This window comes from Trichosurus vulpecula, chromosome 2, assembly GCF_011100635.1.
Source record: "Trichosurus vulpecula isolate mTriVul1 chromosome 2, mTriVul1.pri, whole genome shotgun sequence".
In the NCBI taxonomy this organism is placed as follows: Eukaryota; Metazoa; Chordata; class Mammalia; order Diprotodontia; family Phalangeridae; genus Trichosurus; species Trichosurus vulpecula.
In genome coordinates, this window is record NC_050574.1 from 384,595,947 (window position 1) to 384,733,549 (window position 137,603).

Genomic DNA, 137,603 nt, shown 5'->3' on the forward strand with positions numbered 1-137,603 from the left:
GAGGCTTTCTCAAAATGATAAGTAGTACCTAAATGAAGCAAGGGTGTCCACTATCACTGCTATTAGTCCATATTGCACTAGAAATGCTAGCTATAGCAGGAAGACAAGAAAAAAATATTGAAGGAATCAACATACACATTGAGGAAACAAAACTATCATTCTTTGATGGTTTTTTTTTTGATGATATTCTTAGAGAATCCTAGAGAATCAACTAGAAACCAGTGGAAATAATTAACGTTTTCAGCTAAGTTGCAGGATATAAAATAAATCCACATAAATCATGAGCATTTCTATCAGTTACCAACAAAATCCAACTGGAAAAGATAGAAAAAAATTATTTAAAATAACTACAGAACAATGTAAAAGATTTGAGAGTCTACAAAAAATAAACTGAGTAAGCGAAGGCAAAAGAACCATAGGTAGCTACTTTGGTGTAAAAGAAGATATGGATTTATATTCAGAGAAAGACAGTAAGGTAAGAAAAAAGCCAGTCATACCCCAAAGAGTAACATCAAATGGTCACAAGGCCAAAAAGAACTCTTGGAAAAAACTTTAAAAAGAATTCAACAATCAAAAAAGAGAGATGAAGGAAAAATTAGGAAAAAAAATAAAAGCAATCCAAGAAAATTGTGAAAAGAAAACTAACCAATTGGAAAAAGAGATCCAAAATCTTAAGGAAGAAAATAATTCCTTGAAAACTAAAATTGGACAAGAAGAATTGAATGACATTTTAAGACACCAAGAAATAATAAAACTAAAAAATAAATAAATTAAAACAATCTGAAACATCTCATTAAAAAAACTGATCTGGAGAACAGATCAAGGAGAGACAATATAAGAATTGACAGACTAAATGAAATTTATGATGAAAAAGAACCTGGATTAAATATTGCAAGAAATTATTAGGAAAAATTGCCCTCAAGTTCTGAACAAGTTGAAACCTAAAAAAAAATCTATTATTCACCACCTGAAAGAAATCCCAGGAGGAAAACTTACAGAATTTCATGGCCAAGTTCAAAACTCCCAGGTTAAGAAGAAAATATTTCAAGCAACAAGAAAAAAAAATACTGTGGAAACGGAGTCAGGATTTCACAAGACATAGCAGCTTTTACCCTAAAAGACCATAGGTCTTGGAACACTATATTTCAAAGAGCAAAAGAGCTTGGGTTGCCTCCAAGAATAACTTACCCAGCAAAGCTGAGTATAATTCTGAATGAAAAAAATGTACATATCATAAACTGAAAGACTTTCAGTTATTTCTAACAAAAAGACCGGAACTCAGCAAATTCAGTATAAAATATCGAAAAGAAACATGAGAAAGCTGTTAAAGACTAATTATAAAGAACTCATTAACATCAAAATGTTTACTCATTTTGTGTATATATATATATATATATATATACAAAATATATATTTTATATTATATTATATATGTACATATATGTATGTATATGTTATATATATAGTATTTTATATTATATATAATACAATATATACATATGTGTACATATTATATATAATATTTTATATTATATATAATACAGTATATACAATATTTTATATTATATATAATACAATATACACATGCATATATGTACATATGTATGTATACACATGCATATATACATATATATGAAAATGTTATCACTATTCTTAAAAACTCATCATTACTGAGGTATTTTGAAAGAAAAATTATGGCTTAGCTGTATATAATGGGGTGATTCTAAAAAATAAATTTGGATAGCAAAAGGTAAAAGAGAGCAATGATATAAAAATTGGGCATGAAAGGAAGAACTAATACAGAGAAAGCAGGTGGGGGTGGAGCACTGGTAATGTTGGAATCCTACTCTCATCTGGATTGAAGAGGAAACATTGTGCATATTTGGAAGGGTGTAGAAGTCTTCTGAACATGTAGAGAGATGAGAAAATGGTGGGATAGGGTGGGGGAAAGACTTTTAGAAAGGTGTCTGGATTGGGATTTGGGAAGGTGGGGGAGAGGATAGGAGGACTTTTGGAGGGGTATGTGGATTGAGATTTAGGATATGAGGGAGGGGATGGGAAGACACTTGGAGGAGTCAATGAGGTAAGGCTGGTTGGGTGGAGGGAGAAGATAAGGTAACAGAGGTAGGGTAAAAGAGAGGCTGGGAAAGAAAACAGTAAAAATAAGATGGAGGGAAATTCACAAATAAAAATTTTAACTTTGAATGTGAATGGCATGTTTATTGCAGCTCTCTTTGTGGTGGCAAAGAACAGGAAATTGCAGGGATCCCCATCAACTGAGGAATGGCTGAACAAGTTGTGATGTATTGTTGTGATATAAGAAATGATGAGCTCAATGATCTTAGAAAAGCATGAAAAGACTTAGAAAGGCATGAAATGATGAAGAACAAAGTGACACAGTGACACCAATATTGTTTTAAGAACAACTTTGAGTCTCTGAGTCATTTTGAGTATTACAAACATGCAAATATAAAGGACATAAGAAAGATGCTATCTCCATCCAGAGAAAGAACTGATAAATAGAAATATATATAGAATAACTTTACATATACATACATACATTTACATATATACACATATATTCATACATACATACATACACCTATTTGTGTCTAACAGTTGCCATCTCTAGGGCAGGGGGGAGGAAAGAGAAAAAGGGAAAAAAAGAAATTTATATGATAACTTTCTTATATATTTGAAGGGAATAGGAAGTTGTACATGGTAGATTTAAAGTTGCATGTGAAATCATCTTTTTTATTGTACTATGTTATGGAAATGTTTGTTTTGTTTCACTAATTGAAAATACCATAAATTTAAAAAAATTTTCTTAGAAGCAATTTGGTAGGACTATATTGATAGTTTTCCTAATATTGAACCAGCCCTGCATTGCTGATATAAATCTTACCTCATCATCGTGTATGATTATTGTGACATATTGCTGTAATCTCTTTGCTAGTGTTTTACTTAAAATTTTTGCATTTATTAGGGAAATTGGGCTATAGTTTTCTTTCTTTTCACTCTTCTATCTGGTTTCATTCTTAATAGCTTGGTTAAGCATCAAAACCACATTTGTGTCTTAGAAGGAATTTGGTAAGACTCTATCTTTACACATTTTTTCCTAATAATTCATGTGGAATTGAAATTAATTGTGCTTTAATTGAATTGGTTGAATTTGCCTTATAAATCCATATGTTCCTAAAGATATTTTTAATTATTTTGGTCATTTATGGATTGTTTAATTTCTTTTTCTAGGATGAGGTTATTTAAGCATTACATTTCCTCTTCTGTTACTCTTACAATTTACATTTTTGTAAATATTCTTCCGTTTCACTTAGTTTGTCAATTTTATTGTCATATAATTGGGTACCTGATAATTGCTTTGGTTTTATCTTCTTTGGTACTGCTTCCACCCTCTTATTTGTTAGTTCAATTTTTATCACCTTTCAATTTTATTAATATCTTTGATTTTCAGAATTTAAATTTTGGTATTTAATTGGATATTTTTAATTTGTTATTTTTCTAAAAAAAATTTAGTTGTCTGTAAAATTCATGGATCTATTCATTCTCTCTTTTCTTGAGTGTTTTGAGATATCAATTTTCTCCTAAGTACTGCTTTGGAATTACACAAATTCCACAAATTTTGGTGTGTTGTTTTATCATTTTTATTCTCTTTTATGAAATTATTGTTTTTTTTCTATGATTTGTTCTATGATCCACTCATGGTTTAGGATTAGATTATTTAGTTTTCAATTAACTTTTTATCTATGCTCTCAAGGACCTTTTTATTGAATGTAATTTTTGTTCATTATGGTCTTAAAATGGTGCATTTGATATTCCCTAAATGGTTATGTTTACCTAGTTCCAAGAGGAGTCATTGTGATCCCCCATTAGTATAGTTTTATTGTCTATTTCCTCCTCATTTAAATTTTTTCCTTTAAGAATTTGGACACTAAGTGATTTGGTGCATATATGTTTAGTATCAATATTACTTCCTTGAATGTGGTAACTTTTAGCAAAATGTAGCTTCTCTGATTATCTTTTTTATTTGGGTCTATTTTTGCTTTTGTTTTGTGTGAGATCATGATTGCTACCCTTGCCTTTTTTGCTTCAGACAAAGAATAATAGATTCTGCCCTATTGCAATTCTTTGTGTGTCTTTCTGTTTCAGGTGGTTGGTTTTTTGTTTTGTTTTGTTTGTTTTTTGTAAACCACATATTGTTGGGATCTGGCTTATAATTGAATCTGTTCTCTGTTTCCATTTTATGAGTGAATTTAGCTGCACTACTCCTATGAGTTTTCCTTTTGGGATCTCTTTCAAGAGGTGATTGGCAGATTCTTTTAATTTCTATTTTCCCCTCTCATTCTAGAATATCAGGACAGTTTTCCTTGATAATTTCTTGAAAGATGATGTCTAGGTTCTTTTTATGATCATGACTTTCAGGTAGTCCAATAACTTTAAAATTATCTCTCCTGGATCTATTTTCAAGGTCAGTAGGTTTTCCAATGAGTTATTTCGCATTATCATCTGGTTTTTTTCATTCTTTTTGTATTCTTTTATAATTTCTTGACTTCTCATAAAGTCATTAGCTTTCATTTGCTCCATTCTAATTTTTTTCATAGTTCTTTATTTGTTTTAATTTAATATATTTCGTTTTCAGCCTTGATTATCACAAGAGTTTGAATTACAAATTTTCTCCCCATTTCTACCCTCCCCCACACTCCAAGATGGCATATATTCTGGTTGCCCTGTTCCCCAGTCAGCCCTTCCTTCTGTCACCCCACTCCCCTCCCATGCCCTTTTCCCTTCCGTTCTTGTAGGGCAAGATAAATTTCTACACCCCATTGTCTGTGTATCTTATTTTCTAGTTGCATTCAAAAACTTTTTTTGTTTGTTTTTGAACACCTGTTTTTAAAACTTTGAGTTCCAAATTCTCTCCCCTCTTCCCTTCCCACCCACCCTCCCTAAGAAGTCAACCAATTCAACATAGGCCACATGTGTATCATTATGTATAACTCTTCCACAATACTCATGTTGTGAAAGACTAACTATATTTTGCTCCTTCCTAACCTATCCCCCTTTATTGAATTTTGTACCCTGACCCTGTACCCTTTCGAAAGTGTTTGTTTTTGATTACCTCCACCCCTATCTACCCTCCCTTCTATCATCCCCCCTTTTTTATCTTCTTCTTCCTCCTTTTTTCCTGTGGGGTAAGTTACCCAATTGAGTATGTATGGTATTCCCTCCTCAGGTCAAATCTGATGAGAGCAAGATTCACTCATTCCCCCTCACCTGACTTCTCTTCCCTTCCGACAGAACTGCTTTTTCTTGCCACTTTTATGCAAGATAATATACCCCATTCTATCTCTCCCTATCTTCCTCTCTCAATATATTCCTCTCTCATCCCTTAATTTGATTTTATTTCTTTTAGATATCTTCCCTTCATCTTCAACTCACCCTGTGTCCGCTCTCTCTCTGCATATATATATATATATATGTATACATATATACATATATATACACACACACATATATACATACATACATACTCACATATACATACATATACATAAACATATGTATATATGAATATTCCCTTCAGCTACAGTTAATAGTGAGGTCTCATGAATCATACACATCATCTTTCCATGTAGGAAAGCAAACAAAACAGTTCCACTTTAGTTAAGTCCCTTGAAATTTCTTTTTCTTGACTACCTTTTCATGCTTCTCTTGATTCTTGTGTTTGAAATGCAAATTTTCTATTCAGCTCTGGTCTTTTCACTGAGAAAGCTTGAAAGTCCTCTATTTTATTGAAAATCCATATTTTGCCTTGAAGCATGATACTCAGTTTTGCTGGGTAAGTGATTCTTGGTTTTAATCCTAACTCCATTGACCTCCGGAATATCGTATTCCAAGCCCTCCGATCCCTTAATGTGGAAGCTGCTAGATCCTGTGTTATCCTGATTGTGTTTCCACAATACTCAAATTGTTTCTTTCTGGCTTGCAGTATTTTCTCCTTGATCTTGGAGCTCTGGAATTTGGTAACAATCTTCCTAGGAGATTTCTTTTGGGGATCTATTTGAGGAGGCGATCTGTGGATTCTTTCAATTTCTATTTTGCCCTGTGACTCTAGAATATCAGGGCAGTTCTCCTTGATAATTTCTTGAAAGATGATATCTAGGCTCTTTTTTGATCATGGCTTTCAGGTAGTCCAATAATTTTTAAATTATCTCTCCTGGATCTATTTTCCAGGTCAGTGGTTTTTCCAATGAGATATTTCACATTGTCTTCCTTTTTTTCATTCTTTTGGTTCTGTTTTATAATATCTTGATTTCTCATCAAGTCACTAGCTTCCACTTGCTCCAACCTCATTTTTAAGGTAGTGTTTTCTTCAGTGGTCTTTTGGACCTCCTTTTCCATTTGGCTAATTCTGCCTTCCAAGGCATTCTTCTCCTCATTGGCTTTTGGAGCTCTTTTGCCATTTGAGTTAGTCTATTTTTTAAGGTGTTGTTTTCTTCAGTGTATTTTTCAGAATTTTTGGGGGTCTCCTTTAGCAAGTCATTGACTCGTTTTTCATGGTTTTCTCGCATCTTTATCATTTCTCTTCCCAATTTTTCCTCTACTTCTCTAACTTGCTTTTCCAAATCCTTTTGAGCTCTTCCATGGCCTGAGACCAGTTCATGTTTTTCTTGGAGGCTTTTGGTGTAGGCTCTTGCACTTTGTTGACTTCTTCTGGCTCTATGTTTTGGTCTTGTCACCAAAGTAAGATTCCAAAGTCTGAGACTGAATCTGGGTGCATTTTCGGTGCCTGGCCATATTCCCAACCAATTAACTTGACCCTTGAGTTTTTTAGCAGGGTATGACTGCTTGTAGACTGAAGAGTTCTATGTTCTAAGCTTGGGGGGGGGGCATGCGCCAGCTCTGCCACACCAGCACTCCTCCTTCCCAAGAACCCCCAACCCAGACTGGACTTAGATCTTCAGCAGGCTCTGCACCCCTGCTCTGTTCCGCCACTTAATTCCTCCCGTCAGGTTGGCCAGGGGCTGGAAGCAACTGCAGCTGTAGTTCTGTAGCTGCCCCACCTCCGCTGCCCCCGGGGCAGTTGCTGAGCTGCGAACTCCTTCCACTCCCACAGCTTTTCCCACTAACATTCTCTGTTATCTTTGGTGCTTGTGGGTTGAGAAGTCTGGAAACTGCTGCCGCTCACCGATTCTGGGTGCTAGGGCATGCTCCACCTGATTCCTGGTCTGGTTGGTCCATGTGGCTCACTCTGGGCTCCGCACCACTCCCAGCTCCGTGTGGGATAGACCTCACCCAGAGACCATCCAGGCTATCCTGAGCTGAAGCCCTGCTTCTCTCTGCTCTTTTGTGGGTTCTGCAGTTCTATAATTGGTTCAGAGCCATTTTTTATAGGTTTTTGGAGGGACTTGGCGTGGAGCTTATGCTAGTCCCTGCTTTTCAGCCGACATCTTGGCTCTGCCCCTTCCATTCTAATTTTTAAGGTAGTATTTTCTTCAGTGGTCTTTTGGACCTCCTTTTCCATTTGGCTAATTCTAATTTTTAAGACATTCTTCTCCTTATGGGCTTTTTGGAACTCTTTTGTCATTTGGGTTAGTATATTTTTTAAGACGTTATTTTCTTCAGTATTTTTTGGGTCTCCTTTAGCAACCTGTTGACTTATTTTTTATCATTTCTTGCATCACTCTCATTTCCCTTCTCAATTTTTCCTCTACTTCTCTTACTTGATTTTCAAAATCCTTTTTGAGCTCTTCCATAGCCAGAGACCAATTCATATTTTTCTTGGAGGCTTTGACTTTGTTGTCTTCTTCTCATTGTATGTTTTGATCTTCTTCATCATCAAAGTAACATTCTGTAGTTTCATTTTTTCCTCACTGTTTGCTCATTTTCCCAGTCAATTACTTGACTTTTTAATTCTGTTTCCAGTGTGGAAGATGTCCTGTCACAAGCTTCAGTGGTTTCGTGCAACTGTTTTCAGAGATACTTCTAGGGACCTGTAAATTTTCAGTTCTTCCAAGGTGGTATGATCAAAGGAGAAGTGTTTACTCCTCTCCCAGCCTGTGCTCTAGCTAGTGAGTGACCACAAGCACTCTTTCATGCCTTGGAACTATGAGGAAGACTCCCTCTCCATTGTGACTACAACCTCTGCCACCCCAGCACTCTTCCTCAACCCCTGACTGCCACCCAGGTCTGTGACCCAGATCCAAGCACAGGCAAAGCAGGAGAATCCTGTCTCTGTGCCAGTAAAGAGATCCCTGCAATCCCCCTCTGATCAGCAGCTTGATGACCTCACCATCTACAGGCCAAGAGCTCTGGCAGCAGCTGCTGCCACCACTGCCACTGCCACCACTGCCCCGCCACTGGGGCTAGACCACACTCCTTTCTCACTCAGGTCTGACAGACCTTTCCTACTGATCTTCTAAGCTGTCTTTGGCATTTTTGTATTGAGAAGTCTGGAAATCACCACAGCTGCCAGTGATTCAGTCCCTTGAGGCCTCCTTCAGGTTCACCAAGTCCTGGTCTGTGCTGGCGCAGTCAGTCTTGGTCTGTACTCCTCTCCCTGTCCAATGCAACAGACCTTTCCTGTTGACCTTCCAAGTTGTCTTGGGCTGGAAATTTGCTTCACTCTGTCATTTTGTGGGTTCTGCTGCTCTAGAATTTGTTTAGAGTCATTTTTACAGGTATTTTGAGAGGTTTTAGGGAGAACTTAAACCAGTCCCTGCTTTTACTCTGCCATCTTGGCTCCATCCCCCTACCATAGATTTTTGAATTGATATTTATTCATGATATCAGTCTGTAGTTTTCCCTCTTTCTTCATTATTTCTTGATTTAAGTACTAGAACAATATTTGCCCAATAAGATGATTCCTTTAGAGTGCTTTCTTTCCAACATTTGAAAACTGTTTCTGTAGTAGTCTAATTATTCTTTAAATATTCATTGATTTCATCTTTAATATTTCATTTTAATTTTTAAAAATGCATTTCCCTCTTATTTTCTTCATTATTTGTATTCTTTGATGACTATCATAGACTTTTATTCTTTGCTTATTTATTCCTTTGGTCTCTGCAGTTTTCATAAAATCAAGCCCTCAGAAGGTATTTTCTTTGGATTCCCTCTTCTAAACAGTTTCTAAGTTGTTGCTTTCTTAATTTTGCTCCCTAGATAACTTTTCTTAGTATGTTTCACATTTAGAAATATCTATTCCTGCAGATGACAGGAAGGATATTGCTCCATGGCACAAATTTTCCTGTGCCCTCAATTATATATTTCATTTTTTATCTTTGCCCCATCCAAGCTCATTTTCCCCCATTTCTCCTAAAATCTTTTCTTTGCATTCATGCCCTCTCACTTTTCTAAGTCAGTTGACTCTAGGTGTTAGAGTAGGATGACTGGTCTCTCTATGCACAAAATCCCAGAATGTTATATGCATTGTAAAGTCCTTATCTTTGTATAAAGTACCTCTCTTCCTCCATGGGAACAATACTTTATACTGCATTCTGACCATACAACCCCACCAATTTCAGTCCCTTCCTATACTTCCTCACCCATTCTCTTATCTGCTTCCCCCATTGCAAGATTACAAGATGTATTTTTCCTTTATTGTTAACTTTTGACATGATTAATGTAGATCACATATCCCCTTCTATCTTCTCTTTCTCTTGCCTTTTATGGATTCCCTCCTATTCTGTAAGTTAATTTCCCCAAAATATTGATTCACCTGAAGATGTGGTATTTTGAAGTTTATTCCATGATGTTTTAGACAAATTTCTCCATCATTTCTTCTTTCATTGACTTTTACTTTAATCTTTATCTCCTTGATTACTTTTGGAAATAAATCCCTCTTTTTTGTTGTTATTCATGTCCTTTGTTGGTATATTTAACTTTATTGTATTTCTGTTGTCTGAGGTGAAAATAATTTGTTCAGTTATGCTTTTCTTCATAGGAATACTTAAATGCTTCTTTTTATTAAATGTCTATGTTTTTTTCATTAATGGTTAGGCTCAGGTTTTCATGGTATATCAGGTTGGGTTGCATCTTGAGCTTCATCTAAAAATCTGATAGGGCAGTTAGGTGGCAGAGTGGATAGAGCGATAGCCCTGGAGTTATGAAGATGTGAGTTCTAATCTAGCCTCAGACACTTAGTAGCTGTGTGACCCTGGGAAGGTCACTTAACCCTGTGTGCCTCAGTTTCCTTATGTGTAAAATGAGCTAGAGAAGGAAATGGCAAATCACTCCAGTATCTTTATCAAGAAAACTCCAAATGGGGTCGTGAAGTGTTCAACATCACTAAAACAACTGAACAAAAAACATCTGATATCAAAGATAAAGATGGGATTGATGCAAATATTGGGACAAGGACAGAACCTATGTTTTTCCTTTATTTTGGTAACTCACCAATAAAGGAACTTTCTCTCCCATGCAGATTGGTACTTTCTTTATAACTTAGAGTCATATCTATTTGTCTATGCTACTAAGAATTTAAGTAATTACTCAAGGTCACACAGTCAGTATGTTTCAGGGGCTGGACTTCAACCCATGCCTTTATGGTTCCAATGCCAGTTTTCTATCCATTATGCCACATTGCTTCTCATCTTACAAGTATATGACCAAAAGTTATAACCCAATAGAAAGATTTTCAACAAACAGGAACAGTTTTCAAATGAAGAAATGCATACTGCAGTTAACCATGTAGAAAATAGAATAATCCACATCACAAACAATGAGATAAATACAAATAAATAATTCTGAGGATTTGCTCATGCCCTTCAAAATGACTGAGATGATAAGAGGTAGAAATGGTCAATGATACACTGCTGGTAGAATTTGGGATTGATTCAACCCTTCGAGAACACAATTTAGAATTGTGTAAGATAATAGATTAAAAATTTCATTACCTTTGAACCCAGCATTATCACTGGAATACATATAGTCCAAGAGGCTGAAGGAGATGGAGCAAAGTCCCCTATATACCAAATATTTGTAGCACTATATTTTTGGTAGTAAAAAAAAAAAATGTAAATAAAGAGGCTTCCTCAAAAGTTTGTAAGGAGTGGGGCGGAGCCAAGACGGCAGCAGGAAAGCAGTAACTTGCTTAAGCTCCCCACCAAATCCCTCCAAACACCTGTAAAAAATGGCTCTGAACAAATTCTAGAGCTTCGGAACCCAGAAAATATCAGAGGGAAATAAATCTCTAGGCCAGGAGAGCCTGGATGGTCACTGGGAAGAGTCTATCATAAGGTGCTGAGAGCAGAGGGCAGCCCAGCGAGGGCTGCGCCAGGACAGACCAGACCCAGAATCAGCCAGCTGGAACAGGCCTTGAGGCCATGAAACAGGGAGCTGTGACAGTTACCAGATGTCTCAACCCACAAACACCAAAGGGCAGGTGAGGGGAAACTGCAGGATGGAGTTCAGAGCAGTCCCAGCCACCAGCTCTGGGGGTGGAGGAGGTTGTGCAGTGGTGGTGGGAGCAGGAAGTTCCTGAGGCTGCCTCCAGAGTGCCAGTGTCAACTGCTTCCCGAATCCCTGGCTTACACAGAGGGAGGAATCTAGTAGCATATCAGAGCGGGAATGCAAGGAGCATTTTGTAGGCACAAAGACAGATTCTCTTGCTGTGCCCTGCTTGTATCTGGGTCCCAATGCTGGTGGGCAGTTCCTGGGAGAGGAGGAGTGCTGCTGTGACAGAGCCTGGGGTGATGGTAGAGTAGAAGTAGCTCTGAAAACAGCAGTGCTTGGACCCTAAAGCTTGGGACAAAGTGCTCATTACTCTACAAGCAATCATATCCTGACAAAAAGCTCAAGGGTCAAGTAGTTGGCTGGGAACATGAACAGACAGCAAAAACCAACTCACACTCAAACTCAGACTCAAACCCAAACTCTAGATTCCTTTTTTGGTGACAAAGAAGATCAAATCATACAGCCAGATGAAGTCAACAAAATCAAAGAGCCTACATAAAAAGCCTCCAAGAAACATATGAATTGGGCTCAGGCCTTGGAAGAGCTCAAAAAGCATTCAGAAATGCAAGTAAGAGAAGTAGAGGAAAAATTGGGAAGAGAAATGAGAGTGATGCAAGAAAACCATGAAAAACAAGTCAATGACTTGCTAAAGGAGACCCAAAAAATACTGAAGAAAATAACACCTTAAAGAATAGACTAACCCAAATGTCAAAAGAACTTCAAAAAGCTAATGAGGAGGAGAATGGCAGAATTAGCCAGATGAAAGAGGAGGTTCAAAAGACCACTGGCAAAAATATGATGTTAAAAATTAGATAGGAACAAGTGGAAGCTAGTGACTTTATGAGAAACCAAGATATTATAAAACAGAACCAAAGGAATGAAAAAATGGAAGACAATGTGAAATACCTCATTGGAAAAACCAGTGACCTGGAGAATAGATCCAGGAGTGATAATTTAAAAGTTATTGGACTACCTGAAAGCCATGATAAAAAACAAAGAGCCTAGACATCATCTTTCAAGAAGTTATCAAGGAAAACTGCCCTGATATTCTAGAACCAGAGGGGAGAATAGAAATTGAAAGAACCTATTGTCACCAAATTCCAGAGTTTCCAGTCAAGGAGAAAATACTACAAGCAGCCAGAAAGAAACAATTTGAGTATTGTGGAAACATAATCAGAATAACCAAAGATCTAGCAGCTTCTACATTAAGAGATTGAAGGGCTTGGAATACGATATTCTGGAGGTCAATGGAGCTAGGATTAAAACCAAGAATCACCTACCCAGCAAAACTTAGTATTATGCTCCAAGGCAAAATATGGATTTTCAATAAAATAGAGGACTTTCAAGCTTTCTCAGTGAAAAGACCAGAGCTGAATAGAAAATTTGACTTTCAAATACAAGAATCAAGAGAAACATGAAAAGGCAAACAGGAAAGAGAATTCATACAGGTCTTAATAAAGTTGAACTGCTATGTTTACATTGCTACATGGAAAGATGTTGTGTGTAATTCAGGAGACCTTTCTTGGTATTAGGGGAGTTGAAGGGAATATAGATAGAGGGCACAGGATGAGTTGAATATGAAGGGGTAATATCTAAAAAATGAAATAAATTTAAGGGGTGAGAGAGGAATATATTGAGAGAGGGAGAAAGGGAGAGATAGAATGGGGCAAATTATCTCACATAAAAGTGGCAAGAAAAAGCAGTTCTGTTGGAAGTGAAGAGTGGGCAGGTGAGGGGAAATAAGCAAATCTTACTCTTTCATCAGATTCAACTTGAAGAGGGAATAACATACACACTCAATTGGGTATCTTACTCCACAGGAAAGTAAGGGGAAGGGGATAAAAAGGGGGGGTACGATAGAAGGGAGGGCAGATGGGGGAGGAGGTAATCAAAAGCAAACACTTTTGAAAAGGGACAGGATCAAGGCAGAAAACTGAATAAAGTGGGTCAGGATAGGATGGAAGGAAACATAGTTAGCCTTTCACAACAGGAGCATTGTGGAAGTGTTTTGCATAATAATACATGTGTTATCTATGTTGAATTGCTAGCCTTTCTAGGGAGGATGGGTGGGAAGGGAAGAGGGGAGAGAATTTGGAACTCAAAGTTTTAAAAGCAGATGCTTTAAAAAATTTTAAAAAATTTTTTTCATGCAGCTGGAAAACAAAATATATAGGGAATTGGGACACAGAAATCTATCCTGCCCTACAAGAAAGTAAGGGGAAAGGGGATGGGGGGGGTAGTGGAGTAACAGAATGGAGGGCTGACAGGGGAACGAGGCAATCAGAATATATGCCATCTTGGAATGGGGGGGAGAGTAGAAATGGGGAGAAAATTTGTAACTCAAAATCTTGTGGAAATCAATGTTGAAAACTAAAATATTAAATAAAACATATACAGAAAAAAGAATAAAAAATGAAAATATAAAATATATACAAAATAAACAGACTTCCTATAATTTGTTCAATGGTTGAACAAATTATGGTATACTATCATAATGGAATATAATTATTCTATATGAAATACCAAAAGATGAGCAATTCAGGGAACTTTGAAAAGGCTTATATGTACAATGGCAGAATGAGAAAAACAGAATAAAAATAATATATAGAGTGACCACATCAATGTAAAGGAAAACAACACTAAAATATCATAATTCAGATAAATGTAATGATTAATTTTGATTTTAGAAGACTGATGATGAAACACATTTCTCTCCTTGTGATGGATAGATGGCAGAATTTGAATGCAAATTTCTATCTATGCTTGAAGAAAATTTTGATATTTCAATTTTTTTGCTAAACTTTTTTACTTACAAGGGAGGGCTTTATAAGGGGGATGTTATTAGAAAGAGATAGTAACATAAATAAACCATAAAAAGCAACACTAAAAAAGTTATAAACTATTAAAATAATTCCATTTTAGCCCTTGCACTTCTATGTGAAGCAAACTATTTGACAGGAAATTATTATAAAATATTGATTAGTAAGTAAAGATATGAAAAGGAAGAATGACATCTATATAGACTATCAGCATCAGGAAAGCAGAAACCATATTGTGGTGTCTATTCCAGGAATTTCATTCCCCTCCAAAAAAAATTTATAATAAGAAAATAAAACAACCTACAAGGTGAACTTGTATTGTGTTAACATTATGGTAACCAGGGTCTCCTCTGGGATTCTGGTGAAGTAAAGGAAAAGACAGGCAAGTGTTGCAAGCCAAGGTGCTAGCTTCATTTGGAATCTGGAATACTATTCTCAACGAAACATCAAGGCTGCAATATTATCTATGTCAGGGTTGTCTGACCTTAAGTTATCTTAGGACTGCATTAAAATAATTATTCAAGGGCCACACCCAGAATAAAGAATACAGTACACTAATATAATAGTTAATTTGTAGTCTTACCTTAGGTTTAGCAAGCACTACAAAAAGTCATGGTACTTTTAAAAGTTTTTATTGAAACAATAGACAATATATTTAAATTTGCCATTTTAGTGAGAGCTCTACCATAGCTCAGCTTCATTTACTAAAGCATTTGTGTCAATTTCTATGTTTGTAGGCGGGCCACATAAATTGCACTGTGGGCCTCATGCAGCCCTCTGGCCGTATTTTGGACAGCCCTGTTCTATCTCATGGACTCTTATGATCCTTTTGTATTGTTGAAATTGCACAATGATTGATGTGTAATTTTTACCAAATAAATACTACTGTTGTGGAAAGGGGAGAGGTGGCAAGAAGAAGAAACATGTATCCATGAAAGAATACCTATCGGGAACTATGCTCCAGAAGGTATGGTAATTATATCTATCCAAAGAATACCTGTGGGGAATTGTGCTCCAGAAGGTATGGTAATTATAGCCAGAGTATAAAATATGATATCTATTAATGGGAAACTCTTGGTGATATTGACTGGCCAGCTGGCATTCTAACAAGATAGATATAGAGATCATTAAATGGGCACTGTATACATACAGGTTTGTTGCCAGGAGTGGCATGCTAAAATAGTTTCCCTGCTGCAGAGGACTTGGTGGCTCCCTGAAGTTTTAGCTCCATATCCAATGCATGAGTTTTATTTTTTTTCCCCTGGATGTCCTTAGGAGAATGGGTTGTAGGGATAGCCATATGTGGTCATAACTAGCCACACATCTATAGGAGTTCCTGAATAAAGAAGTTTGGCTATATTTTCACTAGAGAATTGTTCATAATAAATTGTCCTCTCAGCTCAACTATTAACTCAGTCAGTCATTTATTAAATGCCTGTTGTGTGTCAGGCACTGTGCTAAGCACTAGAGTTGCCAAGAAATACTAAAGATAGTCCTGGCCCTCAAGGAGCCCACAATCTAATGAGGGAGATTACAAATAAAAGAAACATAAAGTGGGGATAAAAAGAGGGAGAGTACCTGGCCAAGTGGCATGATGAAGTCTTACTTCTAAATCGGAAATTATGAAGTGGCTGCCTTGGCCCCCTCCTTAAATAAAAGTTCTAGGAGGAGTTCTCTGATGTCCACTCTCCACCTTCTCCAATCAAAGGACAGAGGAGCTCAAGGGATTGGGGGTCTTGAAGATGCGAGAGTCTCAGAGATGATTTGGGCTTATAGGAAGATGAGTTTTTTGAAACAGCAGTGAGCAGTTGAGCAGTCAAGTGGAAAGTGGAACCCCTTAGTTGAAGTAGCAATCTCTTTAAAAGGAGAGAGATACAATGAATGATATAACTCCTTTTCATAATGTACTGTATTGGATTGTGCTTATAGATGGAATTAAATATTTATAGTCATGTCAACTCAGATTTTTCCAGCCCAAGAAACAGTAGTCTTGGTAGTGTGATGGTATCAATAGTTGAAACCAGGAAGGATATCAAAGGAAATAATGGAGTTAGAACCAAATGTTGACCTTAAAATTGAGGGCCAATATGATAAATCAAGTGACAAAAATTTAAAAGTTATACCTATTGGATGAAATCAGTTCTGCTTTGGATACCTGGTCATACGTCCTGCCTCTGACCTTTGATTACTGCCTCCTTAGCAGCAATAATACTCCTTAGAGTGAATTGTTCTTTGGATATTTGATAGTACTCACTTGTAAATGTATCTGGTTTTGTTATTTTGAGGAGCTCACTTATGGCTTACTCAATTTCTTTTTCTGAAATAAGATAATATAACTATATTATTTCTTCTTCTGTCAACACAGGCCTTTTACATTTTTACAAATATTCATCGATTTCATTAAGATGATTATTTTTATTGGCATATAATTGGGCAAAATCATTTCTAATGCTTTCCTTTATTACTTCTTCATTGATTGTGAATGTACTTCATTTGTGAATTCAGTTCACTTCAATAAACATTTAATAAGTGCCTACTATGGGCTAGGCACTGTGTTAAGTACTAGAGATACAAAAGAAAAAGAGAGACACTCTCTCCTCTGAAGAAGCTTACAATCCACCCAGGGAAGACTCAAAAAAAGGACACCATTCCATGGTGGGCATGGGGTGGAGGAAAGTCTTTTACTTTAAGACTCTCTTCTATAATACTCTCTATATAGCTAGGGGCAACGTATAGAGACCTGGAATGAGACATACCAGCTCATATCTGGTGTCAGATACTTATTAGCTGTGTAACCCTGGGCAAGTCACTTAACCTCTGTTTGCCTTAGTTTCCTCATCTGTAAAATGAAAAAAAATAATAGCATCTACCTCCTAGGGTTGTTCTGAGGATCAAATGAGATAATTATTAAGCTGCTACAATAATGCCTGGCACATAGTAAGCACTTTATAAATGTTAGTTATTGTTGTTGTTGCTACTATTATTGTAATACCTAATAATTTATATAATTCCATTATAATATTCCATTGGAATATTAGATTCTTGAGGTCAGGGACTCTTTTTGCTTTTCTTTATACCCTCAGTACTTAAAAGAGTGTCCAGCACATAGCAAGTAGTAATACATCTTTGTTAATTAATTTATGAATTGTTAGGCTCTGATCTAGATATCAAAATCTTAAATTACCGGTTGTTGGTTGTGTTCTTGATAAGGGTGGTTGCCCCATAAATAAAGTTTTCTATAGTTGAGGTTTTACTATAATTAGCTTTCTCTTTCCTTACCCAAATCCCACAATATGACAAAGAGTGCAACTTTGAGTTGAATCAATGATTTAAAAGAAACAAAATTTTACTGAAGCAAAAGAAAAAAATCTTTAGGGAACAGAAGTTGCCTCACCTTCTTAAGCAGAGAAGGAGGAGCATTAGAGTACAAAAGGCCATGGAGAGTTTTATTAGATCTTCATGTACCTCCTCCCTTCCAGTCAGAGAAGTGTGACTATCCTACAAAAGAGAAAAACAATACATTAAGAATTTTTTCTTTGTGAATTTGAACGTTTATGCTATTTTAAATTCCAAATGCTGAAGTTATACATTTTCCTCTCCTTGATATTCTGGCCAAGATCTGGTAAGATTCCCATTAATTATTTAGCTTATACTTGTAGAAAACATTGACTCTCTATACAAAAGTTCAGCATGGTCTCTAACCTAGGGATAGAGTTTTCCAAATGTTGTAAACATATTTATCATATTCATGAATATTAAAAAATGTTGAACATAAGTTTAGCTGAATTAAATACAACTGTAATTAAGTAGAACTTGTAATATGAAAAGAAATTTAAATATAATTTTGTATTTATTTTTAAACAGTTAATGGATCTAAATGCAATACAAGTGAGGATGGTAAAAATTATATTATTGGTGTAATTCACAACAAACAAAAGCAATTAGGATTAATTGAAAATGCTTCCCACTTTACTATGACTCTGAATTTGTCAGTGTATTGATCTCCATTGTAATTAAATTCATCAGCTTAAGTCAAATAAAATAGAAAACCCTGTACAGATGTGAAAAATGTCATTATATCTGAGCCTACTACTGAATATGTTTCATTGACAGAAGACTAAATACTTATCTGATGGCAAAGAAAGATCATAAATTTCATAAATTAATAATGTCATGAAACTTTTAGGTGAGTATTTACAATAGCAGACCTCTATAAGAGATATAGAGAAGTTATATTTAAATTATTCTTGTTTTATGTCTTCCTGATGACAAATCTGGCACAAAACATTCAAATGCTTAAATTAAAACAAAAAAATTCTTAAAATTTGAGGGACTTAATGTGTTTCAAATGTTGGGAATTCTAGATACATTGCACCTTATATTTCACTTAGATATTTCTTGGTAAGTACGTATTTGTATAGTCTATACATCGTATGGTCTTTTCATGGTCTGTGACATCTCAAAGGGGAAAAAATAGAATAATTTGTTTTTCTCTTCCATTACTTGTTATATAAATATCTAAGCACAATTTTAGGCTATGATTTATACTGGGTTTTTTGAGATTGTTGGTATGGATCCATTTCAGTGTTTCTTCACAAATTCCCAATGACATATTTTGGAACAGATAAAGCTATTACAGCTTCTGTGTGAAACACAGATCATGCTCCTCCACGATGTTGATATTGTAGGCAGAATGTTTCTGTTACTTGCCATGCAGGCATGACCCAGAGAAGCCCCTGTTTGAAAGAGATTCAAGGCGTAATTTCATAGTAAGGTACTTTGAAATATAGCTAAATTCTACTCATTCAGACATATTTGAAGATAAGATTTTTTTCTAAATTAGCAAATATTTTAAAGGAAATATAATCTGTTACATATTTGTATTGAAGAATGTCTATTTCTATATTGAATTTTCCCCAAACCACTAAAAGCTTGTTTTCCTAAATCAATTATATTTTCTTCCCCCAAAATATTTTTATGCCATTGATTTGCTTAGCAATATATTATTATTCTCCTTGACCTCTCCTGAAATGGGGGTTGGGATAGAAATTTAACAAGTTATGTTATTTATGGCATTCCACGGCACTGATTGATGCCCTTCTGGTTTGGGGCAATTGCAAGGAAGACTGACAGAAATGGTGAAGATTGAGAAGTTCCTGTGTATATATGCGGAAAGAATCACATATGACTCAAGACAAGATCCATATCTATGGGGATATATGGAGTTGAAGAGCCAGGAGTGATAAATGGCCTATGAAATAGAAAAAGGGTCAAAATCAGGATCATAACAGCATCCTGGGTTCAAAAGGAAAGTCTTTATTCCAGGTGTCTGCTGGAACCAGCTTGTACTAGCTCATGAGTGAGGACTGTTAAATTTTGAGCATGAACATTTACACCTAAGAAATCAGGAAACTTTACAAATTAGGACTTGATGTATATTTTTTTTTATTTTCTGGACATAAGAAAGTGATGGGAAAATGTCCATGATTTATATTAAACCTAAAAGTCTTGTGTGGACTTTCTTTTCCTAAAATTCCTATAGTTTTGAACTGGAAGGTCTTCTGTGACCAAGGAGTGCACAGATTCTTGGAAGAGCTGAATCATATCAAGTTTATGCTATTATGGTAAATAAAACCAGAAAACAAAAGAAAGGTATAGCTAAATAGGAGGTTGGCTCATAAGTTCTCCTTGGAGAGGCAAATAAATCAATAGGGTTAGTTTTATTATGTATCCAAAATCAATGAAAAGCATCATGTCCTCAAACACTTAGTCATCTTGCATTACAATGCTGATGAAAAAAGAGAATCCAGAGCCCTACACTGATTAACAAATCTATTTCTGTCTCTGTGTCTCTCTGTGTCTCTCTCTTTCTCTCTCTCTGTCTCTCTCTCTTTCTCTTTCTCCCTCCCTCTCTTCCAATGTATACATATACACACAAAGAGGAAGTATACTAAAATAAGGCAAACTAGAGAGAGAAATAATAGATAACACTGTGGATTGCATCAAGCCCATAAACACTGTAGTTGCTTTAATGAGATGTATAATCACTCAATAGAGAATTTGGCCAAACTATCCACACAGGAAAATTCAAGTGAATGAAATATGCTTATTAGTCAGACATTTGTACAGAACCATGCAATTGGCATAATGATCTTGAGCAGACACAGCTAATGGATATGACCTTAGTTCAGAATCAAAGAAGAGGAAGAGGAAAGCAGGCTAGAGGAGTGTCTTTGCTTTACTTCTGCTTTTCTGCTGTCCTTTAAATGACCTCAAGTTTCCCTCTGAAATAAAGGCTCATATTTTAACAGCAATGGGGTGATGTTCTAAGCTTCTGATAAGGTTCACCCACATGGGAATAGAGATGGCCTTGAGCAGATTGTATTACTTAATTCTGTAAATGGGCTGACCATGGAAAAGAGTATAAATGATGGCCTCAGAAAGGTGAATGGCAACATGGAAAGCCTGAACGCTCAACTCACTCAACTCACAATTGAAAGAGAACTAGAAAAAGACACTAACATATTTAGTGGTCCTTATATGTCAGATAAACTGGAGGATATAAACAAGAGTTAAGCATAAATAAATTGTTATCTGCAATGTTGCAGAGAATAGTCTCATGGGATAACAGACTCAATGAAGTAAGCAGGGAAGGAGACAGTTAAATCTTAAGAGAATGTAGTCATACTTCATTTAACAAAAACTCGACTATGCAACCTACATTTTAGGGCCACAGATTATGACATATTTTTAAGAACAAAAATATGAAATTTTTAAATTTAGTAAAATAAAGGAAATGGGGGGTGGAGCCAAGATGGTGGCTGGAAAGCAGGAACTTGCTTAAGCTCTCCCCCAAATCCCTCCAAATCCCTGTAAAAATGGCTCTGAACAAATTCTAGAACTGTGGAACCCATGAAATAGCAGAGGGAAACAGGCCTCCAGCCCAGGAGAGCCTGGATGGTCACCAGGAAGGGTCTATCGCATGGTGCTGGGAGCGGTGTGGGAGGCACCAGGACAGAACAGACCTAGAGTCAGCCCAAAGAACAGGCCTTAGGAACATGAATCATTGAGGTGTGTCAGTTACTAGACTTCTTAACCCACAAACACCAAAGAGCAGGTTAGGGGAAAACTGCGGGATGGAGTTGAGAATGGTCAGGCCAGCAGCCATGGGGGTGGAGGAGGTGGTGCAGGTTGGCAGTGACAGCTGCAGGAAACTCCTGAGGCTGCTTCCAGAGCTCCAGCATCAGCTACTTCCTGAGTCCCTGGCTCACGTGGTAGGAGGAATCTAGCAGCAGATCAGAGCAGGAGTGTATGGAGCACTTTGTGGGCACAAAGGAAGGTTTTCTTGCTATGCCCTGCTTGAATCTGGACTGTGGGCTTGGTTGACAATTCTTTGGGAAGGAGGAGGGTTGCTGTGGCAGAGCTTGTGATGACAGTGGAGTAGAAGTAGCTCTGAAAACAGCAGTGCTTGGACACTATAGCTTTGAACAAAGTACTCTCTACTTTACAAGAAGTCATACACTGACAAAAAGTTCAAGGGTCAAGTAATTGGCTGGGAACATGAACAGGCAGCAAAAACCAACTCAGACTCAAACCCAAACTCTAGATTCCTTTTTTGGTGACAAAGAAGATCAAAATATACAGCCAGAAGAAGTCAACAAAGTCAAAGAGCCTACATCAAAAGCCTCCAAGAAAAACATGAACTGGTCTCAGGCCATGGAAGAGCTCAAAAAGGATTTGGAAAAGCAAGAAAGAGAAGTAGAAGAAAAATTGGGAAGAGAAATGAGAGTGATGCAAGAAAATCATGAAAAACAAGTCAATAACGACCTTAGTTCAGAATTAAAGAAGAGGAAGAGGAAAGTAGGCTAGAGAAGTGTTTTTGCTTTACTTCTGCTTTTCTGCTGTGCTTTCAATGACCTCAAATTTCCCTCTGAAATAAAGTCTCATATTTAACAGCAATGTTAAAGGAGACCCAAAAAATACTGAAGAAAATAACACCTTAAAGAATAGACTAACCCAAATGGCAAAAGAGCTCCAAAAAGCTCATGAGGAGAAGAATGCCTTGAAAGGCAGAATTAGCCAAATGGATTTCTCTTTATAAGAAATCAAGACATTACAAAACAGAACCAAAGGAATGAAAAAAATGGAAGACAATGTGAAATATCTCATTGGAAAAACCACTGACCTGGAGAATAGATCCAGGAGAGATAATTTAAAAAGTATTGGACTACCTGAAAGCCATGATCAAAAAATGAGCCTAGAGATCATCTTTCAAGAAATCATCAAGGAAAACTGCCCTAATATTCTAGAACCTGAAGGTAAAATAGAAATTGAAAGAATCCACCAATCACCTCCTGAAAAAGATCCCAAAAAGAAAACTCCTAGGAATATTGTCACCAAATTCCAGAGTTTCTAGGTCAAGGAGAAAATACTTCAAGCAGCCAGAAACGAACAGTTTGAGTATTGTGGAAACACAATCAGAACAACACAAGATCTAGCAGCTTCTACATTAAGGCATCAAAGGGCTTAGAATATGAGATTCTGGAGGTCAAAGGAGCTAGGATTAAAACCAAGAATCACCTACCCAGCAAAACTGAGTATCATGCTCCAAGGCAAAATATAGACTTTGAAAAAATAGAAGACTTTCAAGCTCTCTCAATGAACAGACCAGAGCTGAACAGAAAATTTGACTTTCAAATATAAGAATGAAGAGAAACGTGAAAAGGTAAACAAGAAAGAGAATGTATAAGGGACTTACTAAAGTTGAACTGTTTTGTCTACATTCCTACATAGAAAGATGTTGTGTGTAATTCATGAGACTTTTCTCAGTATTAGTGTAGTTAAAGGGAATATACATAGATATAGACAGAGGGCACAGGGTGACTGGAATATGAAGGGATGATATCTAAAAAAATAAAACAAATTTAAGGGGTGGGAGAGGAATATACTGAGAGAGGGAGAAAGGGAAAGATAGAATGGGGTAAATTATCTCACGTAAAAGTGGCAAGAAAAAGCAGTTCTGTTGGAAGGGAAGAGGGGGCATATGAGAGGGAATGAGTGAATCTTGCTCTCATCGGATTCAAGTTGAGGAGGGAATAACATACACACTCAATAGGGTATCTTACTCCACAGGAAAGTAAGGGGAAGGGAATAAAAAGGGGGGATGATAGAAGGGAGGGAAGATAGGGGGAGGAGGTAATCAAAAGCAAACACTTTTGAAAAGGGACAGAGTCAAGGGAGAAAAGTGAATAAATGGGGACAGGATATGAGGGAGGGAAATATAGTTAGCCTGTCACAACATGAGTATTGTGGAAATGCTTTACATAATGATTCATGTGTGGCCTATGTTGAATTGCTTGCCTTCCTACAGAGGGTGGGTGGGAAGGGAAGAAGGGAGAAAATTTGGAGCACAAAGTTTTAAAAGCAGATCCTGAAAAATAAAGTTGTTTTTTCATGCACCTGGGAAACAGGATATATAGGGAATTGGGGCATAGAAATCTATCCTGCCCTATAAGAAAGTCATGGGAAAGGGGATGGGGTGGATAGTGGAGTGACAGAAGGGAGGGCTGACTGGGGAATGAGGCAATCAGAATATATGCCATCTTGAAATGGGGGAAGGGTAGAAATGGGGAGAAAATTTGTAACTCAAAATCTTGTGGAAATCAGTATTGAAAACTAAAATATTATATAAAAATGATAAAATTCAAAAAAAAATAAAGGAAATGGGGGAAACTTTTTTAACATATCATGGAGATATAATTATATTCAGGAAAATTTTCCAGAGGAAAAAACACCTCCTCAAAACACTAACGATAGGCATGTATTTGAAGGTAGCTTTTTGTGGGTGCTGATTTTGGCAATGCTGGAAGGTGCTAGAAGCAGAGTAGAGGGGGGTAAAGAGTAGGCACGGGAGAAGGGACTCACAGACTTGTCAGACAGGTCCACGAACATGTAGCAATCAAGGTAATTTATGCAAATCTGGCACAGGTCATTAGAGGCTGTAGCTGTAAGAGAAGCTGTGAGTCCTCCTGTTCTGGGTCTAGTGGCCTCCTCTCCCTTGCATGGCTGAGTCCAGTGCCTGAACACCTGTCATCCTTAGCGGTGGCAGCAAACCATGAGAAGCCACTGGAAGACTGTAATGATGGAAGGAATTTCTGGAAAAGGCCACTAGAAAAAATATATATGATACTCCATTAGCATAAAAGTTCAAGTTAGAGAAAGAAATCAAGCATAAATCATAGTAGAAGGGACCAGGGAAAGAAGAAACTGTTGACAATTAGAAGCAGGCAACTGTGGTTTTCCCCCATTTCAATTGACTGTACAATAAAAATTAACAACTATGAAAGGGGTCAATCAGACACATTTGTGAAAATTATCACCTTAACTTGTATGTAGCAAGCCCCTACTATGACTATACAGGTATAATTCATAAAGAGACCATTTTTACTTTCTCATAAAGAATACAAATGAAAACACTCCTCCATGAACATCAATAACCTCTTAAAGCCCACCTTTGTGAAAGGTAATTTAAGAAAGATCAAGGCTGATATGGTTCTTCTATTACATCTAAAAAACCTGGAAGAGAATTAAGATCACCTGATCCAAGTGGAGAATAAATGCAGAAGGAAGGAAAAATTTGTCCTTGGACAATGACAAAGATCCTAGGAAGGGGCTGGTTAATGTTCTAAAGAAGGTATATGAAGCTGAAGATGATAAAATAAAGAGAACAATTAATAAAGCCTTGGTAGAGGTAAGGGAGAAATAATCGTAAGGGAAGCCCTAATTTTAAGAAAAAAATGTCTTTTCAGTCACTGATGAGGAATTATTATCTCCAAGAAGGAATTGCTGTTGAGCTAAATAGATGCAATTTATGTGTGTAAGAGGCCACAAAGGCTTTCCATTTCATGCTAGAGGATGCATATAAAATAAAATATACTTGTACACTTCTTTCAAGGAGAGTTATTTTACTTCCTTCATTTTTGTGTGTAATTTTTGCCCCTTACTTAAAAGTAAAAAACAAAGTCTTGCTAATTAAAATGCTATGTTTTCATTTTTAAAAATCCTAGAATCAGTCTGGTAATTCCTTAGGTATCAAAATATCTTCCTGATGGTAGGTGAGAAATACATGCAAAGCCAACCCAGCTCCAGCAAAGAATTATTATTTCATTATAGATACCATTGTTTATGATCATAGCAGTGACAATGAAAAAAATGATACAAGATGAGAACGCTTCATGATAAAAATCTGCAATGAAGAGAAACTGAGGCACAGAAGCCTGAGCATAATCTATTTATTGGCAAGGCTATCAATTAACAATAACAGAGGTGCCCCTCAGTGACCAGAGACATGTCTTACAATAAGAGCAGCTATTTATACAGTTTGGTGGTTACATAAGGTCCAGTGATGCAAACTAACCTAAGACTATGACTGGTCTGTACTTACGCTGAAATGAAAAAGGGCAGTCTTCAGAATCCTTAATAACAAGGAAAGGACAGAGTTGAACATCTTGAAAGTCCTCAACCAGATCCCACCCCACTCTCCTTCACCAAAGAGACCCAGTGCTAGGAAAAACATTTCCGGACCGAGTTGAATTATCCTTCATCCATCTTCTTTATCTCCATCAAGATGCAGGACCAGTCTCAGTTGTATGTACAATCTCCTGCATAGTCACTTGCAAACTTTTTTAGCAAGGCCTATATAAAATAAACCTAAAACTAAGCCCTAGAAATTGGTTACAGTGATTACTAAAACTCTTAACTATTAACCAATCATGAAAATGCACTGGAATATAGAAAAACAAGGGAGAAAATGAGCACCTATCTTTTAATCATACATTGTTACCTAAGGATTAGCTGATCTAAACTAAACGTATATGACCAACGGATATAATCAATCAATAATCAATTTCACAAATGTGACTATTTCAGACAAAATGAAAGAACTAAGAGTGTGTTTTTATGCTCAAACTTTGTTATCATTTGTGGGATGCATTTTATGAAACCTATGCCTTGTAACACATATCATTATACAAAACACTTTAAATTTTATACTTATTAAAAGAAGCTTGAGAAGTTTTTCATGAAACATGAAATCAAAGCATACATCAAATGCATACATCTAGCATATGAATGAAAGAAATATAAGGAGAAACAAATCAAGTCATTTCAATTGCTGCCAATAAAAGAATGCTTTTATTCCTATTGTAACAAGATAGTAGGGAGGATTCTGGGAAGATGGTGGAATAGGTAAAAAAAAACCCTCTAGATTCTCCAAATTTCCTCCACAGAAAAAAAAGATAGAACAGCACCTCAATGTGAATGTAGAGCAGCCAAAATAAACAAAAGAAAAGGATGTCCTCCTAAGTTGTCCTCCTAAGACAACCTGAGAGGACCTCAGGAAAGACTCAACCTCCCAGAACAGAGGTTTGGCCTGAGTGAAGTATAAACACCTCAAGACCAACTCCATTGAAACAACAAACAACAAGCCTTGGGGGCAGCTGGGTAGAGAGGTGGTTTCAACTTCAGGAACTTTCATCTCACAGACAGTGTCGGGGTCTGATAACTGAGTAAGGGAAGAGTGAAAAATCCTTCATTGTCTTGGGACTCCAGGCCCAGCTGCGCTGACCAAGCACAGTCCTGGGCTGCTGTTGTAGATGAGAAGAAGGGAGCATATATATGCCAGGTGGGTGCAGTAACAGAGGGGTGGGGAGCCTGTTGACTGTGGGCACTTGCAGGTGACCTGTTTTAGTTTCATGGCAGAAAAGAGAGCTGAAGTCTGCAGCCACCATAGGGACTGCAGGGAAAAAGAGCATTTGTGAATCAGTGTGGCCAGGGGTTCTAGCCAAGGCTTAGGGGTGGAGAAGAGTGTTCAAGGTTGGGCCCCGGTACAGAGCTCAGAAAATAACAATAGGGGGGTGGCTAGGTGGTGCAGTGAATAGAGCACCAGCCCTGGAGTCAGGAGTACCTGAGTTCAAATCCGGCCTCAGACTCATTCACTAGCTGTATGACCTTGGGCAAGTCACTTGACCCCAATTGCCCTGCCTTCCCCTCTGCAAAAAAAAGAAAAAAAATAGGAAGGACCTGAGACCTGGGGTACCATTTCCCATACCTTAGGACTAGAACTTGCCTATAATATAATAAGGCACTAAAAATAGAAATATTTTTTAAATTTTTAAAAATTTATTTTATTTTATATTTTATATATTATTTTTATTTATTTAAAAATTACATCTATTTAAAAGTAAAAAATTAAAATAAATAAAATTAAAATTAAATGAGTAAGCAAAAGAGAAAGAACTCTACCATGGATAGCTACTATGGGAATAGAGAAGATCTAGGTTCATATTCAGAGGAAGATAGTGGAACTAAAAAAACAAAACATTTCTTTCTCAAAGAGTGGTCACAAGCCCAAAAGAGTTCTTTGTAAAACTTAAAAAGGACTTCAGAAATCAAATAAGAGACATTGAGGGAAAAAAATCAGAAAAAAATGAGAGCAATCCAAGAAAATTATGAAAGTCAACCAACTGGAAAAAGAGATTGAAAAACTTAAGAAAGAAAATAACTCCTTGAAAACTAGAATTGAGCAAGGGGAAGCAAATGATGTTATAAGACACCAAGAAATAATAAAAACAAAATTAAAAGAAGAACAAATAGAAGAGAATGTGAAACCTCTCCTTAGAAAAACAACTGGCATGGAGAACAGGTCAGTGAGAGACAATATAAGAATTGTTGGACTACCTGGAAGTTATAATAAAAAAAAGAATCTTGATACAATATTACAAAAAAACTATTAAGGAAAATTGCCCCAAAGTTCTAGAACAAGAAGGTAAATCAGAAATAGGAAAAAAAAAATCCACCAATCAACACTGGACAGAGATCCCAGGAGGAAAACTTACATAGCCAAGTTTCAAAGCTCCCAGGTTAAGGAAAAAGTATTTCAAGCAACAAGAAAAAATAATTTTAAATACTGAGGAGCTAAAATCAGGATCACACAAGACTTAATAGCTTTAATGTTGAAGGACAGTAGGTCTTGGAACACTATATTGAGAAGAACAAAAGAGCTGAGGTTGTGATCAAAGGTAACTTACCCAGCAAAGTTAAGTATAATCCTCAATGAAAAAAAGACATTTAACGAACTGAAAGACTTTCAGATATTTGTAACAAAAACAGTAGAACTTAGTGGAAAATTTGACATGTAAGATCTAGGAGAAATATAAAGTAAACATGAAAGAACAATTATAAGAGACTCAATAAATTTAAACTGTTTACTTCTTATATATGAAAATAGTATCAGTACTCTTATGAGTATCAACACTACTTGGGTATTTTGAAAGAAAGGCTTGGATTGAACTGAGTATGATGGGGTGATTCTAAAAAATAAAATTGGGTAGGGAGAGATAAAAAAGAGTAATCATCTTATACAAATGTGGTGTGAAAGGAAGAACTGATATAGAATAGGCAAAATCAATACATACAGAATCCAGGAAAAAGTAGGCTCAAATTTGAAGAGTCTTTGGTTGTTTGAAGTCATTTTCAGCCCTTCATAACATACTTCAAGCTTGGTATGGCTTTTTAGTTGGGTAAAAGTCCATGTAAAGTCATAAAGCTGCCTTTCCTCAACATGTCTAATTTGACCTCAGCTCCAAGTGAAGAAACTGCTGCCAACTGCTATCACATGGACACTGCTAGAATACTGAGTTAAAGTCAAAATCCTCTTTTAGCTTTCCAAAGTTCATAAGGTCTTCCTCTAAGCCAAGGGGCTTCAAGCTTTCTTGTGCTGCTGTTTCTAGAGCTGGTACTGGAAGAAATGCAAGGTTTCTTTGCTTCCAAGGTGGTATGATCCTGGAAGATGTGTGATCACTGCTCTCCTGGTTTGCAATCTGGTCTTTACAAAGGAAGGGCCTTTGGTCCCCTGTAGCTGCAAGTGCTAGCACTCCTCTCTTCTTTGGAATTCTGACCAGAGCCTCTGCTCCCTTGTGACTAACCCCCATACTCCTCTTTGCGCTGGCACTCCAACCTAGAACTGTGTATAGATAATATAATTGCCAATCAGCTCTATCTGTCCTCAGTATCTATAAAAGGTTCCATGTAATCTCTTTCTGACCACTTATCTGACCCTTTTATGATCTCTGGACTGAGAGCTCCCAAAGCTGCTTCCCTGCTGGTGTTGCTGCTGTGTTGCTGTTGCTACACAGCATGTGGGCTCCAGCAGGTCTCTACCCTCATGTTATAGATGTCTCTTGCTGACCTCTTAAGTTTTCCCAGGCTAGAAAAATGTCACATGCTTCATTTTATACTTTTAGTTGACTCAGATACCTTAAAAATCATTGTGTGAAAGCATAAAGGTTAGGATAAAAGACAATGATGATTTTCATATTCAATGTTATTGGAGAAGTAAATGATTTTAATGCTTATGGCAATCAAAAATACTTTGATAAAACAATCATGATGTCCAGAACAGTATCAAATCATTATACAAGATAAAATTCAATTTACTTTCCCCAGTGCTAAATGCTTGTTTTTGAATATGCAGTTCCGTAAAAAAAAAAAAAAAGATGCTTTCCTTAGAAAAGCAGATCAAAGAACCTGTGTTAGTGGCCTTCTGTGTGCTGATTGTTGTTGGTTTTACACAGCCACAGTAGCTGCTAGCTACATCTCATTAATGTCATTCTCTTAAATGAAGTTATTAATTGTTTCTGTGATTTGTTCTTTGACCCATTCATTCTTTAGGATTAGATTGTTTAGTTTCCAACTAATTTTTAGTTTATCTTTCCATGGTCCTCTATTACAAATAGTTTTTATTGCAACACCATCTGAAAAAGGATGCATTGGACATTTCTGCCTTTCTGTACTGGATTGTGAGGTTTTTAATGCCCTAGTACACGGTCAATTTTTGTGTATGTGACATGTACTGCTGAGAAAAAAGTAAATTTCTTTCTATCCCCATTGTTTTCTCCAGAGGTCTATCATATGTACCTTTTCTAAAATTCTATTCATCTCCTTAACTTCCTTCTTGTTCATTTTGAGGTTAGATTTATCAAGTTAAGAGAGGGGGAGGTTGAGGTCCCCCACTAGTATAGTTTTGCTGTCTATTTCTTCCAGTAACTCCCTTAACTTCTCTAAGAATTTGTATGCTGTAGTACTTGGCGCATATACGTTAAGTAATTATATTACCTCATTGTCTATGCCTTTTAACAGGATATAGTGTCCTTCCTTATCTCTTTTAATTAGATCTATCTTTGCTTTTGCTTTGTCTGAGATTAGGATTGCTGCCCCCGCTTTTTTTTACTTCAGCTAAAGCATAATATACTCTATTTCACTTTACCCTGTGTGAATCCTCTTGTTTCAAATGTGTTTCTTGTAAACAATATATTGTAAAATTATGTTTTTAATCCATTCTGCTATCTGCCTCCATTTTAGGAGAGAGTTCATCCTATTCACATTCACAGTTGTGATTACTATCTGTGTCTTTTTCTCAATCTTGTTTCCTCCTCCCACTCTGTTTATACTTTTATTTCTCCCTTCCACTCCTCAAAAGAGTTTTGCTTTTGACCACCACCTTCCTCAATTTTCCTTCTCTATTGACACCCTTCCCTTATCTTACCCTTTTCCCCTTGCTACTTCTTCTCTGCCTTCTAACCAACCCCTCCCCCTTTTCTTTCCTTTTTCCCCTCCTACTGTCTGTAGGACAAGTTTGATTTCTATAGTTATCAGAGTATGTTATTCCCTCCTTGAACCAAATCCCATGAGAGTAAAGCTCATATACTACTCTTCTTCCTCCCTTCTTTCCCTCTATTACAATATGTTTTTGTGTCTCTTCATGTGATGCAATATACCCCTTTCTACCTCCTCCTTACTTCTTTACCCAGAACAATCCCTTTGCACCCCTTAATTATGTTTTTATCATCACATCAGTTACTTTATGCTGACACGCTCAATCTATGTATATCCCTTTTACTTGTCAAAATAACTGTACCATTCTCAAGACTGACATAAATATAACATATATAAAACAATATAATCCAATATAAGGACGTAGACAATTTGCCCTTATTGAATAACAAGGTTTGATTTTTTTCTCCTGTTTGCCTTTTCATGTCTCTCTTGAGTTTTGTATTTAAAGATCAAATTTTCCATTGAGCTCAGACCTTTTCTTCAGGAAGGTCTGGAATTCCCTCATTTCATTGAATGTCCATCTCCTTGACTGAAAAGTTATGCTTAATTTTGTGGGGTAGTTGATCTTTGGTTGTAGTCCAAGCTCCTTTGTCTTTTGGAATATCATATTCCAATTCTTCCTGTCTTTTAATGTAGAAGCTGAAAGGTCCTGTGTGATCCTGACTATAGTTCTGTGATATTTGAATTGTTTCTTTCTGGCTGCTTGCAGTATTTTCTCCTTGACCTGATAATTCTGGAATTTGGCTATAATATTCCTTGGAGTTTTCAATTTGGGATCTCTTTCAGAGGGTGATCAGTGGATTCTTTCAATGACTATTTTACTCTCTGGTTGTAGGACCTCAGGGCAATTTTCCTTAATGACTTCTTGGAAAATACTGTCCAGGCTCTTTTTTTCATCATGGCTTTCCAGTAGACCAATAATTCTTAGATTATCTCTCCTGGATCTATTTTCAAGGTCAGTTGTTTTTCCAATCAGGTATTTTATGTGTTCTTCTATTTTTTCATTCTTTAGATTTTGTTTGATTCTTGATGTGTCATAGAGTCATTAGCTTCTACTTGCACAATTCTAATTTTTAACGACTTGTGTTCTTCATTTAGCTTCTGTACCTCCTTTTCTTTTTGGTTAATTTTACTTTTCAAAGAGTCATTTTCTCCAACTAGATTCTGAACCTACTTAACCATTTTGCCAATTTTACTTTTTAAAGATTTGTTATCATCAGTGAATTTTTTCCATTTTTTCTTTTACCTTTCTAGTTTGGTTTTTAAAGTCCTCCTTGAGGTCTTCCAGGAATGCTTTTTGCACTTGAGACCAGTTCACATTCCTTTCTGAGCTTTCAGATGTGGGTATAGTGTCAATGCTGTTCTCTTTGGAACTGGTATTTTGATCTCCCCTGTCTCCACAATAAGAATCAATAGTCCTTGGTTTTCTGGATTGCTTCTTCATGGTGGTTGTCTTTCTCCTGACTTTTAAAGTGGCTCTCTGCTTCCGGGGCTCAGGGGGCTCTGTCCCAAGCTTCTTGTTCTGGGAACTGTGGGTATGGTTACTGGATTTGTGTGCTGTGGCCTCTGGTTTTGTCATCTAGAGACTATATAATGCTGCTGCTCAGCTGGAGCTGGCTGGTATGTGAAGGTCAAGGTCAGGCGGATGTTTTCCTGAGTTCCTTTTGGTTACACTGAAGCTCCTGGTGTGAGGTGTGGGGGAGAGCTGGTCTGGCTGCTGGAAGTCTCCTCTTCCCTTAGGGCTGTGCTACAGCATGGGTGGTCTCAGCAGTTGTCTATGCTGGTATCTGCCACTTCCTCTGGCTGTGCAAAGACAAGTCTGGGGTCTTGGTGTTGACACTTGCTGACTCCACACCGCCAGGGCTCAGGAACTCCCTCTGGTTGCTGGGGTGGGACCTGCTGGGACACCTCTCTTCTTGCACTAGTCTCCTGCCACCACAAGAGGGGGCCATTTCCCCAGTCTCCCGAGCTAAAAGGCTAGTGAAGCCCCACTTCTGGCTCCTCTATTCCAGAGTTTCCCTCAGGGCAGTATTCTCTGGGTGAGGAAGGGAGGGATGAGAGCTGTTTTACCTGGTCATTGTGGCTCCCAGAAGTTCAAGAAGGTGAGTTCCAAACCTTGAGACTGTGGGCTGAAAGCCTCAGGAGTAGCTGCTGTCATGGCTGCAGGCTCTACCCTTCTGTTTCCCATGGCTCCCCATAAAATTATTTTTCAGTTACAATCAATGGTAATTCCTGATTAATAGACCATTAAACATAATGCAGAGAAGTGGAGTCTCTAGGAAATTCTGTAGAAATCATGTTTGCTCATGTTTGATGTGCTAGCCCTTGAGATTCAATTGGAAGAGCACTGCACTTGAAGACACAAGGCCTAAAAGTAATGTATATTTCTGGTGTACTATCCCAATATCCAACCCTAAATCTCAAAACTCTATCCCTCAGAATTCTAGGAATACTCTGAGGGATTTTGTATCTCCTTTACTTCTACTGGCTTGAGCCCTACATTGACTGTTTTCTGACATCTCCAAGAGCCAATAACAATCATCTTGGTTCAGTGTTAACAACAAAATTGATTAGTTTTAAGAAATATATGTTTGATTTGAAGATATAGTAATAATATAAGCATAAAAATTCCCCATTACCTCCAATGCCTCAGGAAACACTCTCTTATACCAGTTTAGGACACTGGACTTAGCACAGTTTCTACATAACATTGATTCTTTCAAATTAACTTACAGATATGGTGTGATTATCAGATTAACTTTTATCTCAGCTACTGCTGGGCTGGGTCCTGAAGATCACTCCTTGCCCTTCTGGCCCCTGATGTTCAGCTGACTACAAAATTCATAAGCTAGGATGCTGGGACAATGGTATGCCTAGATGGTAGCATCCCCAGAATGTCTGGAAGCCCAGGCATTCACTCTTCTGACCTTTTTTAAATTCACAAGATCATAAGCATGAATATCTTCACCTAGAACAGAGAAGAACAAACACAGATGCCAAGGACTGAGGTTGGTTTCACTGCCTGAGAGAAGAGAAATCCCCCAAGGTCTCTCCCCTTACAACATTGTCTCTCATCTGACATCATAGGTAATGGAATCCAATAGATACAAAGAGTGCAGCTAAAGAGAAAATGGCTATTTTTAAAATGTCTCCACAATCAATCAAAAAGCCTTCTATTTACCATATCAGTAGTTGACTGGAACCAATTACAGGAAATGTCTCTCTAAGTCACTGCCATTACATATCATTAGGACTTTCCTGGAAGCAGGTTTCCTAGCCTCCTCTAAATGAGAATACACTGTCAGATGAATTCTACACATGGGCCTCTCCCCCTTATATAAGTTTGAATGTCTGCTCCACCTTTTCATAGTAGATGTGGAACACTGGTTAAGTCACTTCACTTTCATTCTATAAGCTTCAGTTTCTTCAGTTGTGAAAAGTTGTTGTGAATAAACAATTTTTAAAACAAGGACTTTATAAAAATGAAATCTATAAGAATAAACATTAAGCATCTACTATGTGCTAGGCACTGTGCTAATATAATAAGCTTACATTTATATAACACTTTGAGGCTTACAAAGCACTTTACATATATTGCCTCATTAAAACTTCAACACAACCCTGTGAAGTAGTAACTCCATTTCACAGATTAGGAAACTGAGGATGAGTTTAAGTGACTTGCCCAGAGTCACACAGTTAGGAAGGCTCTATCACAGAATTTGGACTTAGGTTTTCCTGACTCCAAGTCTTGCACTTTATTGATAGCACCATTGAGAGAGTGGGTATTATTTTATGGTAACAATTTTTATTATTTTACCTGATGGTAGTTCACCTAAATATCCTAAAAAAATTTGTACTCTACATGATCTTATAGATAAAGGAAATGTTATAACTATGGGATTGCTAAACCAGCAAATGAGAGGAATGCTAGTTTACCTTGATTTTAAGAAATATTTTTTAAAAATTTAAAATGTAACTTTTATTTATTTTTCCTTTAGTCTCAAAGGAAATTCTATGTTTTATAAAATGTTGCATAACCAAGGGAAATAAATTGCCACACTGACCATATTCATCACCTCATTATTAGGAAGTGGATAGCTTGTTTTTACCATGGAATCTCTGGAATCCTAGTTGGTCCTTATGTGATCAGAGTTTCTAAGTCTTTCAAAATTATTTGTCTTTACAACATTATTGTCATTGTATGAAACACTTTCCTGGTGTGGTTCATGTTATTCTCTATCTATTCAAATAAGGCTTATCAGGCTTCTCTGAAACCATCTGTTTCATAGTAACATAATGACATCATGACATTTACTCAAGTGAAACAAAAAGCAGGAATAGTCAAAATATTATCTGGTCCAGTTATAAACTTAGGTTGTATTCTCCAACCAATGCATGCAATAGGGAGAAGGGAGGAGGAGCAAGGGGCAGAGAGTGATCATACAGCAAAACTTAGTAGAGAGCTACAGAATTAGGTAAATTCACATGCCTGGAGTAAGTTACAGCTAGAAGGTATAAAAGTCAATGGTCTCTTATTTCCTCTCCTCCCCTTCTGCCTTTTTTTGGCTTCTCTGTTGTCCTACTAGAGAAAAGTGCTTTTCTGTCATTCTTGCATTTCTAAAGCTATGACAAGCTCTTTCAAGAAAGGAACAGCATTACACTCAAATCCATGAGGGATTTGTAATCTCTCCAACTGTAGATAGTATTAAAGGACAATATACCCCAACCAGTTCTTTACCTAAGAACAGTATTCATCTATCCTCCAATGATCTTTCAGCAACTGCAGTGCTTACTGGGTTTAGGAAGCTATCTCAGTTGTGTATTCTATTAGATGCTGTGGCTTCTTATGCTTCCAAACTTTGGTTTCTCATCTTCTAATGTCCTATACGTGCACAGATTCTAACATCTTAAATTAGGGTCCTTTTTTCTTCTGTATGAATAAACACAAAATTCACAGTTCTATCAGGTATAATAATATTTGGTTCATTTTATTTTTTGATGTTGGGTCTGCCTATCTTGCTAGAACTGGAAGCATGGCAGACACTCATGTCTGGTCCAACTGAAGACTGCCTTAGAATTGTTTTTTTAAAACAAGAATTGTTTTCCAAACTGGGCTGGTTCACCTCTTTTTAGGCAGCCTGATGGCCCTCCCAGTAGTTCACCATATCTTTGCCAGACTTTAGCAAGAGATGTGTTAGAGCCACCCAAGAGAGTCTGGTGAAAGTTGATAGTTAAATTTTCAGTGCAAGCCATTATATTTTTGACATTAGTAAATGCTATGATTCAGAGTTTGATTTATTTTGGTGATTGTTTTGACTCAAGAAAGAAAGTGAGGGAGAAAATGTCAATAATATAGATTAAATTTTAAAATGTATTTCATATGTACATACACATGTACATATATACATACATGAACACACACATGTTATATATATACATATACGTATGTATTGTGTCTATGTGTGTGTGTGTGTGTATTTGGAGAGCTATTGGTTAAAAATTTGCCATCACGATCTTGAGCACGCTCACACCACCATCTGACAGAATGGAAAGTAAGATTCAGGTTTTGAAAAGTTTTAGTTTTAAGAATTTTATTTGTTATACAGTATTTATGGTACTATGTTTCACATGTTATGAAAAGTAAATATTGTCTGAAATCATTTTTTATTAGAGATGTTATCACAAAAGGCCACAGAACTCTAGGGAATTACCAATGAGAAAAAGGTTTTTGCATGCTACCAATTTTATTTTTTGTACTACATTTTATGGGTTATTTCATGGTTACTGTGTTAGAAAAAGTCCATATTATCAGAATTAATGTTTTGTTTTAAAGAATTATATGCAGAAAAGTATATTTTCAGCAATCTCTAGTGAAAGATTACAGCGTTGGTTTTGTGTTTGTGTGTGTGGTTATAGGAATCTAACCCTCTATTTCCCATAGGTTCAATGTGTCAACATTAAGTGTTATTTTACTTTCATGCCTTTTTTCAACGAATGTTATCCCTATAAAAGGTGAGGATTGACTATACTTTGAAAAAAAATCAGAATATACTAATTGTTCATATGCTGCTCTTTACAATTTTTTGTATGTTTAGAAGAAAATATAAGGACTTAAAATGTATTTAAATCAGTGACTCTTAACCAAAATTTAATGGAAAATATAATAATGTCAAAAATTTGTTTAACAATATTTTAAACATTTTTAAAGAAAACAAAGTGTGTGTTGAGGTGTGGGTGTGTGTGTGTGTGTGTGTGTGTGTGTGTGTGTGACATGGGGAATGTATACATACAAAGGTGAATTTCATAAATGAGAAGGAATGATACAGTAGTGCAACAGGAAGTGCTCTCTCCAAGATACCATGCTGAGTCTCAATTATTAAAATGTTACTTGACTTTGATTTTGGTATTTGCTAGGCAGAAAGGAAAGAAATATAAACATGTATTTTATCTAGTCATTTGAAGAGCAAGTAGGGTCATTCTGGATAATGTAAGTCTCAAGAAAATATATTTAGTAGATCTTCATTTCTTCGCAACATCTACATTATGGTTTTTAAAAAGGAGTAAAATTGAATGGATAAAATCCATTTTCCCCAAATCTTTTTTTTTTCCTTTATGGACTTCAAAAGACAAATCTGAAGTAAACACTTTTGGTTTTGATGCTTTGTTTTTCAGATGCAAAAAGTCACTGTCTGCAGTTTACTCGACTGAATTTGAATAAAGCTTTCCTTGATATATTTAAACCAAAAATAAAAATCGTGTTGCTGTTGTACACAAGGGAAACTATAAGCTGCGCTCAGCCTCTTTTTACAAGGGATTTCATGCTTAATAATGAATTCAAACGCACCAAGAAAACAGTTTGGATTATTCATGGATATAGACCACTTGGCACATACCCAGTGTGGCTTCAAAAATTAGTTCAAGTCTTGCTCTCTTTAGAAGATATGAATGTAGTCATAGTTGATTGGAATCAGGGTGCTACAACTTTGCTTTATCCAAGAGCTATGCAAAGATGTTGGACAGTTGCTGAAATATTGAAACAGTATATTAAAAGGATGAGGGTAAGTTGGGAATTTGTTTACCTGAAACAATATGAAACAAAAGATGAATTGATGAAATTGTGTGTTAAGCAATATCATAAGTAAAATTTGAAAGAAGGAAAACTTGAATGAACTAAACTGTGGACAAATAAGGAAAGTGATTTACTGAGCTTCTATTTATCCTAAGGATAACATTAAAATAACATTATTTGACCAGGACCAAAATTAAAATGAAATGTTGCATTTAGAACTCTATTTACTAAAATAATGCTGAAATATGGCCTTTTTGGTAAAGAGCTTATGCTACAGGTTTAAAAAAATTGTCTCATAGAACAACTAAACATCACATATGACTGAATTACATTTTCTCTTTCTAAATTTTAATTTTTTACACATGTTAACTATCTTCCTCTCCCACTTTGCCACCCCCATCCCAACAAACCATATTAGAAATGAAAAGAAATGTAACCCTCAAAACAAAAATGTATGACTTAGCAAAAGAGATAGCTATATAACTATAGCTCATAATGAAAAATTGATGTATCATTTGTCATTATAAGTCTATCACTTCTCTAGCAGGAAATGGATAGTATGCTCAATCTTGAGCTTTTTGGAGTGATGCATTATCATTGCACTGATCAGAGTTTTAAAGTCTTTCAAAGTTTCTTTTCCCTAAAGGCTTTAAACCTAAGTTGCTTTTCTTACTAGCTATAACAGTAAGACAAGAAAAAGAAATTGAAGGAATAAGCATAGGCAAAGAGGAAGCAGAATTATTAGTTTCTGCAGATGATATGATGTTTTAGTTATAGAACCCTAGAGAGTCAACTAAAATACTAATTGAAACAATTGACAATTTCAGTGAAGTGGTAGAATACAAAATAAACTCATGCAGTTCATCAGTTTTTTCTCTATATAACCAACAAAATTTAGGAAGAAGAGATGGAATAATAAATTCCATTTGAATTAACTATAGACAGTTTCAAATACTTGCTTGTCTACCTGCTAAGACATGAGCATTATATGAACATATTCATAAAATATTCTTTCCTCCAATAAAGAGAAATCTAAATATTTGGAGAAATAATTCTTGCTCATGTGTAGGCTGGGAAAATATGATAGAAATGACAGTACTACCTAATTAACTTACTTACATTCCCTGACTCTCCAAACTATCAAAGGATTACTTTATAGAATTGGAAAAAAGAATAACAAAATTTTATGGTGGAACAAAATGCCCATCATATCAAGAGTTATTGTCCATTTGTTCAGTCATATCTGACTCTTAGTGAACCAGGGGACCACAACATGTCAGGGCCTCCTATTCTTTTCTATCTCATGAAGCCTATACAAGCTCATGACACTCTCTATCTGTCTCATCACCTGCCATCCCCTTTTATTGCCTTCAGTATTTTCCAACATCAGGGTCTTTTCCAATCATATCAAGAGAATCAATGGAAAAATGGATCTGGCAGTACCAGATCCCAAACTCTTCTGTACAGCTATAATCATGAAAACAATTTGGTACTCAATCAGAAACAGAGAGGTTGATCAGTAGAACAAATTATGTAGAGAAGCAAACGTAAATGAATGATTAATAAACCCAAAGATTCCAGATTATGGGATTAGAACTCACTTTTTGACAAAAACTGTTAGGAAAATGGGGAAAATAGTCTTATAGAAACTAAGTGTAGATGAACATCTGATGCCATGTACCAAGGTAAGTATCAAATGTGTGCATGATATAGACACAAAAGATGACACCACAAACAAATTAAAGAGCATGGGAAAAATTACCTATCAGATCTATGGATAGGGAAAGAATTCATGAAGAAAAAAAGATTCTCAGGAGGTAAAATGGAGGGTTTCGATTATATAAAATTTTGAAAAGTTTTTACAAAAGTGAAACTGACAGATAAAATTAAAGAGAAATCAGAATTTTAGGGAAAATATCTTTGCTTCAAGTTTTTCTGCTAAAGGTCTTATTTATGATACATATGGAATTGGTTAAAGTTTATAAGAATGACACATTCCTCAATTGATAAATAATCAAAGAATATGAATAGGCAATTTTCAGAGGAAGAAATGCAAGGTATCAATAGCCATGTGAAAAATTATTTAACTTACTAATAATTAGAGAAATGCCATTTAAAACAACTCTGAGGTATCACCACTCACCCATCAAATTAGCTAAATTGATGAAAAAGAAAAATGGCAAATTCTGGCAGGGGTCTGGGAAAACAAATATTTCAATACACTATTAGGGGACCTGTGAACTTGTCCAACCATTCTGGAAAGCAATTTACAACTACTGTACAAAACTACGTATAAAAGTTATTAAACTCTGAGCACTCTTTGACCCAGTTATATGACTGTTAAGTCTATGCTCTAATGGGATCAAAGAAAGAGAAAAATTATCCATATATACAAAAATATTTATAGGAACTTTTTCATGGTAGAAAGATTTGGAAATCCGTAAGGTGCCTATCAAGTGAGTAGTGACTTTACAAATTACGGTATATGAATGTGATAGAATACTAGTGTGCTATAAAAATAAGAAAGAGGATGATTTTTTAAAAATACAACTAGAAGAATTAGACATATGGATGAAAAGCTAAGTAAGCATAATCAAGAGAACATTTTATTCAATAATAATAATATTGTAAAGATAATCACCTTCAAAAGACAGAAGAACCCCAATTGATTCAATTGGTCTATGATTAACAGATTCTGTTCTCTTCCTTTCTTTGAAAATCAAAAGAAACTTTGTACTTTTCTAGTCCTTCAATATCTCTCTCATTCTATATTATCTTTTACATATCACACATTTTGGCTTACCTATTACTCTTGCCAGTTCCTTTAGTACCTGATGATGTAGAACGTCAGAGTCAGATGACAGGAATTCATCAAATACAGCTAAGTATCTCTTAGCACTGTCTTACATTGACTGGTCATGAACTCTCTTAGCCATTTTTGCCCTAGTGCTTCCAATATAAAGATCTTTCTACTTTTAGATTAAACAGAATCAAAATAAAAATGGAGAATTTTTGCTTTTTCCTTCACATTTTTTTTAATAGTTACAGATACATAGCATTTATAGAGAAAAACAATTCTCAAACATTTTTGGTCTCAGGGCACCTTTACAGTATGAAATATCACTGAGGATTTCCTCAAAGAGTTTTTTGTTTATGTGAGTTATATTTTTGATATTTGCTATATTAGAAGTTCAGAAATCTTAGTATCATTGTGACTAGCATAGAGCTCATGGAAACTTGGAAAGTGTCTGGGGAGATCCTAGACCACAATTTGAGAATCACTGATATATAGACTATTATGGTTTATGAAATATTATACATATATTATCTCATTTCATCCTCAATATAACCCTGTGAGATAAGTCAACAAACATTTATTGAATGCCTACTATGTGCCAGGCACAGTGCTAAGGGTTATGCCCTATTACCTTGTTTGTCACCGCTTCAAAGACTATACCACAATTTGACATTCATTCACCATTATAATATCTCATATTTCCAGCTTCTTTATGTATATTCTTTAAATCTAGGCTTTTAAAAATTAATTCAAATTTAAATTCAATTTTATTTTTATCTCTGAATTCTTGCCCTCCTCCTACTCCTTCCCTTTCCTATAAAAACCAAGAAAAGCAATATCCATTATTAACATATACATGGAAAAAAAAACAAATCGCCACACTAGCCATATTTTTAAAAATCCAAATATATGCCCAAATCTGCATTAAGTTCATCACTTATCAGGGTGGAGGTGTGTAACTTGTTTAATAATGAGTCCTTTGGAATATGGGAGCCAAGATGGCAGCTGGAAAGCAGGGACTAGCGTGAGCTCCCTGCCGAGTCCCTCCAAAAACCTATAAAAAATGGCTCTGAACCAATTCTAGAACTGCAGAACCCACAAAACATCAGAGGGAAGCAGGGCTCCAGCCCAGGACAGCCTGGATGGTCTCTGGGTGAGGTATATGCCACACAGAGCTGGGAGCTGGGAGCTGGGAGCTGGGAGCTGGGAGCTGGGAGCTGGGAGCGGAGCAGAGCCCAGCATGAGCGGCTTGGACAAACCAGACTAGAAGCTGGGCGGATCGGGCCCTAGCGCCCTGAATCAGTGAGCTGCAGCAGTTACCAGACTTCTCAACCCACAAACACCAAAGACAGTGGAAAAAGTTAGTGGGAAAAGCTTCGGGAATGGAAGAAGTTGGAGATTCGGCCACCGCCCCCGGGGCAGCAGAGGTGGGGCAGCTGCTGTTACTTCTGGCCCCAGGCCCACCTGGTGGGAGGAATTAAGTGATGGATCAGAGCAGGAGTGCACAGACTGCTGAAGATCTAAGCCCAGTCCGGGTTGGGGGTTCTTGGGGAAGGAGGAGTGCTGGTGTGGCAGAGCTGGCACCTCCCCCCCAAACGTGGAACATAGAACTCTTTAGTCTACAAGCAGTCATACCCCGACGAAAAACTCAAGGGTCAAGTTAGTTGGTTGGGAATATGGTCAGGCAGTGAAAACACACCCAGATTCAGTCTCAGACTTTGGATTCTTTCGTTGGTGACAAAGAAGACCAAAACATGCATCCAGAAGAAGTCAACAAAGTGCAAAAGCCTACACCAAAAGCCTCCAAGAAAAACATGAACTGGTCTCAGGCCATGGAAGAGCTCAAAAAGGATTTGTAAAAGCAACTTAGAGAAGTAGAGGAAAAATTGGGAAGAGAAATGAGAAGGATATGAGAAAACCATGAAAAACAAGTCAATGACTTGCTAAAGGAGACCCAAAAAATACTGAAAAATACACTGAAGAAAACATGGACTAACTCAAATTGCAAAAGAGCTCCAAAAAGCCAATGAGGAGAAGAATGTCTTGAAAGGCAGAATTAGCCAAATGGAAAAGGAGGTCCAAAAGACCACTGAAGAAAATACTACCTTAAAAATTAGATTGGAGCAAGTGGAAGCTAGTGACTTTATGAGAAAGCAAGATATTGTAAAACAGAACCAAAGGAATGAAAAAGTGGATGACAATGTGAAATATCTCAATGGAGAAACCACTGACCTGGAAAAATAGATCCGGGAGAGATAATTTAAAAATTATTGGACTACCTGAAAGCCATGATCAAAAAAAGAGCCTAGATATCATCTTTCAAGAAATTATCAAGGAGAACTGCCCTGATATTCTAGAGCCACAGAGCAAAATAGAAATTGAAAGAATCCACAGATTGCCTCCTCAAATAGATCCCAAAAAGAAATCTCCTAGGAATATTGTCACCAAATTCCAGAGCTCCCAGATCAAGGAGAAAATACTGCAAGCAGCCAGAAAGAAATGATTTGAGTATTGTGGAAACACAATCAGAATAATCCAAGATCTGGCAGCTTCTACATTAAGAGATTGAAGGGCTTAGAATACGATATTCCGGAGGTCAATGGAGCTAGGATTAAAACCAAGAATCACTTACCCAGCAAAACTGAGTATCATGCTCCAAGGCAAAATATGGATTTTCAATAAAATAGAGGACTTTCAAGATTTCTCAGTGAAAAGACCAGAGCTGAATAGAAAATTTGACTTTCAAACACAAGAATCAAGAGAAGCATGAAAAGGTAAACAAGAAAGAGAAATCATAAGGGACTTACTAAAGTTGAACTGTTTCGTTTACATTCCTACATAGAAAGATGATGTGTATGATTCATGAGACTTCAATATCATGGTAGCTGAAAGGAATATGCATATATATATATATGTTTATGTGTATATATATATATAATAAGTGAATGTGCGTGTATATATATATATATATGTATGTGTATACATACATACATACATATATATATATGGAGAGAGAGAGAGAGAGAGAGAGAGAGGACACAGGGTGAGTTGAAGATTAAGGGAAGATATCTAAAAGAAATAAAATCAAATTAAGGGATGAGAGAGGAATATATTGAGAGAGGGAGATAGTTAGAGACAGAATAGGGTGGATTATCTCGCATAAAGGTGGTGAGAGGAAGCAGTTCTGTGGGAGGAGGGGAGAGGGCAGGTGAGGGGGGAATGAGTGAATCTTGCTCTCATCAAATTCGACCTGAGGAGGGAATACCATACATACTCAATTGGGTATCTTACCCCACAGGAAAGAAGAGGGAAGAAGATAAAAAAAGGGGAGAATGGTGGAGGGGAGGGCAAATGGGGGTGGAGGTAATCAAAAACAAACACTTTTGAAAGGGGACAGGGTCAAGGGAGAAAATTCAATAAAGGGGGATGGGTTGGGAAGGAGCAAAATATAGTTAGTCTTTCACAACATGAGTATTGTGGAAGGGTTATACATAATGATACACATGTGGCCTATGTTGAATTGCTTGACTTCTTAGGGAGGGTGTGTGGGAAGGGAAGAGGGGAGAGAATTTGGAACTCAAAGTTTTAAAAATAGATGTTCAAAAACAACAAAAAAATGTTTTTGCATGCAACTAGAAAATAAGATACACAGGCAATGGGGCGTAGAAATTTATCTTGCCCTATAAGAAAGGAAGGGAAAAGGGGATGCGAGGGGAGTAGGGTGACAGAAGGGAGGGCTGACTGGGGAACAGGGCAACCAGAATATACGTCATCTGGAGTGGGGGAGAGGGTAGAAATGGGGAGAAAATTTGTAATTCAAACTCTTGTGAAAATCAATGCTGAAAACTAAATATGTTAAATAAAAAAAATGAGTCCTTTGGAGTTTTGGTTGGTCCCTGCTTTGATCAGAGCTCCCAAGTCATTCAAAGTTTTGCTTTTTCTTCATAATATTCTACAAATTTTCTCCTGGTTTTAATTCACTTCATTTTGCACCCATTCATCCAAGTTTTCTCGGGTTTTTCTGACTTATCTAACAATTCTTCATGTCTTGCAATACAACAAATTGTATTCTTTCAACTTCATACACCAAACCTTGTTTGGCTGCTCCCTAAATATTCCAAATATTTGCTACCACCTAAAGAGGTACTATAATCATTTTTTTTAATTCTGAATCCTTTTCTTCTTTAGTCTCTTTGGAGCATAAAGCTAGTAGCTGCATCATTGGGTCAAAGGATATGTATAAACTAGTAGCATCAGGGGCATAGTTCTAAATTCCTTTATAAAATATTAGGCAGTTTAACAGCTCTAGGAACCGGGCTTTAATGTTCCTGTTTTCCCATAGACTTACCAGTATTTGTTGATTTCTTTTTTTGCTGTTAATTTTTCCAATGTGATGGTTTTGAGTCTGTACCTTAGAGTCATTTAAGTGTGCATTTCTCTGATATTAGTGATTTAGATCATTTTGTATGGCTGTTGATAGTTTTAATTTCTTCTTCTGAAAACTGCCTATTCATATCTTTTGACCATTTAACAACTGGGGAATGGTTTTTTCTTATAAATTTAACTCAGTTCCCTATATATCTTAGAAATGAGACCATTATCTGAGAAACTTTCTGTGAAGATTTTCCCCAATCTCCTCCTTTTCTAATTTTGACCGTATTGATTTTATTTGTGCAAAAAAAATTAATTTTATGTAATCAAGATTGTTTTATTTCCTATGAAGCTCTCTTGTTTGGTCATGAACTTTTATAGTACTCACAAATATGACAGGGAATTTATTGCCCATTCCTCAAATTTGTTTGTGGTATCACTCTTTGTGCATAAATCATGGACCTATTTGTTTACACTGCAAGATGCTGGTCTCTACATAGTTTCTGCCCGACTGTTTCCCCATTTTTTTGAATGGGCTTTGTTGAATAATGAGTTCTTGCCCCAGTGGCTGGGATCTTTGAAATATACATGATGTTACTGTGCTCACTTACTTCAGTAGATTGTGTATCTAAACTGTTCCATTGATCAACTTCTCTACTTATGATGAAGTTCCACATCATACTAGGCTCCCTTCCTTTCCATTTTTTATTTGTTCCTTGATAATTTTGATCTTTTATTCACCCATATAATTTTTTTATTATTTTTTCTACTTCTATGTATTAATCCTTTGGTAGTTTGGTTGATATGGCACTAAACAAGTAAATTAATTTAGACAGTATTGTCATTTTGATTACATTGATTCATTCTCCCTGTGAGCAATTAGTATTTCTTCATTTATTTAGAAGTCTTTATGTGAGAAATGCTTTGTAATTGTGTTCCCATATTTCTTGTCATATAGACTAGTCCGTATTTGATATTTTCTCTACCTAACTCAATAGGAATTTCTCTCTTGCTGTTATATGTTTAGTGATATATGACACAGTTTTATTTTATATCCTGCACCTTGGCTGACTGATTCAATTACTTTTTAGAGGATTCTCTAAATATCCTGTCCTATCATTTGCAAAAAGTCACACATTTAGGGGCAGCTAGGCAGCACAGTGAGTAGAGCCCCGACCCTGGAGTCAGGAGGACCTGAGTTCAAATCCAGCCTCAGACACATGACACACTTACTAGGTGTGTGACCTTGGGCAAGTCACTTAACCCCAATTGCCCTGTCTTCCCCCCTCCAAAAAATTATTTTTTCTTTGCCTATACTCATTCCCTCAATTTCTTTTTTTCTTGTGTTATTACTATAGCCAACATATTTAGCTCTATAATGACAGATATGATATGACTGACAAGTATGATAGAAGATTAAGGGCTGAAACATCCTAGGTTGCTAGTGAAAATGACATTGATATAGCTCACTATGGGAGTAAAAATTAGGTAGAGAGGCAAGGATGTTAGAAAAGAGAATATTGGGAAGCAAAAGAGCTCATGGCTGTGAAGAAGGAAAAACAAATCCAGGAAGGTTACAGGGCCTGATCTAGGTGGAAGTATTAGAAGGGTCACAAGGGAATTTGAAAGATTGAGAGCTTAAAGGTAGAACTCTTTTGAATACAATGCTGATGGTGGCTGAAGTGGTATACAACAAAGATGCTAGGAAATTGAAAGAGTGGGTATTAATAGATAGACGTGACAAGAGGTGCTATGATGTTGTAACTTGTATTTGGAATTAAAATGGAAAAGTGATGGGCATTTAAGCCTTGAAACTTGAGACTTTTTTTTTACCAAACTGTATATCTTAGTATATATAAATCATAATGATACATTTTTAATTACAGAAATACGGAATTTCTCCTCAGTCTTTTCATTTCATAGGAATGAGCCTTGGGGCTCATATAGCAGGATATGTTGGAAGCCACTTTAAAGGTCTAATTGGGAGAATTACTGGTAAGTAATTTAAATGGAATTGCTAATAAAAGCACACCTTTAAACACCAAGAGTTATTTCATTTATTGTTCAACAGGTACATTTTAAAATAAGGGCACAAACATTGCAATTTATTGTCTCAATTGTTTTTCATGAAAGGACTTTTTGAAAATTAAAAGTTGTCCATATTTTAAGTGAGCCTTGCTACCTGACAAGTAAATCCTACCTGTAGCAAAAGCAAAAAGCAGTAAACAAAAGAGAGCATTATATTTGTAAAATACTGTGCCAAATTTTCAGGCTACTGCTATTTAGATAAATATGGGAATAAATCTGGGCCTTTAAACAAATGAACACACATGAAAAGCATGTTATTAACAATGCAAGCTAATGTAGCTAATTCTTATATACTTTCTTTTAAGCTAATACTAAAGCTTCAATAATAAATGCTTATTGATTGAATAATCACACCTCCACTGTACCCCCACCTCCCCGCCAACACCACTACAATGTGATACCTTGGTAGATTGTTTTCATAAGCTGCTGTGGTTAAAAAATAGTAATCATCTAGGTTTCAACCTTTATTCAGGTAATGAGCTTCTCTCAACTGAATTGGGGGACTCTGAAACAGTCCATGTTGAGGCCTGTACTCAAAACTCTTTTCAGCTTGGTAAGATATTACAGAGGTTATAATCAACTATAGACATTCTGTGAATGCAGGGTTATCTTCGTGTCATGATGAGATATCAAAGCAGGATCTTTCAGGATGACAGCACTTACTGAACTCACAGAATCATAGTTTTAAAGTTGAAAGGATCCTTAGAGGTCATCAAGTTCATTTTCTTCATTTTACAAATGAATATTTGAATGAATGAAGCACTTACTATGTGCAAAAGGAGACAAATAGAAAAATAAGACACTCCCCACTCTCAAGGAGCTCACATTCTAATGGGGATGACAACACATTGAGGAGCTAAGTGACATAATGGATAAATTATTGGCCCTGGAGTCAAAGAGACCCTAGTTAAAATTATGTGACCTTGGGCACGTATCCTTTGCTTTGACTGGAAGCTCTGTGATTTGTCTATAATATTCCTGGGAGTTTTCATTTGGGGATTTCTTTCAGGTGGTGATTAGCCAATTCTTTCAATTTTTATTTTGCCCTCTGGTTCTAAGATATCAGGGCAATTTTCTTAATAATTAATCGAAATATGATGTCTAGGCTCTTTTATAATCATGACTTTCCAGAAATAAAATAATTTTAAAAATTATTTCTCCTTGATCTATTTTCCAGGTCAGTTTTTTCCAATGAGTTTTTTCATTTCAGTTTTTTCCAGTTTTTTCCAGTATAGTTCATATATTTTTATTCTTTTGATTTTCTCTTAAGGCTTTTGTATAAATAAAATTAATTCTATATTAGAAGGAAATAGGGAAGAAAATTTTACAGTTTTTTCTACTAAAGGCCTCATTTTTCAAATTAACTGAGCCACATTTATAAAAAGAAGAGCCATTCCCAATTTTTATTTTTTTAGTATTTTATTTTTCCCAGTTACCTGTCAAGAAAATTTTTATATTCATTTCCACAAGATTTTAAATTCTAAGTTTTTCTCCATCCCTCCCTCCCTATTCTCCTCTCTTATGAAAGTGGTAGGCATTTTGATACAGTTTAAACATGTGCTAACATGTAAAAATGTTTCCATGTTAAAAAATTTCACAGTTGTGAAGGAAGAAACAGGTAAAAAAAATGAGAAAGAATAAAGTAAGTAGAGAAAATATGCTTCAATTTGCATTCAGAGTCCATCACTTCTTTATCTGGATATGGACAGCATTTTCCTTTATGAGTTCTTTGTATTTGTCTTGGATCATTGTCTTGTTGTAAAGAGTTGAGTCATTCATAGTTGATCATCACACAATGTTGTTGATACCATGTACAATGTTTTCCTGGTTCTGCTCATTTCACTTTGCATCAGTTCATACAAGTCTCTCCAGGATTTTCTAAAAATCTACCTGTTCATTGTTTCTTATTGCACAATAGTATTCCATTACATTCATATACCACAGCTTCTTCAGCCATTCCCCTTTACCCCAATTTTTAAATGATCAAAGGATACGAACACATAGCTTCCAGGAGAAATTAAAGCTCTCAATAATCACATAAAATGCTCTAAATTACTACTGATTAGAGAAATGCAAATTAAAACAACTTTAAAATATCACCTCATACCTGGCAGATTAGCCAATATGACAGAAAAAAGAAAGTGACAAATACTGGAGGGAATGTGATAAATTTGGGACAGCAATGTACTGTTGGAGTTGTGAACTAGTCTAACCATTCTGAAGAATAATTTGGAACTATGTCCAAAGGGCTATCAAACTGTACATACCCTTTGACCTAGAAATACCACTACTAGGTCTGTATCCCAAAGAGATAAAAAAGGAAAAGGAAAATACAAAATATTTGTACAAAAATATTTATAGCAGCTCTTTTTGTGCTGGCAAAGAACTGGAAACCAGGGTGAGGACTATCATTTGGGAATGGCTTAACAAGTTGTGGTATATGATTATGATGGAATGCTATTGTGTCATAAGAAATGACCACCAGTATGGTTTCAGAAAAACCTAAGAAAACTTATATGAACTTATTCAAAGTGAAGTGAGGAGAACCAGAAGATTGTATGTATTAATAGCAATATTGTAAGGATGAACTGTGAAAGATTTTGGTACTCTGATCAAGACAATGACGTAAGACAATTCCAAAGGACAGATGATGTAAAATCCTATCTACCTCCAGAGAGAGAAGTGATGAATTCTGAATGCACATTGAAGCATGCTTTTTAAACTTTCTTTATTTTTCTTCTCATTAAGTCTCTTTTTCAATATGTCTAATATGGAAATATGTTTTGCGTGACTTCACATGTATCATTTACATCAAGTTGCTTGCCTTCTCAAGTTGCAGGGGGAGGTTAGTGAGGGAGAGAGAGAACTTGGAACTCAAAATTTTAAAAATTAATGTTTTTACATGTAATTGGAAAATATTTAATGAATTAAAATATATTTTAAAAATTAAGTATATCATTCAGGAAATACATTATTGGAAAAAGTACCATGGTTGTAGTAAGAATAAGAGAAAACAGATGAACTGCAAAAGTTGAGCAAAGATACATGCAAAAATATCATAAGACCTAGATTAAGACCTCCAAGACATTAGGGTGGTCCTTTTAGAAGTACTATGTGACAGCACAGACAAGGATGAGAAGAAGTAGATGGATGATGATCTATAAAATAGCAAAAAGAGAAGGATCATAGAAGAAACAGCACTACTCCTTGCTGTAGATGGAACAATGATAAGAAAAGACAAAAAAAAAGAATATTTACATAGTTCTTATTTTTATTTTAGTTTTCTTCCAAGAAGAATGAGTTTTAAATTGGAATGATCAGACTAAAAATGGTTAATAGGATGTTGATATGTAAGTAAGGAAATAAGAGAATTCCTCAGTTGTCCTTTATGAGTTCTAGTCACCTGGACCAGATGAACTACATACCCAGGTATAGAAAGGACTAGCAGATGTGATTCTTGGCACACTGTCAGAGATGCTTGAAAGATTACAAAAAAAATAGAGAGTACTGTAAGTACTATAAGACTGGAGATAAGGAAATATAGCTTCAGTTTTCAAAGGAAAGACTATATCAGTGAGTTTGACTTCACTTCTTGGTAAAATTCTAGAATGGATCATTATAGAGATAGTCAGTGGGTGTTTAAGAACAGCCAGAAGACTCATCAAGAACAAGTGATGCTATAGTAGCCTCATTGCTTTTCTTTTATTAACAGGACTACTAGAGGGGCAGCTAGGTAGCACAGTGTATCAAGCACCAGTCCAGAAGTCAGGAGGACCTGAGTTCAAATCTAGCTTCAGACGTTTACTAGCTGTATGACCTGAGCCAAGTCATTTAACCTTGATTCCTCAAACAAATGAAACAAAACAAAATAAAAAACCCAAGGCTACTAGACTGGTAGATCAGTAAAATGCTATAGATGTTCTTTAGCTGATTCTAGCAAAATATCTGGCAATTTTTCAGTATTCTTGGTGGGAATATATAGGCTAGTTGAAATCATCTCAGTTGGATTTTAAACTGATTCAATTGCCAGACCCCCAAAACAGCTGTTAATCATTTGATATCAGTTTGGAAGAAGGATTCCAGAGTATTGTCCAAAGGATTTAGGTTAGTCCTTGTGCTGTTTGATATTTTATTTTAATAATTTTGGCAAAGGCATAAGTACTTACAAAATTGAAGATGGCAAAACTGGCAGAGATAGCGAGCACACTGGAATGCAGTCAGAATTCAAAAGAGATCATTGGATTGAATCTAATTTTCAAAATTTGTAAGAGTTACAGTTAAATTATTATAATTAAATTCAAAAAGATGAACTTTGCTAGTACAAAATTGAGGAGGCTAGGTGGGTCAGCATTTTGTCTGAAAAAGATACGAAGTAGGTTGGCAAAGTCGAAAGATTGTTGAATTTGCCCCCCTAAGACTAGGGATGAAACCCCTTTCCCTTTAGTTGACCTGAGATATATTAGGTTTTGTAAAAGGAATTTTCTCACAACTAAAGAAAATAACATAAAACAAAATAATCATTCAACAAATATTTATTAAGAGCCTTGGACACATTACTAATAATTCAAAGAATGTATGGGTTTTGTGCTAATCTGTCATTTATCTAGCTACAGAGGGACAGGACAGCTCTCAAGACTCTAAACATCTACTGGGCCTGCTCCTACCACATATGCTGTGTTCTTTCCTAAGGAAGGAAAGGATATGAAACCTTGGTCATTTCCAAACACATTTACCAACTGCCTTAGCTAACCTTCACCACCAGTTTCCAGCACCAGTGGTAATGGTGTCCTAGATTTTCAAATCTCCACTTAACTTTACCGGATCAGACTAAGGTCAGCCAGTAAGTGAGATAAATCCCACTTTCAAATGCTTCTTTAGGAAAATCACTTATTTATCCAACTCCAACATGTTTTTGTGTCTAATGTTAGTCTTCTCTAGCATGGGGGAGGGATGGGAGGGGAGGGAAGGAAAAACATTTACGTGATAATTTTGTTGTATATTTGAAAGGAATAGCAAGTTGTGAATTGGAGATTTTCAGTTTCATATGCAATCATCTTTTTTATTTTATTATATTATGGAAATGTTTGTTTTATTCCATAAACTAAAAATAAAATTAAAAGAGAAAAGCAATAGAAAGTTAACATCTCAATGCTGTTTTTGGTAATCAAGTAGGCAAGGTGATTTTTAAAATCAACTTCACAGGGAGCTAATAACAAGATCATTTATAGGGTGAAGTTATTCATTCCACATTTTATTTTCCCTTTTAAAGACATTATCAGTAAGGCTTAATCTCAAAATGAAAAGTTGCCTGACTAGTATTCAACTGCCCATTCTCATGAGCATTGAAGTCAAACTTGACTTTTAGAAAGCTAACTTCTTTCTTGCATTTCAGGCCTTGACCCAGCAGGACCAGGTTTCAATCATGTGCCAATAAAAATGAGATTAGATTATACAGATGCACAATTTGTTGATGTCATCCATTCTGATGCTGATGGTAATAACTTGATTATTTTTCATATCCTTTGAAAGTGAATTGAAAGGGAAACAGTTGGAGATATGAAAAATGAAAAGATACAAAAGAGACTTGGTGGGTGAATTGAAATTTAATCTGTTCTTCCAGGGTTAAATCGGCATACCATGACACCCCTCCCCTTCTGAGTACAAGGACCATCTCATTTTTTATTTTTACATTGCCAATACCCAGAACAGTGCCTCACTCAAAATAAATGCTTAATAAAAGTACTGATCTGAATTGAATTTTAGCTGTCTTAGAAGCTATTTATGATTACCATTCATTCTAATAACACTCATCTACTTTAGAAAATGTTTAACTTCATCTATAAACTTCTAGGATCCCTGTAAACTTCCCATGCTCAATTATGTATAAAGATATTAAGTAAGACTATGCCTAGCAACAATCCCTGAGAAGTTTCACTCTTTACACTGCTCCATAAAGAGAAGTACTTACTGGTTCATCCCTATTCTTTGTTTACTGTGTTCATGTGAGCTGCACATCTATGACAATATCCTGTCCTCTTGCCTAAATCTCGTGACTCAAATTTTCAATAGTCTTGGCATGTAACCCTGTAAAAGGCTTTTGCACATGTAAATAGATTTTATACACACATATGTGTGTATGTATATTTATAATTTTGTATTTGTATATCAGTTTATTACCCAAATGGCTGGTGACTAACTAAACAACATATGGAGTCTTAAAAAAAACAATCTCAATGGCCAGATCATAACTAAAATGCAAAAAAAGTGTATATTTGCCACTTTTTTCAGAAATCATGTCTTCATGTCAGTTTTTCTTGATCCTGTCACAGTTACTAGTTCTCTTTCTCTGTATATACACACTTATAGATGTATACATACATATATACATAAATATATACATATAAATACAAACATAAGTGTATGTATAATATTTTACAGTTTATTTAGCCTGAAAGTGATGTCTGATACTTGAAACCTTTGTCAATTATATTTGAAAGATCATGGAAAACAAAAGATACACTATAGGGGTGGAGATGGCTGAATATTGCCTCAATTTTCAAAGAAAATATGTGAATCTGTTGTCTTTAATTACCCAAACCCCTTCAGTAGGGATTCTTATTAATAGGCACGATATTTTCAATGTGCCAAGGACTTATTTTACAACAGACATGAAATGTGGAATTCTTTCTTGGATATATAATTTATATTAACATTTTTTGCTTTTAAGTTTTATCCAAATATCTGAAAAATCTAAGATAATGTAATTTCTGCATACTGTACTACTGCGTCATGTATATCTTATAATTCCTGGATGATTTATCTTTAGGTCTTGGTATCACAGACTCTATTGGACATATAGATTTTTATCCTAATGGAGGAAAAAAACAACCTGGCTGTCCCAAATCAATATTTTCAGGTAGATCTTTTGCACTCCAATTTTTGTATTTTCTCATTGGGCACAAGCATTTTTTTCTTCATAAATGTTTTTTAACTGATCCTTTTTCTGTTCTTCAACCTTCAAGAAGCCTATACCCCTTACTTGAAACTCTTCATCATAGCTGGTATGAGGACATAAGTATGCTCTTTTAGACTTACATTTCTTACATTATCAAAATCCACCAAATTAAAAGCATAAAGGAAGAAAAAATTATAATATTTGTATACGAGATGAAATGCAGTACTCAGCTGACAGATAAGTAATTAAAGGTGTGGGAAATCAGCTACATGCAGTTTCATCTGTTAAGTTCAGAAATTTCAATCCTGGATAGTGTCCTTAGAAGCTCATATCATGACCATTATTATAAAATTAAACCATATAAAAATTATTGCTTGCCTCAGATGATTTACACTGCAATGCAGAGTCTGGCATATAAGTGTCTAATAAATGTTTATCATTTGTTTCATTGGTAGTAGTCTGAACTAAGGGGCAGCTATATGGTACAGTGGGAAGAGCATCAGTTCTGGAATCAGGAAGCCCTGAGTTCAAATCCAACCTCAGATAGTTACTAGCTGGGTGACCTTGGGCAAGTCACTTAACCCTGTTTGTCTTAGTTTTCTCATCTGCAAAATGAGCTGGAGAAGGAAATGGCAAACTGACAGTATCTCTGCCAAGAAAATCCCTAAAAGGGGTCAGAAATACATTGGACACAACTGAAACAACTGAATAGTCTACAAAAGCATAGCATGATAATGAATGCCAAAATGTGACCAACATTGTTATGACAATCACTATCATTTCAGGGCCATTCACAGAGTGTCAATCATTCAGTTCTTTTTTATTTTTGGTTTTGAATTCTTTTTTTAAAATTTATTTATTTAGTTCATTTAATATTTTTAGTTTTCAACACTGATTTTCACAAGAGTTTGAATTACAAATTTTCTCCCCATTTCTATCCTCCCCCCCCACTCCAAGATGGCATATATTCTGACTGCCCCATTCCCCAGTCAGCACTCCTTTCTGTCACCCCACTCCCCACCCATCCCCTTTTCCCTTACTTTCTTTTCCAGCAAGATAAATTTCTATGCCCCATTGCCTGTATATCGTATTTCCTAGTTGCAAGCAAAAAAAAATTTTTTTAACATCTGTTTTTAAAACTTTGAGTTCCAAATTCTCTCCCCTCTTCCCTCCCCACCCACCCTCCCTAAGAAGGCAAGCAATTCAACATAGGCCACATGCATATCATTATGTAAAACCCTTCAACAATATTCATGTTGTGAAAGACTAACTATGTTTTGCTCCTTCCTAACCTATCCCCCTTTATTGAATTTTCTCCCTTGACCCTCTCCCTCTTTGAAAGTATTTGTTTTTGATTACCTCCTCCCCCTGTCTGCCCTCCCTTCTATTATGCCCCCTTTTTGATCTTCTTCCTCCTTCTTTCCTGTGGGGTAAGATGCCCAATTGAGTGTGCATGGTATTCCCTCCTCAGGTCAAATCTGATGAGAGCAAGATTTACTCATTCCTCCTCACCTGCCCCCTCTTCCCTTCCTACAGAACCGCTTTTTCTTGCCACTTTTATGTGAGATAATTTACCCAATTCTATCTTTCCCTTTCTCCCCCTCTCAATATATTCCTCTCTTATCCTTTAATTTGATTTTATTTTTTTAGATATCATCCCTTCATATTCAATTCACCCTGTGCCCTCTGGCTATACATATATATATACATACACATACATATATATGCATATTCCTTTCAGCTACTCTGATACTGAGGTCTCATGAATCATACGCACCATCGTTCCATGTAGGAATGTAAACAAAGCAGTTCAACTTTAGTAAGTCCCTTATAATTTCTCTTTCTTGTTTACCTTTTCATGCCTTTCTCTATTCTTGTGTTTGAAAGTCAAATTTTCTATTCAGCTCTGGTCTTTTCACTGAGAAATCTTGAAAGTCCTCTATTTTATTGAAAATACATATTTTGCCTTGGAGCATGATACTCAGTTTTGCTGGGTAGGTGATTCTTGGTTTTAATCCTAGCTCCATTGACCTCTGGAATATCATATTCCAAGCCCTTGGATCCCTTAATGTGGAAGCTGCTAGATCCTGTGTTATCCTGATTGTGTTTCCACAATACTCAAATTGTTTCTTTCTGGCTGCTTGTAATATTTTCTCCTTGGTCTGGGAGTTCTGGAATTTGGCAACAATATTCCTAGGAGTTTTCTTTTGGGGATCTTTTTTAGGAGGTGATTGGTGGATTCTTTCAATTTCTATTTTACCCTCAGGCTCCAGAATATCAGGGCAGTTCTCCTTGATAATTTCTTGAAAGATGAGATCTAGGCTCTGTTTTGATCATGGCTTTCAGGTAGTCCAATATTTTTTAAATTATCTCTCCTGGATCTATCCTCCAGGTCAGTGGTTTTTCCAATGAGATACTTCACATAGTCTTCCATTTTTCATTCCTTTGGTTCTGTTTTATAATATCTTGATTTCTCATCAAGTCACTAGCTTCCACTTGCTCCAATCTAATTTTTAAGGTAGTATTTTCTTCAGTGGTCTTTTGGACCTCCTTTTCCATTTGGCTAATTCTGCCTTTCAAGACATTCTTCTCCTCATTGGCTTTTTGGAGCTCTTTTGCCATTTGAGTTAGTCTATTTTTTTAAGGTGTTATTTTCTTCAGTATTTTTGGGTCTCCTTTAGCAAGTCATTGATTTGTTTTTCATGGTTTTCTTGCATCTCTCTCATTTCTCTTCCCAATTTTTCCTCTACTTCTCTTAGTTGCTTTTCCAAATCTTTTTTGAGCTCTTCCATGGCCTGAGACCAGTTCATGTTTTTCTTGGAGGCTTTTGATGTAGGCTCTTTGACTTTGTTGACTTCTTCTGGCTGTATGTTTTGGTCTTCTTTGTCACCAAAGAAAGATTCCAAAGTCTGAGTCTGAATCTGAGTCTGTTTTTGCTGCCTGGCAATGTTCCCAGTCAACTTACTTGACCCTTGAGTTTTTCATCGAGGTATGACTGCTTGTAGATTATAGAGTACTTTGTCCCAAGCTTGAGGGGCTACACTGTTGATTTCAGAGCTGTTTCTACACAAGAAGCTCTGCCACACCAGTGCTACTCCTCCCTCAAGAACTGCCAACCCGGACTGGACTCAGATCTAAGCTGGTTCTGCACTCCTGCTCAGATCTGCCACTTAATTCATCCCACTGGGCCCTGAAGCAATGGCAGCTGTAGCTCTGTAAGCAGCCTCAGAGCTGCATCATCTCTGCTGCCCCGAGGGCAGTGGCCAAACCACGAACTCCTTTCACTCTGTTCCAGCACCTTTTCCCACTAACTTTCTCTGTTGTCTTTGGTGTTTGTGGGTTGAGAAGTCTGATAACTGCCATAGCTCATTGATTCAGGGTGCTAGGGCCTGTTCCACCTGGCTCCTGGTCTGGTTGGTCCAGGCGTGGCTCACTTTGGGCTCTGCTCAGCTCTGCTCCCAGTTTCAAGTGATACACCTTACCCCATGACCATCCAGGCTGTCCTGGGCTGGAGTCCTGCTTCCCTCTGCTATTTCATGGGTTCTACAGTTCTAGGATTTGTTCAGAGCCATTTTTATAGGTGTTTTGGGGGACCTGGCGGGGAGCTCACGCAAGTCCCTGCTTTCCCGGCACCATCTTGGCTCTGTCCCCTCTTTCCATTAAATTCTTTTGAATAACTTTTGCATAACGGAATTTTCCAAAACATTGGGAAGTAAAAGTATTCTCTGAGGCACTATGTTACATTGTTGTCCTATACTGAATGCTCAATGGATACAAACTTTGGGGAAGGGCAAGACAGTAAGGTCAGGGAGGAAGAAATGAGGAAATAAGTTCTTGGTATTATACTTTTTTCTTTTTTTGTCTCAAGTGTGAAATATATCCTTCCATAGTGAAAAGTATGAAAATGGTGGTTAGGCTTCTTAAAGCATAATATGACTGAAGTATGTTAGCATTGATAGTAATATAATTAATTCAATACTCCATGATTCCAAAAGATAGATTATTTCATCACTGTGGGTATTCTTTCCACAATATAGTTTTTTTTTCCTCCCTGCTCTAATCACTGAAATTCCTGCTTAAGTTTCATGAACTGATTTGGCCAAAAAGAAATCATAGTCTTCTGAATCGCTCTCCCACATATTTTATGATAATGATCCTCTGAAAGCTTGGATTAACTCTTTCTCCTATGTCACTCTACTGCTAAACCCATGCTTGAAGCCTTTCCATATTGGTGAAAACTGCTGGTTTTTCTGTCATAGGCTTTGGGAATCCAGAGGCATCTTTTCACTGAAATGAGGTACAGTATTGGTATAAGATTTGAACTGTTAAAGAAATTAACAAAACTTCCTTGTGAGGGTTATGTCTTGAAGCATGTATGAAGCAGATATTCATATTAGATAATGAACTCCTGTGGATTCTTTTTGAAATACTTCCAGACAGCTAGAGCTGGTATAAATGAGTCTACGAAGAATAACAAGGAACAGTGAAAGAGCCAAAATAAATCCATAGGTCAGTTGGCAAGCCACAAATACAGGACTAGTGAGCATAGGAGGGAGGAGATATTAATGGGACTTTATAACTGAAAGTACTTTGTTGTTCTATGTCCACCTATTTTTATATTCTGGTAGGCACCAATCTTTTAGCAGGAATGACTTTTGAGTAAAGGGAATTGAAGATAATTGGTCTGAGACAGACTGAAAATGAGTTTTAGTACCAAGGACAAGTATTTCTTATGTGAGACTGTTTCTGACATCCATGCAATTATCTAAAACTAAAAGTTTGTTTGTTTATAAGTCAATAGTTTGGAGACAGACAGACAGACAGATATTGTTATGTCCTTACTACTGTGCCAAGCCCTGTACTAAGTGCTACAGATACAAATACAGACAAGGAAGATAGTCTCTGCCTTTGAGAAGTTTCTATTTAATTGAAGAAAAACAATACATAAGAGGAGCTTAAAGGGATGTGTGTTGGAAATGAGGAAGTATTTCAACACTGGCATTGTGTCAAGATGGCCAAGAAGTGATGCAGAGGCCTAGTTCAGGGAGAAATCTCACCTATAAGAACATGGCATCCTTGGAGAAAAGTTCAATGTTGGTGGAGAGGAGATGATAATGAAGGGAGGAGTATAGGCAGCATGGCTTGGAGATGTCTGGAATATCTTCCCATGCGTGTTCTCTCTCTCTCTCTCTCTCTCTCTCTCTCTCTCTCTCTCTCTCTCTCTCTCTCTCACACACACACACACACACACACACACACACACACACACACACACACATTTACTTGTCAACTGAAAGAAAAATCCCTGAGAAACCATGTTATAAATAGTGGTTAGGCATCTAGATCAATCCTTAAAATGTATCTGAACTCAATTTTTACTACCTCAAGAGTTAAATAGAATGATATTAAATAGAATGATCAAATCTAAGGCATATCTTGAACAAAAGTTGGCATTGAATAATGAATAGGTACAATGCCTTTGAGGCAGCTAGGTGACTCAGTAGATAGAGTGGTGGGCCTGGAGTCAGGAACACCTGAGTTCAAATCTGGCCTCAGACACTTACTAGCTATGAGATCCTAGGCAAGTTACTTAATCTCTGTTTGCCTTAATCCACTGGAGAAGGAAATGGCAAACTGCTCCAGTATCATTGTCAAGAAACTTCATGGACAGCATTGGCGTGCTATGGCCCATAAGGTCACAAAGAATCAGGTGCAATTGAATGACTAAAAAATTCCTTTAGATTCCCACTGAAACAGTCTGGCACGGATGAAAATTTCAGTTTGTTATAGTTGGAGAACAAAAGCTTTAAGTCAAGCCTGACTCTTAATGTGTGTACATTTTTCTGAAGACATGTGAACTTAACAGATGTGATATGATAGGCCTGTTGATATGTAGGAGTCAGGACTTCTACAATGTTATCAATGCCAGATCATAGGCAGCTACGCTTACAACACACAAATCAGCTATATTTTAGGTAGACAATTATTCAAGTGGTATAAAAATGTTAATTTAAAATCAGCATATAATTTACTTAAACATACCTCCTTTTGTTTTCTTTGGTTTTAATCATTAAGGACTCTCTTATATAAAATGTGCACACCAAAGAGCAGTTTTTTTATTCCTCTCATCTTTATCAATGAAGTGCAATCTGACTGCAATAACTTGTAATTCATATGAAGAATATAGAAATGGTAAATGTATTGACTGTGAAGCCTTTGGATTACATTTCTGCCCCACAATGGGTAAGATCTATGTAGGATTAATATTATATTTTGTGATAATGAAAATATTTGTACTAACATTTCTAATTCTAAGGGAAGATTTGTATTTCCAGATTTTACCTAATTACAAATGTCTTGTATAAAGTCAAAAAGACTCATACACTAATTATTTGAAATTCTCTGATGCAATGGAATAGTTTTATCCCTTTTCAGAGATTTTCAGGATCTTTGTTGGAGGTGATAAAGTATTTCTTCTTCAAAATATGGGGTTGGTCCTTGTGTCAGGGGCAAATGGGATAGGGAAAGACCACATCACTGTATTTGTTGGATAATTTGGCTTATGACATAAAACACATATGGACTAGCTGATTTATTCCCACTAGCAACCAGCGTAGTATCAGGTTCACAAAATAATGGCTGGCAAATACTTTGACACATAGATTATATGTACATAATGTATGAGAAGTTGTGAAAGTATTTTGAGGGAATAGAATATTTTTGTGAACCATTGTAAAATCCAAAGATGATTTCCATCATTTTTTTTCTTCTTCAAGAATTCTACCTCATGTATTTACCTTATAATTCAATTTGCAGGTTATTATGCTGATCTCTCGAAAAACTATATAATTAAAAGGAAGCCTCCTGGGTTAAATGCTTTTTTTGATACTTCACCAAAGGAACCATTCTGTTGTAAGTGGTTATATTAAGGAAAAATAGCTATTTGTATTTAATTTGCATTTCATTATGAATGTTTAACCTGCTGCTACCCTAACTGTAACATGTTCTTTTATGATAGATTGAAATTTTTGTTTTTGTTTTGGTACTATAATGATTGTATTATGCAAGTAAATGATACTTTATTGTCTTTGGCCAAAATGAAGTCAACAAGCATTTATTAAGTGCTTATTATGTGCCAGACATTATGCTAAGTCATGAGGAGACAAAGTCCATGCCTTCAAAGAGCTTACAATCTAATGGAGGAAACAATATACAAACAATTATATGAAAACAAAATATATATGGGATAATTTGAGATAATCACAGAGGGAAATCACTAGTATTAATAAGGACTAGCAAAGGGTTCTTACAAATGAAGGATGGCAGCAGGTAGAGATGAGTAGAAAGAGAATTCCAAATGTTAATGACGGTCAATGAAAATGAACGTTTGAGGTTATGGAATGTCTTATTCCAAGGATATCAAGGAGGCCAGTGTCACTGGATTTCAGAATACGTGAAGTAAAATATAAGAAGCCTAGAAAGGTAGGAGGCAGTCATGTTATGAAGAAGTTTAAAAATCAAACTGAAGATCTTCTATCTATCCAATCTAATGGGAAATTCACATGTAAATAAACAGCTAGACAAGTTAGGAAGACTGGAAGTCCTGTGCTGTCTGGGATCATTGGATGTGAATATCCACCAACTAATGAATCCATGTCACAAAAGAATTTCATACTATGTCCGAGGGAATTCACTAACAAATTATACATATGCAAACATTTACACGTTTAAACATACATGTACATACATTGTGCTATGTATGCATTTTGTGTTAATGCATGTGTGTGTGTGTAATTTTGACTGGACCTATGTATTAATACTCAAATAGATCTGAGTTTATTGATGAAAGTATTCCTTCCAGTTATGCAGTTCACGATCTATCATGGCCTGCCCTTTCTGTGAAATATCTTATTCATATCTTCCCATAAGTTCATTACAGGGAGTCCAACTAAGATATTTCTGGTTTTCTGTGCTTTCTGGACACCAACGGAACATTCAGGCTGCTCTTTATTTACATCAAGAGGTGTGCTAGAGCCAGCCATATAGGTTCATTAGAACCATTTATTAAATTTTCATTGTGAGCACTTACATCTCAGAAAGGAATAGACATGATCGATCAGGCTTCAATGTATTGTTTTGTTGATGGACTTGATTTTGAAAAGTGATGGGGAAAATAATAATGCAACTTAAAAGTGTGTACAGTTAAACATTTATCAGCATGTCCCTACCTATATCTCAGAGTGCCTTGTTGATCACATCTACATCTCTCTCAGTGTATTTTTCTTCCCCTATGCTCACACACACACCAACAATATACAAGGTGGGACCAATTGGGGAAATCAATGACAACATAGTGCTCCCTAACACAAAGATTAATCCTCTTCCCTCCAGCACATTCAACCCTAACCTCCTCTACCTTCCATGTCCTCTGTAGCTTCTGGAACTCAATCTATTATGATTGAGAAAGAACACAAGGTTCAGAAACAAAGGACCTAAGTTCAAATTGTGGCTCACTCACTAACTATCTATATTTTTTTTATATTTTACAGTCTATCATTATGTTCTTAATATTGGCATTATGGATAAAATTAAGAAGAAAGGTAATATTGAAATTAAGTTAAAAGACAAACATGGGATTATAGAAACATCAAAACTTAAACAGTAAGTTCTACTATAGCTAGGATGTATGTTTTCCTTTAATATAGAAATATTTTTGTCTTTCAGGAGAACCCAGTTGCTAGGTGAATTTAAATTAATGAAAGTTTGCCTTCATGTAATTTCAGAGTTGAAATATTTGAGAACATCTATCTCAACCCTTACAATTCACAAATGAGGATATTACTGCTCAGAGGGACAAAGTAATGAAGCCAGGGTCACTTAGTAAGAGGTCAGGTTAAAATGGGAATTGGTATTCTTAACCCTGCATCAATCACTATTTCATTTTTTGTTTGTCAAATATTATTTATTTAATATTTGAATTACAAATTTTCTCCCCATTTCTACCCTCCACCCACTCCAAGATGGCATTTATTCTGACTGCCCCATCCCCCAGTCAGCCCTCACTTCTGTCACCCCACTCCTCCCCATGCCCTTTTCCCTTACTTTCTTGTAGGGCAAGATAAATTTCTATTGCCCCATTGCCTTTATATCTTATTTCCTAGTTGCATGCAAAAACTTTTTTTTGAATGTCTCTTTTTAAAGCTTTGAGTTCCAAATTGTCTCCCCTCTTCCCTCCCCACCCACCCTCCCTAAGAAGGCAAGCAATTCAACATAGGCCACATGTGCATCATTATGTAAAACCCTTCCACAATACTCATCATGTTGTGAAAGACTAACTATATTTTGTTCCTTCCTATCCTATCCCCCTTTATTGAATTTTCTCCCTTGACCCTGTCCATTTTTGAAAGTGTTTGCTTTTGATTACCTCCTCCCCCACCTGCCCTCCTTGCTATTGTCCCCCCTTGTTTATCTCCTTCCTCCTTCTTTCCTGTGGGGTAAGATACACAATTTATTGTCTATGTTATTCCCTCCTCAGGTCAAATCCAATGAGAGTAAGATTCATTCATTCCCCCCCACCTGCCCCCTCTTCCCTTCCAACAGAACTGCTTTTTCTTGCCACTTTTATGTGAGATGATTTACCCCACTCTATCTCTCCCTTTCTCCCTCTCTCAACATATTCCTCTCTCATCCCTTAATTTGATTTTATTTTTTCAGATGTCATCCTTTCATATTCAACTCGCCCTGTGTGCCTCTCTCTCTCTCTCTCTCTCTCTCTCTCTCTCTCTCTCTCTCTCTCTCTCTCTCTCATAAATTTATGTATGTATGTATGTATATTCCCTTCAGCTACTTTAATACTGAAGTCTCATGAATTATGCACATCATCTTTACAAGTAGGAATGTAAACAAAACAGTTCAACTTTAGTAAGTCCCTTAAGAATTCTCTTTCTTGTTTACCTTTTCATGCTTCTCTTGATTCTTGTGTTTGAAAGTCAAATTTTCTATTCAGCTCTGATCTTTTCACTGAGAAAGCTTGAAAGTCCTCTATTTTATTGAAAATCCATATTTTGCCTTGAAGCATGATACTCAGTTTTGCTGGGTAGGTGATTCTTGGTTTTAATCCTAGCTCCATTGACCTCTGGAATATCATATTCCAAGCCCTTGGATCCCTTAATGTAGAAGCTGCCAGATCTTGTGTTATCCTGATTGTGTTTCCACAATACTCAAATTGTTTCTTTCTGGCTGCTTGCAGTATTTTCTCCCTGATCTGGGAGTTCTGGAATTTGGTGACAATATTCCTAGGAGTTTTCTTTTGGGGATCTTTTCAGGAGGTGATCGGTGTATTCTTTCAATTTCTATTTTACCCTCTGGCCCTAGATGATATCTAGGCTCTTTTTTTGATCATGGCTTTCAGGTAGTCCAATAATTTTTAAATTATCTCTCCTGGATCTATTTTCCAGGTCAGTGGTTTTTCCAATGAGATATTTCACATTGTCTTCCATTTTTCATTCCTTTGGTTCTGTTTTATAAAATCTCGATTTCTCATCAAGTCACTAGCTTCCACTTGCTCCAATCTAATTTTTAAGGTGATATTTTCTTCAGTGGTCTTTTGGGCCTCCTTTTCCATTTGGCTAATTCTGCCTTTCAAGGCATTCTTCTCCTCATTGACTTTTTTGGAGCCCTTTTGCCACTTGAGTTAGTCTATTTTTTAAGGTGTCATTTTCTTCAATATTTTTTGGGTCTCCTTTGGCAAGTCATTGACTTGTTTTTCAAGGTTTTCTCACATCATTCTCATTTCTCTTCCCAATGTTTCTTCTACTTCTCTAACTTGCTTTTCCAAATCCTTTTTGAGCTCTTCCATGGCCTAAGACTAGTTCATGTTTTTCTTGAAGGCTTTTGATGTAGGCACTTTGACTTTGCTGACTTCTTCTGGCTGTGTGTTTCAGTCTTTTTTGTCACCAAAGAAAGATTTCAAATTCTGAGTCTGAATCTGATTCTGTTTTTGCTGCCTGGTCATGTTCCCAGCCAACTACTTGACCCTTGAATTTTTCGTTGGGGTATGGCTGCTTGTAGAGTATAGAGTGCTTTGTCCCAAGCTTGAGGGGCTGCACTGTTGTTTTCAGAACTATTTCTACACAGTAAGCTCTGCCACACCAGCATTCCTCCTCCCCCAAGAACCACCAACCCGGATTTCGACTCAGATCTAAGCAAGCTCTGCACTCCTGTGTGATCCAGCACTTAATTCCTCCCACTTCCTCCCACCAGGTGGGCCTGGTCCAGAAGCAACTGCAGCTATAGTTCTCTAGCACCATCTCCACTGCTCCTGGGGAGGTGGCCAAACCACAAACTCCTTTCACTCTGCCCCCGCAGTTTTTTCCCACTAACCTTCTCTGTTGTCTTTGGTGTTTGTGGGTTGAGAAGTCTGGCAACTGCCACAGCTCACTGATTCCTGTTCCACCTGCCTCCCAGTCTGGCTGCTACAGGCACAGCCCACACTGGGCTCTGCTCTGCTCCGCTCCCAGCTCTGTGGGATAGACCTTACCCAGTGACCATCCAGGCTGTCCTGGCCTGGAGCCCTGCTTCCTTTTCTATTTCGTGAATTCTGCAGGTCTAGAATTTGTTCAGAGCCATTTTTATCGGCATTTGGAGGGTACTGGGGGAGAGCTGTAGGGAAGTCCCTGCTTTCCAGCTGCCATCTTGGCTCTGCCCCCCCCCACTCTTTCATTTTTAGGTAGCTTTTATTTGGGGAATTCTTTTCCTCTGTGACCAAATAATCGCTGTTCCTTCTTTGCTGAATGCTCATCCCTTTCAGTCTCCTTGAACGTGGTCTTCCCCAAAAAGTTTGTCTTTGACTCTATTTTTTTTTATCTCTGCACTTTTTCTCTTACTGATCTTTTATATTCTCACTATTTCAATTATTACGTGTAAACAGATGGTAACTGATAGACGTTTGTTTACAAATTTCTACTACATTCCACAAGACTATTTCATTGTAACATGAAAGTTAAGGTATTCTAAACTAAACTCATCTTCCCAATGCCCTTTCTCCCTATTCTCTTTTGCTTCTCTTCTTTGGATTGTCCTTCAATTCTGTATATTTACATTCCCAATCAATTATCTTCTCTTTTGTTTCCTTGGTGAGACTTGCTACCATGAATTCAAAATTTTCTATTCTACTAATCATTTATGCCATGGAGGCCTAAATTTCTTGCCATGATTCATAGTTCTCTCTTGAATTGTTTGAAAACACATCCTGCTGTGGTTTTGTGTTACCTTGGAAATCCACAGGGTCCTCTGCCTCATCAGGTATTGAATCACGTTCCTTTGTTTTACACTATTTATTCATGGAACTCTAAATTTGTCTACTAGATCTGGATGCCAAATTTCCTTTGATTGTTATTGTCTTCCCTGTTGGATTTTCTCAAAATCTTTGGGTTTTCTTTCTCCTCAGAATTTTTGTAATTTCAATCTTTCCACACCCCCTTACTTTTCCCTATTGCTAACTTTCTGACTTCCTCCCTTCTGAGGATGGTTTCCTAGGGGATGAGATCTCAAAACATATCGGTCTCTTCCCATGCTGGGCAATTCATAGTCTACCAGCACAGGTCTCTCCCTCAAGGGACTTGAAAAAGGTGAGGAGCAGAATTGGCCCCAGGTAGATGCTATGACTTTTTCCTTAGGCTTTGTAGAGTGCCACAACCTGCCCTGCACCCCCTGCCACCATGGAATTCTGCCCCATTCCTTTTTTTTCTGTTTTCTAGCCCAGCATTACAGAACACTGTCCTATAAAAGAAAACATATAGGCTATTCTAGTACAGATGTATGACTCAAGTAATGGAGTTTTTGAGGATGGGACAGACATGGAAATATTTTGTTTTGTTTTGAAATAGAGATTCAGCTAGTAATTGGGAGAAATTAAAGTGAGAGAGTGAGGATCAATCAATGTAGTCTTCTGTGTGATGCTTGTAAAGCCAGTGGCTCTCCTTAATATCTCCTTTCTCTGCCATAATCTTGTCCTCTCTTTGGTCCTTAAAGATGATCTAGAAATATCATTCTTCTTTATGTAATTAGTACTTTATTTTTTCCAATTACTTGAAAATTTTCAGCATTCATTTTTTCGTAAGATTTTGAGTTCTAAATTTTTCTCCCTCTCTCTTTTATATCCCCCCCTCCACAAGATGGAAAGCAATCTGATATATATTATACATGTGCAATCATGTAAAATATATTTCCATATTAGTCATTCTGTGAAAGAATAAACAAAAGAAAAGCATAAAAAACACAAAGAATGTGAAATAGTATGCTTCGGTCTGCATTCAGACTCCATCAGTTCTTTCTCTGGATGCGGATAGCATTTTTCATTGTAAGTCTTATGAAATTGTCTTGGGTCATTGTATTACTGAGAAGAGCTGAGTCAATCATAGTTGATCATTGTACAGTGTACATTATGTTACTGTGTACAATATTCTCTTGGTTCTACTCACTTCATTCAGCATCAGTTCGTGTAAGTTTTTCTGTTTTTCTGAAATCCACCTGCTTAAATTATATTTCTTATAACACAAGCACATTCTATTACACTAATATACCACAATTTCTTCAGCTGTCCATCTTATGGGCATTCCCTCAATTTCTAATTCTTTGCCAACACAACAAAAACTGCTGTAAATATTTTTCTATATGTACATCCTTTTCCCTTTTTAAAAAAAAAAATCTCTTCGGGATACAGGCCTATAAGTGGTATTGCTGGATCAAAGAGTATACATAGTTTGATTTCTCTTTGGGTATAGTTCAAAATTGCTCTCCAAAATGGTTGGATTAGTTCACAACTCTATAATAATGCATTAGTGTCCCAATTTTCCCACATCTTCTACAACATTTATCATTTTCCTTTTCTGTCATATTAGCCAATCTGATAGGTGTGAGGTGATACCTCAGAGTTGTTTTTATTTGCATTTTTCTAATCAATAGTGATTTAGAGCAATTTTATATGACTAGAGATAGCTTTGATTTCTTCATCTGAAAACTGCCTGTTTCTATCACTTAACTATTTATCAATTGGGAAATGACTTGTATTTTTATAAATTTGACTTGTTTCTCTATATATTTGAGAAACAAGGCCTTTATCTGAGACATTTGCTGTAAAAACTGTCTCCTAGCTACAGGGTTCTGCTTTCCTTCTAATCTTGGTTGCACTCATTTTATTTGTGCAAAAACTTTTTAATTTAATATAATCAAAATTATCCATTTTGCATTTCTATTTTGCTCTCAGTCTCTTGTTTGGTCATAAATTCTTCCCTTCTCCATAGATCTGACAGATAAAGTATTCCTTGCTCTCCTAATTTGCTTATGGTATCACCTTTTATGTCTAAATCATGTACCCATTTTGACCTCATCTTGTTATACAGTATAAAATGTTGGTTTCTGCTATTTATATTTGTATATTTATGTTTGTATGTATGTATACACACATGTATTTGTATGCACATAGTGTATATACACACTCCTTTGAGAAGCAAGTGTGGAAGAGGATATGAGATGGACATGATAAAAGATAGGGCAGATTAAAAGAGGCAGTGATCAGAAAGAAAACAGAAGTTTGAACACAAACAAGGTAAAATGAGAGAGAAGAATAAACAGAAAACAACAAAAATGGAGGGAAACACACAGTTAGTAACTATAACTGAATTTGAATGGGATGAATTCACCCATAAAATAGAATAGATTAGAGACCAGAATCCAATGATAAGCTGTTTATAAAAAACACACCTGAAACAGAAAGACATACACACAGAGTCAAAATAAGGGGCTAGAGCAGAAGCTATTATGCTTCAAGTAAAGTAAAAAATTTTTAAAGGTAGGTATAACAATTATGATCTCAGACAAAGCAAAGCAAAAATAGACCTAATTAAAAGGGATAAGCAGGGAAACAACATTTTGCTAAAGGGTATCATAGACAATGAAGTAAATTTTAATACTAAACACATTCATCAAGTGGCATAGCATCCAAATTATTGAAGGAAAAGTTAATAAGGAAATAGATAATAAAACTATAGTAGTTAAGGACCCAAATTTTCCCTTCTCAGAACTCGATAAATCTAACCATAAAATAAAAAAAGAAAAAATCAAGGCAACAAATAGAATTTTAGAAAAGCTAGATATGATAAGCTTTTGAAGAAAAGTGAATGCAAATAGAAAGTAATATACCTTTTTCTCAATTGTACATGGCACCTTCACAAAAATTGAACATGTATGAGGACATAATAACCTTATAACCAAATGCAGAAAAGCAGAAATGTCAAATGCAACCTTTTCAGACCATAATGAAATAAATAATTATGTTCAATAAGTTATGCTGAGTTAGAAGAAACAGTGGATAGAGTTCCAGATCTGGAGTCAGAAAGACTCATCTTCCTGATTTGTGACCCTGGGTAAGTCACTTAACCCTGTTTGCCTCAGTTTCTTCATCTGTAAAATGAGCTGGGGTAGAAAATGTCAAACCATTTTAGTATTTTGCCAAGAAAACTCCAAATTGTGTCATGAAGAGTCAGACATGACTGAAACAACTGGACAACAACAAAAGGACCTTAAAAGCCTAGATTGAAAATTAAAAGGAAACTAAATAAACAAATCTTAAAGAATGAGTGGATGAAAGAACAAATCATAGAAACAATTAAAATTTCATTGAAGAGAATGACAACAATATATCAAAATTTGTGGAATGCAGCCAAAGCAGTATTTGGAGGAAAATTCATATCTCTAAATGCTTACATCAATGAAAGGGTGGTAGGTGGAGAGAGAAGATCAATGAATTGAGAATGTTAACAAAAAATTAGAAAAAGAACAAATTAAAAATCCCTAATTAAACACCAAAATAGAAATCTTGAAAATCAAAGGAGAGATTAATAAATAAATAAGACTAACTTGATTTGAAAAATAAGAAAACTAAATTACCAGTAAAAAAGTGAAAAGAATAAATATACCATCAATGAAGATGAAATTAAAGGTATTTTAGGAGCAATAATAGATCACCAATAAATCTGGTGATCTAAGTTAAATGGATATTTACAAACATATAAATTGCCTAGATTAACAGAAGAAATAGAACACTTAAATAACCCTATCTTATAAAAATAAATGGAAGAACCTATGAGTTTCCAAGAGAAAAAATCGTCAAGACCAGATGGATTTACAAGGAAATTCTACCAAACATTTTAAAATCAATTAATTCTAATGCAATATAAACTATTCAGAAAAATGGATAAAGGAGTCCTCTAAAATTTCTTTTATGACACAAATATGATTCTGATTCCAAAACCAGGAAGAGCAAACACAGAAAGAAAACTGTAGACCAATTTCTCTGAGTATTGATTTAAAATTTTACATAACATACTAATAAGATTAGAGAGCAATATATCACAAAAATCATACACCATGATTAGGTGTAATTTATACCCAAAATAGGACTGGTTCAATATTAGGAAAACTATCAGCATAATTGAACATATCAATAAAAAACAATAAAAATCACGATTATATCAATAGATGCAGAAAATGTTTTGACAAAACACAATACTCATTCCTATTAAAAACACTAGAAAGCATTGGAATTAATGGACCTTTCCTTAAAATTATAAGGAATAGTATTTATCTAAAACAAAGAACAAGAATTATCTGTAACAGGGATAAACTTGAAGCCTTCTCAATAAGATTAGAAATGAAATGAGGATGCCCATGATCTCCATTAATATTCAACATTATACTAGATGTGATAGCTGTAGCAATAAGACAAGAAAAAGAAGTTGAAGAAATAAGAACAGGCAATGAGAAATTGAAATTATAACTCATTGAAGGTGATATGATGATACACTTAGAGAATCAACTAAAAAGTAGTTAAAAACAATTAACTATTTTAGTAAAGATGCAAGATTTTAAATAAACACACAAATATCATCATCATTTCTATATATTACCAACAAAGTACAGCAGGAAGAGCTAGAAAGAGAAATTCCATTTAAAATAAGGGCAAGGCATATAAAATACTTGGGAGTCTTCCTGCCAAAATGAACCTAGCAACTATATGAACACAATTACAAAATACTTTCCACACAAATACAGATATATACAACTGGAGAAATATTAATTGTTCGTGGATAGGCTCAGCCAACATAATAAAAATATAATAACAATTCTACCTAAATTAATTTACTGATTCAGGGCCATACCAATCAAGCTACCAAAGAATTATTTTATAGAGTTAGAAAAAATAATAACATTCATCAAGAAGGACTAAAGGTCAAGAATATCAGGAGAATCAATGAAAAAACATCATGAAGTAAAGCAGCCTAGCAGTACCAGATTTCAAAGTATTTTACAAAACAGTAATCATCAAGACAATTTGGTACTGCCCAAGAAATATAGTGCTAGATCAATGGAATAGATTAAGTACACAATATGTCATAGTAAAAGATCATAGTAATCTGATGTTTGATAAAATCAAAGGTACAAGTTTTAGGGACAAAAATTCACTATTTGACCAAAATGACTGAGAAAACTGGAAAGCAGATTGGCAGAAGCTAGATATAAACCACTAGCTCACAATATCTGCCAAAAGGGTGATATCACAAGCAAATTAGGCAAGCAAGGAAAAATATACCTGTCAGATATACGGATAAGAGAAGAATTTATGACCAACAAGAGACAGAGAGGATCATGGGAAGTAAAATGGATAATTTTGAGTACATTAAATTGAAATTTTTTTACACAAACAAAACCATTGCAACCAAGATTAGAATGAAAGCAATAAGCTGGAGGAAATTTTTTACAGCAAGTTTCTCTGATCAAGGCCTCATTCTGAAATAAATGGGGAACTAAGTCAAATGAACATAAATAAAAGCCTTTTCCCAATTGATACATGGTTAAAGGATATGAAAAGGCAATCTTTGGGAGAAGACATTAAGTCTAATTATAATCATAAGAAAAAAATCTCTTAATCATTAGTGATGAGAGAAGTGCAAATTAAAACAACTCTGAAGTACCACCTCACTCCCAACAGATTTGATATCATGGCATGACAAATACTGGAGGGGACGTCAAAAAATTAGGATACTAATGCATTGTTGGTGGAGTTGTGAACTGGTTCAACTAGTCCAGAGAACAAATTGAAACTATGCCCAAAGGGTGATAAAACTGTGCATACCTTTTGACTTAGCTAAAGGTCTGTATCCCAAAGATATCAAAGAAAAAATAAAATTTGTACAAAAACATTTTATAGTAGCTTTGCGGTGGGGGGGGGAGGGGGAGTGAAGAATTGAAAATCGAGGGCATGTCCATCAATTGGGAGATGGTTGAACTAGTTGTGGTATATGATTATGATGGAATACTATCGTGCTGTAAGAAATGACAAACAATATGTTTTCAGAAAAACCTGGGAAGATCTATATGAACTGATGCAAATTGAAGGGAGCAGAACCAGAAAAACATTGTCCACAACATCTGCAATATTGTAGTGATGATCAGCTGTGAAAGACTGAGCTACTCTGATCAATATGATGATCAAACATAATTCTGAAGGACTCATAAGGGAAAATTCTATCCCCCTTGAGAGGGAAAACTGATGAATTCTGAGTGCAGATTGAAATATAATTTTTCATTTTCTTTTTTTTTTGTTTTTCTTTATCATGGCTAAATAGGGAGATGTTTTGAATCATTTCACATATGTAGTTGATGTCATATTTCTTGCCTTCTCAATAAAAGGGGACAGAAGGGAGAAAATTCAGAACTCAAAAGTTTTTTTTTTAATTAATGATTAAAATAAATGATAAATTTATCTAAAAAGTAGCAACTAAAATAATCAAGACAAGGACAAAACTGATATTTACATTTATATAGTCTATCAAGAAGGGGTTTATTAAATGAAATAACAAGCACACTTATGGCAGAATTCCTGCTTAAGAAAAATCTAATTTAAATATTTCTCTATAATTATAAGAGTCCTATTTATATAAACCTGAATAATATGTGTGTTGTTTTCTTATTTGTCTGCTAAATCAAATCCAAAAGATTTCTACCAGGTAACATTGTGCTTAAGTTTAGGTATTAAGGTAAAAATATATTTCTTTTAAAAAATATAATTCAGATATTATTACTATGGTGGACAGTTCTATTGGTCAGACTTATTGAACTTCCCCCCATACTTAAAATTATAGAACTTATTTCAAATGATTTGAATGTTGAACTGTGATGTATTTTCTTTTTTTTTTAATTCAGGGATAAAATGACATTTCCTGAATATTCAGAAATTCGTATTCTTGCTGGATTTAACAATGATTTTAAAGAAATTTCACAAATCATTTTGAAATACATTCCAAAGTCTCCATTCTTTATATGTTATAGATGTCAGTACCAAATTCACCATATCAGGTTAAGATCACTCAATTTTCCTGAAAGGTAAGACAATGCCTTTTGAAGCTTATTTTTAGATCTAGTCATTGCTTAATTTCAAGAAATATGCCAATGCATGTATAAACAAATAAATTGTTGTTCATTTTGAGAAGTTTGGTTTTCTCAATCTGGCAAGAAAATGCAATTTAAACTCACTATGCATTTGGGCTACAAAAGTTTTGTTCTTGTTGTCTATTTTTTACTTCTTTCACTTATCTATTTGTTCCTCAAGAGGTAGTCCAAATAGGCAAAAATATTCGTGTAAATACATTTATCCACTTTAGTTACACAATTTACTGTTTCCCCTTGCTATATACCCTCCAACTTCACATACAAAGCTACGTAGAAACTCAAGTCTTCATCCCTTCAAGTCCCAAATTCCTTCCCAATGTTTCTTATACTCTAAGAAAAATATAAATATCAGAATACTCTCCAATGAGGATTTTATGGAGATGGAGGTGAATCTAAGGAAAGGGGTTTCTACTAATAGATACATTAGCAAATATATTCTACTGGTGTTACAACTGCAACCTGAAACTTGGGGGTCTAACTCCAAAATATTATTGAAAAAGATCTAATCCCCAAAATACCTGTAAGTAAAACTTGCCTTGGATAATTTAACAGATGGTTGATTTATCATAGCAACAACTCAATTCACAAAACATAATTGTGAACAATATCACCAAATCCACTACCAAGGCTTGCAATGTGACCTATAATTCATTGCTAGTTCCAGATTCTTTTAAAAGTCTGGGGGAAAAACACATCAAATACGTATATGTGTATATGTGTGTGTGTGTATACACACACACACACACACACACACACACACATATATATATATATATGTAAAAGCCTGAATTATCTAGGTATCTTCTTTAACCATGAGCCTTTCTTTGCCTATGGTAACCTGAATAAAGAGATGAATCTAAAAATTATTTACTGTGCTAGATTTCAGAAGTCTAAATTGTAATTATCTGACTTAATTATTTTCTGATTGTAATGATCAAAGAATCAAACTCAGGGAAGAGGTTTTCCATGTAAAGTCACACAGATAATAGAAGAATTATAACAGTGGCTTATTCTCATATTTAACTGGGAAGAAAAAGTCATTTCTGTTGTACAAATAGTGATTCCATCTCTCTATTTCTCTCTCTTTTTTCTTTCTCTCAGACCAGAGCTCTGCGAAAAAGATATTCTCCTAAAAGAAAATATTGCAATAAAACTCAATCCACATTTGTGTAATTAATGAGAAATGTTGACAAAACCATCATTGGTAACTAATAATATAACACTGGACTTTCTTGTGGGTCAAAAATTATGATATTTGGTATAATATGAGGTTTGGAGCTGTAGTATGATTTCTTTTTTTCAGATAGTATAATTAAATATAAAACTCTAATGTTCCTGTGTTATGGAAGGCCTAAAAGTCCGGCATAGAGGGAACAAAGTACAAATACCATGTGGGGGAGATTTTCTGAGGCTATTCCAAAAACTATTTAGAACAATTTTTAATTTTTATTTTCCAATATTCAAAACATTTATCACATTATTGCTTACCAAGATATAAATTAATAAGCATAATATTTAAAGAGTTCACATACACTTGAATATACTATGCTCTCTTGTATATTTTGTGAATTTTCATGGTAGATTAAATTAGTTGATCTTTTCCATGAATGAATTTATGATTCTGAGGAGCCATCAGAATTAACATGAATCAATGAATCTACAAGCACATATGAAGCCCCTACAATATGCTAGGTACTATGTATGCTAGGCTCTAGAGGTTTCTTTTAAAAAAAATAAATAGGTAATTTATACTCTCAAAAACTTTCTTTGTGTCTGTGTGTTTGTGTGTGGTTTAATTACGCTTCTATTAGGAGACCTTCAAAGATAGCTAAGTAGGTAAAGCAGTACAGCTCAGCCTTCTCCCACAATTGCTCTAACAAAGATCAAAGAAGAGCACTAGAATGAATTATGATTGGAAAATACAGGCAGAAACCAGTGACTTATTTTTGTGCATAGAGAAAAAACCAGAGAGAGTCTAGACAGGAAGTTCACACTGAGCTTTCTAACATTGAAAATGGACTGGCACATGTGAGACTGAATACCAGGATAAGGATCTGGATCACAGATCCATCATGAACTGGGCCTAAGGCAAAGATCAGTCAGAAGCAAATGATAGCCTCATTTCTCTGATCCCAGATCTGAGTTGTGCATTCAACCCTGGAGTTTCAGCCAAGTAACCAAGTATGACAGCATTAATCTTTTCAAGGACTCTCCCTTCCCTCTGTCACCTGTGTTGTTTTTTTTTTTCTCTTAAAAGCTAAAAACTTTTCCTTAGGACTGGATTGGGCTGGGGAATTAAGGCTTGAACCATGTATTTCTTCATAAAACTTCCTGGTAACTCTGGCCAGATTGATGTGATTTCTGGAAGGTAACTTTCATGGAACCAAGTCCCTTCCAACTTGGCAGATATTCTGCATCAAGTTTCCACATTCTGCCCAAAAGAACAGAAGTGTTTCCAGAAGGAAATGGGAGTCACATCTACTAAAGCTAAATATTAGTGTCCTACTTGAGTACCTTTTCTATATTACAGCTAAGTAAACCTCCTCTGATTAATTATTGAATAATCTTTATAAATTTCTCATTTGTTCTTGCTTATTACATTTGGCATAACAAGTAACTAAGACAAGATGGCATTATGATTCAAATCATGACCTGAGTAAGGGAAGGATACTCAAGTGAGGTGAGAATATAGCTGGATAAAGTCACAGTATAACCATAGCTACTTTTGGCAAGAGCCCTTCTGATGGTGCAGCCTTCTTAGTGCAATAGAGAGCAGGTCTTCGCTGATGAAGACTTATTAGTTATGAGGGTGCTAAAGCAGGCTGATAGGAGGAGTGACAGAAGTGTCAGATTCAGCATTTCCTGGTTGTTAAAGAAGATCATCCTGCCAAAATTGCACTGCCTTCATGTCAGGTTAAATTGGCCAAGAAACTGGTAATAGTAGAAGTAAAAGGATTTAGTGGGAGTGAGGGAAAGGATTTAGTGGGAGTGAGGACCTACATGCTACATCCAGGAACCAGGTTGAAATTATGGTCTCCGACCCAGAGGTTGTGCTGCATCCTATTGAGATCAGAGCCATAAAATAGGAGAATGGGAGTAGAAAGAAGAGACTTAGGAATTTTTAACAGGGGTAAGAAATGCTTGGGCTTCCTTACTACATCCCAGTGTGATTTCTTTTATAGAGACAGTAGGGGGTGAACAGGCTTTCACCACCAAGAAAATGAGCAGTTTAAAAAGAAGTACAAAGGACCTGATGAGTACTAGAACATTGGTTCCCAATGGCATTGCCTATTGGAGCCAATGGAGAGCCTCTTTATACATCAGAGTTCCATAGGCTTGAGTAATTTTATGAAGACTTATTGATACCACCTAAGAAGACTTATTGACATCAGAGACACCTAAATCAATTAGAGGTCTTAAATAGGGTCTGTCTTTTGTTTCTTTTTGTTCTTGTTGAGATGGGGTGTTACTCAACTTGGCACCATAGAGACGCATTGCCACTATGACTGGTTTCCTATAGGGATCTGTAAGGGAGGAGGTGATATTCCTGTAGGGAATGGGTTTTATAAATATGATCAATAAAACTTCCCCCCACAACTCCCATGACCTGTAACATCTATGATCAGCCTGCCTTAGGAACAATCTAACTGGGCCCCGCAAGTAGTAGACGAGTTAAATAGCATTAAAAATGACCCCTTCCAACTGGTATCAGGCTTTCCTTATGGGTCTTCACCAAACAACCATAGAGCTGTGGGCAGATCAACTGGTAAAATTTGAGTGGGAGATTGGGAAAATAATGGAGGTCAGGGCAAATATGGCTATTTGTATAAAAAGGTACTTTGGGAATGAGGGTATCAGGTCCTACATCTGATACCCTTCCCCAGAGGGAACTTTGTGTGTAGCTTCTGAAATGTGGGGTTGATATGAAACAACTGATTGTCAGTCTATGGGGGTGTTAGTGAAACTACATCATGATTTCCAGGACTGGGAAGTAAAGCCCCTTCATCCTCATCCAAGCTTATAACATCTTGCAATGATCTCATTCCACTTGGCATTTTTGAGCCAAATAAGTGGATGTGAGGGACTTTAGGGACCTGCCCCCCTTGAGCTGAGGCCAAGGTTTCCCTGCAGCTCAGATCATCCTAGAAATAGGACAATAGGGGGACTGGCAGTCATATGGCCTTGTTGTAGTGGCTTAGAAAAGGAGGGAGGGGGATATATATACATATATATGTAGCTGCTGAATACAAGTAGAAAGGTTACAATGGAACCCCCATGTGTATACATAGAGGTACTCAGATGGTGCCAAATGAAAATAACACCATATAGTTAATATCAGCCAATATAAGGAAAACTGAGAGAAGGGAGAAGATGAAAAATATTGCCTGAGCACTTCACTCTATCAACTCCCCTAACAAGAGCCTTGTATGGACTATAAGGAAGGTGGATGTCACATGGTCACTTATGGTATTGTAAGAGGTTGAACAAAGTTGTCATGGCCATTATTGTAGCTATTTCTGACTTTGTCAATATGTTGAAGCAGGTAGCCAAGCACAGGAATAATGAAATCGGGTTATTAACCTTGCCAATAGTTTCTACTCTATTGCTGTGACCAAGACTAGTCAGGAACAGTTAGCTTTCACTTAAGAAGAAATCAAGGTAATTTGATTGTCCTTTCCCATGGCTACACGATCTTTCCCTTATACTACAAGTCTGGTGGGTAGAGAAATGAAAGACACTTCCCTTCCTGAGGGCCTTAATGTTTACAACTATATTGATGACATAATCCTAACATGGCCCAGGTATATATTGACAGATGAAGCCACAGTTGCTGAGGACCTGGATCAAATGGTGAACTTTACGAGGGACAAGGTGTGAGAAATTAACCTCAAGAAAATCTCAGTTAAGTTTGGGAGAATACCGGGGATGCAAAGAAATCATGATAATTCTAGACATAATTTAGAAAAAGTTACTGACAATAAGCAACTCACTGACATTCTATGAATGGAAGCCCAGAGATTTATTGGACTTTGGGAGTTCTAGCAAACCCACATTCCCTTCTTGAGTATATAGATGCCCCCACTGATTGAGCCACCTGCAAGTCTGCCTCTTTTGAGTGGGGCCTGAACAAGTTAAACCTTAAGCAGGCCATCCAGCAGTCTCTTTGCTAGGATCCTTATGATCTCCTAGTTTGATGAAGGGGTCAGAAAAAGGGCCCTAAAAATTGTCTGCTTTATCTAACAAGGTGGTGATAACACCCTGTGTTCAAAACACATGCAAAAAAATGTACAAACAGACTTCATTATAACCTGGAATGACTTATATGAATTGATAATGAGTGAGAGAGCAGAACCAGGCAATCATTATACATGATTACAGACACATGGTATCTGTAAGGACTAACTTTGATAGACTTAACTCCTCTCATCAATGCAAGGTTCAAAGACAGCTCCAAAAGACTCATGATGGAAAAATCTACGCACATCCAGAGAAAGAATTATGGAGTCTGAATGCACATTGAGGCAGACTTTTCAATCTTTTTTTTTCTTCTTTTTTGGTTTTGTTTCTCCTTTCTCATCATTCATTCCATTGGTTATAAGTCTTCATTACAACTGGACTATTGTGTAAATAAGTTCAATGTGAAGGTATATGTAGAACCTACATTGGATTACATGCCTTTTTGGGGGTTGGGGGGAGGAGTGGGAGGGAGAGAAAATTTGGAACCCCAAAACTTGTGGAACCGAATGTTGTAAACTAAAAATAAAGAATAAATTTATTTTAAAAATGTACAAAAACTTCTGCAAAGATGATTTCACTCACCACTGGTACATGGAATGTGTGCACCTTTATGGATAACATACGGTAGACCTGAAAGACAAACAGCTCTTTTTACATGAGAACTCACTTGGTATCTATCTCATCCAAACAGTAGCCCTGAGCAAAACAAGGCAGGCAAATGAAGGCCAGCTTACCAAAGTCGGAGCTGGATACAGGGTTTTTTTTTTTTTCTGGAGTGCCCAAAGTGAAGGGGAATACCACAAAACTGGCATAGGTTTTACAGTCAAAACTAATCTAGTCAACAAGCTCATATGCCTATTAAAAGGAGTCAATGACAGGCTCCTGACAATGTGATGGTCACTTGCAGGAAAGCACCATGCCACCATTATCAGTGCATATGCTCCCGCCATGAAGAACCTTGATGAAGTCAAAGAAAAATTTTATGAAGACTTGGAGACCATCATCATTAACATGCCAAAAGGGGGCAATTTCTGGTGACTTTAATGCAAGAGTAGGCACAAGATATGGCAGGGAATCCTTGGGAGGAACAGAATTAGAAAAAGCAACAACAGTCACTTATTACTAAAGATTTGTGCATCTCATGCAGGATGGACAGAAGTTTTGGGTGAGCTTTCTTTCAGTCATGTATGATGAAGAGTATCTTCCCCCCCCTTCAAATCATGTTCAATATTCCCAGCCTGGTTTATTTTAACACATGTAGGCTTAAAGAGTCTTCTTTCCACTATGAATGACTCTAGGATGACAAAGTTCCTTCTAATTGACTGAAGAACTAAAAGGATTGAAAATCCTGGGGAGGATAGGCTGAAATTAAGTATACATGTGGTTATTTGTTTTTCATTTTTGAAGAAGACCAGTGGTATTGTAGGGTAACATCTTGACTTGCATAAGAACTGGATTTAACTGAGGCAGAGTTGCATAAAGTTGTCAGCCTCACTCTCTATTCCAGAGTCATTGAAGTCCAGTGGCTAGCAGAAGTTAGGATGACTAGAATGACTTAGGATGGCCCAGGATGGAGTAGATAACCTAGGTGTCTTTAATGTCTGACTAAGCTCTGAGTGCTCCACAATGCCTGCTTCAACTGACTTCTTGGCCATTGGAACAAATCATTCTTATCCACCCATTCCACTGGGGAAGTCTTAACATGCTTGGGGTAGACAACCTCCTCACTCACCAATGGGTGTGAGGCCTGTTGGTTATACTCAATTTGGTTTAGCCCATCTGCCAAGATGGGTCACTGAAGTGTGGCCACTGTATATGTTACAGTTTCTTGGAAACATAGGTGAGAGTTGAGTGCCATGTGGACAAAAAAAATCAGGTGAACAACCCTGAAAAGGCTTGGCAAGTGCTCGTGCCAGAAGTGTTAGTCTTCCTTGAACACCCATACCCTCCATACAAAAGGTTTCAACAGACAATCTTGCTTGGTCTTACCTGCCAGCTTTTGAGTAGAGAAGACTGCTATGAATTGCTAGGTGCGGGAGAGGAAGTAGAAACCTGTATTCATCCATATAGCTGTGACGTGGCTCTGAATACATAGCATTTCTACATGTGAATATGTGTGTGTGTGGGGGGGGTGTATTTATTCTTTCTTGATCTTAGGTGAATGGGTATCCTGAAATAGGGTTACCCAGGTAACTGGTAAGATGAGGAGATATACCAAAGCCACCAAAGGAACTTCCTACAAGCAGTCTGAGATGATAGCCACAGTAGAAAAATACAATGAGGAAACGTAGAAGCAGCTAAGTGACCAAGTGTAAGCCATCAGTGGACTGGTCAGCTGAAGGAAGCACCTCAACCTAGAAGGAACCAGCCCAGTTAATCAAGAAAGCAGTTCAAACATGTTGACACTACACACTAAAGTAAATTTGCTGGGTACTTCTCAACGGAAGAAAATAATTCTTATGGAAATCCCAGCCTCTTGCAATTGTTTAATGATAGAACCTTAAAGAAAGAACTAGTCGACTGCTCTCTGCCCAAATCATGCAGAGCAGAAATTGCAGAAATAACTTAGAAAAGGCTGCTATATTAACAGTTTTTACAAGCTTCCCATTAGTAGACAAAGTTTAAGCCTTGTGAATGTGGACCATTCATGCTAGGAAATACCTGAGCCATGAGTAAACCTATTAAAGTCCTTGGAATGAAGCTTGCTAAACAGAAGTACACTTTGGACAGAAGCAATTAACCTCAGGCAACCTGATTCCCCAGCCTCCCTCATCTTGGTAGTCCTTTCTCAAGTAGTTCACAATATCCTTTGGGTTCCTAAGTGAAAGATAAAGAGGAGGCATCAATTGACTAAAGTCTGGCTAGGGAAGACTTAGAAAGGAACGGTTCCAGCAGCATTCTGAAGGTGGAACTAGCTGAAGAGAGAGTAGCTGCTTTGCCTGAGGTACTAATCCACACACCCCCCATCATCATAGAATTCATTGCCCCACAGTATTTAAAAGTCAATATAAAAACACTCATAGGACTGGCATAAAGTGATTTATGTAGTGGTCACTACCATTTTAAGAACCATAGAAGCAAAGGTGAATTTATTAAGAAATACTCCTAATGATAGGCATCAAAAAGTACCAAGAAATAACAGACCAGAACAATTTATACTAGATCTCTGGAAAGCCACTGGAAGATTATCTCAACACATGTCTGGCACATATGGTAGAAGATTTGAACAATATATATTGCTAAATTAAAGGCAACAGAGAAGATACCGGGGAAAGGAATCTGGAAGACAAAAGCACATCTGAAGCTTTAGAGTCCCTTAATTGGCAATCGAAAATAAATTTGAAAGTTTAAAGTGATACAAGGAGATACAACAAAGAACAAAATAAGCAGTGTAACAACATTGAAAAACTTAGCTATAGAGTAGTAAAGAATCCAGGGGACAAAATAGAATCAGTAAAAAAAAGTAGATTGTTGAAAATGTCTGGTTGCCTATGTAGTTGTAAGAAGCCCAGCACAGTGAAAATGTGAGTTGTATCAAACAAGAAACAGAAAATTTAGTCAGCATTACTATGAAGTATGCAAAATAGCTATTCCAAAGGAGGTGACTGGCCTTTTCGCATAAACTTTGGACAAGATCCATTATTATTGGCTCAAATGCTTTAGAGTGGTGAATGAATTACTACTGAAGCCAACTTTCTCTCAGACAAAAGCCTGAACCCAATTTTTAAACAGAAGGCATTCCATATCTTTTACCAAAGGATGAGAACACTAGTGATTCCTCCAAATATAGAGCAATATGTATTTGTAAACTTTATACAAAGTATTCATAACTATCACATAAAGAGACCGTAAGCAAAAGAAATCATTGTTTCCTAAAAAGCCTAAAAGGTATTCCAAAATGTCCTAATGGTATAAAGAGAAATTTATTATTTCATGAATTATTAAACAAGCTTCCCCCTAGCTCCATATCACATTGATTGCTTTCATTGTGAAATTTTAAGAAGTCTCTGAAAATGAAGAGGAAGGCCAGAGAAGAGCACATAGCACAGTGCCTGACACATAGGCACTATGTAAATGTTAATTACTATTATTTTTTTCATTATTAAAGTAAAAGAAGTTTCATTTTGACAGAGGAGAAAATGTTCTTGAAGTAAAAGCAAGAAATAGTGGTTTTGTTCAGTGGTTAGAGTATTGGACTTGGAGTCAGGAAGACCTAATTTAAACCTTGCCTCAGATACTTTATGAGCTGTGCGACCTTGGGCAAGTTTCTTAACCACTCACCAATACAGTTTCTTCATCTGTGAAATGGGGATAGCACCTACTTTATAGGGTGGTGGTAAGGAGCAAAGTAGATTATATTAGAAAATAATACAAAAGCCTTTGAAAACCTTAAAGTACTATATAAATGCCAGCTATTACAACTATATTAGTGTATTTTCAAATCTCAGGAACTATGTGAAGTAACAGGGTCTGGTCTTGGGAAGGCCAAGAAATATTTGTTGACCCTTTTCATCCCAATAGTTTCATTTTCTTGAGAATCTCCAGAAGAGCAGAGATAGTATAGAACCCCATTCCAGGTATAGCTCAGAGCCATTGAGAGGAGGAAAAAGGGAGTGTAAAGTAAAGATAACCCCCATCTCTGGATTACTTGGGAAACTGTTTTAAGTCGATTACACAATAGAATATAATCCAATAAACATTTATTAAAGGTTTGCTATGTGCCACGTACTGTGCTAAATGATGGGGACATAAATAAGAAAGATAGTCCTTGCTTTTAAGGAGCTTACAATCTCTTGGGGGAAGACAACTCACAAAAGCAAGCCAGTAAGCTGGGGAGGCGGGAGGATGCTGGAGTGGAATCCAAAGAGTGTAGTTAGTGGGAAATTAAGAGTTCATTTGTCTTTGGAACCCTCCCTATATGGCACTTTGCAAGTTTTTTGCTCCCACCTTCTAATTAACAACAAAGGGTATTGAGGGTCCTAATGACGTTTGAATAGACAATCCTACATTCCCCATGGTGATGAATTTCCTGGTGATAAGCTTTTGCTGGATAAGCAGGGGTTGATGGTTATGGTGATATTAGAGTTGAATCCAAAGCGTATAGCTGATGGGGAATAAAGAGATTAACAATAACACATATTTACTTCCTGAGACCAATTGCATCCTAGACTAAACTCCTTAGGTCCTGTCTGAGCCCTCTACTGCCAATTTGGGAATCTTTGTACAAAAATAAAAGGATCAGTAGTTTAGTGGTAGCCTATTCTGATGTAAACCACTTATAATTAACTAGTTTAAAATAAACAATATGATAAAAGAATGTACTTGTGTGAAATCACTTTGTAGGAAGCCAAAGTGGATGTGAGAAGAGCAAAGAACAAATAAGAGTTTCATCAGGTAAAAAAGGAAGGAATGGAATTTATTGACATAAACAATAATTAATGGGCTACATGTCCCCATAGCTCTTGAAGATCAGGCCAAGTTTATGTCTTACTATGTATGGATCTGGCTAGTGAGAGTGGGAGTCAAAAGAGCCTAAGAGATTTCTAGCTGGGTGCCTCCCTTCATGGAGAACAAAATGCTCTAAGAAATAGTTCTGCCTAGAGATCTAAGTGCTACCAGGGTACATGATGTGTGGGAACATCTAAGATCTAAACTTTTTCCTAGGAATGTTGTAAGACCAGGTCACAAAATGATCAATCTATATTTATAACAAAGGAGAAAGTGGTAATTTGAGATCATCAAGGAAGTGATGAAAAGCAAAAAAAAAAAAAGACAAAATCCTTTTGAAAAATTGTGATGCAGTTTCAATAGCTCTGACCAAACAAAACTATAGCTCCTGGTGGAATCCTAATAAAGCTGCTCCCAGCCCCAATATTCTAACTTCCTTATGAACATCATTGAACAGCAGGCATGTCCTGATTTAACCACACAATCTGGCTTTAACCATACCACAGGCCCCCAGACTCAATCATAGGCCCAATTGAATAGCAGGCCCACTGCCCCTACCTAACTACTCCCTCTCCTCCCGCTCCAACTCAATATCCCAACTTATTCACATATGCCTCACTGATTACTAGAACGGGTGCATCCATGAACTCATATTTCTCACAGAACAGCAGGCATGTCCATGTGATGGGGTCCCAGCCACTGCCTCTAGCCAGCCACTGCCCCCAGACCCATTCCTCATATTTCCCACAGAAACAACAGGTGTATCCATACACTCAGCCACAACCACATCCATCTAGTCTCAGACAGGACCACAATAGTCAGCTAATAAGAAAACAGCACCACCAAGATGCCCAAGCGGGATGTGGATCCCAAAACAATAGAAGGGACTTTCCCTAAGTAGGCACCTGCACAGTAATAGCAAAAACTGCCCTTTAGGTGAACTTATGCCATAGAAAGTCTTATTATAATATCATTATCATACATACATACCCCCCAATGGGTTTTTCTATATGCATTGTGGGTAGTTCCACTAAGGATGGGACCTTTTCCCTATTACCTAAGCCCTTAACAAACCCTTTCTGCCTTTTTAATAGTCATAATTTCTGTTATGTAATTGCATCGTTACCCTATAAAAATCCATCTTGCTTTCACTAAAGTTGCTGGTTCTTCTTGGAACTTAGCCCACTTCATGAGAGGCATCAATCTCAATAAATGCTGGATTAAAAATGGTCTGACTCTGAATTCTCTGAGACAGAACTGTCTACCACAACACAACTGCAACAGTTTCCATTAAAATATATATATATATATAATTCTCAGATAACCAGAATGTATCAGCTGTCCTAGTGGGAAATGTGTCAGTGGTAATGTGTCTAATTTTTCCAGCATCCACATGCTAAATGGTTTGAGAAGATTGTTGTAATGTTGCAAATAAATAGTTTTCTCTTGTTTTGTTACTTCACTGGGAAAAGAAATGATTTAATTTATTTCAACATATATTAAGTTCCTACTATGTGCAGGCCAGAGCATGGCATAATGGAGAAAGGACCAGCTTTAGAATTCACAAATATATGAGAACTCATGAGTCATGTATTCATATTTTGCATTTGACTCATTCTGCCTGTGTGTGACCATGGGCAAACAATTCCATAGGGCTACACATTACAGACACATCACCAATTTGCATCAATGCTAAGGTGGTAGAATCAGAAAGACCTCAGTTCAAATTCAGCCTTAAACACTTAACTAGCTCTGTAACTCTGAGAAAGTCATTTAACCTCTTTGGCCTCAGTTTCCTCATCTGTAAAATAGGGATAATAGCACCTCTCAGGGTTGTTGTGAAGATAATGAAAAAATATTTGTAAAGCACTTGGCATAGTGCCTATCATATAGTAGCTGTTTCTTGCACTAATGAAGTCGCTGTTCTCCTTCTACACAGCCCCACAAAAGGAACCAACTACTATGCTAGATGATGGTCAAAGAAAAAATAAAAACAGCCCCTGCCCTCAAGAAGCTTACATTTATAAGGGTTGGATTGAGTGATACTTACTCAATCAAGTCATCCTATCTCCACTTAAAGGAAGGGAGAAGATCTCAATTAATCTAAATCATAGGCTTGAGACTAATTATCAAAAGTGTTTGAGAGCCAATAGATGAAATGAAAAGATGGCAGAATTCTGTAACACAAAAGTATTATATAAATATATATTTATGATACATATAATATATGATGTATTATATAATCTATAACACAATGGATTACATAATATATATTACATAATATATATTATATAATATATCAAAATTATTATATAAATATATATTATATATAAATATAAAAGCAAATAAAGATGGCAGTTCCAATTGGCTAAGAGATTTCATCACAACCTCTGAACCCTACAGAAAAGCACTAAGTTAGCTAGCATTGGAGAGTTCCACAAGTGGTGAGCAAGAGAGAATTCCAGCAAACCCATCAGGAGAAGATGCCAAAAGTAGAAGCAGAGGCTTTGAGTTCAACTTTGGCTTCAGAAAGACCTTGTCAACTTTGAAAGGCCTAGAGGATTTTGTACTTTTAATCTTCCCTCCAACATCTTCATGGGACAGCAGTAGTTAGAAACAGTGTTGGCATCAGGAACCAAGGGCAGACTGGACAGAGACTCACCAGCTTAAGAGGAATTTCTGAGCACTCTACAAATAAGAGAAAAGGACTCACTAAAATCAAGAGCTGGGAGTTATCATTGATACACATACTCTAAGCCTTATCCCACTTTACTTTGGACTCTCCATGTCCTTGTGATACTGTGCCAAAGAATTCTGCAAAGGAGAGAGAGAAAACATTTCGTACCATTTGTCTTAAAGGGTGGAACCAAGAATAGAACTGCTCCTTAGTACACATACCTTTATAAATAACAGTTTCCAAAAACTTCTTAATGCTGGCTGAATAAAATGATTCTCAACTGACAAGGTTGGGAATTCAAGAATTATCTCCAACTCCTTCAAGGTACCCTAGGATTCCGAGAAGAAAATTTAGCCTTCTTCTGGGACCAAACATTTGTGAAAATAGTATTTGGGATGAGAATTGTCAAAATTTACGTGAGATACACATAGTTCTGCAAGATGGGCAGGCAGGCAGATATAATATGTATGTATTTACATATACCTGCGAATAAGATAAGTAAATATAAAATAATTATAGGAAGTACAACATACAACAAAGGAGATAAAATCTGTTCAGATAGCGACTGACCAGAAGCTTAAAGGAAACTAAGTTATCCACAAGGCGGCAGCAGAGGATGGTGTGCACTCTAAATATAACAACACAACATTGTTGCTGGGCCCAAAAGGGCTAGGCATTCACCTTCTTCCTCTGATGAGACTCCTAGACCTGGATCCATAATCACAAACTGAATCAAATGCTGGGAGAACAAGGCACCTAAAGAGGAGTCAAGTTCTTTTTTTCTAGAATTCTCTTCCTTTTTATACTCCCCCCATCTTAGAGACCTAGGGAGAATCACTAAAAGTGGAGGTTCAGTTCATCTCTTTAATCTCCCTATAAAAGAGAGTCAAAAAGTTTCAGTACATAATATACATGAGGTATACGACATCAATTTATTTACTCTATATAATAGAAATACCTCACACATATAAACTAAAATTATAACTACTATTATACTCTCCCAGATTAATGCTGAAAACATTAAAACATGAAGTTCTTAGTAGGATCATTAAGTAAGCATTTAACCTTCCTCTTGGCTTTGTACCCTCTGAACAACTCTCTTCTGGAGAGCCAAAGCAGGGATTATACACATCCTCCTATCGGTAGTTATTTTTTCTTCCAAGAATAATTAGCCAACACAACTCTCAAATTCCCCAAATCCCATATATTACTGTCCCAGTTTTCCCACATCTGCTCCAACATCCAATACTTTCTATTTTTGTCATATTAGCCAATCTGGTAGGTGTGAAGTGGTACCTCAGAGTTGTTTTAATTTGCATTTCTCTAATCAATAGTGATTTAAAGCAGGGTTTCTTAAGCTTTTTCCACTTATAAGTAGGCCACGTTTATTGGCATTGCAAGGCTTAAGGACATGTGCAGTGCAAAGTATACATGTTTGTGTTCAGAACCAAGGCTGAAGTGAAATTGTGCAATGAAACATGAGCAGAAACACCTCAGATTCACTATGCGTTTGATTTTTAAATTAATTTTTAGTTGTTTAATATTCAGAAACCTTTTACTATTGCCAAAATGTTTTGCAACCCCATATGGGGTCTCAAACCACAATTTAAGAAGCACTGATTTAGAGCATTTTTTCATAACCTATAAACAGCTTTGATTTCTCTGTATGTAAAACTTCCTGTCCTTATCCTTTGATTATTAATCAATTGGGGAATGACTTGTATTTTGATATTTTTTTGAGGGGGGAAGGTAGGGTAATCAGGGTTAAGTGACTTGCCCAAGGCCACACAGCTAGCAAGTGTGTCAAGTGTCTGAGACCAGATTTGAACTCGGGTCCTCCTGACTCCAGGACCAGCACTCTACTCACTGTGCCACCCCGCTGCCCCCAGTATTTTGATAATGTTGACTCAGTTCTGTATATATTTGAGAAATGAGGCCTTTATCAAAGACACTTGTTGCAAATTTTTTCTGCTCTCCTTATAATTTTGGTTGTATTGGTTTTGTTTGTGCAAAATATTTTTAATTTTATATAATCATAATTATCTATTTTACATTTTGTAATGTTCTCTATTTCTTCTTTGGTCCTAAATTCTTCTCTTATCCATAAATCTGACAGATGAACTACTATTTCATGCTCTCTTAATAAGCTTATGGCCTCACCCTTTATGTGTAAATCATGTCCCTATTTTGATCTTGTCTTGGTATATGGTGTGAGGTATTGGTCTATATCTAGTTTCTGCCATACTGTTTTCCAGTTTTCCCAGGAGTTTTTGTCAAATAATGAGTTTTTGTTCCAAAATCTTGGATCTTTGGGTTTATCATATGCTAGATTACTATGGTAATTTGTACCTAATTCAGGATCAAATTGTTTCAATAATTACTGCTTTATGATACAGTTTGATATCTGGTATGACTAGACCACCTTCCTTCACATTTTTTCTCATTGATTCCCTTGATATCTTTGAGCTTTTGTTCTTCCAGATGAATTTTGTTACTATTTTTCTAGCTCTATAAAATAATGTTCGATAGTTTGGCATGGCACTGAATAAACAGATTAATTTAAATAGAATTACCATTTTTATTATATTGGCTTGGCCTATCCATGAGTAATTAATGTTTTTCCATGTATTTAGATCCAACTTTATTTTGTGAAAAGTGTTTTATAGTTGTATTCATATAGTTCCTGGGTTTGTCTTGGCAGTAGAATCCCAAATAATTCATATTGTCTACAGTTATTTTAAATGGAATTTCTCTTATCTCTTGCTGCTGGACTTTGTTGATAAGATATAGAATTGCTGATGATTTACGTGGGTTTATTTGGTATCCTACAATTTTGCTAATGTTAATTATTTCAACTAGTTTTTTAGTTGATTCTCTGGGATTCTCATGTTGTCTGCAAAGAGTGAGAGTTTTGTTTCTTCATTGCCTATTCTAATTCCTTTAATTTCTTTTTCTTCTCTTCTTGCTATAGTTAACATTACTAGTACAGTATTAAATAACAGAGGTGAGAATGGACATCCTTGCTTCAACTTTGATCTTATTGGGAAGCCTTCTAGCTTATCCCCATTATAGATAATGGACCTTTATCTCTCCTAGATCTATTTTCCAGGTCAGTTGTTTTTCTAATGTGGTATTTTACATTTTCTGCCACTTTCTCCTTTCGATTTTGTTTAATTGATTCTTGATGCATCTAGAGTCCTTAGCTTCTATTTGCCCAATTCTAATTTTTTATGGAATTATTTTCCTCAGTTACCTTCTGCATCTCTTTTTTCCGTCTGGCCAATTGCACTTTTTCAGTTCTTTTTTTTCATTGGATTTTTGTATCTCTTTTTCCATTTGACCAATTCTGCTTTTTAAGGAGGTGTTTTCCTTTTTCTAAGCTGTTGACTCTTCTTTCCTAATTCTCTTGCATCACTCTCATTTCTTTCTCCAGTTTTTCTTTCACCTCTCTTATATGATTTTTAAGCTCCTTTTTGAGCTCTTCTATGAGTTCTTTCTGGGCTTGAGACCAATGCCCATTTTGGGGGTAGGGGGGCTTGGTCCATAATTCTTTTGACATTGTTGTCCTCTTTGAGTTTGTTTCTTGATCTTCCCTGTCACTATAACTTTCTTTGATGAGATTATTTCTGTTGTTGTTTGTTTTTCCTCATCTTTCTTTTAAATTTTAACTCTGCTCCTGGAGTAGAAGGGGCATCATACCACATTTCTTGTGCCAGGGGCTGCAGGTCCTGGTTTCTTACCTGGTGCTGCACTGATGTTGACCTGAGGACTAGGAAGATCCTTCTGGCTGGTGCTGCACTGAGAAGGTAGGGATCTGGCAGCTTGCCTGGTGTGGGTGTTATCTACCTGTTTGCACTGAAGTAAGTCGTAGCTCTCAGAGCTGAAGTCTGCCGGTTCCCCTGGCTATGCTGAGACATGTCAGGGGTCCTGGTGTTGATGTTTGCCTGCTCTGCCTGTATTGGTAATTAAGGTAGGACTTTTTATTACTGTTCACTCTTTTAGAAAGCTAAAGTAATCAAGTGCCTTTGATTAAGTCTTGCTAGGTGCTAAGCCCCAGGTCCACACCCTTTTGCTGATTAGTTGTGAAGCCTTGGGGACCTAAAAAGGATATATAAACTTAGAGGTTAGCATTTTGTTTGGGGCTTTTACTCACTGGAAGAATGTTAGTGTATAGACTCTGGGTAGCTGTTGTTAAGACCTCCCCAGCTTTGTAAAAAAACCCATATGTTGGTTCTCCTCTGGTAACTATGTATATTGTGATTTGGTTAGACATAAATGTTGATCTGTTTATATTGTCTGTGCAGTTTCTGTTTGCATTTGCTCTTAAGTTCAGGGTGCTGGCTTTTCCCCCTGAACTAGGTGAATGATACGTGTATGTTCGATTAAAGTGAGATTATTAACCCCTTAAGGTTGCTTTCCTTAGAAAAGCAGATCAAAAGAACCTGTGCTGGCAGCCCTCCTGTGTGCTGTTGTTGGTCTTACATAGCCACAGTAGCAGCAAGCCACGTTGTTATACTACCACACTGCATCTCAGGATCATCTGGTTCGCTGAGGTGGAGCTTGCTGCTGACTTGCTGGGATGCTTCCTATCCTGGAATATACTCCCCTTTTATCTGAGTGAGATGGACCTTTCCTGCTGATCTTCCAAGTTTCTTGGGCTAGAAGATTTTTTCACCCCAATCTTTTTTCTAGTTCTGTTGTTTCAGAATTCATTTAGAGACACTATTTTATGGTTGCTTGGAGGTGACTATGGGAGACTTAAGGCAACAACCTGCTTACTCCACCATCTTGGTTCCCAGAAGTCCCAGTAACACACTTTTAAAATTAATCAGCATCTTTAACATTTTCCATCATTTTATTATGTCTAGACCAGAGGTGTCAAACTTATGGCTTATAGCTGCAAGCTGCCCTCAAAATTCCCAAGTGAGAGATCAAAATGTAATTGGGAAACATTTAACAAAATAAATAAAAATATAGTACAATATCGCTAAGGTTATTTTGTGATTTCCTAAGCCACTATTCACCTCATGGGAATCCATTTGTATTTAAATTTGACATTACTGGTCTAGACAATCAACAAAACCATAAATCAAGTCCTGATTTGTTGAGTTTTCCACTTGTGAAATGTGGAATGTGAATGATCACATCAAAAAATTTAAATATCCATACAATACATAGAATTTAACAATTTGCTCTTATGAGCTAATTGTGAGCTGGCTACAATACATTTCTAGTAAGACTTGGAATCTCTGGGCCAGAGTATAGACATTTTAATAACTTTATATGCATAGCCACACATTGTTTTCCAAAACTGTTTTATTTCTTAATTTCTCCACCAACAATGTACTAATATGGATATCTTCATCTTCCCACAACCCTTCTAACATTGATTCTTTACATGTTTTGTTATCCTTGCTGTTCTTCAAGATGTGAAATGTCATTTCAAGATTGTTTTTTATTTACATTACTCTTACTATTAGTGATTTGGAACATTCTTCATTTGGTTTTTAACAGTTTGTAATTCTTCTTTTGATAAATATTTCTTAATATCTTTTACCCATTTGTCTAAAAAAGCAATGTCTTTTGGTTTTTATATGTATGTAGATAGGTAGATAAATATGGACATGTGTGTATGTGTATATGTGTGTGTGTATACACACACACACACACACACACATATATATATATATATTTCCATTCCACATCTTCCCATTTTAAATGAGGTCATAAAATTTTCTATGCAGAAGCTTTTCAGTTTCATATCAGTTAGCTATTTTATCTTTTGTAATTGCCTCTAACTCTTGTTTGGTTAAGAAGATATCTCCCACTTTTAATGGCATGATCTTTAACATTAAGGTCATGGATCCATTTAAAATATATTGTGGAATACGGCAAAAAGGTATTGTTCTATGTTTAATTTCTCCCACACTGCTTTCTAGTTTTCTAGTTAGTAAGCTATTTCTTAAATAACTTATATTTTCTGGTTTATTGAATCCTGGGTTATTAAATTCCATTGTTTCTGATTTTTCATTGTCTAATGTGTCCCATTGTTGGACTTCATGATTTTTAACCCATGCCAGATAGTTTAGATCAGTACTAGTGTATGATATAGTTTGAGGTCTGAAAGTAAACATTCCTCCTTCATCTATACCTCTTTCTATTATTTCTCATGATGTCTCAGATCTTTTATTTTTCCAAATAAATTTTATTGTTATTTTATTGAGTTCTGTAAAATATCTTCTTTTCATTCTGATTGATATGAAAAGTGTAAATTCACTTTAATAGCATTATTCATCTATTTAATTCAGATTATCAATTATATTGGCATTTAATTGGACAAAATGGTTCCTAATACTTTCTTTTATTTCTACTCCATTGGATGTGAATTCTTTTTTTTTTATTTTTATGCTAGTAATTTGGATTTCTTTTCTTTTTTAAAACCAAGTTTAACTCTTGTACTATTTTTAAAAGTTCCTAGTGTTTTTTACTATTATTGCAATGCTATTTTTGTTTTCAATTTTATTAATCTCTTTTTAATTTTCAGGAGTTGTATTTTAGGGTCTAATAGGTGATTTTATTTTGTTGTTTTTTATGGTTTTTCAAAATTATCTGCCTCAATTGTTGATCAGTTCTTTTTCTGTTTTATTGAGGAAAGTGTTAGGAAATATAAATTTTCCCCTAATGATTACTTTGACTATATCCAAATTTTAGAACATTGTCCTATTTTTGTTATCTTTAATGAAAGTATTGCTTCTATGGTTTGTTCTCTGATTCATGTATTCTTTAGGATTGCTATTCAGTTACTCAGTTATTCAGTTTTTAAGTATTTCTTCAATGATATCTTGTTGAATATAATGTCATTGCATTGCAGTCTATAAAAGATTCATTTAACCTTGCTGCTTTTCTGCATTTGCTTGTGAGGTTTTTACATCCTAATACAGGTTTAATTTTTGTGAAGGTGCCACACACATCTGAGAAATACACATATTTATATTCCCATTCAACAAACTCCAGCTGTCTCTCATATCTAATTTTTCTGAAATTCTAGTCAGTTCTTCAAATTTTTAAATTTTTTTGTTAAGATTTATCCAAATTGGAAAAGTAACATTTGAAGTTCTTTACTATTATGGTTTTGCTTCCTATTTCTCTTTAAAACTCATTTAACTTTTCCTTTAAGTCTTTAGACACTATTGCATCAGTTGCATATGTGTTTAATATTGATATTATTTCATTATCTATGGTGCCTCTTAGCAAAATATTTCTTTTAATTAAGCCTGTTCTTTCTAATGCTTTTTCTGACATCATGCTTGCTACCCCTGAGATTTTTACTTCAACCAAATCATGGTAGATTTTGCTCTGTCTCCTTATTTTAAACATGTGCATCTTTCTGTAAACAATATATGGCATTCTGCTGGCTAATCTATTCTGCTCTCTTCTTTTGTTTTAGCAAAATGAAGTTTCTTTATTTTGTTTTTCCTGAAGCTTCCTTCTTTTAATTAAATCTCTTTTTCTGTTGCCTCTTTATTTTGTTTTTCCTGAAGCTTCCTTCTTTTAATTAAATCTCTTTTTCTGTGGCTAATCTATTCTGCTCTCTTCTTTTGTTTTAGCAAAATGAAGTTTCTTTATTTTGTTTTTCCTGAAGCTTCCTTCTTTTAATTAAATCTCTTTTCTGAGATTATGTTTGTTACCCATCTCTTTTAATTCAGTTGTGGTTTATATTTAATTAATTTATCATTATTTTTTAAACTGGGACAATTAACTCTTTTACCTTTTTTCATTTATGATTTTTTGAACTATAACCCTGGAAAATCAAGCTTTGTTAAAGCCCATTGTGATTCAAATAGAGTTACTTGACTATGCCTTTAAATCCAAATCACTCTGGCTTTCTTGCTGATTGGCCAGTAATAGGTCCAAGCCCGCTGGGTTTTGATGGTTCAGAGTAAGTGTAAATAGCAATTGTTTCTGTTCTGACCAGAAACTCTGATGGTTTGCCCCTTTCAAATTGATTCAGTTATGAAGGCAAACTAGGCTATCTTTTGCCTCAGTTCTTACCCAGTCCTTAGTTACTGAATGGCCTTTGCCTCAGACAAACTGAGATCTGGGAAATGCCTTAGATTAAAAAGGCCAAGATCCCCCCACAGCAAAATGAGGAAGATTCTAAATGGAGACTCTGGAGCAGAGAGTGAGGCTGATGGCATTGCAACAGTTTTGCCCCAGCTAAATCCAAGCCACTTGTAAGTCAAGACATCACCCTCCTGATGCCATGGGTCCTTTTAAAGAACAGAGGACGAACAACAACAACTCAGCTGGCCTGTAATAGATTTTACTCTATCCTTTCATTTTAACTGTGTGAATCTTTATGTTTAAAGTGTGTTTCTTGTAATGAAATTGTTGATTGTTTCTATGATTTATTTGACCCACTAATTCTTTAGGATTAGATTATCTGGTTTCCCATTAATTTTTAATCTATGTTTCCATGGACCTTTATTGAATGTACTTTTTATTACATTATGATCTGAAAAGGATACAATTGATATGTCCTTTTTCTGTATTTAATTGTGAAGTTTTTATGCTGTAAAATGTGATCAATTTTTGTGAAGGTGTCATGTACATCTGAGAAAAAGGTATATTCTTTTCTATTCACATTTATTCTTCTCCAGATGTCTATCATATCCAACTTTTCTAAAATTCTCTTTCTCTTTACAACCGCTTTTTTGTTTATTTTTTGTTAGAGTTATCTAGTTCTGAGAGGGAAAAGTTGAGGTCCCCATCCCAGTGTAGTTTTACTGTCTATTTCCTCCTGTAACCCATTTAACTTTTCCTTTAAGAATTCGGATGCTTTACCATTTGATACATCTATGTTTAGTATTGGTATTATTTCATTGTCATGGTACCTTCTATCAAAATGTAGTTTCCTTGCTTAACTCTTTTAATTAGTTCTATTTTTACTTTTGCTTTGCCTGAGATCATGATTGCTACTGCTGCTTTTTTTTTTAACTTTGGCTAAAGTATAATACATTCTCCTCTAGCTCCTTACCTTTACTCTGCATGTGTCTGTATGCCTCAAGTGTATTTCTAGTAAACAATGTATTTTCAGATTCTCTTTTTAATCTGTTCTGCTCTCTACTTCTCTTTTATGGCTGAGTTCATCCCATTGACATTCACAGTTATGATTTCTAATTATGTATTTTCCTCCATCCTATTTTCCCTCCTTTTCGTCCTTTTTGCTCTCTCCTTTCACCCAGTCCCTCCTCAAAAGTGTTTTGCTTCTTACAGCCACCACCCCCAATCTGCACTCCCTTCTATCAGTCCCCCTACCCCATCCCCAATCCAATCCTTCTCTTAACCCTTTCCCTGTAGGGCAAGATAGGTTTCTATATCCACCTGACTGTATATGTTATTCCCTCTGAATCAGTTCTAGAGAGAATAAGATTCAAGTGTTCTCTGCCACCATCCATCTTCCTTTTTACTGTAAATACTCTTCATTTTGCACCTCTTTTATGTGAGATAATTTACTCCATTATATCTTTCTCCCTTCTTCAAGTGGATCTCTCTTTTTCAAACCTTAATTTTTGGTTTTTTTTTGAAACCACATCATGTTCACTCGCACTTGCCCTCTCTATTTATACTCATTCTAACTGCCCAAATAATGATAAAATTAGGAGTTATAAATATCATCTTCACACATAGGAATGTAAACAACTTAATTGAATGGAATTTCTTATAATTTCTTTTTCATATTTACCTTTTTCTTTTTTTGTTTCTCTTGTGTCCTATATTTATATTGTCTATTCAGCCCTGATTTTTTATCAGAAATGCTTGAAAGTTAACTATTTCCTCAAATATCATTTTTCCCCTGAAGGATTATACTCATTTTGATAGGCAGTAATCTTAACTTTCAAGTCCTCTGATCCTTTAATGTACAAGCTGCTAAATCCTGGGCTATCCTGATTGTGGCTCCACAGTATTTGAATTGTTTCCCTGAGGTAGTTTAATGATTCTTAAATTATCTCTCCTGGATCTATTTTCCAGGTCACTTTTTCCAATGAGAAATTTCACTTTTTTTCTATTTTTTTCATTCTTTTGGTTTTGTTTGATCCTTGATATTTCATGGGGTCATTAGTTTTCACTTGCCCAATTCTAATTTTTAAGGAATTTTTTTCCTCATTGAACTTTTCTCTTTTCATTTCGCCAATTCTCCTTTTTTAAGGATTTCTTTTATTCAGTGAATTTCTGTACCTCTTTTACCATTTGGCCAATTCCATTTTTTAGCTTATTTTCTTCAGTGTTTGGGGGTTTCTTGGTGCCTCTTTTACCATGCTGTTCACATTCTTTTCATAATTTTTTTTTGCATCACTTTCACTTATTTTCCCAACTTTTCCCCAGCCTCTCTTATTTGATTTTTTTTTTTTTTGCATTTTGGCAGGGCAATTGGGGTTAAGTGACTTGCCCAAGGTCACACAGCTAGTACATGTGTCAAGTATCTGAGGCTGGATTTGAACTCAGGTCCTCCTGACTCCAGGGCCGGTGCTCTGAGCCGGTGCTCTGGTGCACTGAGCCACCTAGCTGCCCCCTCTTATTTGATTTTTAAAATCCTTTTTGAGTTCTTCCAGAATTTCTTTTTTGGATGTGTTTCCAATTCACATTTTTCTTTGAGGCTTCACATGTATCTGTTTTGAATTTGTTGTCTTCTGCAGTTGAGTCTTGGTCTTCCCTGTAACCACAGTAACTTTTTATGATCAGGTTCTTTTTTTGTTGTTTTCTTGTTTTTCTAGCTTCTTTCTTGGCTTTTAACTTGATGTTACACTCTGCTTCTAGGGTGGAGAAGGTGCTGTCCCAAGTTTCAGGGTTTTTTGTGCTGCTGTTTTAAGATTTAGTTTTAGGGATGCCTATGTTTTCATTTCTTCCATGCTGGTATGATCTAAGGAGAGGTGTGACCATTGCTCTCTTTGCCTGCACTTTGGTCTGTGACCGAACACAAGCATTATTTTCTGTCCTGGAACTGTGACCAGGTCCCCTCCTCCTCAGTAGGCCCAATTGATATCATTCCTTATGTCCCTGCGAATGTAACTCAGGTCCATGCTTTTCTGTGGCTGCAAATGTTGGTTCTCATGTCTTCCTTAGACCTGAGACCAGAGCCCCTGCTCCATTTTGAGCAATGACAAGCATTCTTCTCCACCCTGGAACTGTGATCAGGGTCCCTAGTAGGCTACTGCTCTTTTTCAGCCTGCAACTGTGACCCAGAAATGTGTATGGACAGTGCAAAAGGGTCTTGCACCCAGTGGCAGCAATCTCCTGCCTGACCCCCTTATAGTGTATGGGCTGAGATCTCCTTAAGTTTCTACTTTCACTGATGCAGCTGCCTCCAAGGCTTGCTGCTGACTTGTCTACACTGCACTGTGCTTCAGGCCTGACTACCATCCTGGTGAGACAGACCTTTCCTGATGACCTCCCAAGTTGTCTTGGGCTAGAAAATTGTTTGAGAGGCCTTTTGTTGGTTCCATCACTCCAGAATTTATTTTGAAGTGTTATTTTAAAGGGGGTTTTTTTGAGAGGAATTTGGGACAGTTCAGGTTTGTCCATTCTCTCCCATTCTTCCAGATATCTGCAAGGGTTCCAATCCTCCCCCCACCCCTGCCCCAATGTAAGAAAAGTAGTTTTTTCAAGAACCAAATACCCCAGGCTTCCTCCAGTGTAAGGTATTCATACCATAGAAGCATAGAAATATTCATTAATGTAACTCCATTCCATCTCCACCTTAAAGCTTCCTTCCTTTCTCTACCCATTTTAATCTTTCCTCCCACTCTCCTGCAGGTATGGGTGGGCAGAATGTTGCCAAGGTCTATCCATAAAGCCTGAGGCCTGCCTCTTAAGTCTTACCTCTATCAAACTTTAATCTTAACCTCTATCTCCTTGTGGACATTTAGAAAGTATTCTCTTATTAGTCTCTCTACTGTAACTGTTGCTGTTGTGGTCATTGGGCCCTGCTTTTATTCATTCCTTGCATTCCTTGCATTCATTTCCTTTTGTTTGCTATGTTTGAGAAACTAATAATCTCTTCAGGTCTGACTTTCTTTCAAAAAGTGTTTCAAATGCCTCTATATCATTAAATATCCATCTTTTTCATTCATGGTTAAGCTCAGATTTGCAGGGTAGGTCACCCTGGACTGCATCCCGAGTTCTATTTCTCTTTAGAACACATTATTCATTTCTTCCTGTTTTCTGGTGAGTAAAGAATAGTCTTGTGTTATTCAATTTTCCTTTCCTTTGTATATGAGGGTCTTTCTACCGATAGTTTGTAGAATTATTTTTTCTGAATTGAATTATTAAATTTAAACATTATATGTCTGCAGTGTGAAGCCTTGGCTTTTTTTCCCCTAGAGGCAAACTATAAATTCTCTGAATTGATATTAATTTTCTATGTTCAAAATTTCTGGGCAATTCTCTTCTATTATTTTTGTATTGTGACATTAATGTTTTTTTTTGTCCTGTCATGTTATTTGAGAAGATCTTTTATTCTTACATTGTCTCTATGCATCCCATTTTTGAGAAGAGCATACCTTGTTTGCTTAGGGAGGATATTTTCTTTTAATACTACATTTTTATACTTCTTTATTTCTAGATTGTCTTTTACTTCTATTTGGAGTTTCAATCTACTATTCTTTTTCTTCCTCTGCTGATACTTGCCATTGAAGATTCTGGTTTTTCTATTCTTCCCATTTGTTTTGCTGTGGAAATTCTTTTCTCATAATTCACATTTATTTTTGTACCACTCAGCAACAGCATGTTCTTCTCAAATTCCACAGGGCTTCTACCTTATAAAATTCTACATAATTTTCCTTTATTTAGCAATATGTACTCATATATTCCTGAACCCATTTACTAAATCTGGAGGCTATTTTCCTCTCAGTTGTTAATGATTTTCCTGTTGATTTATCTGCTTACATTCAAGTTCTTTGAGTTTCCTTCTTCCTGAGATTGTTGCTAATTTCAGTCTTACTTTACTTCCACTTGGGCTTTAGGGTTTGTCAGAGAGCACTAGTACCTATAGTGTGAGGGCTCCTGAGCCCTTTTCATGGCTGCTTTCCACCTTTGGTGTCCACCTATTCAACCTAACTCTCACTTGTGGCTCCAAGAAGCTATAACACCCTGGTAAACCATTTTGGCAGACAAGCTAAACCAGGTTGAACATATCCAAGGGGTCCCAAACCTGTTGGTGAATTAGGAGCTTCTCTACCCCAAGGATGTGAAGACTGATGAGAACAATTTGTTCCAACAGCCATGAAGGCAACTGAAGCAGGTGCTGTGGCATGCTTAAAGCTTGGTTAGACATTGAAGATACCAAGGTAATCCACTGCATCTTGAGCCATCACCAGTCATCTTGATTCTGTCTTGCCACTGGACTGTGATGACTCTGGAGGAGCGAGTGAGGCCAATGACTTCATGCACCTCTGCCTCACTTAAATCCAATTTATGCATGAATTAAAAGATATCACCCATACCATTTTACCATTTTTACTTATCTCAAAGTCCTGTGGAGATAGGCAAGTGATGAAGCAGTAGGTGCAGATATACTGGGAGCTGTAGTCACAATCCTGCACAGAGACAGCTCAGACAATAGTGCTGTCTTCTCACTGGATGCAGCAGTGGGATTCGGCAGCCCCTGGATGTCTGAGCAGCCTTTTAAGGATCTCATTGCTCACATCCTGGTGTGAGGAAGGGGCTAGAAAAGGTACACTAAAAATTGTCTGCTTACTCAATCCTGACCAGATCTCCATAGCAGGTAGGGATCCCATCTGCAGTTGAAACACAAAAAAAAATGTACAAAAATGTCTCCAAAGACAATTCCACTCACTGTCAGTACATGAAATGTGTGCATACCTATAGACAACATAAAATTCAGCAGACATGAAAGACAAATAACTCTGGTTGCAAGAGAACTCAGCAGGTATTGCCTCCAAATAGCAGCCCTGAGTGAAACAAGGCTGGTAAATGAAGGCCAGCTTTCTGAAGTTGGAGCTGGATATACATTTTTCTGGAGTGGCTACAGTTAAGCAGTATACTGTGAAGCTGGAGTAGGTTTTGCAATCAAAACTAATCTAGTCAACCAGCTTGTATGCCTACCAAAAGGAGTGAACAAGCTCATGACAATGTGATTACCACTTGCAAGAAAATGCCACACCACCATCATCAATGCATATGCTCCCACCATGACAAACACTGATGAGGTCAAAGAAAAATTTTATGAAGATCTGGAGACCCTTATCATCAATGTGCCAAAAGAGGACAAGCTTATAATTCTGGGTGACTTTAATGCTAGAGTAGGATCAGACTACCAGACTGTGCAGGAAATCCTAGAGAGCAATGGAGTTGGAAAACAGCAACAGCAAATTGTCACTTACTACTGAAGGCTTGTATATCTCATGACCTTCTCATCACCAACACTGTCTTCCATTTGCCTAAATGCAATAAAACTTCATGGATGCACCCTCCCAGCAAACATCAGCATTTAATAGACCAGGTGATTGTAAGGAAAAGAGACAGGATGTGAATGCTATGAAGGCAATGTGTGGCAAAGAGCACTGGACCGATCATAGACTTATCCTCTCCAAGATAAATATTCACATTCAACAAAAGCAGTGGCCCTAAGGCAAAATGACTAGCAGAAGAATTAGAGCACTTCTCTAAGGAGGAACAGTGTGTTCCTAACTTGAAGGGAAAGTTGAGCCAACAGACAGCAATGGTGGAGCAAGAAAAGAGTGGGTATCTTTCAGAGATTTGATGTATAGCAACACATTTGCTCATCTGGGTCAGAACACTCACAAACATCAAGACTGGTTTGACAAAAATAATGGGAAGATTCAGAAGTTGCTAAATGAAAAACAAGACCTCCACAGGGTTTACCGGCAGGATAGTTTGTCCATCTCTAAGAAGGCAGCATTTAATTCCATCAAAAGTAAAGTACAAGCAAGGCTTAGAGAGATGCAGGATTCCTGACTCAGTAAGAGGGCAGATGAAATTCAGTTTTATGCTGACAGTAACAATCCAAAGTGATTTTATGATGCCCTGAAGGCTATTTATGGGTCAAAGACCTATGTTGCATCTCAACTACTCAGTGCTGATGGAATCACATTGATCAGTGATAAGGACATGATCCTACAGAGACAGGCTGAATACTTCCATAGCATTCTCAACAGACCACCATCAATCAATGCTGAGGCCATTGACCATTTACCTCAGATTGAAGTCAATCCCTCCTTAGCTGAAGTTCCAATGGAAGAAGAGGATTTAAATGCCATTATACTCCTTTCATGTGGCAAAGAACCTGGTGCTAATTCTATTCCAGCTGAGATTTATAAGGTAGGGGGTCCATTGCTCATACAAAAGCTGACTGAAATTTTCTGGGTTATATGGCAAGAGGAGATTATCCCCCAGGAGTTCAAGGATGCCTCCATTGTCCATCTCTAAAGATAAAGGAAATAGACTTTCTTGTGACAATCACGGGGTGGGGGGGGAGGTGTCTCTCTCTTAGTCATTAATGGAAAGATTCTTGCTAGTCTTCTGATCCTTCACCTGGAAGATGGTCATCTTCCTGAGAGCCAGTGTGGCTTCAGAAAGGGCCAAAGAATGGCCAATATGGTGTTTGCTGCTTGACAACTCCAGGAGAAATACCAGGAGTAGAACAGTGTACACAATGTTTGTAGATCTGACCAAGGCCCTTGATACTGACAGTTGTGAAAGCTTATGGAAAATTATGTCAAAATTTGGTTGCCTGGAGAAGTTCATCAGCATTGTATGTCAATTCCATCATGGCATGCTTGCCTGGGTTCTGGATAATGGACAATGCTCTGATGCTTTCCCAGTCACCAGTGGAGTGAAGGTTGTGTGCTTTCTGTCATGCTTTTTAGCATGATGTTTTCAGCCATATTGTCAAATTCTTTCAATGACAATGAACATGGCAACAAGGTCAGTTACAACATTGATAGTGAATTCTTCAATTTGAAAAGGCCAAGACCAAAGTGGAGAGAGGGTTGGTGCATGATTTTCTGTTTGCAGATGATTGTGCACTCAATGCAGCCTCTGAAGCTGAGATGCAACGAAGTATGGATTGATTCTCTGCTACTTGTGTTAATTTTTACTTAACAATTAACATCAAGAAAACACAGGTCCTTCATCAGTCACCACCACACCATCCATGCATACAACCATCAGTTACAGTAAATGGAGAAGTTTTGAATGCTGTGGATAAGTTCATTTACCTTGGTATTGTACTTTCCAGGGATATACACATTGATAATGAGGTTGACACATGCATTGTCAGAGTTTGCTCAGTGTTTGGGGGGCTCCAAAAGAAAGTGTGGGAGAGAAGAGGTATTAGACTGACCACTGAACTGAAGGTCTACAGAACCCTTTTGCTGACCTCATTGTTATATGCCTGCAAAACCTGGACAGTCTACCATTGCCATGCCAGGAAACTGAATCGCTTCCACTTGAATTATCTTAGCAAGATTTTGAAGATCACCTAGCAGGTAAGAAAGCAGAGATTGAGGTCTTTTCTCTAACTAAACTGCCAAGCATTCAAACTACTGCAGAGAACACAACTCCAATGTGCTGGCCATGTTGTTTGAATGCAAAATGTATGGTTGGAGAACTCACACAGGGCAAGGTTCACATGGTGGTTAGAAGCAATACAAGGAAATTCTCAAGGTCTGTCTTAAGAGCTTTGTATTGATTGTGTAACATGGGGGACACTAGCATAGGACTGCTCTGTATGGTATGCCCTCGTCAGAGAAGGTACTGTGGTCTACGAGCAAAGCAGAATTGAAGTAGCTCAAAAGAAATACAAGATGTGCAAATTTAGAGAATCCATCCCAAATATTCACATGGGCTATTTGTGCCTGACCTGTGGTAGAACATTCTGAGCTTATATTGGTCTGATCTGACATAGTCAGACACACTGTCACTTGACTCTAGCATAGTGATGTCATTTTGGTCCTCTTTGAGAATGAAGGACAACACCCAACCAACCAATCTATTGTACTTATTTTTCTCTATTACTTTCTGAGTCTCTGACTCATTTCCATCAGATGGAGGTTTCCTTGGGGTCTGAATCTCAAAGCATCCTTAACTTTGCCCCATCCTGGGCAATTCATGGTTAAACTGCCTAGGTCTTTGCTCCAAGTGACTGTTAAATAGACAGAATTGGCCCCTGCTAGATGCTGATTATTTTCTCTCAGGCTTAGTGGAATGCCAGAGATATACTGTTCTGTTCTTCAGTTCTTCTGCCCAGCACCAGCAGTATACAGAGCTGCCACACTGGTGCAATGGGGTTGACTTTTTGGAATTTGGGTCTCCGAGCCTCTTGGAAGATTGACAAATGGAAGGCATATGACCTTGAGCTGTTTTTGTAGCTCAGACATATGTCCTGCCCCTTTGCTTCTGCTCCTGGCTCTCCTGCAGTGATCACGGAATATTGCATCTCTGTACCCCATGCTGGCTGTGTGGACCCAGGAAGCTTCGGTAGTGGTGCATTGGCTATATGTCCTGGCCCAAGCAGACTTCTGCAGCCTGGAGTTGGTGTATACAGCACTGGAAAGAGGGAAGGGAGACTGAGACATAGGATTGGGTGTTATAGGAAGCCTGTGTGGGCCAGCTAGTGTATTTTCACTACTAGTAAACTCAATGGTACTGAACGACTTTAGTGTAGAAATCATTTCAGGGGCAGCTAGGAGGCACAGTGAGTAGAGCACTGGCCCTGGAGTCAGGAGGGCCTGCTTTCAAATCTGGCCTCAAACACTTGACACATTTACTAGTTGTGTGACCTCAGGCAAGTCACTTAACCCCAATTGCCCTGCCTTCCCCCCTCAAAAAAAACCAGAAAGAATTTCATAGTTGGTTTTTTAAAAAAAATTCTTTTGGATTCTGAGTGTCTTAAATCATGTAGACAGCTAAAGTTCCTTATTTTTGGCATATAATTTCATTTTTAAGGAGGTCTGATAGGTTGAGGGATTTAGAGGAAATGTCTTGTCCTCTGTCTTGTTTATCATAGTCTTGCTGATACTTAAATTATCTTTGTCAGGTCAGTTGGTTTTGCCATGAGATTCCTTATTTTTTAAATTTTTTTTTAGTCTTCTGACTTCATTTCAATATTTCTTGTTATATTATTTGCTTCTATTTGGTCAATTCTAATTTTCAGAGATTTTATTTTGTGGGTTAGGTTTTGTGCCTCTTGCTCCAAACTTTTAATTCCCTAATTCTTTTTCCCTCTTTTGCTTTAATTTCGTTATTATCAATTTTTGCTCTCTCTTCCACAAATTCAAGTTGAATCTGTGCTTAAGTTGTGCTTTGCACAAGTTTTCTTTGGGGCTTTGCTTGTAGTTGTTTTGGAGTGATTCCTTCCTTTTGGATTTGGATCTTGAGCACCACTGTCACCATAATAGCTCTTAATGGTGGGATTCTTTGTTCCTTCTTCCAGCTTATTTCATGATTCTATGTTAGGCCTTTGCACTTCTTGGACAAATGTCCGGGCTAAGCTTTTGTCCCCTATAATCATCCTGTTGTTTTCTTGGGAGTATTGATTACTATATTTTTCCAGGATCTTGTTGATAGAGCAGGAGAGGGAACTACAAGCTTTCAGTGTTCTAAAAGTGGTATGAGCTACAGCAAAGTCTGAGGTGCTGCCCTCTTGGTCTGGGTCTGAAAGTTTCTGACATGGGTTTGGATCTGTGCCATGGTCCTCTTGGTTTCCCCCTGGTTGGAAGGTCCAGGAGATTCCTTCTGGACTCAGCCACTATCAGTAGTTGGAAAGTTGTCCTAGTTGAGAGTGACAGAGTTGTGTATTACCCTTTCGTATGGACTTTCTGGCTGGTTTATTCTGTTGTAGACTTTAGACTAGGCTAGAAGTTGGAAATAAGACCCCACTCAGAACCCGGGCTTTGTTTCTGAACTTGTTTCTTGTTCAGAACACTGCCGATAGCCCCTGACTCTCCTTACAGTGGAATAGTTTACCCTGGATGGATAACCCAGGACTGGATAGTGAATGACAGAGTTATCAGTTAGAATCAATTCCCACATCCTACCACAAACCCAAGTCTCTCTGTATCTAAGACCTCTTTTTGTCTCTTGTGCATAGATTTAATCTTCTTTCGGTTCCTGTGTTGTGGAATGATTCATGAGGCATGCCCTCTAGCCATATTCTTTTCCCCAATGTACACAGAACTCTTTGCCTCCCTATTCTGACTTGGAAATGTGAGTCACTGTGATATTTTTTCTATTTCCAAGTCAGGACCTATTAACGATGCATTTTTAAGATCTTTGTGGAGGAGTGGTGTTAGAGAATCTTGCCATTACTACTTTTTGCTATTCTGCCATTTTGGCTCTGCCCCCTCCATTGAGTGCCCTCTTAACTTAGGTTGAAGGATTATTTTTAAAATCTCTAATAAATTCATTTTGTCTAAGAATTTGTATGTTTCATTTTTCTAATGGGTGATTCAAATCTGGGCTTTTTCAGAGACAGAGCAATTTTAGTGCTGTGCTCCTCATTTTGAGGTTTTCATAAACTTTTCCTAAGTTTGACATTCAGTTCAACTTACCTGCACAGTGGAATGTCTGTTTTCAAGGTTCAATGGTTCAAAGTCTGATTTTCTGATATTCCTTTTCATACAGAATTTGCTTCTTATTCTTTTTGATGTGTATTTTTAAAAAATATGTTTTTTATTTTCCCCTACTTCCATGTAAAAAGAATTTCCAACATTCTTTTTTTTAAAAATTTGGAGATTCCAATTCTCTTCTTCCCTCCCTCCTTCTATCCCCTCCCTGAGATGGCAAGCAATTTGAAATGGGTTATACATGTGCAGTCATGCAAAACATATTTCCATATTAGTCATGTTGTAAAAGAAAATATACACAAAAAAATAAAAAAATAAAGTTTAAAAAATATGCTTTGATCTGCATTCAGATTCCATAAACTCTTCCTCTGATAGTGGATATCATTTTCATGATAAGTCTTTCAGAATTGTCTTGGATCATTTTATTGGTAAGAATAGCCAAGTCATTAACAGTTGATCAGCATATACCATTGCTCTTGCTGTGTACAATGTTGTCCTGGTTCTGCTCACTTCACTTTGCATCAGTGTCTTAATTTTCCCACATCCCCTCCAACATTTGTCTTTTTTTCTGTCACATTAGTTAATCCTACGAGTATGGGGTAGCACCTAAGAATTGTTTTAAATTCTCTAGTCAATAGTGATTTAGAGCATTTTTATATGACTAGATAGCTTTGATTTCTTTAATCTGAAAACTATCCTTCGACCATTTATCAATTGGGCAATGGCTCTTATTTTTATAAATTTGACTCAGTTCTCTGTATATTTGAGAAATGAGGCCTTTATCAGAGAAACTTGCTGTAATATTTTTACAATTATGATTACTGTGTATTTCCCTCTGTCTTATTGTCCCCCTGTTTATTCTACTCTCTCTCTCCTTTCACTCTGTTCATTCTCAAAAGTATTCTGCTTCTATCACCTACCCCAATCTGCCCTCCCTATCAGCATCCCCCCTTCTCTTATTCCCTTCCCCACCTACTTCCCTGTAGGGTAATATAGATTGCTATACCCAACTGAGTTTGTACATTGTCCCTCTCTGAGCAGCCCATTTAAGGTTCAAGCACTCCCCCTACCTCACCTATCCCCACTCCATAAAAGCCCTTTTGTACCTCTTTTATGTGAAATTATGTACCCCATTCTACTTCTCCCTTTCCCCTTCTCCCAGTGCATTCCTCTTTCTCACCCACTAATTTTATTTTTTTTAGATATCACCCCATCATATTCAATTCACATCCATGTCCTCAGTCTATATATATTCCATCTAACTGCCCTAATAATGAGAAAGTTCTTAGGAGTTACAAGTATCATCCTCCCATGTAGGAATGTGAACAGTTTAACCTTATTGAATCCCTTATGATTTCCTGTTTGCCTGTTTACCTTTTTATGTTTCTCTTGATTCTTGTATTTGAAAGTCAAAATTTCTATTCATCTCTGGTCTTTTCATCAAGAATGCTTCAAAGTCCTCTATTTCATTGAATGCATTGAATACCCATTTTTCCCCGAAGGATTATACTCAGTTTTTCTAGATAAGTGATTCTTGGTTGTAATCCTAGTTCTTTTGCCCTCTGGAACATCATATTCCAAGCTCTCTGATAAAGAAGCTGCTAAATCTTACATTTTCCTGACTGTGGTTCCACAATATTTGAATTGTTTCTTTCTGTCTGCTTGTAATTTTTTCTCTTTGATCTGGAGTCTCTGGCTACAATGTTCCTAGGAGTTTTCATTTTGGGATCTTTCTCAGGAGGTGATCAGTAGATTCTTTCAATTTCTATTTCACCTTCTGGTTCTAGAATATTAGGTCAGTTTTTCTTGACAATTTCTTGAAAGATGATGTCTAGGTTCTTTTTATAAATCACAGCTTTCAGGTAGTCCAATAATTCATAAAGGATCTCTCTTCGATTGATTTTCCAGGTAAGCTGCTTCCCAATGAGACACTTCAAATTTTTTCTATTTTTTTCATGCTGTTTATTCTGTTTTATTGTTTCTTGATATCTCATAAACTCATTAGGTTCCACTTGCCCAATCCTAATTTTTAAGGAATTATTTTCTTCAGTGAGTTTTTCTACCTCCTTTTCCATTTGGTCAATTCTGCTTTTCAAGGCATTCTTCTCTTCATTGGATTTTTGTGCCTTTTTTTTAACCATTTGGCCTATTCTGGGGTTTTTGGATATTACAGATTTTATTTAAATATAAGGACAGTCTTTCTTACTTATTTAATATTTTTAGTTTTCAGCATTGATTTCCACATGATTTTGAATTACAAATTTTCTCCCCAATTCTACCCTCCCTCCACTCCAAGATGGCACATATTCTGATTGCCCCATTCCCCAGTCAGCCCTCTCTTCTGTCACCTCACTCCCCCCATCCCCTTTTCCCTTACTTTCTTGTAGGGCAAGATAGATTTCTATGCCCCATTGCCTGTATATCTTATTTCCCAGTTGCATGCAAAACCAACTTTTTTTTGAACATCTGCTTTTAAAACTTTGAGTTCCAAATTCCCTCCCCTCTTCCCTCCCCACCCTCCCTAAGAAGGCTCACAATTCAACATAGGCAACATGTGTATCATTCTGTAAAACCCTTCCACAATAGTCATGTTGTGAAAGACTAACTATATTTTGCTACCTCCTATCCTGACCCCCTTTACTCAATTTTCTCCCTTGACCCTGTCCCTTTTTGAAAGTGTTTGCTTTTGATTACCTCCTCCCCCTATCTGTAATACCTTCTATCATTCCCCCTTTTTATCCCTTTCCTCCTTCTTTCCTGTGGGGTAAGATACCCAATTGAGTGTGTATGTTGTTCCCTCCTCAAGCCAAATCCAATGAGAGCAAGATTCACTCATTCCCCCTCACCTGCCCACTCTTCCCTTCCAACAGAACTGCTTTTTCTTGCCACTCTTATGTGAGATAATTTACCCCATTCTATCTCTCCCTTTCTCCCTCTCTCAATATATTCCTCTCTCATCCCTTAATTTGATTTAATTTTTTTAGATATCACCCCTTCATATTCAACTCACCCTGTGCTCTCTGTCTATATATATATGTATATTCCCTTCAGCTATCCTAATACTGAGGTCTCATGCATTACACACATCATCTTTCCATGTAGGAATGGAAACAAAACAGTTCAACTTTAGTAAGTCCCTTATGATTTCTCTTTCTTGTTTACCTTTTCATGCTTCTCTTGATTCTTGTGTTTGAAAATCAAACTTTCTATTCAGCTCTGGACTTTTCACCGAGAAAGTTTGAAAGTCCTCTATTTCATTGAAAATCCATATTTTGCCTTGCAGCACTCAGTTTTCCTGGGTAGGTGATTCTTGGTTTTAATCCTAGCTCCACTGACCTCCAGAATATCATATTCCAAGCCCTTCAATCCCTTAATGTAGAAGTTGCTAGATCTTGTATTATCCTAATTGTGTTTCCACAATACTCAAATTGTTTCTTTCTGGCTGCTTGCAGTATTTTCTCCTTCATCTGGGAGCTCTGGAATTTGGTGACAATATTCCTAGGAGTTTTCTTTTTGGGATCTTTTTCAAGAGGATACTGGTGGATTCTTTCAATTTCTATTTTACCCTCTAGCTCTAGAACATCAGGGCAGTTTTCCTTGATAATTTCTTGAAAGGTGATATCTAGGCTCTTTTTTAGTTCATGGCTTTCAGGTAGTCCAATAATTTTTAAATTATCTCTCCTGGATCTATTTTCCAGGTCAGTGGTTTTTCCAATGAGATATTTTACATTGTCTTCCATTTTTTCATTCCTTTGGTTCTGTTTTATAATATCTTGATTTCTCATCAAGTCACTAGCTTCCACTTGCTCCAATCTAATTTTTAAGGTAGTATTTTCTTCAGTGGTCTTTTAGACCTCCTTTTCCATTTGGCTAATTCTGCCTTTCAAGGCATTCTTCTCCTCATTGGCTTTTTGGAGCTCTTTTGCCATTTAAGTTAGTCTATTTTTAAGGTGTTGTTTTCTTCAATATTTTTTGGGTCTCCTTTAGCAAGTCATTGACTTGTTTTTCATGGTTTACCTGCGTCACTCTCATTTCTCTTCCCAATTTTTCCTCTACTTCTCTTACTTGCTTTCCCAAATCCTTTTTGAGCTCTTCCATGGAGGCTTTTGATGTAGGCTCTTTGACTTTGTTGACTTCTTCTGGCTGTATGTTTTGATCTCCTTTGTCACCAAAAAAAGATTCCAAAGTCCTAGTCTGAATCTAAGACCATTTTTGCTGCCTGTTCATGTTCCTGGCCAAATACTTGACCCTTGAGTTTTTTGTTGGGGTACGACTACTTGTAGAGTAGAGAGTACCTTGTTCCAAGCTTGAGGGGCTGTGTTGCTATTTTCAGAGCTACTTCTACATGGCAAACTCTGCCACCCCGGTGCTCCGTCTCCCCCAAGACCCGCCAACCAGGATTGCGGCCCAGATCAGGCAGGGCAAAGCAGGCTTTGCACTCCCACTCTAATCCACTGCTTAATTTCTCCCACCAGGTGGGCCTGGGGCCTGAAGCAACTGCAGCTGTAGCTCTGGAAGCAGCCTCAATTGCACCACCTCTACCACCCCTGGGGCAGTAGCCAACTGTGAACTCCTTTCACTCTGTCCCAGCAGCTTTTCCCACTAACCTTCTCTGTTGTCTTCGGCATTTGTGGGTTGAAATGTCTGGTAACTGCAACAGCTCACTGATTCAGGGTGCTATGCCTGTTCTGCCCAGCTCCTGGTCTGGTTGGTCCTGGTACCACCCATGCTGGGCTCTGCTCTGCTCCACTCCCAGCTCCGTGCGATAGACCCTTCCCAGCGACCATCCAGGCTGTCTGGCGCTGGAGCCCTGCTTCCCTTTGCTATTTTGTGGGTTCTGCAGCTCTAGAATTTGTTCAGAGACATTTTTATAGGTGTTTGGAGGGACCTGGGGTAGAGTTTATGCAAGTCCCTGCTTTCTAGCTGCCATTTTGGTTCTGCCCCACCAAGGACCTATTCTGTTTTTTAAGGTGTTATTTTCTTCAGTATTTTTTGTGCCTCCTTTACCAAGCTGTTGATCTTTTTTCATCATTTTCTTAAATCACTGTCATTTTTCCCCCAATATTTCCTCAACCACTCTTATTGGATTTTCAGACTCCTTTTTGGGCTCTTTGAGGAATTCTTTTGAGGCTTGAGATGAATTCACATTTTTCTTTAAGGCAACAGCAGCAAGAGAGGCCTGAAGCTTTGGACAGTGACTGTTAGTAGGAGTCTCTGAACCATTCCATAGGGTTTTGGAATTCCCAAGCAATTAAGAAAAACTTTTAAATATCTGCTCATGGACAAACCTTATCTGGGGTCCTGCTGTTTTAATCTTCAAGAATGATTGTTCTTTTTTTTTTTTTGAGGATCACAGGGGCAATTTAGCCAAAAAGCTACAGACTTTCAGCAGGCCCACCTGATGTGGTCAGATTAAAGGCACAGTTTGATTGATACTCTCCTAGGTAGCACAGATATGGACTTGCCCCTGGGTGGCACACCAGTAGACAGTAGTTTATTCTATTTTCTTCCAGGTAGCTGCAAGCCTCAATAGTTTTAGAGTGGTCACACTGCTAACCTAAGTCTGTTTGGGCTATGGTTATACTGCTGGCTTATCACTCATTTGTGCCTAGGAGTAGGTCCTCAATCTTCTTTGTAGAGCATTGGGCATCATAGCTGAGTTCACAATATACTCTGTGGTTCACCATACTGTTTTCCCAGTTATTTTCTGAGCTCTGGGAGACCCTATGCCACTAGGCCCAAACCCAAAACTGAGACCACTCTGAGTGACAATAAACTGATGCCTTAGCTGTCTTCAGGACCCCAGGCTCAGTCTAGGTGACCCTGTATAGTGCTGATGCAACACTTTACATGTTATCTCACTTGATCCTTATGACAATCCTAGAAGGTATGTACTATTATTATCCCCATCTTACAAATTAGAAACTGAGGTACAGAGAGGTTAAATGACTTGCCCAGCTAGAGCAAGTGCTGGGAAACATCTGGAACAGGACTTGAACTCAGATATTTCTGACTCCAAATCCTGTACCCTCTTCATTGTGCCACCTATCCTTAAAAGAGTCCATCTCAACATTTAGACATTCAATAAATCAATGGATACAAAACCTTGCAAAACCATTCACTGACTTAGTCAACAAGCATGTAAATGCTTAAAATTGTATGTGTCATTTTGTATTGAAGACTGGGGACACAGAGAAAGACCAAAACAGTACCAGTTCTCTGGGAGCTAACATTCTAATCAGGAGACAACACACAAATGTTTGTAAAGTGTTTTTCAGACTTTAAAGAGCTAATTTTCCTCCTTCTTCCTTGCAATCTAGCATTCAGTCTCATCATGCAGCTAAAATTGTCTATAAGATTATCAGTGACTATTTCCCAAATCCAATGGGTTTCTCTCAGTCTTTATCTTTCCCGACTTCTCAGCAATATTTGACACTGTTCTTTACTCCCTCTTCTTAGGTAACCTTCCCTCTCTGGGTTTTCAGGACACTGCACTCTCCTGTTTCTTCCACTACCTGACTGACCACTTCCAAGTGTTTTTTAAGGAACAATAATCCATGTTCCAGCTACTGTATATGGGTTTGCCTAAGGAATAGACCCTCCTTTTTTTTTCATTAAAACCTCTCACCTGAGATAAGTTAATCTTATCAGCTCATGTAGATTCCTGGTTATCACCACTATAAAGATGATTTCCATCTACAAACATATCCACAAGGTTCTTCTCTGAAATCTAGTCCTATGTCATAGCTATTGAACATTTCCAATTGGTTGTCTCATAAACATCTAAACTCAGCATATGTAAAACAGAACTTATTATCTCCCCCTCAAACACACTTTCCCTTCTTCCAATGTTTCTGTTTCTGTTTCAGGGCCTCAAGTTCCAAGTTTATAACTCAGAAGTTAGCCTTGATTCTTTCCCTCTCTTTCACTCTCCACTCTTCTGTATTAAGGAAAATAGGCTAGAGTTAAAGGAATAGACTTATTGTTTCCAGTGCCCTGCAGTATGGAATGGCTGAGGAGCCGTACCTGTTTATCATAAACCTAGGGCGAATTACTTAGAGACAGAAAGAATAGCTCAAAACTGGTGGTCTTTGTGATGAGATGAATTACAACATATTTTGAGATGCATGTGCTTATTAAGTTTCTCAGGCACACAATGTGTGATGTGTGTTGTGATGTTGTTATTGGGTCTACTCATACTTTGACACTCAGAAAGGTGTTGGATAGCATAAAGACATTGAGCAAATTCAATGATAAAGTCTTCTTTACTAAGGATGAATAAGTTTTTATGTTTGAGGAACAGTAGTTATCCTTCAGGTAAAATCTACTAAGGAAACATTGCTGTCATATAATTTAAATGATGTAAATATGTGTATTCAATAACTTTCCAAGGCTATTTCTTAGGAGCTTTTAAAAAATAATTTAAATACTGCTGCTATTTAGTTATAGAGATCAGGTAAGCTGTAAAACGACTTCCTAAAATGGAAAATTTTTCACTCTTGAAATAATTTTAGACTTGACTGAATTTTCAAAATCACCTGTGCACATGGTAATGGCTTGATAAGAGTAATCTATGCTAAAATTTAGTCTTTGGAGGGAAAAGAATAAAATTTTAAAAGGCCCAGATAATAGAGGCTAGAGAGGTTATATGTGGTAATATGATTTTTGGTAAATGCGATTTTCTCTTTTGACTAAAATTTGGAATAAAATAAATCACTAAAATCAATATGTATAAAAAAATTTCACAATTTCTTTCTATTGAGAGTACTTTTATTATTATAGAGTTATCATATACATGACAGAATTATATTGGGAACACTTACAAATAGGTGGTTTTTAAAACCTCCATTACTTGCACACACACTGAACCCTCATTCATTTTTCAAGGAGAGAGTCATCAGGGAGAGGTTATAATTATTGCCTTGTGAACAAACAGAGCTTTGATTAAATAACTTCAATGACAAGAATTGAGAACTGGAATTAGCTCTCCAAAGGTCAAAACATTTTAAATGCTCTGTATGTCCTTGCTCTGCTTAAACCTAAAAGATGTGTTTCTACCCCATCCTCTTCTAAAGGTCACCAAAATTAAATTTGCACCTTATTTAAAAATTGTTTGCCAGTATTTATAGATCCTATTTATTAAATTACACATAAATATATACACTCAATACATTCTCTAAATACATTGAGGGCCTCCTTGGTAGTATTTTTTTACCTTGATAAGACCCACCTCCCCCAAAAAAAGAAAAGAAAAGAAAGCTAGCAAAATGTTATATATGCTTAGTATTTTCAAGGTTTTTTTCCAGTTTTTAAAACAAACATGATATAAATATGCAGATAAAGCTGATATACCTTGAGAGAAAAATGTTTTTCAAGGCATTTCAGTTTTTAGCACTATTTTTAGCAGTTTCAAAACATTTCAGGTTTTAGCACTAATTCAAAATTCCTTGTAACACCAAAAACACCTATAGCACAGACTTTGACTAAAGTTTTATAAAAACTTGAATTGTCCCCTTTGTAAGTTAATTGACATCCAGTAATAAGATCAAATGTGTGTGTGTGTTTGTTATCCTTCATAGGACAGAAGACATGATCTGGGAAGCTAGACAATGTTTTATATAAACATTGAATGGAGGTAGATCTAAATACCATAGTCTAAGACTACAAAATGGTTATTGATGGCATGGAAAACCCATGAAAACTGGACTTAAATAGGAATAATTCTTAATAAATAGTATCCAAAATACTCTACGCCCTAGGCTATTAGCACTGGGACTTTAGGATGTTGAAAAAATTAGCACCACTTTTAGAGCAAGGGAGAAGGGGAAAAGGGATAAAAGGTTTAAGAGGCAAGTACCCAACAAGTACCCAAGTTTATAGTCTTTTTGATGCTTGTACACAAAATTTGGAGATATTAAAACTTTAGAAATATAAGACTCCAGAATGGGAGGATGTATAAATCATGAAGATCCTGAATAAGATGAAAAAACTTTTCTACATTGTCTCCTATGTAACAAAATGATCCCATAGTCTGAATTAAGAATTGCTTTTTCTCTTAAAAACAAATTCTAAGATTTTATTATTTTTAATAAAAAGTGAATTAAAATGTCAACATTTTCTTACCCTACATAAGACAGCCATTAGTGATTTTCCCTCTCCCTCAACTAGTTTGGGAGGAAGGGAGTGGGCCCAGAATTACCAGGTATTCCTGCCATATGTATGTGTGATTATCTCTATGTATATGCGTATATGTATGTATGTATGTATGATCTATCTACCTATCTATCTATGACAGTTCCAACTCCATTGAAAACACAGATCTCCTGTATCTGGGGTTTAAGGTCACTCAGAAGATTTAGAACAGGAGCAGCCCCAAAAACCTTTTTTTCCTAAAGGCTCACCAATATACAGCATATTGTATTGAAGGAAAAAGTGCCAGGAAGTGTGTTCAGGGAGAAGAGGAAATGACTTAGTCCATGAAGTTTGAGAAGAAGCTGCTCTGGGGGCCCTTAGCCTCCTCGGGCATTTACTTTTTTTTGCATGACCACAACCTGCACTACAGCTAACCCTCACTAGTAATGGAGGCTTTTGTCCTGTCAGAACAGAAAAATGTTCTATATCTCTTCAACAAAGGAAAACAAGGAAATAACTATTTAAATACCCACATTTCATGATATGAAAAAAGCTAAAACACCAGCAAATTAAATAGAATAGCTGCAGACAGCTATTAGGTGGTAGAAGTGAGTGGTACATGCCAAATTTTTAAAATCTTTTTTATTCTACCTCAACATTTCTTGTGTCTATAGCCATTTCATATGGCTACCACCTTGGTGCCTTATCACCTCTTGCCTGGACTATTATAATGGCCTTCTAATTATATTTTAGGACAAAGGGTTAATAGATGAAATAGGTTTCTTAATGAGTCACACCATAAACTGTAATCACAATAAATATCTTAATTCATGAGCTGAATTGAATGAAACAAATTATTATTGCATGCAAAATGTACAGTGATGAATAACATAGTTCCTGCCCTTGAAGAATTAGTTTATAATCATTTGGGGGGTTTGAAGAGGCTGGAAGGAAAAAAAATACAAGTGGACATATAACTATAACATAGAATATAATTAATTGTCATAAAGGAAGTACAAACAAATTGTTATGGGTTTTGAAAGAACAAATAATCACATGGGTAGAACAAACAAGGGAAGGAAATTCAGGAAAGACTTCTTCAATGAAGGGAGATGGTAGCGGAGCTTGGCTTTAAAGGCTAGATAGGATTTTAACAGGCAGAGATCAGCTATGAGGATAAAGATATTCCATAAATAGACAGCAGGACCAAAGATTGAGAAGAGGGGAAAAAAACAGGACACGTTTTAGGAATGCCACGTAGTCAAATTTGGGTAAATCTTAGAATATATGAAAGGGCATAAGTAGTATGAAATAAGTCTGGAAAGGCAGAATAGGGGTTGAATAGGAAGGCCTACATTATGAGTCACCTTAAGAAGTCTGAATTTTTTGTTTGCTTTGTTTTTAAGAATAACAACTTTTGCTGCTGCTGTAAAAATAACATTTTCCCCTCTGAATTAATTCTAAATTAACAAATTCTTCAAGAATTAAAAAAAAAGAGTTTACTTTTCTTTTCCAGTTTGCATCATGAATGAAGAATAAACCATATTACATAATATTGAAAGGCAGCCAGGAAGATCTAATTCCCATCTAAATTCCCATCTCTAATATATATTGGCTGTACCGACTACATGGCCTTGGGCAAGTCACTTCACTTTTGAATGTTCTAGACAATTTTAACTACCTAAGATTGTGAGTCGCAAAGAGTGTGCCAACCTATATTAGTAGAGGGAATTTCCTTATCTACTAGTTCTCTATAGCAATGAAATCATGTTTAATTTTTACACATTTCCAATATTTAAAATTTTCATGATGTTTAAAACTCCATGTTTAAAAATTCCACAGTGTTCATGAGTATAATTAAATTTTTTAAATAATGATAATAATAACAATCCAACACTAGTAGCTACAATTTATGTAGTGCTTTAATATTTGCTAAGTCTATTTACAGAGCTTAACTAATTCATTTGTCACAACAACCCTGAAATGTAGGTGTTATTTCATCCTCTGTTTACTGTAGAGGATACTGATGCCCAGAGAACTTAAGTGACTTACCTAGATGTCACAAATCTAGTATCTGAAGCAGGATTTGAATTCGGGTCTTCCTTGCTATACGCATTGAGATCTAACCTCGGTATAACCAAGCCACCAGCAAATTATTTGTAGTTTTTTGAATAATATAACTTTTAGTTTAAATAAAAATTTACATGTTTCAAGTTTTAGGGAAATAATTGTCTAAGTACAATATGGTGAAAAAAATCCTTAAATGTTAATGATTAGCTTATTGATCTGTAGAGGATAATCTCAATGATTTCATGCAAATCTATTTCATTTAGCTTTGGTAAATAAAAACCTTTTTTTTTCAGGTCTCTGGTGTAGCTACAGAATTAGTATGATAAAAGATACAACTTTGATAATTATATAAAAAATGTAATTTATTAAAAATTATGTTTATTAATCATTGTGAATTATTTATTATTGAATTGTTTAAAAATTATTTCATGTTCCTAGTGGCATCATTTCATATCCCAAAATAAATATTTGCTGATTTCTTGAAATAACATAATGATCTGAATTGCAAAAAAAAAATTATTTAGAGAGATAGCAAACTTGAATATACTGACAAAAAGATTAAGTTCACTTAGCAGGGATTTAGGTTATCAAGACTGAAATCAATGCTGGCAAATTAGTTGATACAGTATATTGATACATTATAATAGGAAGCTAATTTGCATATGATTTAGCAATAAAAAAGATGGAAATTCAACTACACAGTTCATGTTTATACCACCTGATGACACATTGATTTATTTCCACGAGCTAAGAGAGCCGATAAGCAGTTTTGTGACTATCATTAGATTCATTAGAATTCTCATTAGATTCATTAGAATTCTCATTAGATTCATTAGAATCTCACATACCTCAAAGACCCATAACAAAAAGATTGAATCAAAGAATATAATAATTATGAAAAGTGTAAGGAAGGAGAATAAAACCTATTTATTCATTAGGAAAAAATGTATTTTTATCTTTACTTTAGCTTTATGCATGAAAAATAATCTCTGTCCTCACAAGTGTGATTTATTGGTGACAAGGAGAACTAGATAGAGAACATGGAATGACTAACATATAGTGACTTATACATAGAAAATATTCCATAAATCTTTGTTGATTGATTGATTGGCTTAGTAAAAACCCATTGCCATGAACAAAGTATATTTTTTAGCTGAGGCTGTGGTTGCTCCTAAGAAGAGATGACAAGCATATTGATATATCCTTTGCAAGCTTTCTTCATTCAAAGCATGAATTAAATACCATTATCAAATCAGTCATATAATACATTTAAAAATAAATCACAAATCATAATTATTCTAAATGTGCAAAAATGCAATTTTCTGTCAAGTGTAATATAGGTTAATCTTTCATTTAGATACAATATTAATTTCTTTTTCTCTTCTTATACCTTTTGTATTTTTGGTTACATTCTCTTACTTTTCCTATGTCATCTTCTGTGCTACTATCACTAGTTTCCGGCTGCCATTTTCTTTTATTCACTGGGTAAAAGTCCCATTCACTTTGTTGGTGAACAAACTCAAAAGAACTTGATCTAGCATCCAAATCTGAAAGAGGATTTAGCATGGATAATACAGAAAAGCTTGAGGCTAGTGGTGGTGTCATCTGGCATTTTGAAGGTTGTGCCATCAGATTGTACATAGGATATTGCTATGATTAAAAAAAGATTTGTGTATGAGAACAAGACAATAAATGTAACAATCTGTATATTTGGTACATAAGTGCTTATTAAACCAAAGTATTTACTGGCAAAGAAGGCACTGTGGCTATGCATAATAGGGAAGTTTCTGAAATAGACATAAAAGGGATTCAAAATATATGACATAACACTACAATATAGATAGATGAGGTAGGGAGAAATTGCCTAGTTATTAATTTTAAATTAAGCTTGTTTTACAAATAAGAGAATTAAGGTTCCACTCAGCTATAAGGATCAGACCTTGAGAGTAGAGAAAAAACAATGTGGATGAAAAACATCTATCAGTCAGCCTATGATTTATAGCTGAACAGGCTCTCTCAATACATTTACCTTGGCTACCAGCTGCAGGACAATAAGAGGAGAGGATGTCAGCCTGAATAGCATTTGAACGAATGAAAGTTTTTAATAACACCTAACTACTTATTGCTGCAAACATTGATTTATTTAATGCCAATGCTATATTTTAATGAGATGTGACTACAAACCATATAATGCCACAATTTAGAATTTAAAATTCCAAATGGCAATGAAGAGACCCATGTTAATATTAAATAAGCTGAAAAATGTTACCAAGGATCACTCATACTTAGAAGTAGTTGAAGCAGAAATAGTGTCAAACTCAAGTAGAAAGGAGACTTAATCCATGCATAATTATCCTTCCAGACCATATACTGCCTTAGTTTTAAAATGTTGTATTATCTATGTTTCATTGTATTTTTATTTTAAATACTTGCATTTCTATTCTAATCTGGTTCAGCAGCATGTGGAAGGCCCATAGGCCATGTTTGACACCTCTGGTGTAGTGGATAGAGAGCAAGGCTCAAAACCAGCATCTTGGTGTAAGTTCTGCCTCTGAAACACACTGGCTATGTGATCCTGGACAACTTAATCTATCAGGGCTCTAGATAAGTCTTTAAAATTATAAGTTACAGAGAAGGTACCAATTTGTATTGGTAGAAGAGGGCTGCCTCATCCAGGAGTTCCTTATGCTAATGAAATTGTGATTACCCCTATATTAAATTATACTTGAGAAACAGTGTATATCAAAATAGAGGAAAGATATATGTGACCAGAAAAGGAAACAGAATAATCATCTATAAGCAGGCCAAGTAATAAATAGCCAAGATATTAAAAGGTTGAGTGGAAGTACTCTAGCAGGGCAGGTAAATTTTTCAAGGACAATTCAGGAGAAAATACACAAGAATCATGTGATGAGAACTGATTTGCATCCATAGAAGGAATACCCACACTGATGAAATCTCAAATACAAAAACAACCAATAAATTTGAAAGGTTGAACTTTCTTTGTTACTGAGGGATGGCTCAGTGTTTATGGGAGGTTGGGAAGGATATATTAAGAAAAGAATGTCTTGAAATCAAAAGACATCAATAAAAATAACATAAGATTTTAAAAGAGAGAGAAAATCTTTGAAGTTATCCTTCCACTTAACTGTAACTTCTGTCTTGTTGTTTCATTTGCAATAAGAATGTCAGTATGTATGTGGTACAATTCTTTCACCAGTGTGTTCAATCACTGATTAAATGACCACAAGCTTGGACCACAAAAAGCTAAATTAAAATTTACAGAATAGCTAAAAATGGTATCAGTCTTGCAATTTTCTTTCCCCTTTTCTAATACTCTGCCCCATAATTGCATTAAAATAATATACCAAAAAGCTTACACAACTTTTCATAATTAGATCAACCACAGAAAGTAAGTTATAATAGGTACAATATAAAAAAGCATTCAGTTAATAGTAGTCTTTATATTTTTAAGATTGCATATACCCTCCTGACCTCTACCTCTTTCTAATGACAAATTTTGATTATTGGAATTCCTCTTTGAGATAACAGGTATGTGGGGATTCAGTGTAAAGATAATACAAGTAATATATCAACACACCATAAGAGACAAGATGAAAGTGACACACCAACTTCCTCAGAATACCTTGTGGCTTTAAAACACCTGGATCTGCTCTACACAGTTTTCTCTTTCTTCATATTTTAACTTGATATTACAAACTGTGCCAAATTAATGAAAAGATACCTGGTTTGGGCATCAGGAAGACCACATGGATTCAAGTTCTGATTGTAATACATATTAACTGTATGATCATAGCCAGCCTAGTGCCCAAGTCTGTAAGTTATGGAGGAATTGCTGATGTGCATCAGGTGAAAGAAATTTCTACACTGGGATTTTCCCATGCTGAAGAAACCACAAGTAAAAGCTGGTCCCTCTCCCTAACCAACAACAAAAGCAATAAAATTAAACTTACCATATTCTGAGAGCCAAATTCCTGAGTAAAGTTACCATCATTTGCTGTAAAGGTTTGCATGGGGAATGATCTTGAGAAAAAGTCTTCATTTCTATTAAAAGAAGTATGAACACTGAAATCTAGTGATTTGGACATTATTTTAAATGCAGATGCACACACACACACAGACACACAGACACAGACATAGACACAGACACACACAGACACACACACACACGCGCGCACACACACACACACACACACACACACACACCTACCTACCTCTTCTAGGAAGCAGTATATGCCAGAAAAGTCAAACCACCACCATCACAACAATAACCTTGACTGCCTTTGGACCCCAATAGAGACATCCCAGGATGTTTTGGAATAGCAATGCTTCTAGCCCATTGTAAACAGTCATCTTCTTAAGAAGCACAACCTTGGGAGAAAGAGTGTTGCAACTTCCGGAAGACGCTAAAACCACATCTATTGAAGACCCAGAAAAGAGAATTCTGGCCGCTAAAGCGTGCAGCATTGTCAAGTGGTTCAACACGAGAAACTGATATGATTTTATCAGTAGAAGTTATACTAAAGAAGAGGCACTAGCCTGTTTGCTACTGCACCCTAAGGAAATGGGACTTTCACATTTAACTTGCAGCTGAAATCTTCTGTGTTATCTCTCATATTAGAAAATTAACTCCTCAAGAGCATGGACTGTTTCAATTTTCTAAATGCATCTCCAAGGCAAAGACCTGTGTTTAAATCCTTACTAGCTATGTGACTCTGGCCAAGTTATTTAACTTCTGTCTGATTCAACTTCCTCAAATGCAAAATGTAAATTAGAATAATACATAGTTCACCAGGTTATGTGAATTAAATGACATTTGTAAAAGGCATAGCATGGTGCCTGGCATATAGTAGGTGCTTACTAAGTGCTTATTTCCTTCCTTTCTTTTTTGCTCTAAAACTGGTTTGTATAATGTGTTCCTGCATTTTATAGCTTTCCTCCCACTTCCTTCCATGTCTGAATTTTCTTTCTAAAATTTCTACTTCAGTTGTTCCCATGACAGTGGTAACAGGTGCTCTAATGGGTGGAGAAGGGAAGAGGACAGGAAGAAATGTCTGCATCAGCTATTTGTATGGATGGATCAGGCACTGTCTAATCTAAACAAAGGTGATAGCTGCCTATGTAAAGCATGATATTTTCTTTTTAGAGTTTCTCTTGATAATTATTATGATTAAATTTCACTAGCATAAAGATGTTAAAGGAGGAGCACAGTGTGATTTTTCTCTAAGCCCTACAACCCTTTAGGCATGGTCTTATGAGAGTAAGTGGATAGATCTATGCTTCAAAAATAGTGCAACCCAAAAGTCCAGTCTACCGATCTTTAACCCTGCAATATAGTTATAAAAAAGAATATAAAATTTTGAATGTACTATCACTTGCTGTTGAAAATGATAAAGTTTATATTTATTTTAAAATATTCTATTTTATAACAGGCCTATCTTACTTTATTCCTGAATGTGGTAGCAAGGCTTTACACTTTTTACACATACACATTGTACACACAGAGACATGTGTGGATATACACATACATCTGCACATGCATATGGAAACATATATATGCATGTATATATACATTTTAAGCTCTCATTTTCATTGGAATAAGTATACTTCTATCAAATCTTATTTCTAGAAACTATTTTATTACCTGCACAGTTGTGAATTTATATTAATATAGTTCTCAGCAACTTGGTTATTCAACTCAGCTGAATGGGAACTCCCTAAAAACAAAAACCAAAAGATTATGTTAGCTTTAATTTCCTAACTAGTTTTTTTCTAATTTATCATGAAATCTAATAAAGTGACAGAAAGGTTATAATTAAAAACAGATACATGTGATATATGTCTATGATCTCAGATGAAGGGATAGTAACACACATATACACACAAACACACACATATACATGATTCTTACTGAATTATAAGTACTATATATTCTGTGTGACTGCATTTCATAAAAATTGCATAAGTACAGAGCTACAGAAAAACATTATTACATCTTTAAAGCTATCAGTATTACTCTCCCTTTTATGTAGAAGGTTTTAACTATCAAACCTGCAATGATATAGAAAATGCAACCCTATATTAGGGAATGAAAGAGAGGGATGGGGTATGACATACATGTTGGGCAAATTTTTAGGTACATGGATCAGCTATATGCCATACAGAAACCATCTGCTGAGCTCTTTAAAAAGTGTGTAACAAATTACTCCCAAAGACAGAACCTATTTAGCTAAATTTTCACTTGCCAGAAAGAGAGACAAGAAGTTCTTCTCCCGAAGAAAACAATGTTTCTAGCACAAAGAGGAAAATCAAGTAATAGGAAATGTAAACCACTGGTTCAGATTATTTGACATATTAAGAGTGGATTTCAAATACTTATTCCAGAACATAGCTAGGTCCAGAAAACTCTAAAACATACAGCATTCTTGTTGCAAGATTTTCCAAGTTCTAAGAGGTATGGTGTCACTATGCAACAGTGTACAAGAGTACTGATGAAAACAATGACAGAACCACTGACAACTAACAAAACGCTAGTTAGGAAATTAATATAGGAGGAAGCCTGGGTATCACAGGCATGGTATCTCTCAGTAAGGTATTCAATACAATTGTTTTTAGTCACTCCAGTCCCTTTTGTGGATGACAAGACTACTGATGAGGATCCTGTTACTCTTACACATTTTTTCTTACTGGCCTAGAGATTTGGCTACAGGATGGATTTTGCTAGACAGGAAACCACAACAAAAAGGCCAAATATTTCATAATCAACAACGTACAAGGGAGACAAAAACTCGTGATTCTAATATTAAAAACCCCCTAGACCCACGCACCTAGCGCATTCAGAAGCCTCAATTAAATGGAATGATGGTATATCATTAAAACAAAACAGTAAAGCTGAGAGGATGCTAAAAGATCATCTTATCCAAATATTTCCTGTAATAGATGAAGAAACCAGGGTACAAAGGGGCTTAGTGACTCATTCACGCAATAATCTTGTGGCACAGATAGGACGGTAGCTTGTCAACCCATTATTCTTTAGGTCCTGTCTCACTAAATTTGGTAGAACATTTAGGATTATCTGTTTGACATATGTATTAATAACAAAATAAAATAGAAGCACTACATTTTAAGTTGTCATAATATGAATTCAAGAAGTATAGGACTTACCAAATCTATACTGCACATTAATCGGTCTACCATATAAACGAATTCCATTTAACAAAGCTATAGCATAGGATACTGATTCTTGATGTTTAAAACAGACAAATCCAAAAGGTTTGGGTTTTCCTTCTTTGTCCTTACATATGGTCACTCTGGTTAATGGTCCAGCCTGCAAGGAACTTAAAAGTTATTTTATCATAAATGTCAAAAGTTGTTCTTTACTCATGTCAGTTTGGTAATTATAAATCATGATCTCAAAGATGACTAATAATAGATGCATGTAAATTCATATATCTAAATATTCTTGATATCTATCCTATGTTTTGCTAATGTATTAGACTAACGCAAACCTGTGTTTGCTGGGGAAACAAGGAATCAAGTACAGAATTCAACATAATATACCATCATTATTTAACTCAGGCATCTCATAATATGTACTCTTAAACACTAGTAAGGGCATCTCATATTTGAAACCATTTAGAGAATTTCTGTCTTTAAAAGGTATATTTTATTTGTATAAATATGAACACATAATCTTTGTTATGTGAGATAATGAGTACTGTAGAAGAACATCAACAATGAATAGTTCAATTCAAAATAGTTTAAATATCTCCCATATTTTGAATGACAAACTCTTTTTAAATAAAATTCTTACATGGTCCATATGGAAATCTAAAATAGTCAATGGTTGTAACATTAAAACCAGATCAGTTCCTAAACATAATATTTAGTGCTTTTATGTCAGAGGTATCAAACTCACTACAGAATAATGCCTGAACTAGATGAAAATATAGTTGGGAAATTTTTAACAAACCAAATCAAAATACAATACAACATAATGCTAATTTTGGTTTTAGATGACATAGCACTCTTACCAAAATTGGAAAAGAAGTGAATAAAACAAGTGACCTTTTAACATTCGTTTTTCCTCCTTACATACACTGTCAACATTCCAAGAAAAAAAGTTCAGGTCCCAAAGAATCAGATTTACATAAAAGGGACCTTGAATTTGGAAATGTAAAGTAATTTAATGAACCCCTTAATTATAGAGTTTCGCATTTGGAAGAGATCAGGTAGTACTACCTTCACATCAACAAGAGTCTCCTCTAATATATATGAAATATGTTCATCCGGTTTCTGCTTGAAAACCTGTTGTGAAGGGAAAGCCAATACCTACCAAGGCATTCCAATTTCCTCTTCTGCATAGCTCTAATTGTTCAGAAGTTTTCCTTTACCTCAACTCTACCACCATTCCTACAGCAATTTAACTATTTGCAACTTTGACAAATTTCTCCTGTGGCAAAACAAAATTGGTCTATTCCTTCTTCCACGTGAGAATTTTTCAAATGCTTGAACAATGTTATTGAGTCACCTCCAAGACTTCACTTTTCCAGAGCACTGTCATCCTTGTTTTGTCAAACAAATTGTTCAAATTTTGTAAAACTATTATCTACATCATTCCAACAATATGGGTTATCAATCAATCAATAAACATTTATTATATTTATTACTGTTGACCTACTTAGCACCAGTCCCTGCGCTAAGTACTAGGGATACAAAAAGAGACAAAAGACAGTCCTTGCCCTCAGGGAGCTGATAATCTAATGGAGCAAACAAAATGTGAACAAATATAAACAAAATAAGCTATATACAACTAAATAGGAAATCATTGGAAGAGGGAAGGCATTAAAATTAAGAGGGGTTGGGACTTAAAGGAAGCCAGGGAAATCTTAGTTGGAGCAGAGAAGAAATAGCAAGATGAGGTTAGTCCAGCCTGTTCTATTTCTTTACAATAAAGGCACACTAGCTCTTTAAGATCAGTTTCCTTTTCTAGATACTTATTAACTAGGCTTTTAATAGGTAATTACTGGAAAAATCCTAGCTTTTAAGTCAAGTTCACTGACTACAAATTTTTCACACTCCATCCTCTTTTTTTGAAAACTGGTTCAGTCTTTCTTTACCTCTTCCATTCTTCCCATTTTTTTTAAATCACTGACAATAGTGCAACAATCACACCCAGTATTTCTTTTACTATATTAAGACAAAGCTCATCTGTGATTGATATCAACCGCAGTTAGGGGCTGTCATGCTATCTCCCTACTTACCTTTGCAATCAGCTCTCAAATAGCTAGTTTTGTTCTGTCCAAAGGTAATCCTCCTTGTCTAAGGACACAGAAGTAACAAAAACTGGGCTGTTCTACTTTTTGTTCATCATTATCCATTCTATCCATACAGTTTACCCTCCTGTTAAGGTGGTACTATTCATGTATTATTGCATGATGGATACTCTCAGACCTGGGATGATACAATCTTTGGCTCTTACCACCTTAACAAAGCCTAGAACCAGAACAGCCCACCCTGACCCTAAATCTCTGTCTGCATGGCTGTTTTTCTCTCAAATATTAGGAAGAGTAGGTATAAGCCTTGTTCCTTACAGCAACTTCCAGACCTTCCCTCAGCAACTTTCCCCATCTTTAAGGTTCACTCCATTCTTCTATAGCACCCTATCCATGACTGCTACTACTGAGCAACCCTGAGGTTATTCACTCATCTTCAAGTTTAGCACCTAAATCATATGTGGCATTGCTCCCTAACTTTAATGCTGAGTTCCCACTTGGTGACCTCAATATACATGTTACTGTCCCCTTGAAAACTGTCATGGGGGGCAGAGCCAAGATGGTGGCTGGAAAGCAGGGACTTGCTTAGGCACTCCCCCAACTCCCTCCAAACAATATAAAAAATGGCTCTGAACAAATTCTAGAGATGAAGAACCCACAAAATAGCAGAGGGAAACAGGTCTCCAGCCCAGGAGAGCCTAAATGTTCACTGGGAAGGGTCTATCTCATGGTGCTGAGAGTGGAGGGCAGCCCAGCATCAGCCATGCCAGGACTGACCAGACCCAGAATTAGTGAGCCAGAACAGGCCTTGGAGCCATGAAACAGTGAGCTATAGCAGTTACCAGACTTCTCAACCCACAAAAGCCAAAGAGCAGGTTAGGGGGAAACTGCAGGATTGAGTTGAGACCTGTCCGGCCATCAGCTCTGGGGGTGGAGGAGGTGGTGCAGCAGTGGCGGTAGCAGCAGCAGGAAGCTCCTGAGGCTGCTTACAGAACTCAAGCATCAGCTGCTTCCCGAGTCCTTGGCTTACAAGGTGGGAGGAATCTAGCAGCAGATCAGAGCAGGAGTGAAAGGAGCACTGTGTGGGCACAAAGGCAGATTCTCTTGCTATGCCTGGCTTGGATCTGTTTTGCAGTCCTGGTTGGCAGTTCTTGGAGGAGGTAGAGTGCTGCTGGGACATAGCCTGAGCTGACAGTGGAGTAAAAGTAGCTCTGAAAACAGCAGTGCTTGGACCCTAAAGCTTAGGACAAAGTATTCTCTACTTTACAAGCAGTCATATCCTGACAAAAAGCTCATGGGTCAAGTAGTTGGCTGGGAACATGAACAGGCAGCAAAAACGGACTCAGATTCAGACTCAGACTCAAACTCAAACTCTAGATTCCTTTTTTGGTGACAAAGAAGACCAAAACATACAGCCAGAAGAAGTCAACAAAGTCAAAGAGCCTACATCAAAAGCCTCCAAGAAAAATATGAATTGGGCTAAGGCCATGGAAGAGCTCAAAAAGGATTTGGAAAAGCAAGTAAGAGAAGTAGAGGAAAAATTGGGAAGAGAAATGAGAGTGATGCAAGAAAACCATGAAAAACAAGTCAACAACTTGCTAAAGGAGACCCAAAAAATACTGAAGAAAATATCATCTTAAAGAATAGACTAACCCAAATATCAAAAGAGCTCCAAAAAGCAAATGAGGAGAAGAATGCCTTGAAAGGCAGAATTAGCCAAATGGAAAAGGAAGTCCAAAAGCCCACTAAAGAAAATATCACCTTAAAAATTAGATTGGAGTAAGTAGAAGCTAGTGACTTTATGAGAAATCAAGATATTATAAAACAGAACCAAAGGAATGGAAAAATGTAAGACAATGTGAAATATCTCATTGTAAAAACCACTGACCTGAAGGATAGATCCAGGAGAGATAATTTAAAAATTATTGGACTACCTGAAAGCCACAATCAAAAAAAGAGCCTAGATATCATCTTTCAAGAAATTATCAAGGAGAGCTGCCCTGATGTTCTAGAGCCAGAAAGAATCCACCAGTCGCCTCTTGAAAAAGATCCCAAAAAGAAAACTGCTAGGAATATTGTCGCCAAATTCCAGAGTTTCCAGGTAAAGGAGAAAATACTACAAGCAGCCAGAAAGAAACAATTTGAATATTGTGGAAACATAATCAGGATAACACAAGATCTAGCAGCTTCTACATTAAGGGACTGAAGGGCTTGAAATATGATATTCCAGAAGTCAAAGGAGCTAGGATTAAAACCAAGAATCACCTACCCAGCAAAACTGAGTATCATGCTCCAAGGCAAAATATGGATTTTCAATAAAATAGAGGACTTTCAAGCTTTCTCAATGAAAAGACCAGAGCTGAATAGAAAATTTGACTTTCAAATACAAGAACCAAGAGAAGCATGGAAAGGTTAACAAGAAAGAGAATTCACAAGGGACTTACTAAAGTTGAACTGCTAGGTTTACATTCCTACATGGAAAGATGATGTGTATAATTCATAAGACCTTTCTCAGTATTAGGGGAGTTGAAGGGAATATAGTCAGAGGGCACAGGATGAGCTGAATATGAAGGGATGATACCTAAAAAAATGAAATAAATTTAAGGGGTGAGTGAGGAATATATTGAGAAAGGGAGAAAGGGAGAGATAGAATGGGGTAAATTATCTCACATAAGAATGGCAAGAAAAGGCAGTTCTCTTGGAAGGGAAGAGGGCGAAGGCGAGAGGGAATGAGTGAAACTTGCTCTCATCGGATTTGACTTGTGGAGAGAACACCATACACACTCAATTGGGTGTGTTCCCCCCAGGAAAGTAGGGGGAAGGGAATAAAAATGGGGGGAACAATAGAAGGGAGGACAGATGGGGGAAGAGGTAATCAAAATCAAACACCTTTGAAGAGAGACAGGGTCAAGGGAGAAAACTGAATAAAAGGGGACAGGATAGGATGGAAAGAAATATAGTTAGCCTTTCACGATATGAGCATTGTGGAAGTGTTTTACATAATGATACATGTGTGATCTATGTTGAATTGCTTGCCTTCCTAGGGAGGATGGGTGGGAAGGAAAGATGGGAGAGAATTTGGAATTTGAAGTTTTAAAAGCAGATGCTTAAAAAATTTTTAAAAAGTTGTTTTTTGCATGCAGCTGGGAAACAAGATATATAGGGAATAGGGCATAGAAATCTATCCTGCCCTACAAGAAGGTAAGGGAAAAGTGGATGGGGGCCGGGAGTGGGGTGGAAGAGGGAAGGGCTGACTAGAGAATGAGGCAATCAGAATATATGCCATCTTGGAATGGGGGGAGGGTAGAAATGTGGAGAAAATTTGTAACTCAAAATCTTGTGGAAATCAATGTTGAAAATTAAAATACTAAATAAAAAAATTCAAAATTTCCATCACCTGGTTTAACCACCTGCTCAATTCCTATGACTTAGGTCAGTCATGTCAAATTTGACACCCACAAAACTCCTACTTTGAGTGCAGCCTGAACCATATTAAAATGTAACTGGGAAATGTTTAACAAAATAAATTCAAAAATACAATATAATGTAGATAATGTTCATTTTCATTTTTCTAAATCAATCTGTGACCCACAGGGATCTTTTCTATTTGATCGCAATGCCAATGACACATACCTTCAATCAATCTTGGCTATGAATATATGATCATGGCCATGGTCAACTGCTCAACTTCCTTGACCCAGAACTTCAAACTCTCTCATGATAACCTCTTGTCCTTCCATTTTTTCTTTTGCCTCACTTTGTCAAAACATCCTTCCTTTTTGAGCTCCGGTCACTCCACTCTTCCCAGCTATCTTAACCACTCTTGCTCTGGCCTTACTTTCATCCCTTTGAAATCAAGATAGTTAATCAATTTAATTTATACTGTACTCTATACTTGCATCCCTTGCCTTATTGCTACTCATGTTGAGGTTTAGGAATGCTGAGACCCTGAAAGATCAACATGAAAGTCCTGCCTGAAAGAATTTGACCCAAGTCTTCCTTCAGCCAAAGAAAAGGTTTATTAAAACACCAATAGAAGGTGGGCATGATTCTAAAAATCTGCCATATTGGCTAGACTCTGAAGCAACCTGAACTTTTGTCATGCTTGTATTGACAAGCAGGCCAAATTGAATCTGAGCACTTTAATGTAGGCAAGATAGATCTTTATACAGAAGACCGTGGGAACAGAGAAGGGGTCTAGATAGAATTAAAGAAGTGGTAGTCTAGAGTGGGGCCTGGTACAGACAATGAAAGGACAGTTGATCAGCCGGAAAGGGCCAATTGACCCAGGCAAACTCCAGGGACCTAGGCCACATGGGAAAGTCCAAGGGCTTTTTGTCTTTGGGGTCCAAATATCAAAGACATGGATTTTTCTTTTTGGGAGTTCAGATCCCATCCCCATCATTCATGCCTTGTTAAACCTGAACCCTGAATTATTCCTACTGTTATTCCTTCTATATTGCAAACTGAATGCTGCTGAATGACACAAGGGAAAAACACACAATCATATAAATTAGGTCCACTAAAATTTATAAAGTATCACAGACTTAAAGCTAGGAGGGACCTTACAAGCAACTGAGCTCAATTTTTTGGTTTTATAGATGAGTAAACTGAGGCACAGATAAGTTAAGTGATTTACCCAGTGTCACATTGCTAGTGTCTGAGGCAGAATTTGAATTCAGGTCTTCCAGACTCCAAGTCTAGACTCTACCATCTTCCATGACAGTGAGGTCAAACTCAAATAGAAATGGGAATCACTGATCTATACATAAGGATCTTGGAGTGTTGCATATTGACTTAGTCTTAAAATATAATGTTATCTATGTTTTATTACATTTTTATTTGTTTTGGTAAATATTTCCCAATTACATCTTAATCTGGTTCAGGCTGCAGTTGGGAGTGTTGCTGGCCCACTTGCTGTGACATCCTATAACCACTGGCCCCTTCTCTGCTACCTACAAACATGCCTAGATCTCACTTATTTTAAAAAGTCTTTGCTTGACCCTACTACACTCTCATCCTAGATCTTTCCTCCCTTCCACAGAAAAATTCCTGTTTGTATGTGGGAAAAAACACTATACCTCCCCTTCTTAACCTCCTATTGGCTTTTCAACTCTCTGTAATTTGACAACTTTACTGAACTGTTTTCTCCAAGGTTGCTGATGACCTCAACTGTTAATTCTTAAACTTTTCTCAATCCTCACATTTCCTGACCTCTTGTAGCCTCTAACATTATTGATCACATCCTCCTGGATACTTACTCCTCTTCAGGATTTTGTGACATTGCTCTCTCCTAGTTCCATGCAAATGTCTAATGCCCTCATATCTCTCCTGAGATCCAGTCCTATAGTACCAACGGCCTATTGTACATCAAAAAAACAGTGTCAACAATGTGCTAGGCACTATGGATACAAATACAAATGAGCTGGAGATACACATGTAAAAGCAAGACAATCTCGGACCTAAAGGTGTTTATGTTTTACTGGAGGAGGTGACATTTCCAAGCTGATATCCCACAGAGATCTTAAAATGTCCAAATCAGAATTCATCCTTCTCATCAATCTGCTCCAACACTTCTAATGTTCCCTACTTCTATGAAAGGACTCTAGTCACTCAGGTTAACCTCAGAGTTACTCTCCATTCATTACATTCCATTCTCTAGATCCAATCAGTTGCTATATCTTGTCATTTCTACCCACTCATCTCACATACATTCTTTCTATTCATACACCTACCATCTTCATTCAGGCTTTCATTGACCTTTGCTTAAATTATTGCAATAGTCTCCTATTAGGTTTCTGTGCTTCAAATCTCTCTATTCTATCTTCCGAAGAACTGTCAAAATAATTTTCCAAAAAGATAAATCTGACCATGTTACTCCCTTATTTAAAAAGTTCAAGTATTGTGTGTGTGTGTGTGTGTGTGTGTGTGTGTGTGTGGTCTATAAGGTAATATACAAATTTCTTTGTTCAGAATGTAAAACCCTGAATAATCTGGCTCCAGACGTGAGAGCATAAACCATTCACTATTCTAGCCAAACTGCCCTATTTGACATTCTCTGTACGTGAAATTCCATTCCTTCCTCCACACCTTTACACAGAACTCTAAATCTTCTTGAATGCTTAGCTTTCTTAAATGCTTAGTTTACATACAATGATTTTTGCATGAAACCTTTCCTTTTTTACCTCACCCCTAAAATTATATTGTATATATTTTAGCTTTGTACCTGTTAGTTCCACAGAGTAGGATATTAGCTCCTTGAGACTATTTTTTAATTTCTGACATTGTACTCTTATCACCTAGCCAGTATCTGGCAAAAAAAAAAAACAGGTATTAAAAAAAACTTGTTTCCTTTTGTTTATCTTTCTGCACGTCATGCTTTGAAAGAGACACTGAAGTCTTCTACTATTATCTTTACAATTCAGTTCCTTTATAAATATAGGTGCTGTGGTATATATGATAATGGTATATATATTTTAGTATTGATGTTGGTTTACTATCTATAGTACCATAAAGCATAATATAGATTTTTTTTATTTCTTGTCAATGTAAAAAAAATTATTAATTCTTTGCCTGATAGCACAATAAAAGGACTTTTTAAAGTTTACCAGAAACACGGTTAATCTTATTCTACCCTTGTTTTCATTTTTTATGTACCACAACATCTTAGTTGCATTTCTTATATACAACAGATTGGTTTTCATTCCCTATCCATTCTGTTATTTTTCTCTGTTAAAAAACTGTTTAATAAATTCACACTTAAAGTTATCATTACTGGGCTTCTGCTTTCTTCCATTTATTTTTTATATTGCTTTTTTGCTCCTTTTTATATTAAACTTTTCAGATTCTACTATCTTCTCATAAGCTCTCTCACCTTTCTTTCCTCTCATCTGCTTAGCCAAAATCACATCATTTAATTTTTCATTTTTAGTGAACTACTTCTCTTCCTTTCTTAATTCTTCTGCTTTTCTCCTGAATTAAGAAATTAACAGGAAATCTTTTTTTCTTCTTATATCTTTTTTTAAAAATAATTTTCTTTTACTAAACCCTTATCCAGTAAATTTTTGCTTTTAATTATTTTTCATCCTTTCTAGTCTGTTTTGAATTTTACTTCCCATTTGTGGGTTATATCCTTATCTATTTTGTTTTTCTCAAAGTCTTGAATCTCCTGAATTACCATATTTGAGCTCCCTCTTCTATTTAGGAAGTTGTTGTTCTAACATTCATTCAGTCATGTCTAACTCTTCTTGACCCCTTTTGAGGTTTCCTTGGCAAAGGTACTAGAGTAGTTTGGCATTTCCTCCCCCAGCACATTTTACAGATGAGGAAACTAAGGCAATAAAGGTTAAGTGACTTGCCCAGGGTCACACAGCTAGTAAGTTGTCTGAGGCCAAATTTGAGGAAGATGTGTCTTCCTCTGCACTACCTACTGTGCCACTATGCTATTGCCTATGTAGAACTTGTTTTTTTCTGTTGTGATTCTGACCAGACAAGATGATGGAAATTATCCTTGTCCCTAATTGTGGGGCCCAGCCAATCTTTCACCTCTCCCCATGATCAGCTTATTTTAGAGGCTGAATCATCTTGTGACTGGCTCCAACTTATCCCTATTACTCTGAAAGCTAAAGTCAAACACATTACTATTGCTTCCCAAAGGGGTATATAATTCAACTGTCCTGTTATTCCATTCACTCCTCCTGCCAACTACACAAACCAAAACATTCTCCCAGGTCATCACTCTTAAATTTATGTTTTCTCCCCCTTTAGGAATATAAGACGGGGGCAGCTAGGTAGTGCAGTGAGTACAGCACCAGCCCTGGAGTCAGGAGGACCTGAGTTCAAATCCGGCCTCAGACACTTGACACATGTACTAGCTGTGTGACCTTGAGCAAGTCACTTAACCCCAATTGCTCTGCCCCCCCCCAAAAAAAACAACAAAAAAAGAATGTAAGGCTATTTGAGGCAAAAATTGTTTGGCTTTTGTATCTCTGCAATTTAACACAGTGTCTGTCATACAGCGAGTGCTTCTCCATTCAGTCATCATTCTCCCGGAGAAGGTGATCTCCCAATGCACAAACGCCCCCCAGATTAAAACCACCTGTCTACCTCTACAGACACCTCTGACCACATGAGAATGTTCTACAGCTGCAGCTCCGTGGCCCATGATCAGACCCGAGTCCCAGTCCACACACCCTCCCTCAGCTCCCACTCCCCTACCTATCCCTTGCAATGAAAGGGTAAGAATAGTTTTTCTTCGGCCATGGATTTGGCAGGGATGCATCGCCCATTCTCCTCTATCCATTCCTGACCTCTCCCCCTTTATTTAACATTCCACTATAGTAATTCCTTTCCACAAAAGACATTGATGCACTTTTATGACTTCATGTTGCGTCAGTTCAATTTTTCCACTTCACTTGTGATTCTTTAAGTTGCCTTTAAGGCTTAGGATCCTTAAGTCAATTTTATCCACTGATAGTTTCCTTTTATTCTTTCTTTTTAACCCATATATCAATCTTTCTTTTTAAACAATAGCTTCTAAACACAAATTTACTTTTTTGTAATTGTATTTCTTTACCTTTCTTGGACTTCTATTGTTGGAAGTGTTTACCTCTTAAGAATTCAGCTTCATGTCTTTTTTTTCAGAAATACATCATATATTTTTGTTTTAAATATGTCCTTTTTCATTGACTGTTAAGCTCAAGTTTGTAGGGTATGACATTTCAGATTGCAGTTTGATCTTTAAATACATATTTGTGTGTGCGCGTGCACGCATTTTCCAAGCCCTCACTTGATTTCTTGTAACTGTAGAATAAATTTCTTTCAGTTTTTATTTCCTTCACATTTGAATGATCTGTCTCCTAGCTGCTTGTAAAATTTGTTATCAAATTTTATCAAATATCAAAACTATTAAATTTAACTACTCTATATCTGAGAGTAGGAAAGACCTTTTTCTTCCCAGAGTGATATTATGGATTGTCTCAATGGATGCTTTGTTCTCTGTATGCAGAAATTCTGCAGTTTTCTTTTATGATTTCTTGCATCATGGTAGATTTTTTTTAAATTTTGCTGAGTTTTCTGATCCTTATCTCTGTATACCCTATCTTCAAAGTTAGTTATTTTAGATTGCTTGGGTTCATGTGTTCTTTTAACATTGTCTCTTTTACTTCCCTTGTGCCAAAATGTCCTGCATGTTAATATTTTCATATTCTAAATGTTTGAATTTCTTTCTCACAACTGTACTTCTTTAGAAACTTGTCATCATAGTTTTTTTCCACTTTTTAATGCTACATTGAGAACTTTAATTTCTGATCTAAATTCATTCCTAATTTCTTTCTTTGAGAATTTTATTTTTCTTTTGAACCACTTTGGAGTTTCTTCTTGTTTCATGATCTCTAAAGTCCCCCAGTTTCTGTCCTTCATCTGGAATTAATAATATTATTAAAAGAACTTCATATCTTCTTTGATGTTTTACCAATTGTTCATCCTGTTTTCTAGAATCCTTCCTGCCTTTTCTGCTTGTGTGGTGCACTTTTATTGAGGCTTTTTCTCTTGATATATTTGGTATTTCAGCCTATTTTCTGCATCTCCAGTCTTTCACCCTCTGGTCCTCTCCCTTTCACCACCATGAACACCCCTGAAATTGGGCTGCAGGACTGCCTCCAACCTTGTCTTCAGGTTGCTTTCCAGGCTTTCTTTACATATTGCACATTATTCCCCTTCACACACTCAACATTACAGGAAAACTGGCTTCCTTGCTACTCCTCACATGACATTCTACCTCTCATATCCATGCTTTGTACACCTTGTATATGTAGAATAGACTCCTACTTAACCACTGCCCCTCAGAAAGTCTAGCCTCCTTCAAACCTCAGCTCCAGCACCATCTCCTATAGAAGACCTTTTCTATTCCCTCCAATCCATTGTGCCCCACCCCGAAAGTTCTTTATATTTCCTTTGTATATATTTTGTATTTCTAGATGGCCCTAATACAATGTAAGTTCCTTGAGGGAAAGGACTGTTTAGTTTTTGTCTTTATAGCTCCTACATGTGGTTAAACATTAATTCCATGACAGTGAATTCTTTAAGCTATGTTCTACCACAAATATCACTGAAATATTTCCTCTGAGATCTGCGGCGACCCTACTTTATTAACAGGCCTTTCTCATTTCTCCTTTCTTACCTCTTCACTCTCTAAGCTCTCTCTCTCTCTTGACATTGTCATACCTTAAGTCCTAAAGCCATCATTCTCTCTCTTCCTCTTTACTGTAAAAGTTCTACTGCCCACATACTTACTGCCTCTACTTCATCATCCTCCAACTTACTCAACCCCATTGTACTCTTTTTGATTTTACTACCCTCCTGAATTTGCTTTGCTCTTTCAAAG

At 36.5% G+C, this 137,603-nt stretch overlaps 2 protein-coding genes across 2 annotated transcripts in view; one reads left to right on the plus strand and one right to left on the minus strand.

Moving 5' to 3' along the window:
* Positions 1 to 10,811: 10,811 nt before the first annotated feature.
* On the plus strand, positions 10,812 to 62,907 carry LOC118837226 (lipase member I-like). Its single transcript, XM_036744154.1, has 8 exons — positions 10,812 to 10,881; positions 37,635 to 38,020; positions 47,086 to 47,194; positions 52,680 to 52,781; positions 54,114 to 54,203; positions 60,318 to 60,485; positions 61,059 to 61,154; positions 62,792 to 62,907. Exons 1-8 carry the CDS (start codon positions 10,812 to 10,814, stop codon positions 62,905 to 62,907), a joined length of 1,137 nt encoding a protein of 378 aa, XP_036600049.1.
* Positions 62,908 to 119,288: 56,381 nt separating this feature from the next.
* Positions 119,289 to 137,603, minus strand: part of RBM11 (RNA binding motif protein 11) — a 20,150-nt gene continuing 1,835 nt past the window's right edge. Inside the window, exons 2-5 of the mRNA XM_036742670.1 lie at positions 125,109 to 125,271; positions 123,589 to 123,661; positions 121,898 to 121,988; positions 119,289 to 119,573 (exon numbers count right to left, since the gene is read on the minus strand). Coding sequence (XP_036598565.1) covers positions 119,289 to 119,573; positions 121,898 to 121,988; positions 123,589 to 123,661; positions 125,109 to 125,271 — 612 coding nt within the window. The remainder of the gene's footprint in view (positions 119,574 to 121,897; positions 121,989 to 123,588; positions 123,662 to 125,108; positions 125,272 to 137,603) is intronic.

Coding starts and splice junctions, on each gene's coding strand:
- LOC118837226 (XM_036744154.1), top strand. CDS start 10,812: ATGGTCAATGATACACTGCTGGTAGAATTTGGGATTGATTCAACCCTT. Junction 10,882..37,634: donor AGAACACAATTTAGAATTGT/GTAAGATAATAG, acceptor TTTGTTTTTCAG/ATGCAAAAAGTCACTGTCTG. Junction 54,204..60,317: donor TCCCAAATCAATATTTTCAG/GTAGATCTTTTG, acceptor TTAATCATTAAG/GACTCTCTTATATAAAATGT.